The following is a 142,999-nucleotide window of genomic DNA, read 5'->3' as shown; positions in this document are numbered from 1 at the left end:
GAAGAATATGTAAGAAGACTGGAAATGTAGGGAAAGCCCAGGTTGGGAAGAACTTTCTTTTTTTTTTTAATTAATTTTATAATTATAATTTTTTTTGACAGTACATATGCATGAGTAATTTTTTATAACATTATCCCTTGTATTCATTTTTCCAAATTTTCCCCTCTCTCCTTCTACTCCCTCCCCTAGATGATAGGCAATCCCATACATTTTACATGTGTTACAGTATAACCTAGATACAATATATGTGCGTAAATCCAATTTTCTTGTTGCATGTTAAGAATTGGGTTCCGAAGGTATAAATAACCTGGGTAGAAAGACAGTAGTGCTAACAGTTTACATTCACTTCCCAGTGTTCCTTCTCTGGGTGTAGTTGTTTCTCTCCATCATTGATCAACTGGAAGTGAGTTGGATCTTCCTTATGTTGAAGATATCCAGGGAAGAACTTTCTTTCTTTCTTCCTTCCTTCCTTCCTTCCTCCTTTCCTTCCTTCCTTCCTTCCTTCCTTCCTTCCTTCCTTCCTTCCTTCCTTCCTTCCTTCCTTCCTTCCTTCCTTCCTTCCTTCCTTCCTTCCTTCCTTCCTTCCTTCCTTCCTTCCTCCCTCCCTCCCTCCCTCCCTCCCTCCTTTCCTCCTTCCCCCCCTTCCTCTCTTTCCCCTTATTTATTTATTTATTCTTGGTGTAGGGGATTTAATCATTTTATTAACAAGGCCAACAGGTTTTTTAAAAGACTAATCATTTGGCCATCTCTTTTAGACCAAAGATAAACACTTCAACAAGAGTTTCTTGGGACTTTGGGGGACAGTGTGAAAGGAGAAACAATGGGAAAATAGATGACAAAAATCAAATCCTCTTTGATAAGATGGACAAAATCAAAGAGGGCAGTCCCCTTTGATAAGTAGACCTTACAGATAAAAGACATAAAGGAAAAAGTAGATGTCTCCCTTCTTTCAGAAACATCTGATGCAGTCCTGTGACTCTAGTCTCTTCTTCTCCAGCTCAGGTCACTTGTAGAAGTTTTCTATAAAACTAATCTCAAAACAATTTACTTTGTCAATAATCAGATAAGATAATGAAAGTTAGCTCAAATCTTATGAAATCTTTTATTAGACCAGAGAATTCAATTTTACCTACCACCAATATCCATCACCTATACCACCTATGTATATCTATAAACAGAAATCAGAAGCCAATATTATAAGATGTATTCTAATATAAAAATGAATTCATCTAAAGTTGCCAGATTTATCTAAAGTTAATAAAAGGTTCTGGGATGGATACACAAATACATTGAGTAACAAAGTAATTCCAGCTTAAAGTTTGTAGAAATGTTTTTATTATTTACAATGAAATCTTTTAACTTTTACCTCTCTTCATATGAACAGATTACTTAACAAATGTTGTGTCTCCTACAAGATACCTATTCCTTTCCTTAATGCAGAGGTAAATTATCCCCATAGTATTAAAAAACTAAAATATTTTTAACTTAACCAGGAATATGCAGGTAGTATACCTATATCTTCTTCTTATTATTATTATTATTATATTTTAATAGTTTTTATTTTCCAGATATATGCATGGGTAATTTTACAACATTGACAATTGCCAAGCCTTTTTTCCAATTTTTCCCCTCCTTCCCATCCCCCCCAGATGGCAGGTTGACCAATACATGTTAAATATGTTAGAGTACAAATTAAATACAATATATATATATATATATACATGTCCAAACAGTTGTTTTGCTGTACAAAAAGAATCGGACTTTTATATCTTATTATATATACACTAAGTCAAATATGCTACTTAAATTAGCTTATAAAGACTTAATATTGTTTTCCAACTGTCATCCAACATGATTACAGAAATTTGTCATAACAGAACAGGGACATAAGGGAAAGAGAACAGGGATATAAGGGAAAATGTTCCCTTATTTTGATGTCAATTCCAGGCAAAAGTCATGGAGATGGCCATCCATAAGCCACATGTGGATTTGGGAAGAACTTTAAATGCCAAGTGAAGTAGGTTACATATAGCCCCTAGAAAGTCTGACTGGTATCAGCTTGATGCCCTTTCCAATATCCACGGAACAGAACCTGTCTAGATCTCATTCCTATCTATATCAGTGCTTGTCAGTCATTATCTATTTGACCAAGTTTATCTCAATAAAAACTAATAACTAACTTTTATATTGGGATATTTACTGAAAAATATCATAAGAACCAAAGTATTAAAAAGTCCCCCTACAGTAGGATATACTATTTCCTCTATGTCTCTGTCCCTGATGCTCCTGATGAGAAAGGGCTCAGAATTAAAGTGATAGACTGTATTCCCACCATCAAATTCTTTGATACTGAAAGTAATAGGGAGCCATGGAAATTCATTGAGTAGATCCGTGATAGGGTCCAACCTAGCCTCTAGGAAGGTCACCTTAGCAGATGACTAGAGAATATGTTGGTCAAAACAAGCCAGACCAAAGGAAAAAGCATGGCCATAGTCTGGGTCAAAGGTGGTCAGGGCCTGAAGTGTAGTTGTGATTGTATAAGTGAAGGAAAGAGGTTATATGTGAAAGATGTAAAAGAGTAAAAAATGATAAGATATAGCTGTTGACTGGATATGAGGTGAGGAAGAGATTGAGGATATGGGTGAATGGGAGGATGGGTGTGCCTTTAGGCAGTTCAGAGGAAGGGAGGATTTGGGAGAGAGATTAGAAATTTGGTTTTGGGTGTTTTGAGTTTGGGATACCTACTGAACTTCCAGCTGAAGATGTCCACTACCCCATGTAATCAATAATATTTCTTAAAGAATAAATAGAAAAAGAAGAGAATGAAATTGGTAAAACCAGAGAATACATTTAGAGACTACATTAAATACATCTGAAAATATATGCACTGGTAGGGCATGGTGGGCCATGTCAATGATCATAGCTACTGGGGAAGGCTCAGGCTGGTAGGTCACGTGAGCTTAGGAGATTTAATAAGACTAGAGCTGATTGGGTGTCAGGCCCTAAGTCCCTAAGGATTGGGTCAACAATTCCAGGGCATAAAAACACAACAGGTTAAAGCTTCCATGTCACCTGGGATAAGGCCTATGAATGGCTATTACGCTTCCAGTTTACCTGAGATAAGGAGAGTCTGGTCTAAAATACACACATACATGTGTGTATGTACATGTGTATGTGTGTAAAATGAGCCGGAGAAGGAAATGGCAAATCGCTCCAATATGTTTGCCAAACTCCTAATGGAGTCACACAGAGTCAGACACAACTAAATGACTAAACAACAGCGACACACAGAAGCAGACATACACAGTTCTGTTCTTTGTGATGGGTTAGTGCTAAACACTTTATGAATATTATACCATTTGTTCTCATGATCCCCATTTAACACTTGGGGAAACTGAGGCCAACGGGTTAAGGGACCTGCCCAGAGGCACTGGGCTCAGGAGAATCCCGAGGCTGGACTTGAGTCCAGCATTCTGCCCTCGGCCAGGCCCACACAAGGTCTTCACTTGGAAATGGTCGGTGGTGGTCTTCCTTTCCATGTGCTGTCGCATCCTCGGCTCTGCTCATCTTGCGTCCCCCTTTCCAGGCTTGTCTGTCTTGGTCACATTTGTCCCTTCTCACTGCCCAGTCACCTCCCATCACCTTCCCTTTAGCCATTGCCCCGTCTAGGGGCGCCTGCTCGTTTGCAGCTCTTTGCTATGACCCAAAGCAGCCGTTGTCAGTGTTTCAGGCCTTTCTGCTTGTCAGGCTCAGTGTTTGGGGATATAGCCTCCCCCCCCCCCCCTTTCTGCTTGTCAATGGCTCCTTGGGGCAAAGGCAAAAGCTGAGTCCCTTTATTTGCATAATTCTAAATGGAGAAGCAACTCCTGGTGAATGTCATCTCTTTGACTTTTAGCTCCAGAGAGGAAGGGACTTGGCCAAAGTCACCCCGGGAGTGCCAGTGCTGGGATTTGAACTCAGAACTTTTGACTGTAAACGCTGCTTCTTTTCCAGCTTTGGGTATGGGCTGTGGATGGTGTGGCCGCTGCTGTGTGCCGGGTCTGCCGGACGTAGGGGAAGCGAGGACAAGCCGAGGTTGCTTTTGCGTGTGGGCTTTAGGGGATTTCTTGCTTCTTTGCGCGTCCATGTTTATTACGCTCGTGTGCGTGCCGTGCGTATGCGTCAGTGCGCGTGCTCATGCGTATTAGGCTTGTGTGCGTGTGTGTGCGCCTGCGCTTGCGCCTGCGTTCAACTCAGGCTTGGCAGTTTTTGCCGTCTTCTGCCGCCTGCTGGCCACCGTCGTGAACGACACTTCTGCCTCTCTGAGGCCTCCTGCTGCCTCATCCAGGGACATACAAGCAGTCCCTCCCTCCCTCCCTCCCTCCTCAACTGCCCTTTCCTCTTTTCCTGGGATGAAGGAGGAGAGGAAGCTGCAGCTTCTCCCTGCCTGTCTCCTTACCCTGGCAGGTTATTTCAGTGATGGCAGCTGGAGAAGCCCAGGAGACCAGGGCTGGTAGCTGAGCTCTTCTGCTCCCAGCATCCCCTGTGGGAGGGAGCGCAGTGCTTGCCGGCCAGGGGCCAGGCTCAGATTTGCAGAAATGGCTGCTGGCAGAGCCAGGCCCTGATTCCCTGTTCCCTGCTCTCCATGCACCCACATACTCAGAGGTCTTGCTGGCCTTTGGGAATAGAGGCAAGGGAAAGGGCCATTGTCACAAGTCCTGGGCTAGGGGTCCTTCCGCTGACCCTGAGTAGCCCCTCTGAGCACAGCAGGCCACCACCATTGGCTTTGGTCTTCTGTTCTGTAAACCTGGGACCATCATCGTTGCTCACTACCCAGGGGTTGTTGGGAAAGCAGATTGGCTGTTAGGGGTGGAAGCACTGAGTTTGGAAGCAGTGGAACTGGGTTTGAAAGACATTCTTGATCACTCTGACCCATGTGGTCTAAGGCTATTCCTTTCCCCTATCCAGGCCACTATTTCCTTTTCTGTATTTTAATTCAACTCACTGGAATGAATGGAGAAAAATGAGTCCTGGGCCATGGCCCTGAGAAAAGTTCTCATGACATCACAAAGTTTGATCTGGATGGCTGAATCCCATCCATGGGAATCAGAATTCTGAAGATCTGAGCTGGGAGGGACCTTCACTCTCATCTAGTCCTACTCTCTCACTTCCCAGAGATGGCTGCTGAGGCCTAGGGAGAGGGGTAGAGGCTTGCCCATGGGCACACACTTGAGAACCTGAATTAGTGACTGGGGAGCCCTGTCTCCTGCTCACTACACAGTACTCTGGCCCGGGCCTTCTCATCTCTGTACCTCAGTTTCTTCTTGGGAAAAATGATAAGTATTGATCTTGCTGATCTCCAAGAGTTCTTCCCATTGTGAACCCTGGCAGTGCCAGGAGGGAATTCTGCTTTGTGTAGGAAAGGCAGAGCTTGGAAAAATATGGAACACAAATTGTCAGGGATATCTATCATTTGGAAGACAAACATGGGAACCTGAGTAACTTCTTGCATTTATGGATTATACAGTTTTCTATCTTGGGTTCCAGGTCACTGAGGGTTCCAGAGTATTTCTATACTTGCCATGAATGGCTACCCAAAACTCACTTCTTGGCTATTCAAACCACTTCTCTCCCTCCTTGACTGTCTGTCTCTCTCTCCCCCACCCCTTTCTCTCTCTCCCTTCCCCTCTCTCTCTTTCCCTCTTTTTCTATATCCCCCTTTCTTTCTCTCTGTCTCTCTTAATTTGGGGTATCACCCGTGGGGCAGGACTCTATCTTGGCATTGGCAGTATATTAGAATGGGAGGGATCCATAGAGATCCCACAAGCCAATCCCCATCGTTTTGGACTTGAAGAAACGGAGACCCGGGGGAGAGAAGGCCCTAGGCCCTACTATGCAGTCAGCAGCACCGGGAGTAGGGAACCTTGGGTTCCCAAGTCGGTGCTGGTTCTAAGTGTCTCCGGGCCTATCCTAGCTGGGGTGGAAGCTCTCTGTCCCAGCTTTGATGTCCCACGTCCTCCGCCTGCAAGCGGAGCGAGAACAAGAGTGAGCCGAGGAGCTCCTGCCCATCCCGAGCGGGGCGGCGGGGGCGGGGGCGGGGGCTGCTCTTGCACATCCCTGCTGCTTCTCTGGGCCTCCAGGAGGAAGAGAAGGAAGAGGGAGCAGAGGAAAGGGAGGGGTGAGGAGGCGCGGTGCAGCGGCGCGAGCAGCCCAGCAGAGGGCAGCAGAGGGACACGCCAGCATTCCTGCTCTGACCCCGCCCACCCGCGGGCCTCCGCGCTTCATCCCGCCCCGGGGGCTGATGAAGGTTGAGCTAGCTGATTGGTCAAAAAAGGGAAGGGGCGGGATGAAGCCCAAGTCCAAGCCCGGCCCGTTACCTGATGGGGGGGTGGGGGAAGAGGCCGGAGGGGGAGGAATGGTTGGGGTAGTTGGAAAGAAAGGTTCTTTCAATCTAAGGTGATGCGCAGATAGCACGTCCCAGGCTGGGCGTGGCGCCGCAGCGGGCCCTCCCGCCACAGGGGAGCTCGGCACTGACCCCCCTGCGCCTCTCCTTTTCCCAGGCCTCATTTACCCTGCTGAAAAGCCAGCCAGCTCCGCCCGGGCTCCAGGGAGCCTTTCCCGGCTAGACCCTTGAATGGGGCCCCTTTTACCTGAGGACTCAGTGGCCCTCCCCATCCTTTTACACGTGGGATTCTCATGGGTCGCCTCAGTGTCCCATTCAGAGGAAAAAAACTTCTCTGAGGAGAGGAACCCTACCCTAGTGAACTCACACTTCCACATTCCAAGAAATACTGGCTGGGTGGTGCCATGGAAAGAGAATCCCTGCTGAGGGATGGGAGCACCTGCATTCAAGTTTGAGCTTTGCCCTTCTCTGTAGTCTGGGTGATCTCAAGGAAAGTCTTTTCCTCCTGTGAGCCTCTTCTGCAAAATGAGGGGCTCTAAGATCCCTTCCAGCTCCCATCCTGTTACCTATAGAGGAGGATTTCTGGGCAGCCAACAACATAAGCGGGGCTTCTGCTCACCGGGGACAGAGAAGAACATTACTGGTCCCACTGAACAGAGCCAGTGGCAAAGGAGAACAGATGCCCCTAGGCCTAGTGGCCTATGAAGGCCAACATGGGCGGGACTCTCCTTGTGAGAGAGCCGCAGATGTTCGGGGTGGGGCCAGGGAGGTTGGAACCAGCTTCCCAGCACCCCTTCCTTTTCTTTCTCTTTCCCTCCCTTCTGCTGAATCCCCCTGCTCAGCCCTTGGTATTATCAGCAGATGTTGATCTGAGTGAAGCAAATGGCAAAGAAGTTGGACCCTCCAAGGTAGGCACTTAGTCCCCAAAGGGACCTTATGAATCCAAGTGAAATTCCACTTGGTGGTTTTGAGTTGGTGTTTTGAAGCTTCTTTTGATGATAGACTTCTTGAGCAGTCTAAGATTTTATATCAGCATTCAAAAGTTAATGAAAATAAAGATGTAAATTTTTTCCCCTCTGAAGTTTGAAGATCTCCCGAAATCTACCCATGGACCCCATGGTAAGAACTGCTATCCTCTAAAGTCAGCTTACTCTTGATCATTTGATAGCTTGTCATTGTTTTCCAGGTAGTTCATGTCCGCAACATGTTTCCCCAGCTAGATTATGAGCTGGGTGAGTGCAGGGGCTGCATTACTTACTTTCTTTATACAAGAAGTTATTAACTGCAGATCAGGGAGCTTCAGGCTCCAGAGACGCAAAGATTTGGTTAAGGTCTCATAGCTAAGAGCAATAGTCAGGACTTAAAAACCCCTTTCTCAGTGAGGATTGCTTCTTTTCTATTCTACCCTCACTCAGATCACGCTGAAATAAGGTGATAAGAGCACTGAGAGCACAAAGAGATCTCTGAGGTCCTTGGACTGAACCCCTCATTTTAAAGAGGTAGAGACAGGGTCCAAAAATGTAAATGATTCCCAAAGGATCACAGAGCTAGTCAGTGGCTGAACCCAGGTCCTTTTTTTTTCTAAATCCAGGTTTCAATGATTGCTTATTGAATGAATGAACAAGTAGATAAATGAATAAGTGGTCCTTGTATTCAAGGAGTTGATGGCCGTACCTATAAGCTTACTCTTTGCATACCCAAAAGGCAAAGGGGCCAAAGAGTTAGTGTTTCTCAATCGCATCAAAAGGCTGGTGGTTGAAATGAGCAGTATTGATTGGGTGTCTTACTTCCTATTGTCCAAATTAGTGATATCTGCATGTTGGAAGTCTTCCTGGAAATGCCCTGATCTCTTTGGCCTGGAACAGGCCATTACGCAGGAGGTAGAGACATTTTGAACCCCCTAGTGCCACATTTTTTTCTCTTCCGTAGGATAAATTCATACTTTGTTTTTCCCCCAATGACATGTAAAAACCAAAAATAACCTTCACTGTTTAAAATGTTGAATTTCAAATTCCTCTCCCCAATCTCTCTGAGATGGTAAGTAATTTGATATAGGTTATACATGTACGATTACAGAAAACATTAACTCCATATTATTAACATTTTTTTCTTTATTAAAGCTTTTGACTTTTCAAAATATATGCGTGGACAATCCTTCAGCATTAACCCTTGCGAAAACCTTGTGTTCCAGTTTTTCCCCCCTTCCCCCATGCCCTCCCCTAGATGGCAAGTAGTCCTATACCATATTATTAATATGTAAAAGAAAATACAGACCAACCCGTACCTCCCCAAAATAAAGTAAAAATAGTATGTTTCCATCTGCATCTAGACTCTTATCAATTCTTTCTCTGTAGAGGGACAGCATTTTTCATCATGAGTCTTTTGGAAGTCTTGGATCATTGTATTGCTGACAATAGCTAGGTCATTCCCAGTTGCTCGCCCTCCAGTATTGCTGTGTTCACCTGGTTCTCTTACTTCACTTTGCATCAGTTCGTGTGAGTCTTCCCAGGTTTGTCTGGAGCCATCCTGCTCATCATTTCTCGTAGCACAACAATATACCACAACTTGTTCAGCCATTGACTATCACCTCATTGTCCACGTCTTTAAGTGGCAGATTTTCTAAGTGAAATTCCTTTCCAATAAAAGGTAATCTGTGGGTTTCTGAAGCTAAGTTGACGATTGCGCTTCATAAGCTTTGGGGTTGTGCCTCAGCTCTCCAAGCAGTCCCTGGGAGGTATCTACAGCACCCCTAAAACATTTCAAAAGTACTAAAGAGTTGCATCTATTTTTTTTTTCCAAAATGGGAATACCGAGCTGAGGCTTTCTTCCGGTTGCTGGTGTCTAGGTCCAGTGCTAGAACAAGAAAGGATCCATTTTTTCTGGGAGAACAAATTTCTTAGAAGGAAAGGGGAGTTCAATTTAAAACTTTCTGGTCGAATCATTTTAAAAAGTGAAATGTTAAAAGTAAAGTATGTGACCTTAGCTTATAGATTTGCAACTGGAAGAGACCACAGAGGCCATCTCATCTACCTGTCTCTGAGAAGACTAGGAAGGTGGGAAGTCACAGAAGTCATAGAAGTCACATGACCTACTCAAGCAGAGGCTGAACCCTGAAAATGGGGTGAGGGTGAGAGCAAGACCACATTCCAGATGAGGGGGAGGACCAGGCCAGGGCTTGTCTATTGTTAATTTTAAGGTTAATATATGCATTTCCTAGATGGAATTGGGAATATTTCATGTAGATAGCTGTCTTCAAGTACTTGAATGACTATCCTATGGAACAGGGAGCTGTCTTATTCTATTAGGCTTCAGATGGCAAAGCTAGGAATAATGGAAAGAAGAGGGAATAAAGTGTAAGAAAATGGAAAGGTAGGAAGGGCCGAGGTGGGGAAGGACTTTCGAAGTCAAACAGAAGATTTTATATTTGATTCCAGTGGCAATAGGGAGTTACTGGGAGTTATTGAGAAGGGGAGCGACATAGACCTACCTCGTTGATTAGCTTACCAAGCTAAATTATAATTTAATAATATAAATTTAAATACTAATATAAAGAGAAGAGGATCCAAGACAGAGCTTTAGGGGGATACTCATAATTAGTGGACATGGCTTGAATGAAGAATTAGCAAAGGAGACTAAGGAATCATCAGACAGATAGGAGACCCAGGGAAGAGCATAGTCGCAAAGACCTAGAAAGCAGAGCATATCCAGGAGAAGGTGATCAGAAGTGCCAGAGGCTTTAGAGGCCTCTAGAAGAACAGGATTGAGAAATGAATTGGCAATTAAGAGATCAGGGGAGATTTAGAGCATTGGGACAATTTCAGTCAAATTATGACATCAGACTACAGAGGGTTTAGAAAAAAGTGAAAGGAGGGGAAATAGAGGCACTGATTGTTGAAATCATTTGCCAGGAGACTAACCAAGAAAGGGAGGAGAGGTACAGGATGACATCTTGAAGGGCTGGCCACAAACCGGGCTTTTTAAGGCCGTGATTGGTCTATGGCACTATAACTCTGAAAAACTGCTTCAACCTTACGGATCCTGCTGGTCTGGGCCTACAGAATTTCTTTAATAGGCTGCTACCCTGTTGTATTATTTCTGAATTTGGATATTGTCTTGTCCCTTGCAAATCACTTTTAGGAAATTGTACTCATGTGGTTTCGAGTATGTGAGGACACAGGGGAAAGAGGAAAGTAGGAGCCAAACATGGGTCCCAAGAAAAGGGGGAGCCTTGGAGTTAAGGACAGGGTGCAGTAAATGCCTAACCTGAAGTTACCAGGGAGGCTTAGGTCCCAGAAAGGTCAGGAATACTACAGGGATTTGGGGCAACCCCAGAAAGCAATGTAAGGGGAGGGTATTTCCAGGGTCTCATGTAAAGGTCCTCTTGGATCATCCCAAAGGAGCAGCTGGCATTCTGGGAAGTTGCCTCCTAGGGCTTAGAACTGGAGCTATCAGAGTCACTGTGACAGGGACATTTCAGCAGGGGGATTCAGGCAGTCTGTTCTCCATAAGAACCCCAAGGCTTGTGTAATAGTGCCCAAGGTCACATAGGCAGGATTCAATCCCAGGTACGCCAGCTGCTCATCCAGTACCACTCGAGGCAACTTCAAGTGAAGGGAGCAGAAAGGACAAAGATCCCCTCAGACTCTGAGATTCCATGAAAATCTGGTTCTTTGGCATGAGAGATGGGACCATGAATACACTTTATCCTGTGCTCAATACTTCTGAGGAGGAGCCACATTCTAGAGCCATGTCCTGCCCCTTACCTGTCTTCCCTCAATCCCCTTCTACTCTTCCTAGAGGCAATTAATTATTGGAGTACTAGCCATCCAGTCATGAAGATCTGAATTCACATTTAAACTCACACACCAGCTGTGTGATCCTGGCCAAGTTACTTTGTTTCTGCTTGCCTCCATTTCCCCAACTGTAAAATGGGATTAAGAATAGCATTTACTTTACAAAGTTGTGAGGATCAACAAATATTTGTAACATGTTCAGTACCTGCCATGTAGTAGGGACTTAATAAATGCTTCTTTTCTTCCTTCCTCTTCCTCGTCACCTTCTGAAGGACTGAACGGGATAGACTAGAAATGAGGAAGAGGGGAAGTCTTTCCCATTCCTCTGAGACTTTCCACTCCCTCCTGCCCCCGACCCTCAGTGAGAGGTTGTGGAATGGAAAGGGAGCCAAAGGCGTCCTGCAGCAGCGAGCCTTTCCTTACAAAGTCTATTTGGCTGTGGAATAACGAATGAGCGGGAGAAAAGGCTGGAAGCAGACCAGACAGCTCAGTGAGCAGTACTGGGGGAGCCGCCGGGAGGAAGGGGGGGCTACGTGACCTCTTGGGGCTCCCCCACCTCATCTCCATGCTGCTGCAGTGACCCACAGGCCTCCCTGGCCCATCTATCAGATGATGCTTTGGCCCTCTGAACCATCCCACCGGAGGCAGGGACGGCGACTGCCGGGATGGCATTCTGCTCCCTTGGGAGGGGGGGGGCATGGCCGACAGGCTGGCCGAGGAGCGCCTGAGGAGAGGACTCTCTAGCTGCCCCGCCCTCTCATGGCCCCCTTTTTGGCCACCTCCAGGGAGGAGCTCTCGGACCCCCCGCCCCAGAGCGTCCCATTGGTGGCTCCCCTCCAGACCTGGGCGGCTCTTGGCTGGGTAGATGGAGGATCCCCATCAAGCCAGGCCTGGAACCCCTGCTGGCTCCTCCCGGGGTCTACAATCTCCCTTCCCTGCCTGGGCCATCCAAGCATGTTTATTTCCTCAATAAAAAGCTCCTCGCCTCATGCTCGCTTTACTTTAATGAAATAATTAAGCTGCTCAAATGAGAAAAGCTTTGAAGTAATTTCCCAAGCTCCGCTCCCTGGCAGGATGGCACCGAGGAACCCGTCTCCTCCAAAGCGGCGTGAGGAGAGCAGCTGCCCGCTCCCACCCTGCCGAGGGCCTGCGTTTTCAGCCGTGGCTCCCGGGCTGGCCCTCCGGGCTGCTGGCACCGGGGCCCACCTAGGTGGGGGCGCTTTGCTGGCAGCCTTGTTCTGTACCAAAAGCCTGTCCGACCCCTCCCATGACACCGATCCATGCCCCGGGCAGTCTCCCCCTGCCTGCCTTCCCACCCAGCTCCTTTTCCAGGGCCCTCCTTGGCTCCCAGGTCCCTCTGGCTTGTGTGTGTGTATGTGTGTGAGTGTGTGTGTGTGTGTGTGACTGTGTGTGTGCATGTGGCTGTGTGTGTGCGAGTGTGTGTGTGACTGTGTGTGTGTGAGTGTGAGTGTGTGTATGTGACTGTGTTAGTGTATGTGTGTGTGTGTATGTGTGTGTGACTGTGTATGTGAGTGTGTGTATGTGTGTGAGTGTGTGTATGTGAGTGTGTGTGTGTGTGTGAATATTTTGAGGGGGGCCTTGTCCCTTGCTATTTCTCCTAAGTGATGGACAAAACCCCGGCCCCGTCCGCCACCACACAGCCACTCTCCGGACATGCTTCCTATTACACGGGGCAGGAAAGCTTAACTGGCACTGAGACTGGGGACACCCCATGCATGCTTGGAGGGATCAGGAATGGTGTCCCTCTGGGTCCTTCTGCCCACGAAGCCGCCTGTAACTCCTCCAAGCCCTCCGATCCCGGACCTTTGCCCTTCTCATCAGTCTTCCCCACTGAGCTCTACCCAGCAGGCTGAGGGGAGGGGGCTCTTGAATAAATGATGGGGGGCGGTCATTGTACTTCCTGGTCCCACTCATCTTCCAGGGCCTTAGAGAGCTTCCTGCTTTACAGTGGAAGTCATTTCCCTTTTATTTCATGCGGCCCCTGTGGTCATTTGGCCAGTAAATCGGGTTTCAGGCTCATGAGCCAGAACCACAGGCCCCTGTGATAATGCTCTCCCCAGGGGGAACCTGACTCGACGTCCATCATTTGGGCCCCAGCGCGGTCTCTGGGCTCATAACCCAGCGAGAGCTTCAGGAGGGCCCGTCCTGAGGGACTGGGCAGTGAGGGGCTCCTGCCAGTGGGTCAGAGCTCATGCAGAGGGGAGGTTCCGTTGGGTCTCCTCAGCAGGGTGCCTGAGCTCCCCAGGCCGGCTGGAGCTTCTGAAAGAAGGGCGGCTGTGGACGGCTCCCCGCCACTGCCGTGCCGGCCTCGGGCCCGCCGGGGAGTCCACCTGCTCCTTCCCTGTGGCCCCCACCAGGGAGGGTCTGGGATCCAAACCCAAAGCTTAGGTTCCTGGACTTGGGTGAGACACACGCCCGAGGGAGCCGAAATCCAGGGTTGGCCCGCGGGGCTTCTCTCTCCCTCCTGGCAAAGGGAGGCTGCCCATGGAGCAGAGGCAGAGGACCACGGAGACGGTTGGGGCAGAGCCAGAAAGGAAAAGGGAGCCCATCGTGTCTGGAGGAGGGATGTGGGGGTGAAGGCATGCCCCTGGTCAGTAGGCGGCAGGGACTCAGGGGTAAGAGGAGGGGAACGGTTGGGGGCCGCCGGGCCCACAAGAGAGCCTCAGGGCACCGGGGATGAAGGGGCAAAGCCAGGCCCGAAAGCCAGGTCCCCTGACCCTCAACTGATCGTTCCTGCCATGCCCCTTGACTGGTGAGGATGGGGGCCCAGTGGCCACGCTGGCAGCTGCCGGGCAGGCTAAGCCAGAGTCCCATCCCTGAGGCGCATGGCTCTGCCCAGGACAGTGCCTCCTGTGGGGGCTCCGACTTCACTGCAGGAGCTGATGGCGGCCCGCCCGGCCCCAGGAGCGGACCACCCGGTCCCTCTTCTCCTGGCCTGGGGGGAGCATCCACCACAGCTCCATTCTCAAGCTCCCCCCAAGCCTGTCTTCACAACAGGAAAGCCGGCTACTGGCTGGGGTTCATGGGGAGGTCGCCGTTTTATTGGGCATGGGCTTTGGTTTGGGTTTCCCGCTCTCCCCCTAGCCAGACGAGACTGCGCCCCAGCAGCTGCTCCCACCCGCCTCGGAGGGCTGAGCACTAAGCCCCTCATTCACAGCTGCCAGCCCTCGCCCCAGCAGGGGTCAAAGAGCAGGCTCAGGGAGCAGCAGCCGCCCGTCTGCTGGGAGTCCCCCGGCTGCGCCACCCCTGAGCCCTCCATACTTGCCCACGTGGGATGCACTTGCTACCAGCCCCCCCCCCCACACCTGTGCTTGGTTTGAGTGGCGGCGCCCTGCCCTCAGCCTGCTTTCTGTGCCCTCCCTTGCCGCCCACCAGGCCCCTCCTGCTGACAGGGCTGGAAGTGGCCACTCACTCTGGCTCCGTTGCCCGTCTGTTCCTTCCTGTGTGGCCGGGCTCTCCTCGTGCCAGCCTTGGCCCGCTTCCTCTACCCACGCTGCCCAGCTCGCCCCTCTTCTCTTGCCACGGGATTCCTGGGCATGGGGCACTTGCCCACTGGGCTCACACTGGTGCTTGCGTATCCTGCTCACGTCTGCTTCCTGCCTCCCGGGCACCGGGCCCGTCCCACTAAACACACGCCCAGGGCCCTCTGACTGGGGCGCTTTCTAGCCTCGGCCCGGCCTGGCAGCCCGGCAGCCGCCACGACCCAGCCCTGACGCTCCCGCCCGGGCAGGTGTTCTGCCACGGGCTCGCTCTCCAGGGAGCCCCCCTGGGCAGGAGACACAGTCACTGCCTGCAAGGGAGGTGCCCGCCCCTCCTGCGGCAGCCCAGAGGCCAGCCTGGAGCCTCTCTGAAATCTCCCTGACCCTCTGGCGCGAGGCACCGGGCACCCGCGGGGGAGTCTTCCCGCCTGGTCCCTAGATCATTCACTCCTTCCTTCACTCATTCCTTCATTCATCCAACAGCCAGTAGTCACATGGCTCATGAGGGGAAGGGGAAGGAAAGGAAGGGGCCCTTGGTGAGCGTCTGCTCTGTGCCAGGCGCGGGGCCCAGCGCCCTACCCCGCTTGCTGTTCGCGACCATCCCGAGAAGTAGGAGCCGCTGGGTCTTTGTGCCTGAGTCTCCCCTCCCTCCAGTGCACCCCTCCCTCAGCTCTCAGGGACTGTGAACCTCGCCCCCTCAGCCACTGACCTCCGGGGCTCCCGGTTATCTCTGTGGCCCCCACCTGGGGTGGGGGGGTGAGCCCTTGAGAACCCGAGCTCTGCCACCCCCACTCTCCTTCCACCTTCTGCTCTCTGGGCCGGGTCCCAGGTAGGGACAATGGCCTCCTGGCTGCTCCTTCCCAAGGTGCTCCATCTCCTGACTCTGAGTATTTGCCTGGAGGGCCCTCCCACCCCCTCTCTGCCTCCTGGGGGCCCCCCACTTTCTCCCCACCTTCAGCAAGAAGGCTTGCCCCATGTCTCTTGGGGGAGGGCCTTCCTCCTCTCTGTGGGTGAAGGCCAGGCCTTCCCTTACACCGGGAGCCCCATGAGGACAGGACTAGGGGTTCGGTGCCTTTCTTTGTGTGCCCCCCAGACCCAGCACGGGGCCCACGGGGCTCGCCAAGTGGCCCTGATTCCCTCTAGCTCCACAGGGTCCAAAGACCCCCTCCCTCCCCCGGTGACCCCGGCCCCGGGCTCAACACTTGTGCTCTGCCATCAGACACTTGATCTGTGTTTCTGGCCTTTGTTGGCAGTTACTGGATCCGTCATGGAAAGTTGCCCCTCCCGCCGCGTGCAGAGGCCGGGGTGGGCCCCTCGGCCTCTCGGGTTTGCTGGAGCCTGGGTCTCGCTTGCAGGGCATGTCAGGGGCTCCTTTTAGCCTGGGATCATCTGCTCCCAATGCTTGGGATACTTGGGGAAATGGAGAGAAGGCCTCTGTAAGCTGATCAGTGATTGATCTGTCAGCTGGACGGGCCCGGCCCTGGGGAGCGCCTGGGAGCCGAGAGCCTGTAATGGAGAAGGGGCCCAGAACCCCACGGCCCGCCCACTAGGCAGCCCGGGGCACCGCGGCTCCCAGAGCCCTCTGGGAGAAGTCGCCCCCCGCTCCTGACGCTGGCCACCCCCTCCTTGAGCAACCTCAGAAAGGGCACTTCCCTTCTGTGGGGTTCAGCCCCCCACCCTGGTGGCAAGCTAGCTTGGACTGAAGGGCCCCAAAGTGGGGCCGGGAGAGGGTCCTGCCTTGGGCCACGTGGTTAGTCGGCCCCAGGAACAGACCAGGAAAGAGAACCCAGGACCCTGAGCCCAGTCGGGCGCCCCTTCCCTGAAGGCCGGGCTGGAGAAGCTCCCTTCCCAAGTCCAATCTGGCCGAGCCCTAGGGCTAGGGTGCCCTGGTATTGGGGAGTCCCAGTTTGGGGAATCCCCCCAGGATGCTGACTCTGATTGTGCGCATCTGTCAAAATGGCATCCCTTCTCTTAGTCCCATCACCACCCTCTGTGCCCCGAAGCCGTCTGCGCCTTCTCCATATCAGTTCAACCCCCCAGCCCTTGATGCCCCATGCTGGAGCCCCCAGCCCCAGATCTGAGCGGTTCCTGCCCTCACCAAGCTGAGCTGCTCCTGGGGACGGGTTGTGCAGACAAGCAAATGAGGGACCCTGAGGAAGAGGAGGGAGATTGGGAGGCCCCGGGGAGGGGGCATCCCCCAGTGGAAGCCAAAGACCCGGGAGGGGGACGGGGAGGAAGCTGCATTCTTGGCGGGCTCTCGTCCCCTGGAGGAAGGGGTCCCCGAAGGATGGACCGTTGGGTCCTGGGACGGTTTGGAGGCCCGAGTGACCGAAGTTAGAGTCCATGAAGGGGCGTCTCGTCAACCGAGGCTGGCAAGGGAAATGGGCAACTGGCGTTGCAAAGCGCAAAGAGTCGCTGAAAGGAAAAGAGAGGCGAAGGCCTCAGCGTTTCTGGGGAGCACGTGCTCTCCCTCAGAAGCAACGGGAGCCCCGAAGATCTGGCATGGGCCCCGGGCCCTCACAGGCTGCTACAGGCACATGGAGGAAGCTGGATTGAGTGAGGAGGGCCTGGCAGCCTGGAGAACCATCAGGCGATTGGGGAAACTGCAGGTTTTTGAGAAGGAGGAGAAAGGAGTGACAAGAGCCACATTTTCTAAAGCCCAACCTGGCCAGGGCAGGAAGAGTGGCTCGGAACGGGGAGAGAAGGGGTTGCAGGAGTCGGGGTGAACGTGGAGGGTGGGCAGACAGGAGGCGGCGGCTGGCCGGAGGAAGGGAAAGGAGGCAGTGTGACCGTGGAGATCGGGGGGCCCGCGGGGACAGGGCTGAGCTGGTCGGGGTCAGGGGATGAGTCCGGCTGGGGGATGTCGGGAATGGGAGACGTTTGGGGACCTCGTGGTGGAGACGGACGGGAAGCCGACGACCCCGGGAGAGATCGGAGCACCACAGTGGGGCAGACAGACAGACAGACAGATTTGGGGCCCTTCTCATGGAGATGCCCAAGAAGGCCATGGGAACCGAGGACGTTTGTAAGGGAGAGAGAGATGTGGCCCCGGGCCAGCAGGAGGGGGCAGAGGAGGCCTCCCTTGGCAAGGAGGCTGGGGGGGCAGGAAGGGGAGGCAGAGAGAAGGCTCAAGAGAGCACCTGTCCCCCCGGGCCGGGGAGGGGAGAGGGCCGAGGGGGACGGCAGAGCTCCAGAAAAGGGCAGAGAGGAGGAGGGCTGAAAATAGCCCCTCGGTGTTGGCTCCCAGGAGGTCATCGGTGACCTTTGCAAGAGATGTTTTAGCCGAGTGGCCGCGGAAGAATTTCTATTGGAGGGGAAATTGAGGGGCCAGGGGCCTGCCTGCAGTAATCTGATCACTGTGAGCTTCCCGAAATAAGCAACAGATGAGGGTGACAGCCAAGGTGCTATTTCTCTTGAGGAGGGACGACAGTTGGCTCCCCTGTCGGGGGAGCGGGAGGCACAGCTCCCCTCCTGGGTCCCTCTATTGCTCTGGCAGGGTCGGCCCCGTCTCCTCGTGATTGAGCCCGGGACCCCCCAAAGGAGGCGGCCCAGCCTAGCGAGGGTCTTGCTGTTGGACCCCACCCCTCCCAGCCAGTGCCAAGAGTGCCTGATGGGCAGAGGAGGAGATGAGTTTGAATCCAGGACTTGTAGCTCAGGCCCTGGGTCACAGGGGCCCTGCCATCTCTCTCCCCATTTGGGCCTCGGGTGTAAATGAAGGCATTGGCCTCTGTGAGCTCCAAGCTCTCCCTTGGGCTCGGAGCCTTCGAGGCCATTGTGCTCTCTCCACTGGTCACTCTCCAAGTTGGACAGGCCGTTTCCTCCCGTCCATACTGGAACTGGAAGTCGCCCCTGGACCATCAGCATCAAGTGACCGGCCAATCAGGGTTCAAAACCCTCCAGGAGCAGGGTACTCTCTCTAAGATTGGATGGTGATTTCTAAGTTTGCTTCTAGCTCAAATGTTCTGCGAGTTTGATAGATTTTGGACTCTATTTGATTCAACCTCAGCTGGGCCTCATTTCTACATGAGTTGAAGTTGAATACACTTTCTTCCAGTAACTTTTGGGCATTCATTTTCTTCATTGGGATCTTCATTCATGGGGTCATAGGATCATAGTTTTAGCATCCTTGGGGTTCATCAATTTGAACCTCCTCAGTTTACAAATGTAGAAACTAAGGTGCAGGGTTTTTGCTTGGCTTTTTCAGGGTCTTACAGCTAGTGGGACTAGATCAGATGTTTTTAACTTGGGGTTCATGTACATTTAAAGGAAACTTAACATTTAGAGAAACCATAGAACATGAATAGATGTTCTTTTTTATTAAAATTATTACATTTTTTCCAACATTTTCAACATTCATCTTTGTAAAACCTTGTGTTCCCAAATTTTCTGCCTGCTTCCCTCCCTTCCCACCTGAAACATATATTGGATTATGTTAGACTTGCGCAATTCTTCTAAACATATTCTCATAATGAATAGGTGTTCTGACAGTGATTCTAGTTGGCTCACTGTGTGGTGATTGGGGCACTCTTTTGTTGCCTACAGAGAGAGAGACCTTTAAAGCTAACCAGAGATCAAGAAAGAATAGGAATGAGCAAGCAAATTGTCAATTAAAAGAGCTAAGCTTTGGAGAGTCCACATTGTTGATCCTTCACAATTCTACATTTAGTAATTTTACAGGAAAATGGTGCTGGCAAAAAGATGATGGACTATGAGTGCAGATTTACACATATGTTCCTTATCCTTACTATTTTGCCTTAAAGGAGAATTCTGTTGGGAGTATGAGACAGGCATTCATTGGGAAGTGACAGCATTGTGGGTTTTTTTTTTTTAATTTTAGTAGTGTTTTATTTTTTTCCAAATACGTGTAATTCTAGTTTTCAACATTTTATAAGACTTTGCGTTCCAAAATTTTCTCCCTCCCTCCTTTATCTCCCCCCTTCCCAAGACAGCAAATAATCTGATATAGGTTAAATATGTGCAATTCTTTTAAATGTATTTCCATATTTGTTATGTTGTGCAAGAAAAATCAAATGAAAAAGAAACCACCATGAGAAAAAAAAAAGGTGAAAACATGCTTTGATCCACATTCAGTCTCCATATTTCTCTCTATGGATGCGGATGGTCTTTTCCATCTTAAGTGTAATGGAATTGACAACATTGTTGTTAAATTCACCATCTTTTTTTCCCCTTATTATAAGATACTGTTCTGTGTGAGGAGGGAGGAAGAGGTATACAATGGGAAAAGTAGGTGATGTAAAAATAGTGTCAATAAAAATATATAAAGAAGAAAATCAATACAATTTATTTTTAAAAGAATGAAAATGGAGCTAGCTCGGTATCCTTAGGGCTTCTCTCTTCACTTGGCTTGGAAGATGAGTGCCACAGAACTTGGTTGGAGAAATGAGCTTCTTGCTGTCTTCTTACCATGCTGTTTCCACTACAACTTTGTTTCCTTGGTTCCTTCCCCATGGAACCTTAGACCAGGACCCTGAGTGCCCTGCCTCTGACAGGGAAGTTTTTGTCTTATCTTTCCTAAAACGAGGAGGTAGAGCCAAGATGTCAGAGTAAAGGCAGGTACTCTTGAAACCAGGTCTTTGCTTCCATACCATGGGGATAGTCTAGCTTGCTCGTCTTTGGACCACCAGCAATAAGCATAGTGCCTGATCCATAGTGCTTAATAGATGCTGTATTATCTAACTAGGGGGTCTCTTTCCTTCCCTTGGTTATTTTTTATTGAAACATAAAGAGTGTGTCCCTCAGATTTCATTGATGGAACAAATTGAGATGATTGGTTGGGGACTCCTTTATCACTTTTCATCTGACAGCTTCTTGAATCCTTCATCCCATCCCTTCTCTTCTCCAGAAGAATGATATATTGTCATTCTTTCCACCTGTAATCGTCATTCTCATAGCCCAGTGAATACAGACAGGCCCATGAATCCGCCATTTGCAAAAAGCCCTCGTTTAATCCTACCTTCCCTGTGAACTATAATTCTATATATCTCCTTCCCTTCTCTGTCTAAAACCTGCCAGTTTGGGGAATCACACATTTTGACATGTGAGTGTAAAGTGTTATTATTGATAAAAGAGGGGATTTCAGGGAATCCTGGCTAGTATAAATTGACAGCAAATGAAATGTGCAAAACCAGGAAAATTCTTTAAGCAAGGGTAGCAAGATTGTAAAGACAAGCAACTTTAAAGGACTTAAGAACTATAATCCATGCAATGATCAATCACATCTCCAGCGGACCAACGATAAAGCACGTTACCTACTTCATGACAGAGAGACAATGGATACAAGGTATAGAAAAGAGACATACCTTTTCTTTCAGACGTGGAAAAAGCAAAGTCATGTTTTCTCAAATCAAACTCTCAATCCCCTCTATTCTGGCTTCCCATCTCATCACTCAACCGAGCCCTTTCTTGCCAAAATTACTAAAGATTTTTCAATGAAAAAAATATGATAATTTCTCCTCTATCTGCATACTCTTTGTTTCCTCTCCAACTTTCAACACTTTTGACTGCTCTCTCCTCTTGAATATTCTCTCCTTTCTGGATTTTTGTGACATTGTTCTTTCCTGATTCTCTTCCTGTGTAGATGGCCAGCCCTTCTCATCCATCTTAGACTCTCTGAACTGGGGGGTATCCCCAAAAGCTCCATTCCAGGCCTTCTCTTTTCTGTTGGTACTCGCTCACTAATTAGATCCCATATATTCACTTCTCAGCTCTATGTAGATGACACCTAGATTTTTCTCTCCAATCTTAGTCTGTCTCCTGAATTCCATGCCCACATCACCAACCACCCAGTGGATGTTTTCATCTGGAGGTCCAGGAAACATCTCTCACTTAACATGTCCAAAAGTGGACTCATTGTTTTTCCTCTAAACCTACTCCTCTTCCAAACTTTCTGATTACCTTCTACCTAGGGTATCACCATTCTCCCCTCACTACATGTAACATTCTCACCTCCTTATTCTCACTTTCCATATCCAATCCATTGCCAATGCTATGTCCATCTTTACACCATTTCCACACTGAGCACCCACCCCCATATCATTCACACACTACCATCCTAGTTCAGGTCCTTGTCTCCTTCTAGCTGGACTATTGCGATAGTCTTCCTACCTTAAGTCTCTCCCCATTGCAATCCATCCTTCATATAGCTGCCAAGTCATTTTTCAAAAGTGAAGGCCTGATTGTAGTTTCTATTGGCTCAACAAACCCCAGTGACTGCCTATTCCCTCACATATAAACTCCTCTGGCATTTTAGGCCTCTTCTTACCTTTCCAGGCTTCTCACACGATATTCCCATCTCCAAATCCTGTGATCTGGCTCTCCTGGCTACTCTGGTACTGCACTCCGTCTTCTATTCCTGTCTCTTGGGATTGATTGTTCCCAGGCCCTAGAATACTTGCTATCACCCTTCTGCCTTCTGTAATCTCTAATTTCCTTCAAGACTCAGCTGAGCTGACACCTACTATATGAAGCCTTTTATGATTCACTCTCCTTCCTGTGCCACCTTGTATTCATTTTGTTTATATTACATAGACAGTGATAAGTATTCATATTGCCTCACCTATTAGAATGTAAGCTCTTTGAGAGCAGGTACTAATTTTTTTTTCCTTTTATTTATTTTTTATTTTATTTTATTTTTTTCCCCTTCCTTTTTTTTAATAATTCAGGTACTAATTTTTTTATGCTATTCATTTTATTACAAGGGTCTGGAACTAAATCCACAGTATCTCTGAAGTACTTCCATATTTATTTATTTTTATTTTAAAAATTTAAATAGTCCCATTTTATTTTATTTTGTTATTAAAGTTTTTTATTTTTCAAAACAAAGGCATGGACAATTCTTCAACATTAGCCCTTGCAAAACCCTGTGTTCCATTCCCAGCCTGCCCCCATACCCTCCCCTGGATGGCAAGTAGTCCAATGTATGTTAAACATGGTAGAAATATGTTAAATCCAATACACACATATTTATACAATTAATCATGCCACATAAGAAAAAAAAGAAAAGCAAAAAAGTGCAAGTAAACAACAGCAAAACGAGTAAAAATGCTATGGTGTGGTCCATACTCAGTTCCCACAGTCCTCTTTCTGCATAGATGGCTCTCTTCATCAATAAACAATTGGAACTGGCCTGAATCATCTCCTTGTTGAAGAGAGCCACATCCATCAGAATTGATCATCACATAATCTTGTTGTTGCCGTGTATAATGATCTCCTGGTTCAAGCAGGTACTATTTCAATTCTGTCTTCGCATCTCCAGCACCTAGCATGATGCCTGATAGAAAGTAAAGCCTTAATAAATGCTTATTGATTGACTGAGTGAACTGTTTTCATTCCTTTCATGAAGCCTTAAATCAATAATAACTCTCGAAAGCACTTTATCCACATTATTTCTTTACATATGTTATCTCATGGGATCCTCTCAAAAACCCTCATTATTTTCCCATTTTATAGATGTGAAAATTAATGCTCAGAGGGTTTAAGTGACTTGCCTTGGGTTACAAAGACAATAAATACCTAGGTCAAGATATAAATCCAGGTCTTTCCAGGTCTTGCTTTTCATCCCCTATTTTAGGCTGCCTCCCCTAAAAAGTGGTTCTTCAGTTTCTCAGCCCACCGGGTAGAATCTTGGGATTGGGAACCTCATTGAGTGAAGACAGCAGTGGTGGAAGTAGAAACATGAAGAGACTTCCCACATTTCTAGGAAGTTCTCAGCTTTCCTTGGTGACAAGGAAATGCGCACAGCTGCTACCAGATTTGGGCTTCTTGAGAGTGTTAGAGGGTTTGTACTTCCCCTCACTCTTCCCCTCTACCTTTGGTGTTTGGTTGGGGTTAGAGAAAGGGGTCCCTGCTCTGGGTTCTGCATCGTCCCCAGGGCTATTAACTGTCTTCCTTACAGACCCTCCTGTCCTGCCTGTGCCTCTGGACAGGTTATAAAAAGGTTAACTGTTCACTTAGGAGTGGTGGGTCCCAGAAAGGCCCCCCCCTAGCATTGGCTAACTTTGTCAAGAGACCCATGTAGCCAGTGGGTAACTCGGGTCTAGAACTATTCTAATCTCACCGTTTTCGAACTCTGCCTTGCGAGATTCTGAAGGACACTGGTCTCCAACGGGAATGGGGAACATTCATGTACCCAAAGTAGACAAACTATTAAATGGCTTTTTGCTGATGCTGAGGCCGAGATGAAAGATGATTTTCTCTGGCTGCTGTTTTGTCTGGCCAAGCACGGTTCAAGCCTTTCCTGCCTCCCCTTACCAGTGGCTGCAAGTTTGTTTCTCTTTGCATAAAATGCCAGAGCTGGAAGAGACCTTGGAGTTCAAACCTCCCCTTTTACAGATGGAGAAGCTGAGGTACAAGGACTTGAACTGCCTTCTCCAAGGAAACTGAAGGGGGGCGCTCATTAGGTGCTCCAAAGAGGTCTTGGCCGAGGGTCCCAGCCGAGGGTCCCGGCCAGGGAGCCCGCCTTCAGGTAGCAGGGCTCTTTCTCTCCCCCTGCAATTTCTTTCAGCATCTCCTTACTGCTGCTTATGTCCAGTTGGTGGCACAGTCCCGAGATGTCTGATGGAAGCATCGAACAGCCCCAGGTGAGGGGGCCGTGATGGCATCAGTCATACCATGTGCCACCAACTTGGTCTGCTTCCTGTTGCCAGCCCCCGAATCTCTTATTCCCTGGTGCCTTTGCGCGGGTGATCCCCGCAGCCTGAGATGCTCTCCTTTGTCCCCCGGCTCCTTTCCAGGCTCAGCTCGGTACCACCACTGTCTACACAAGCCCTTCCCTCGTGCCCTCCACCCGCCTGGCAGCACTTCCCACACTGGGCATTCTTGGAGGATCTTCATTTATCCATGGGGAAACAGGTCTGAGGAAGCTGACTATTTCAGGGAAACTGAGGCCTGTAGAAAGGAGGTGAATGTGAGGGACAGAACAATCAAAAGAGAATGCTGTGAAATTAGAAAGGATGAGCTTAGCCTCAGAGAAAGATGTGAGGAGACCCCCCACTCTGCTCCTTGGCAAAGTCTGGGGAACCCAGATGGAGAACGTGGCATTGAATGTCAGATTTTTCTCCACAGGTTGATTGGTGCTGCTGATTTTCTTTCCCCCTGGGGCCCCCACCCCCTCACCCCCACTTGCTCATGCTTCCTCTTTGACAGGCCCTTGCATCCATTTCCTTTGCATCTTGCATGCGCATGCTCATTGCCAGATTGTCCCCCTCCTCAGAATGCTGGCTCCTGGAGGGCGGGAGGTTGGGGGCCTTCTTTGTCCCCCCAGTGCTCAGCACTCTGCTTGGCGCTCAGGAAGTGCTTAATCATGCTTGTTCCTGGGATGGCTGAGCTCTTCTTGGACACACTTATGGCTACAAGTAATGGCTCCCTGGGAAGGGGGAAGCAGAGATCAATAAGAATGTGTTTGTGTGTGGTTAGCACTGGCTCCCTCTTCTGATCCCCAGTTTTCCCCTTTAGAAAATGGGGGCATGACCCTCACCACAAGATCGTGCCTTACACGGAGGAAAGGGCTTTGCCGGCCTTGGGGAGCTTCTGGACATTCAAGTTCCCTCCGCTGGCAGGCCTGCCCCTTCCCCGGTGCCTTGGGAGCCTGGGAGCCCCCACACCCCGGGGAGCCCCTGGAGCGGGACTCCGATGGGGGAGGCTTGGGAGGACCCGCTCCTGGAAGCCAGCACCCAGGGAAGGACTTCCCAAGCTCCCCAGCTCCCTCTGTCATGTGGCAAGCCTTGGGAGCCTGGGCATTTCCATTTTGCTGAGCCTCCCATTCACTATCATCACAAGGCCTTCATTACTGCCTAATTATCTGGGCTGATTTTCCCTGGTTTTCATATTAAAGACCAATTTGTGGACAGCATTGCAGTAGCTCAGCCCCTGAAACACCATCACATGGGGCTCTTTCCCCTCTTCTTCCATTGGGCTGCCAGGCAACATCTGCAGGGACGGGCGGCCTGAGCTTCTTCCCCAGACTATTCCCTCCTTCCCAGGATTGAGTCCTGAGCTCGCCCCCAGATGGCCCCCACACGACCCCGTCCCAGCTCCTGAGACAAAATGGGCAAAGAGCAGAGGTGCGGGCTCAGGGCCCGTGCCCGGCCAGGCAGCCGGCAAGCATTTATTAAGCGCCTGCCGTGTGCCAGGCACTGGGCTGAGCCCAAGGAGGGGCCAGAGCACTTCCTGACCTCGGGAAGCTGACATGTCACCCCTCACTGGATGGGGTGCAGTTTTAGGCATCACTGGGCAAGTACTGGCGCCTGATCGCTGGTAGGGAAGCCTCAGAAGCGGGGGGCCAGCCTTGACTTCTCCAGCTGCCATGCCAGGCTGGGGGCAGTCTGTTCCCTCAAGTCCTCAAGGGGCTCCTCTTTCTGTCAAGGTGGCCTCCAGGTCACCCCGCTGTGCAAGGCCCACATCCCCTGCCTGGGCTATGCTTGTGACCTCCCCGGCCTCCATCCTTCAGGGTTCCTCCCTCCCACGCTCCCATTTCCCAGGGCCCTTTGGCCCCTTCCACTCAAACTCCCCCCTGTCCCTGCATCCCATATGCCTCGCCTCTCCTCCAGTAACAAGAGCTGCCATTTGTTTAGAAAACTAGTTGTACATAGCATTCTCATTCTCTCTGTTGTTTGCTTGCATTTTGTTTTCTTTCCCAGTTTTTTTTTTCCTTCTTGATCCAATTTTTCTTGTACAGCAAGATAACTGTATAAATATGTATACATGTATTGGATTTAACATATATTTTAACATGTATTGGACTATCTTCCGGCTAAGGGAACAACAAGGCGGGGGGGAGGAGAGAAATTTTTGGAACAAAAGGCTTTGCAAGGGTCAGTGTTGAAAAATTACCCATGCATATGCTTTGTAAACAAAAAGCTTTAATAAAAATTTTTTAAAAAAAGAAAAGAAAACTAGTTGTCGAATGCTTCCCAGAAATTGTTCCATTTGCTGTGTGAGTCAGCCCCATGAGGGAGCTCTGACAGAAATCTCCATGCCCATTTTAGAGATGGAGACACTGAGAAAGACAGAGAGACAGAGAGAAACAGAGACACAGAGAGAGAGAGTCAGAGTAATTTAGTGCTTAAGATCACAGGTTAGGAGCAGAATTTGATTCCAGGACTTAATTGATCTTCTACTAATCCAGTTCTCCTATTATAATGAAAGGTTAGGAGCTTGGTCCCTGTGTCATTTTTAAATTATTTTTTTATTACAGCTTTTTATTTACAAGATATCTGCATGGGTAATTTTTCAGCTTTGACCCTTGCAAAACCTTCCATTGCAATTTTTCTCCTCTTTCCTCCCACCCCTTCCCCCAGATGGCAGGTTGACCCATACATGTTAAATATGTTAAAAGTGTACGTTAAGTCCTGTGTCATTTTTTATCTTTGACGTCTCAGGGCTCAGTGTGCTGCTTTACAGATTGATGAAAAATGTTTTTTTATTTTCATTGCAAAAAGTTCATGGTTGAAAGGAACCCTTTGCTGTGGCATGATGTCATGGAAAGAGCCCTGAACTGGGAATATAGCCTTAAAGCTTCCATTAATTGTGTGACCTTGCATAAGTCATTTATCTACATTTCAGTTTCCTTATCTGTGGGATAGTCTGAGTCCACTAGATTAATTTCAAGAAAGAACTTTCACATACACAGATGGTGCTGGCCCATGTGGGATTGGGGATAGGCAGAGGGAACACAAAGACAGAGTTGAATCCATCCCTGCCCACAGGGACCTGCCTTTCTGTATTTTTCTGATACTGATACTTGGATGCATCCAGGATTCCAACCCAGGCTCTGCCATTTTTGCTGTGCATGACTCCAGGGCACGTACAGTGTCTTTGAGCCTCAGTTGGCCTAGATGCTTCTTGTTCTCCCTGTAATATTGATGTGGGCACTTGCACTAGGATTACAAATCACAAACTTTTTTGGCCACTCAACACCCCACCGGTCTCGTGCACATACTTCTCCCCTTTCTGTCTGACTAGTGGACATTTATTGTTGTTTAGGTCTTTTCACTTGTGTCTGGCAATGAAACTATATTAGATTGCTATTTCCTCCACATGGGGAAACTGAGGCACGCAGGGCTAAGTGACTTGCCCAGGGTTCCCATAGGGTCCGTGTCTGAGTTCACATTTGAACATTTGTACTTCCTGCAGCAAGCCAGGCACTCTATTCACTGTAGCACCATGTAGCTGCCCAATTATTGGCTGTATCATCCCATAAGCCCCCTTTAGCAAACCCTTTAATATTTTTAGATCCTTTCATGTTGGGGTAAACTAACAAAACTCCAGGAATAGCTACGGGTTTCGGATAAACTCTTAAGAGTCCTCTAGACTTTCATGGCTCTGTGTCCATCTTGACAACTTGAATGATTACATCTATGTTGCAAGCATGAATGGTAAATTTATTCAATGACAGAAAAAAAATCGAGATGGAAGTGGGGGGCAGTGGTAGTAGTGGAAAGGACATTGCCTAAGGGAAGGCACTGCTCGTGTCTGGTGAGGGGCACACGGCTTGAACGGGGATGTGCCAGTATAGCTCGTACATTAGCCTCCCTTCCCTTATCTCCCCACTGCCAGTGACTAGACTTCTGCTCAATCTCCTAGGGCCTTCCCCCACCCTCAATTGCTTCCATGTGGAGGCCTGAAGCAAAGCCCTGACCTTCTGTCCTCAGTTGGGATTCAGGTCTGTCTCCCCCAATAGTTCTGGCCTAATAGAAACGTTTTAATTTCAGGAGAGAGAAAACAAGGGTGTTTAATCTTAGGTCATGTGATGATAGAGTTTGTGGCTTTAATGGCTACCAAATGACATTTGCACAACCTTAATTGGCTCCTAATGGAAGAATTAGCCTGGAGCTCTTGGTGATATGGAAGCCAAGATGAGATGGGTCCTGACAAGGCAAGATTCATCATATCCATGATACACAATGTACTTGGGTTCCCATGTTTGTGTCCCAATGAGTACAGGCCCCTGATGCCTTTCATCTTCCAGGGAAACACCTTGATTAAGAAACTCACGGGAGCGTGTGTCTGGTTTTCAGTGCCTCTCTATAATCTATTTTTCCGCCTTGTTCCCTGTAATACTCTACTCTGGGATCGCCAGGACATCAGAGCCAGAATGACTGTTAGAGATTCTCAAATAGTCCAGTTAGCTAGGTGCTATAGTCAGGAAGACTTCAATTCCAGTCCAGCCTCAGATGCTCACTAGCTGTGTCATCTCGGACAAGTCACTTCCCCCTGTCTGCCTCAGTTTCCTCATCTGTAAAATGAGCCGGAGAAGGAAATGGCAAACCACTCCAGTGTCTCTGCCAAGAAAACCCCAGATGGGGCCACAAAGAGTTGGCTTGAACTGAATTAATTATCTGATGAGTCCAGTTCTCATCATTTTAGCGATTAGGACCTTGGAGCCCAAAGGGGCAAAAGCCGCAGACCATAGTACTGAATGAAGAAGAGAGCACTGGGTTTGGAGTTCTGAGAGCTGGGCCCAAAGTCAGCCGGGCAGGTTCTGGTTGAGCTCTTAGTGTGTAGCTGGGAGGGGCTGATGCAGATCTCCAAAATGGCCAGCAGGGGGCAGCAGAGGCACACCCAATCCCAGCCACGGGCCCCACCTCAGCAGGAGTGAGCCTCAGCTCGAGCTCGGTGACCTCCAGCCCTCCACCAGAACTGCCCTTTCCCTTCTTCAGTGAAAGCTGGGTGCCTTCCCCCATACCCACAAGGTGGGCAGAAGGGACTGGACGCTCTGGCTTTCTCATGGGGCTGATCAGTCCCTGCCCCACACCCTTCTGGGTTTTCAACCTATGTCACCCTAGTCATTGACTTTACACCTGAGGCTTCATCCTGCCTCTGCCTCCCCTGGCTCTGGTAAATCACCTGACCCTTCTGTCCCCTTGGCCATGCCTCAAAGCAGCTGTTTCTGTCTTTCCATTTTCTCTCCTCTCTGGCAGGAGGTGAGTGCTGGGTTTTTATCTACAGTTTTTGCCTTTATCAGAATTCTAGAATCTTTTCCAATTTATTTTGCTCCATAATGTTGTCATTGTATGTCTGGGTTCTAATTTCACTTACTTTTCTCTGCCGTTTTCTCTGAAACCACCTGTCCATTTTATCATTATTTCTGGAACAATAATATCCCATCAGAGTGATTGATTGATTTTTAATAGCTTTTTATTTTTCCAAATCCATGCAAAGATAGTTTTCAACTTCACTCTTGCAAAACTTGGTGGAAATTTTTCTCCCTCCTTCTCTCCCTCCCCTATAGACAGCAAGCAATCTAATATAGATTAAACATGTGCAGTCCTTCAAAATACATTTCTATGTTCACATCCCATTACATTTCCATACCATCATTTTTTTTTTTTTTTTTTTTTTTTGCCTCCTTAGTTTCCAGTTTGGGACAACTATCTGTTGTAAATATATTTCTACATATAGGTTCTTTTTTTTTTCTTTGATCTCTTTGGAGTCTAATAATGGTATGGTCAAATGGTATTTATAGTGTAGTGACTTTTGGGGGTATCGTTCGAAATTGTTTTCCAAAATGGCTGGATTGATTCTCACTGAAACCAATATTGTGGTAATATGTTTGTTTTCAGACAGCCCCTCCATTATTTGTCATTGTGCTCCTTTCACATCTTTACCAATCTGATGGCAGTGAGGTAGATGCTTAAAGTTGTTTTAATTTTCATTTCTATAATTATTTGTGATTCTGATCATTTTAAACATGTTTTTAGCTTAGATTTCTTCCTTTGACAACCTATTTGTATCCTTTTATCATTTATCTATTAGGAATGTGTTATAGTTTTATTAATTTGAATATTTTTTCCCAATTACATGTTAAAACAACATCTGCCTCCCAACCCACCACCCCCTCTACTACCCCCTCTCCCACCCACTTAACACTTACTAGTTGTGTTGCCCTGGGCAAGTCACTTGCCTTGCCAAAAAAAAAAAAAAGATCTTTTTCCATTTAAAAAAATCTTTTTGGCATATAGACCTAGTAGTGCTAATTCTGAATTAAAAGGTATGTACAGTTTTATAGTCCTTTGGGCATAGTTCCAAATTGATCTCTAGAATGGTTGAATCAGTTTACAACTCCAGAGTGTATTAGTGTCCCACTTTTCCCACATTTCCTCCAACATTTGTCATTTCCCTGTTCTGTCATAAAGGCCAATATGACAGGTGTGAGGTGGGACCTCAGAATTGTTTTAATTTAACTCTAATCAATAGTAATTTAGAGTATTTTTTCATATGACTAAAGATAGTTTTGAGTTTTTCATCTGAAAACTATTCATATCCTTTGTCCATTTATTGATTTAGGAATGACTTGTATTCTTGTAAATTTGACTTAGTTTCATATATATATTATATATTTGAAGAATGACACCTTTGTCAGAGAAACTTGCTATAAAAATTTCCTCCAATTTTGGTTGCATTGGTTTTTGTTTACATGAAAACTTTTAAATTTAATATAATCAAAATTATCCATTTTATATCTTATAATGCGCTCTATCTCTTATTCAGATCTTTGGAAAAGGGAAGAATTTATGACTGACTTATAGTCTTATAAATTTTACTAGGCTCCTTATATATCTTGGATAGATAGATGGAACTTTTATCTAAAAATCTTGCTACAAAGATTTTTCCCCAATTTTCCCCATTTCCCTTCTAATTTCAAGTGCATTTCATTTGTTTGTGCAACCTTTTAAATTTTATATAATCAAAATTATCCATTTTATTTTGTTTTATGTAACTCATTTAGGCATGAACTCTTTCCCTAACCATTGATCTAAAAAGGTACTTCCTTACTTTCTTTCTTGTTCCTATAATTTATTTCTGATATGACTTTTTATATCTAAGTAATATATATATATATGTATATATATATATATATATGGAACTTAATGTATGACATGAACTGTTAGCAAAAACCTAATTTCTAATTTATGTTGTCACTTTTTATGTCTAAGTCGTATCCATTTAGTGTTTTTCTTTGTATATAATATGAATATTAGGTCTGTCTGTATCCAATTTATACTAAATTGCTTTTCAGTTTTCACAGCAATTTTGGTCAAATAAGTCCTTACCTTAGTAACTGGGTTCTTTCAAACACTGACTTCTATCAAATGCTGTGTTTATGCTTAATCTGTTCCATAGCTGATCTCTCATGTTTTTATCAATATCAAATCCTTCCAATGTTTACCAATTTGTAGTATAGTTTGAAATCTGGTTCTGGTAAGTAAGTGATCTTTGATTTTCCTTGCCCCATCCCCCATCTCCTTTTTGTTTTTTCATTGTTACCCTTAACATTCTTGCTCTTTTGTTCCTCCACATGAATTTTTCTCCTTTGATTTTCAAGTATTCTCCTTAGGCCTTGTTTTGAGTTTGCTAATAGATTTTCTAGTTTTTTTTTTAATTGAATTCTCAGTTCATTTATGTTCTTTCTATTTTGTTAAGATGTATTTTTTTAAAGAAAGAAGTTTTCCTCTGAGGACTGACTGCTTTAGCTTAACTCCATTTTCAAAAGTGGAAACCAGGGAGGTTTTTTGAACTTCATTGTTCAGTAGTAAGGAGTTACTTACAGCCCAAGTAACTTCTTTTTAAAAATAAGATTTATTAATGCTTTTGAAAAAGTCACTCCTGGATATACTCCCCTCACACATTTTAAACTTTCCATTATTATAACAGCAGCAGCAGCAGCAACAAACAAACAAAATAACAGGGAAAACCCAGAAGCCGAATGCTCAGGTGTGACACTGTAGGTCATATGATTTAGGCACTCTACAAAACCAAGGTTTTTCTAGTTTTGTGTCACTCTTCTTTTTCTGCCTTAATACTTACACAATCTATGCCTTAAAGATATGTTGGAGCAAGCTGCCGTGAAATTGGCTCTGGAAAGATGGGAACTTTTGTTTAGAATTCAGCCACTTTCAAGGATGTGGTCGTGCATTTCGGGAGTGAAAAATAGCATCAATGTAAGCCAGATCAAAGGTCTCTCTTTAGGGATGCAATGCTAGAGAATTATGGGAATGTGTTATCATTAGGTAAACACTTTCAGCCATACCATCAGTGTGATCAGAATCCCTTGGATTCTTCTTTTGTTACAGATAACATAGAGAAGCAAAAAAAAAAATATCAATTTTGACATTTTGAACAGTATGTCCCTAGCCCCCAGCATGCCAAGGCTAATAAACCCAGGGACTGGGAATTACTACCCTTCACCCTCCTGGCTTCTTGCTAGATTGGCGTAATTGGGGTTAAGCTTTCTCTGCTCCTGCCCCTCATTTCTCATTGTCTGTTAGGTAATTTAGAAAATATTCTCCTTTTATTGAACCTATATAGATACTAGGGCAGTCTCATAGCAGTCACATTGACTTTTTCTCTAAAATTCTATATAATACTATACGTAGGGATTCTATTTAGTTTTTCAATCAAGTTGAGAACTGTTGTATGGCTCCACGTCCGGAAACCATCCACCCCCACCATGTGCTGCCCTTGACTGGGGTGAGGCATCATGGGGGCTGTTCATAAAGATTTCCCTGTTTGCGTCGGTTTTTCCCTTGTGAATAGGACAACCATCTTGGTATCAGTTACCAAGTCTCCTGTTCCTTAGCCACATTCCATCAGACCTTTAGTCTGGTATTCTGTCTTTGGATATTGACTGCAAGGGAGAAGTTTTAGAATACATCCAATTACCCTCCATGAAGTAGACCTCTAGAAGTTATCTTCCACCTACCACTAATTAGATGAGACATTTGGTTTCTGTCTAACTCTTAGGGGATCATTCTCTCTCTCTCTCTCTCTCTCTCTCTCTCTCTCTCTCTCTCTCTCTCTTTCTCTCTCTCTCTCTCTTTCTCTCTCTTAAAATAAGTGCTTTTAAATTTTCAAAATATATGCAAACAGTTCCAAGGGTCTTATGAAGAAAAGAGCCATCTGCACCCAGTGAGAGGACTGTGGGAACTGAGTGTGGACCACAACATAGAATTTTCACTTTTTGTTGTTGTTTAGATGCATATAAAGATAGCTTTCAACATTCACCCTTGCAAAACCTTGTATTCCAAATTTTTTTCTCCCTCCCTTCCCCCCACCTCCTTCCCTAGACAGTAAGTAATCCAATATATGTTAAACATGTACAATTCTTCTTCTTCTTCTTCTTCTTCTTCTTCTTCTTCTTCTTCTTCTTCTTCTTCTTCTTCTTCTTCTTCTTCTTCTTCTTCTTCTTCTTCTTCTTCTTCTTCTCCTTCTTCTCCTCCTCCTCCTCCTCCTCCTCCTCCTCCTCCTCCTCCTCCTCCTCCTCCTCCTCATCCTCCTCCTTCTTCTTCTTCTTCTTTTTACAATTTTTACGATTTCATTTTTAATTTATGGAATAAAACAAACTTTCCATAACATTGATGTACAATTCTTCTATGCATATTTCCGCAATTATCATTCTATACAAGAAAAATCAGAGGAGATCATTCTCTGAATTATTCTTTAAAACATCTTTTTCATTTCCTATATAAACTCAACCTCACTTTGGAGGGAAAAATGAATAAAGAGCATCTTGGAATATTCACATGTATTTGTATTTCAATTGAAGTGTTATCTTTCTAGGAAGTTATCATCAGTTTGTGCCCAATCATGGTGAGCCTAAACCTGCATTGCTCCTTATGGCTTAAGCAGCTATAAAATGGGAACAAGGGAGTGCCTCAGTATTATCCTTATCTTTATATTTTTATTTTCTTAGAAAAAACTGTTATCATTGGTCTTTTAGTTCATTCTTGTCCGATACTTGATGACCCCATTTAGGGTTTTCTTGGCAAAGATACTGAAGTAGTTTGCCATTTCCTTCTCCAGTTCTTTTGAAGATGAGGAAATAAAAGCAAAACAGGGATAAGTGACTCACCCATGATCAGAGCTAGTAAGTGTCTGAAATCAAATTGAATTGAATTCAATTCCAGTGTTCTATCCAGTGCACCATCTAGCTGCCCTAAGTCATCAAAAATCTGCCTTCTTGGGGGTTGGGGGAAAGAGGGGAAAAGTTGGAACAGAAGGTTTTGCAAGGGTCAATGCTGAAAAATCATCCATGCATATATTTTGTAAATAAAAGCTATAATAATAAAAAAAATCTGCCTTCTTCCTCTTGCCCACTCCCTCCCATCTCTAACCTCTTATTAAGAAAAGAAAAGTAAAACAAAAAAGAAAAACGAGACCCCTGTTACAATCAGGAATAAACATTTATGTAGCATCTATCACCTTCCAGGCACTGTGCTTTACAATTATTATCATGTTAGATCTTCACAACAACCCTGGGAGGTAGGGCTGTCATTTTTCCCATTTTACAGTTGAGGAAACTGAGGCTAACAGAGGTTAAGTGGATTTCTAAATCACAGTGAATTATGTTTCTCTTTTTCTTTTTGAGTCTGGGCCCAAAAATCTATCCATTGCAAGTCACCTAGCTGCCCAAATAAAATGGGAAAAGGGGGGATTTAAAAAAGTTTTTCCATGTCTTAGATATTCTGTTAAGCATTATATGTGTATATGTTTCTATAGAAAATAAATACAAAATAAAAACAGGGTCTTGAGGGATAGGCACTAGCAGCTATGGTGTGGTGGTGGGGACAGAACAGGTACTAGCTGATATTTGACCTGTATTTTGAAGGAAGCTAGGGGTTCTGAGAGGTGGAGATGAGGGAGGAAGTTTGTTCCAGATAAGCCTATGCCAAGGTTCAGAGGAAGGAGGGGGATTGTATGAGTTTGTGTGTGTATATGTGTGTGTGTGTAGCAGCAGCAAAAGATCTGTTTAGCTGGAACACAAAGTGCCTGAAGGGGAACAGTAATAACATATATCAGACTGTGAAGGACTTGTAAGTGTCAAGCAGAAGTTGGTATTTAATCCTACAGGTAATGGAGAATCATTAGATCTATTTGTTTATTTTACAAGCATTGAATTTCTCTCCCTCCCATGCCCCTACCCCCAATGAAAAAAAATTTTAAAAAAACATAAAAAATCTGTATATTTAACAAAACCAATCCCCACTTAGTTATATCCAAAAAATATATGTCTCGTTTTTCACGTGAAGTCCATCCATCACTTCTCTGGCAGGAGGTGGGGGCCATATATCATCTCCAGTCTTCCGGACTTGTAGGATATCATTGTATTGATTAGAGTTCTCAAGTCTTTGAGCTGTTAGATTTTATTGAGCAAGGGAATAACATAGTCAATCTTGTGCTTTAGAAAAATCACTTTGTTGTACGAGGGATAGATTGAAGAGACTTGTGGGACGGTGACCAATGAAAAAAACTGTTTTAATAGTTCATATGAGACACGATGAGGGCCTGTACTTGGCTGTGTGAGTGAGTAGGTGAGAGATGGGAGTGATGTTAGGGAGGTGGAGTCTATAGGATTTGGCAACCAACATGGTTTTTTGGGGGAGGGAGAAGAAGGACAATTCAGAGATGACTCTAAGGCTATGAGTTGGGTGGCTAGAAGGATGGTGGTGCCCTCAACAGAAAGAGGGAAGTCTGGAAAAAAGGTTGAGGAGGTATAACATGTTCAGTTTTGTAGCTACTTAGTTTATGAGTCATACAAAACATCCAATGGCAAATGTACAATGAGCAATTAATGACATGGTACTGGTGCTCAGAATTGCGTCTCTAGATATGGGAGTCATCTACATAGAGCCCATTCTTGAGCCCATGGGAACCTATGATGTAGGTCATTGTTCAGTCGTTTTCAACTATTCAGGACCCTATTTGGGATTTTCTTGACAAAGATCCTGCAGTGGTTTGCCATTTTTTCTTCAGCTCATTTTACAGATGAGGAAACTGAGGCAAACAGTATTAAATCACTTGTCCTTGGTCACACTGCTGATAAGTACCTGAGCTGGATTTGAACTCAGGTCCTCCTGACTCCAGGACTTGTGCTCTATCTACTGCATCATTTAGCTGCCTCTAGAGAAGAGGGCCCAGGAGAGAGCCCTAGGGTACCCTCACAATTAAGGGGCATGATATGGATGGAAATCTAGCACTGGAGACTGGGAAGTAGGCAGGTAAGTAGGAGAATGCTTAATGAACAGGGTCATGAAAACTCAGGAAGGAAAGCGTATCCAGGAGAGGATGGTCAGCAGTGTCTAGTACTACGCATAGGTCAAGAAGGATGAGACTGGAGAAGAATCCATCAGATTTGTCAACTAAGACCACATCTGTAACTTGCAAGAGTAGTTTCAGTTGAATAATGATATCAGAAGCCATGTGTGTGAGAGGAAAGGAAGTAGAGGCAAAGAAAGTAGGCAGGTTTTTCCTAGGAAATGCAAAGCTAACAGCTAGAGGAGATGGCACAGTCAAGTTTTTTAAGGATGGGAGAGATTTTTTTTTCTGTAGGTAGCAGAAAATGAGCCAGGACATAAGGAAAGGCTGAAGAATGAGGGAGGAGGTGATTGGGGGAGCAGTCTGCCAGAGGAGTTAGAGGGGAATGGGATCAAGGATGGGTCTTGTCAGAAAGAGCCACTTCTTAATCAGAGAATGGGGAAAAGGCTCAGAAAAGGGGAAATGATGTGGAGCTGGGGAAAGAGGAGTTCCTATTTTTTCAATAAAGAATAAGAAAATATTTTCTTCTGAGAGAAGATAGGTGATGGAGATGATTTGGAAGGCTTGAGAAATGAGCTTGGGCTTCGCAAGTTTTTGTGTTGAATGTCAGGCACATTCTCCTGTTATTGTAGCGCGATAAGTTTCAAACCTGTGCATAAATTAGTTATATTCAAAAATAAATAGATAAAACTATTGCTCAGTTCTCATTACCGTTACATAAAGAATAACCTGTTTGGTGATTTTAACATTTTTTCTAAATCCAATTTTTCTTGTGTGGCAAGATAACTGTATAAATATGTATAACATATATTGGATTTAACATATACTTTAACATATTTAACATGTATTGGACTGCCTGCCATCTAGGGGAGGACGTGGGGGGAAGAAGGGGAAAAGTTGGAATGGAAGGTTTCTCAAGGGTCAATGATGAAAAATTATCCATGCATATATTTTGTAAATAAAAAGCTATAATAAAATAATGACCTGTTCGGGCTATCCCACTATAATTTCATGATTTGGAATATTTGGAGAATAATTGAGAGAGAGACAGAGAGACAGACAGACATTAAGGAAGGCTAAAGGAACTGGTTTCATTTAGTCTAAGTGGACACGGGGACTTAATATCACTCCTCACACTTCTAAAGGAATGGGTACCTTCCCTCTTTATTTCAGAGACAAATAGGCTTAATTTATAGAAGGAAAGATTTAAGTTAGATAACAGTAAGAAGGAAAAGAGAATAAGCATTTATTCAGTATGTGGTAGATTCTGTGCTAAAACCCATTTGATCCTTTGACAACAAGCCTGGGAGATAGGTACTGCTATTATTATCCCCACTTTAAGATTGAGGAAATTGAGGCACACAGAAGTTAAGTGACTTGCCTAGGGACAGAGAGCTAGTTAGAGTTTGGATTTAAAGTCATCTTCCTAATTCCAGGCCCATTGCTCTATCCATTGCAGCTCATCTAGCTGAATATCCTGACCATGATTTTTCAGAAGTAGTTGGTAGCTTTACTGGCCAGAGTTTTAAGGTAATTTTCAAGGGTGCTTTGCATGTAATTCTGCTTCTAGTGTAGACTCCAGGACTTCTGGAGGTATCCTCTGGTTTTATATATATGATGTCTGGCTACCACCTACTAAAATAGGATCTACAGAAACTTCTTTGAAAAGAATAATAGAAAAGGGAAAAGAAAGTCACTTTGTTCTGGGGGCTAACTTTAGTTGTTTCATATAAAATATTCTTTTATGAAACACGACAATTCTTAGTGTTGTATACTTTTAATTTTTGGCAGAAATCATGATCACCTAGTGGTATCAATCTAGTGGTAGCTAAAATGTAAATTAAGAAAATGTTTTTAGAGCAATAAAAACTATACATTCTATCCCCAAAGAAAGGACTAACAAAATTAATAGACCATATGCAAATTTGATCAAAAAGAAAATGAGTAATTACTTTAGAGGAGAAATAAAGCAAATAACCACAAATGATTATACCCAACAAAAAAGAAATTTTAATGACAAATTCTACCCCCCAATTGAGGAATAGACATAAAAATGTAAAATATCTAAATTAACAAAAGAGGCAGTGAGAATCTTAAAAATGGCCAATCTTAGAAACAGAATTTCAGAAAACTCCTCATGAATTTGAAAAGAAGAAATCTGGACCAAGATTTAAAAGTAAATTCTAATAAACATTTAAGGAAGAAATTATTCCTGTGCTACATGAATAAACTTTCAAAAAATACAAAAAGAATCTCTATAATATTCCCTCTACTACTAGGTGTCTCAAAAAATATGGTCCCTATATCCAGTCTAGGGAAGAGTAAAACTGGGAAAGAATTCTGTTATCATTAATTAGTATGCATACAAATAAAAAAAAAAAAGATTATCAAAGAGACTTCAGTAATAGATTTAAAGGATTCAATATGTTTAAATTATTTTTATTCTTAGAATGCAGGTATGGGTAGGAAAATCTAATAATTCATATTAATAATAAATAGTGAAAATAAATACAGAAAATGTTTTCAGCAAAATATAGTATTCACTTATGTTTAAAAACTACTACAAATTGAAAGAGTTGGGCTTAGTACAACCAATTATCTAAAAATAAGAATGAGGATTACTTATAATGGTGTAAGCCAATGCTTCTAAACTATGTGTCATAAGCCCATATGGGGTCACATAACTGAATGTGAGAGTCATGAAAAATTTGGGAACAATACAAGTTATCAAATATTCTGTAAAGATTTAATTCTTTACATAAAAATAAACAAGCACACCCATTTCATTAGTATGCACATTTGCTTTCATCTTTTAACAAATGATAAAATAATATACGTGTGAAGAATTTTTTAAAGATAAATTTCCTTACACTTAATTATCAGTAAATGTTTTACTTGCATACCTATTTTATATAGGTATATATACCTGGGGTCATATAAAAATTTCTTGGGTGAAAAGGGATCCCAAGTGGAAAAAAATTTAAGAGGCCCTGGTTGTAAATCACTAAGAATGGCCCCAATAACATATTTAATGTCAAGCAAGGATGCCCATAGTCTACACTAGTATTTTTAGCATTACAAATAATTATACTATCAGACATTCAAGAGATAGTATAAGATAATATTGGGACAGGCCGTAGAGTCAGGAAGAACTGGGTTTAAAATAAGTGCTCTTACAGCTTGTGTCTGTGGGACTTCTCAGTGTTCTATGCAATTGTTTGAGACTAGAATTCTCAGCTGGAGTTGGTAACCTGCATTGATAGTTTTTTTGTTTGTTTGTTTGCTTGTTTTTTTTTTTTTTTTTTAATAAGAGTTCTCTTTTTGTCATTGAAATCATAGATCCAGTCCCTGATCCCTTTCCCCTAAATTATTTATATGCATAAACACATGTATCTATACAATATGTATATGTATAAATAGTGATGCAAAGAAAAATACATGGGATTAACAAGCATCTCTTTGGGGGATATGATGACTTAGAATGTTTTATAGAATCAAGAGAAGGTAAATAGGATAGTAGCTCCAGCACATTGAATACAAAAATATTTACAGAATACAAAAATAGTCACTGAAATCATCCTGACAAAACCCAGGAGAAAGGATAGAAAAAGAAGTTCCATCTGAAAAGTCAAAATAAATTAATTCTCTGGAAGTTAATTTACCAAGGTGCTTCTTATGAAATTTTATAGAAATACCATTATGAATTTCTCCAGAAATAATGGTTTCTTGACTGGGCTACACCAATATGGTAGGAATTGACAACAGCAACCAAGTTAGTCTCCCTTCATTTTGTTTTAAGGGTCTATTAACACAGGTCTTTGAAATTTTATTTTAATTAATATATCTTGGTTTTGTTTTTTTTAAATAACACCTTCATTTATGACTACTTCTTCACTCTTTCCCCTTCCCAGTAAACCATCTCTTTTAACAAAGCTTTTATTTTCCAAAATATGCTGCTTATTGAATATAATTTTAGTGTCTTGTAGTCAATAAAACATGTGTTTATTATTTCAGCTTTTCTACATTTGTTTCTAAGGTATTTTTGTGTCCTGATACTTGGTGAGTTTTTGTAAAGGTGCTATAAACATTTTTTTTAAATAGATATGTTTTTTTCTTTTTTAATTACTTCTTTTGGTATACATTCAGAGTTGTGAGATAACAGGGTCTCTGAAGTTGTTTTCTTCAGATATTGCACCAAGGTGAAGTGCTACCAGAAACATCTGAGTTTATTATGTTTTCATCAATTCTACTCTTTCTTTGTTCCAGTTTTTAATGAGAATTCCTTTAATGTCTCTACATTGCCTAGAATGTTGATGGAATTTCAAGTAGGTACTTTTTATCATATTAAGGAAAAATTCTTCTATTGCTTTTGAAGGTTTTTTTTTTTGTTCTTTTTTTTTTTTTGAAATCATGAATACATGCAGCAGTTTATCAAATACTTCTGCCTATTTTTAGGATTCCACAATTTGAAATAAGTTTTCTTATTGGTATACTGTGTTATATTGATCATTTTTCTAATACTGAACAATCTTTGCATTTCTGAGATAGGACTTACTTGGTTGTGGTAAATACTTTTTGGATGTTTTTCCATTTTATTTGATGTTCTATTCCATATTTTTACATTTATTTATTAGTGAGTGCTATCTCTGGTTTAAAAATGTGGACTGTATTTACCTGATTAAGATGAATTAGATATCATGTCATCACTTTCTGTGTTTAAAATAATTCTACGTAATTCATCATTTGTTTGTTTTGCTTTGTAAAAATTTCAAAAAAATTTATCCATGAACCCACTTGGCCCCAGATACTTTTTTACTGAGCAGTTCATAAATGATGTGTCTTATTTCTCCATCTGAAATTGGTTTATTTAAGCTTCCTATTTCCTGTTCCGTCAACTGTATTAATTTATGTTTTTTGTGACTGTTCATTCATTTCACTTAAGTAATCTCACCTGTAGATGTACTTCTTTGGGGACTTCACATTTTTTAGTCTCTTTTGCATTTATGATCATCTCTCCTCTTTTTTCTCCCTAATTTTTCTAATTTGCATTTTATCTCTTCATTTGTTTTTGACAAGCAATTCTCTCTCTCCCTCACTCTCTCTACCAATTAAAAAACAAAAAACAAAAAACAAACAAACAACCGAACTTCACAATAACTGTGCATGTATTGCCAAATCAAACATCTTTCTACATTGGCCATGTCCAAAAATGAAATCCTCCCTTTCTGTCATCTCTCTGGCAGGAGGGAGGTATCATGACCCATCTTTGGTCCTCAGAAATACCGATTTGTCATTGCAATGATCAGAATTCTATAGTCTTTCAAAGTTGTTTTCTTTGTTATTGTTATATCAAGATATTTTTAAAATGAGGAGAAAAAAAAAACAATTCGGAAAAATCAACCACCACACTGCCCACGTCTGACAGTGTTCTGTCATGTTCTGACGATATTCCACAGCCAGAGTCCTCTGCAGACAGTGGAGAAAAGTTCACTTTTTATCTCTTTTCCAGGCCCAAACTTGGTCATTACCCAGGATTCATTTCTATTTTGTTCTTTCTGTTTACATTTTGTAGTCATTGTGTACATTGTTTTTGTTTTTGTTTTTGTTTTTGTTTTTCCTGGTTCTCCTTAGTTCATTCTCCATCAGTTCGTGTAAATCTTTCTGTGCTTCATAGAATTTTTCATTCTCATTGCTTCTTAGAGCACAGTAGTATTTATGCACCGTCACACCATTTTCATGCACCACAGTTTGTTTTGGCATCCCCCATTGACGGACAGCTACTCGGTCTCCAGTTCTTTGCTGTCATTAAAAATGCTGGTATGAATATTTTGGAATATGTAGGACCTTTTTCTCTGTCCTTGATGTCCTCGTCTCCCATCCTATTTCATCAGATAATTAAAGGAATCCTGAACAACATCCTTCTCTCAAAGGATACAAGCAAAGAACACAGCCATTTTATTCTGAGGATAATGTGGACAGTTGGGTTTCAGGTTAATGGAAATCAGGCTGAGATTTCTCAGACATGATGTCGTTTAGTTCTTGAAGATTGACCCTGCCCAAACAGATCAAAATAACTAATGGACCATGGTATACCATACTCATTTTATTATGGATTCTGTGATATGAACCTTGCCTGTGACTGTCCATCTGTGACTGATGGAACACTGGTTGCATCTCAACAAGGAAAAATTCATATGAATGTCTTCTCTACTCCTGGGCCACGTTGCTTTCAGGAGGCTGGGATCCTCCCTCTCTCCTTGCCCCGCTATGAAGCCAACACCATCCTTTTTGAAGAATGTCTGTGGGACAGTCGTCCCCTGGAGCTGAACCCCAACTCCCAAAGGGCTTGATGTGACATTGAGGCACACTTAACCAGCGTCCTTGCTTTGGTACTTATTTGGGAGGTTATGTTTTCTTTCTTTTTTTCTCTCTTTTCTTCATATCCCCTCTGTGTACATACATATACACATGTATGTATGTATGCATCAGTAGCAGACTGAGAATTCAGGATTATGAGAGGAGTCTAGTGGGAATCTCTTGGGCTCAAACTTTAGTGCTCTGGATGAAATATTATAGTTTGTGCTTTTTCAGAGGCCCTTGGCCATCATTAGGAATAGCAAAATGTTATCTGCAGAAATTGCTACATCCCTGAGTAGGCAGTAGCCTTCATCCATACTCATGTAGCATCTGCCAGCCTCCTGGCAGATTGCAAATAGTGAACTGTTATTTGCAGGCATTGCTACATCTTTGAATATATGTAAGCAGTGGCCTTCATCCATACTTATGTAGCATCTGCCAGCCTCCTGTGTCCTCCATCACTGCTGGGAACATCACTATCTACCATCTGATCAGATACGGTGCTGCTTTGTTGCTGATTCTGGGATCCAGAGGTGACTACAGGCTGCAGTTTGTTTTTTTCTGTTTTTTCCTGGTGAGTGAGTATCCTTGCTTATAAACAGCCTTGATCAAGTGGTAGGGTTGGGTCAAGCTAAAGACCTACTGGGAGTGGCTGACAGTCAGCACTTTCGTGACCTTTTCAGGACTATGTGTTCGGTGCTAGAAGTGAGGTTTGAGCCGAGGAATGGCCAGCGGGACCCTCAAATGGGGAAGCCGGGCTAAAGGTGGGGGCGGTGGATTAGAGGACTTGGTCTCCATTTGCTGGATGGCAAGTCCCAGTCCCTTGGTGTGCTGTAGCTCAGTAGGCGATTTGCTTCTCTTGGGTCATCTGGAGGATGAAGATCTATGCTTTTTAAGCATAGATGGGGAAGGCCTAAGGGTGGCTCTTGATACAACTAAGAGGAGTATGAGAAGCAGAGAAGAAGCAAGGGATGAATTAATGATAATAATAATAATAGCTAATATTTAAAGTTGGCTTTAAGGCTTTATGGTTTACAGAGTGTTTTCCCTATATAATCTCATGTGATCTTCACAGCAGCCTGTGGTGTAGGGGCTATTAATTACCCCCACTTTATAGATGAGGAAACTGAGGCTGAGAAGGGCTGAAATTATACTCATTCAGCATCCCCAGCTGGTTAGTGCCTGAAGCAAGATTTAAATTCAGGTCTTCCCAATCTCTTGGCTGGAGCTCTGTTATTCATTGCATAGGCTGACTCAGCAGATGGAACAGACAGGAAGAAATTCATATGATGGGGTCAGCAGTAAAAATGTACCTAAGACTATTCGGATTGGGCGTCTACAGGTGCCATTGGGCACATCCAGTGCTAGGGCCAGTAGCTAGGGTGACAGAGCTTAACACCATTGGCCAGCTTGGAGACCTGTGGGATTTCAGTGATGAAAGCACAGGCTGTGAATCATGTGGAGTGAGGTATGAACATGGGGGATGGGGATACTTGGAAGGGAATCCCCTAATGTGACCCCCCTGCCCCAGAGTCCCTCCCTCAAAGTCATCATGATGCCCCAGATTATTTCCCTTGTCCTGTGGTTTGGACCAGCAAAAGGTGAATAGTCAGGGAGTAACCTGGGAAACAAGAAATGGTGTCAGATAAGTAGCAGCAGGTGGCCAGTCTAAAGCAAAAGCCTGGGCCCTGTGAGTCTGTGAATCGAGGCACAGAAATTTTGATTTTTGATGGCTCTGAAGCCACGTCCCTCATGGCCCTCACCTTTCATACAATTTTGCCGTGGCCTACGCTAAACTCGGCATCTCCCTTATAGACACTACAAATCTAAATAAGCATTCATATAGGATAAAGGCTTTTTGTGGAGCTAGCCCCCTAATGGCAGAGGACCTGGAGAACTTGATTGATGAAGCTACCCTGAATGAGAGAGGGTATGGTGCCTTGGGGCAGAGGCAGTAGATACCTAGTGGCCCCTTACCTTACCATTGACATAATGGTGAGTGTCCAGATGTTACCTCTTATTCAGACTTCCCATACTGAAATTCCCCTTCACATCTGAAAAGCCTTTAATCAGGACTCCGAATGGGACACGAGTCCCTTGTTCTTACTAGCCGTGAGCTCTACAATGTTAGGTTTATAGCAAAGCCCCAAGAATTCCATCCATATTGCATTAGCAAGACACTGTTTTTGCAACACAGTTTGCTTCTTAGGATAGAATTTGGCATCATATTCCATATCTAAGAGAGCGAGGAAAGTCTCCCACTTTTCAGCGGAGACAGAATTGAGGATATTAATCACGTTCTTCTCTGCCATCAGAAAACATGAGTGTTTCCTGAAATTGAGTCACAAACCACATTCTGTTCCAGAGATGTGCTGTTAGAAACTGAAAAACGTATATACTCTTGAATTCTATGGACCTGTTCTCCTTTGGCACAGAGAAAATCAGTGTATCCTACAAGTCTCCATGCCCAAAGACAAAATGTAAATTGGAGGGATGTGAAGCAGAAAAATCAGAGATTTTTGAATCATCTCTTCTCCCCCATGGCCTCGTCCCCAAATTGACCAGGTGAAAGTAAATGTGGGATCCTTTGGGGTGGGGTAATAGAACTTGGGAGATAGTCAAGATCATACACAGAAATGGAAGTTCTCTACACTGATTCTCTTTCAGGGATTTGGGGGAGATCCTGTTCTAGTCAAGAAACAGTAATATTTTAATCATAGCAAGCCATTTGACTGCAACTCTATAATCTTTTTGTATTTGTACAGAATGTCAGAAAACATGATTTTTTTTTTAAATCTACTCAAAGGGTATCAAATGACCTTCAAAGTTGGAGGCAGGCTTCACTTCCCTCTGTGCCTCCTTGAGCTGGGAAGACCTTGGGGGGAGGGTGACCCAGACCTGAGACATTTGTGGTTGTTAATTGTGTTTTCTTTTAGATAATCAAAAGCTTCAATGTTAGGGGTGATGGGAGATTTTGCAAGTAGCTTCCACATCCTCTCTGATTCAAAGCAGTGTACTCTGGGAGATCTTGTCAGTAGAATGAGCTTTCACCATTCACATAAACACTAATGGTTTCCTGATGCGTTTGAACCTACAAACAGTTGGGCTGGATTCCGCTCAGTTTCCCCTTCCTAAAGCTGCCTTTAACCTTGCCACAGCCCTCCGGTGGGTAAGCCAGTTTCGTTAGCGAGCGAGCCAGGAGACTACAGACACCAGCGCCCGGCCTCATGGTGTTGACAGCCCTAACTTCTCCACAAACTGCCTTGGATGTCTTCAGGCATATCGGAGGCCAGGCTGTAACTCAATCAGGCACATAGTCATGGCTTTGCCCATTTAATTAACATCATTGTGGTAACATCAGCCAGATTTGCACAACAGCTGGGCTCCTTCTTCGTCATGTACTCCCCCTTATGTCTAGTTTCGGTTTTTTAATATGGCAAGAGCTTACAATCCCCGTCTCATAAAACCCAGCACCACAGGTAGAAAAGCCACCCGGATCTCTAAATGGCAGGCCCCGGTCAGGCCTGGAGGGGGAGGAGGCCACGGGGACATGCCCCAGAACACTTTTCTAGGCTCTGCTGGCTAAGGTGTGTGACTGAAATGAAGACAAAGGGAACAGAATTGAGTGAGACCTAGCCAAGGGGGTAAAGGCCTTTGGGGCAGAAGGGAAGTTGAAGATATAGATCGATTTGAACTTTAAAAAGAATACAGCATCCTTTGAAACAGACTCAAACTGTGATGGTTAAAAGAGAAAGCAAAAGTGGAGCAACTGAAAAATTGTAATCCTTCCTTTCCAGGTTTACCTGCATCATTTTGGGTTAGAAAATGGCCAGTGTGGCTTCAGTGCCCCCTCTCCCTAGGATTGCCTTCATCTGGGGCTCCAACTGGTCACTCTTAGCTGTCCCCTGAGCTTTTGGTCAGGCACAGCACCCTTGAACCACATCAGGGATGACATGACCTATTACAGTCCCTCAGGTGGGAGATAGTCAAATAGGTTTCCCAAAGGTCAAAAGGCAGAGCATCAGGATGGAAGTGATTTCACTGATGTCACAAAGGCTAAAAAATGCCGAGGGAAATAAAGATTGAGGTGGTCCTGTACCATAATCCATAGCAAAAAGGCCGAGGGATGGACAGGTCAGTGAAGCCACAGGGAGGAAGAACCAGTCGCAATTATACATTTGTTCCTGTGCTGCCCTCTCCTGGCCTTTCCTCCACATCTCGCCCACCCTTCCCTCCCTGGGCCCCCCTCTCCTCTCTCAGCTCCCCCACACTTTCTCTTCCTCCTCTTCCCCGAGTCCTAGAGAATCAGAAGGGAGATGGATCAGCAGGCCCTGAGCTCATGATGGCCAGGAGCTGCCTGCCTCCTCCCTCGCTCCGGCCCTGTGCACTCAGAAATCACGGGGGTCAGAGCTCCAGGACGGTCTGAACAGCATGCAGCCCCAGTCAGCCTGATTTGGCCAAAGTCACACAGCCAGGGGATGCTGGAGCTGGGACAATGGCCCCACATAGAAGCTCTTTCCATGACATTATCCCACAGCAAAGGCTGCCTTTCAGCCATGAACTTTTTGCAATTAAAATCAAAAAACAGTTTTGATTAATCTCTAAAGCACCATGCTGAGCCCTGAGACATCAAAGATAAAAAATGACACAGGGACAAAGTTCCTAAACTTTGATTATAATAGAAGAACTGGATCAATAGTCAACTGAGTCCTGGATTCAAATTCTGCTCCTAATCCTAGCACTGTGACCTTAAGCACTAAATTACCCTGACTCTCTCTCTCTGTCTCTGTGTCTGTCTGTCTCTTTCTCTCAGTATCTCCATTTCTAAAATAGGCATGGAAATTTCTGTCAGCGCTCCCTCATAGAATTGATTCAGAGAGCAAATGGAACAATTTCTGGGAAGCACTTTACAACTAGTTTTCTAAACAAATGGCAGCTCTTGTTACTGGAGGAGAGGCGAGGCATATGGGATACAGGGACAGGGGGGAGTTTGAGTGGAAGGGGCCAAAGGGCCCTGGGAAATGGGAGCGTGGGAGGGAGGAACCCTGAAGGATGGAGGCCGGGGAGGTCACAAGCATAGCCCAGGCAGGGGATGTGGGCCTTGCACAGCGGGGTGACCTGGAGGCCACCTTGACAGAAAGAGTAGCCCCTTGAGGACTTGAGGGAACAGACTGCCCCCAGCCTGGCATGGCAGCTGGAGAAGTCAAGGCTGGCCCCCCGCTTCTGAGGCTTCCCTACCAGCGATCAGGCGCCAGTACTTGCCCAGTGATGCCTAAAACTGCACCCCATCCAGTGAGGGGTGATATGTCAGCTTCCCGAGGTCAGGAAGTGCTCTGGCCCCTCCTTGGGCTCAGCCCAGTGCCTGGCACACGGCAGGCGCTTAATAAATGCTTGCCAGCTGCCTGGCCGGGCACGGGCCCTGAGCCCGCACCTCTGCCCTTTGCCCACTTCGTCTCAGGAGCTGGGACGGGGTCGTGTGGGGGCCAACTGGGGGCGAGCTCAGGACTCAATCCCGGGAAGGAGGGAATAGTCTGGGGAAGAAGCTCAGGCCGCCCGTCCCTGCAGACGTTGCCTGGCAGCCCAATGGAAGAAGAAGGGAAAGAGCCCCATGTGATGGTGTTTCAGGGGCTGAGCTACTGCAATGCTGTCCACAAATTGGTCTTTAATATGAAAACCAGGGAAAATCAGCCCAGGTAATTAGGCAGTAATGAAGGCCTTGTGATGATAGTGAATGGGAGGCTCAGCAAAATGGAAATGCCCAGGCTCCCAAGGCTTGCCACATGACAGAGGGAGCTGGGGAGCTTGGGAAGTCCTTCCCTGGGTGCTGGCTTCCAGGAGCGGGTCCTCCCAAGCCTCCCCCATCGGAGTCCCGCTCCAGGGGCTCCCCGGGGTGTGGGGGCTCCCAGGCTCCCAAGGCACCGGGGAAGGGGCAGGCCTGCCAGCGGAGGGAACTTGAATGTCCAGAAGCTCCCCAAGGCCGGCAAAGCCCTTTCCTCCGTGTAAGGCACGATCTTGTGGTGAGGGTCATGCCCCCATTTTCTAAAGGGGAAAACTGGGGATCAGAAGAGGGAGCCAGTGCTAACCACACACAAACACATTCTTATTGATCTCTGCTTCCCCCTTCCCAGGGAGCCATTACTTGTAGCCATAAGTGTGTCCAAGAAGAGCTCAGCCATCCCAGGAACAAGCATGATTAAGCACTTCCTGAGCGCCAAGCAGAGTGCTGAGCACTGGGGGGACAAAGAAGGCCCCCAACCTCCCGCCCTCCAGGAGCCGGCATTCTGAGGAGGGGGACAATCTGGCAATGAGCATGCGCATGCAAGATGCAAAGGAAATGGATGCAAGGGCCTGTCAAAGAGGAAGCATGAGCAAGTGGGGGTGAGGGGGTGGGGGCCCCAGGGGGAAAGAAAATCAGCAGCACCAATCAACCTGTGGAGAAAAATCTGACATTCAATGCCATGTTCTCCATCTGGGTTCCCCAGACTTTGCCAAGGAGCAGAGTGGGGGGTCTCCTCACATCTTTCTCGGTGGCTAAGCTCATCCTTTCTAATTTCACAGCATTCTCTTTTGATTGTTCTGTCCCTCACATTCACCTCCTTTCTATGGTTTCCTGGGAGCAGTTAGTTAAATTCCTTGGACCTCAGTTTCCTCATCTGTAAAAGGAGGATCTTAGCCTAAATGATCTCCAAGGTCTTTCAGAAAGGTCTCTCCAAGGTCTCAAATTTCATGAACACATGTAAAGAAAAAAAAAAAATGGGACAGTGACGTGCTTGGGAGAGGTAGGATATGTTGAAATATCTCCTGGGAACAAAAAGAAAAAACAGACTGTTCTTTATAGTTCTCTCTTGCAAGGTTATCTTTATTTTAGCCTCAGTATCAGAAGAAAAAACAGTTAACTATTTTGTATACTTTGTATATACTGTACATGAATCTTCTGGGATGCACATTTGAGGCTACTGACCTTCAGATTAAAACATGTAAGAGATTGTGCTGTACTTTGTTATTAGCAAATGGCTACAGTAACCTCCTGCCTGGAGGTTCCCAGGACTAGAGGGGAACTTGCTGAGCTCCCACTTTTCTCAAGTGGAGGGGGCCTTGCTGAGTTCCCACTTTTCTTAGATGGAGAGATCTCCTTTTATAGCCTGTGTAGAGGAGGTTACATGTTTTAGAAGACAAAACAGCAAGGAGTTCCCAGAGTTAATATGGGACCCATAAAGACCCTTCCCTTGGGGTCCCCCATACGTCTCCTGACGAGTCCAAGTACCATGTGGAGGGAGGGCAAAGCCCAGAGCCTTTGTAACACAAGAGCTAAGAAGAGATATCAGGTGGGGATGCCGGCAGAGAGTTTGGCCCCATTTCCTTTCCCCCTTTGAAACATGACAGTCTTCTAGAATGTAACATCTCTTACTGTTTCCACCATTGCCTGACTTGAAACCCTTAGCCAGGTTACCAGTTCGAAGACCATATACCCATTGGACCCAGAAATTAAAGAACCAGTATTTAAAGGAGGCCTCCTAGAGTAGGGGATGGACAACAGGACTTTTGAGTTAGGAAAACCTCCATTTCCCTCTTGGCTTAGTCACTTACTAGCTGGGTTAAATCATTTCAACTCTCTGAGCCTCAGTTGCTGAATTTGTAAGATGGGATACCAGCAGTTTTATAAGGTTGCTCAGACTTTATGAGGTTGCTCTAGTGAGATAGTATAAGTAAATATATAATGGGTAGAAAGCATTTTGAAGGAATTATTGATTTGAAGCTTCATGGAAGAGCCAAAGAGCCCAGGGCAGCCTGTCAATCACTTAAAGAAGATTTATTAAAAATCACTTAAAGAAGATTTATTAAGTCTTTATTTTGGGCCAGCCAGGCCAGATGCTAGATCTCTGAAGACAGAAGCTTACACCTGATGCAGGAGTCAACAGGCATAGTCTAACGCTACCTACACAAATGGATATGTATAAAATGTGTCTTGTTCAAAATGGCCAAAAGCCCTGTATGATTGAGTCCCAGAATTTAGGGAGAGGAATAACGTGGAAGAAGACTGGAAGGATAGGTAAAGGACCGGGTTGTAATGAGCTTGAAATGCCAGATGAGTTTCTATGTGGTACTTGAGGCACTAGGGAGCCACTGGGATTTGTTAAGCAGATGGATGAGTTGATCAGATCTGCCCTTTCAAAAAATGACTGTGGCGTTTATGGAGCAAATGGAAGGGACTGGAGAGAGGCTTGAGGTGGGAGGTGATGACCTCTAGAACTAGGGTACAGGCTGTGTGAATGGTGTGGAGCTGGTAATCTGTGGAGAAATTATGTGGAGAAAAGAAACAATAGCCATGGGAAAGAAACAATAACCATGGGAAAGAAACAATAACCATGGGAAAGAAACAATAGCTATGGGAAACAAGGGGGGAGTTATTTGCTGAGGATAAAAGATTACATAGTTTGGATGATGACGGAGGCTGAGCTGAAATACTTAAATAGAGCAAGTTTCTAGGGGCTGGTTACCAGTTGGATTTGGAACTTGTTTAGTTTGAGATGTCTTCTGGACCTCTACACACCACTATCTTACAGATAGTTGGTGACAGAGAACTGGAGTTCAGGAGACAGACTAGTGATGGCTACATAAACCCAGAGTCTTCTTCCAAGAGAAGGTAAGTAAGTGAACCTATGGGATTGGAGGAGATCAGCAATGGAGAGAAAAGAGGATATTGTTTTGGGGGACACTCACAATTAGGGAGATGAGTTAGATGCTGACAAATCAGCAAAGGAGACCAAAAAGGGCTGGTCAGATATGGAGGAGGAGAGCCAGGAGAGAGGAGCAACACAAAAGCACAGGGAAGAGAGATTATTCACCGAGACAGCAGTCAAAGGTGATAATGCTGAGGGTGGAGGTGACTGCCTGGACTCACCTAGCTACAAATACCTACCAAGGCGGCAGGCCTCAGCTAGCCTCAGGCACAAGGTAACTGACTCCAGCCCTGAAAGGAAAAGGACCTGAAGAGGGAACAGAACATTCCAGCCTCGGCTAGAGGTGTCTGCCTCCTGGGAAAGGTAATAAGGGGCAGGAAGGGAGGACCTAGAAGCTTTGGGACTGAAGTGGCCCAAGTAGAGCCGCACAAACAGGTTGCTGTGCTGCCCTCTCCTGGCCTTTCCTCCACATCTCGCCCACCCTTCCCTCCCTGGGCCCCCCTCTCCTCTCTCAGCTCCCCCACACTTTCTCTTCCTCCTCTTCCCCGAGTCCTAGAGAATCAGAAGGGAGATGGATCAGCAGGCCCTGAGCTCATGATGGCCAGGAGCTGCCTGCCTCCTCCCTCGCTCCGGCCCTGTGCACTCAGAAATCACGGGGGTCAGAGCTCCAGGACGGTCAGAACAGCATGCAGCCCCAGTCAGCCTGATTTGGCCAAAGTCACACAGCCAGGGGATGCTGGAGCTGGGACAATGGCCCCACATCGAGGCTCTTTCCATGACTTTATCCCACAGCAAAGGCTTCCTGGAAGCTAAAGACTTTTTCTCATTCATTGCAAACATTTTTCAGGGGCCTATTCTTTTGCAAAATACTGGGCTGAGATTTCCTAGATAAGAGATGACTCAGGGCCTGAGCTCTGGGAGCTTTGGAGGAAAGAGGCCTGAATTGGGGTCCTGGGTTCAAATCCTACATTTGACACTATCGGTGTATAAGTCATTTAATCTCACTTTCTCTCAGTGTCTCCATCTCTAAAATGGGCATGGAGATTTCTGTCAGCTCTCTCATAGGTATTGAAAATGGAACAATTTCTGCAAAGCACTCTACATCTAGTTAAGCCAATGCCAAATGGTTTTGATGCCCGCTGCTTTATAATATAGTTTTAGGTCTGGCACAGGTAGGCCACCTTCATTGGCATCTTTTGTCATTAATTCCCTTGAAATTCTTGACCTTTTGTTCTTCCAGATGAATTTTGTTATTATTGTTTTTTAGCTCTGTGAGGTAATTGCTTGGGAGTTTGCTTGATATGACACTAAATAAGTGGATTCATTTAGGCAGCATTGTCGTCTATATTATATTCGCAGGGCCGTGAGCACTTGATATTTTTCCAATTGTTTAGACCTGACTTTATTTGTGTGGAAAGTGTTTTGTAGTTGTGTTGATATAGTTCCTGACTTTCCCTTGGCAGAGAGATTCCCAAATATTTTACTCTATCAACAGTTATTTTATTTTATTTTATTTTATTTTATTCTTTACTAAAGCTTTTGATTTTTCAAAACCTATGCATGGCTAATTCTTCAACATTAACCTTTGCAAAACCTTGTGTTCCAGTTTCTCCCCCTTCCCCCACCCCTCCCCTAGATGGTGAATAGGCTAATATATTCAACAGTTATTTTAAGTGGAATTTCTCTTTGTATCGCTTGCTGCTGGATTTTATACAACTGGTTTTCTAAACAAATGCCAGCTATTGTTGTTACTGGAGGGGAGACAAGGTATAGAGGATAGAATTTGAATGGAAGAGGGCAAAGGGCCCTGGAAAATGGGAGCAGTGGGAGAAAGCTCTCAGGGGGGACCAGGAATCCAGGGCAGCTTCACAGGGAGGATGGGGTGAGGAAGGGGTGCAGAAAGGACACAGAGCAGGGCAGCTTGAGTTTGGGGAACAGTTCCGCCTCCTGTTGTCTGCCTCTTGTGGGGAAAGAGGAGTGATGGGGGAAAAAGTGGAAAAGGTAAATGGGAGTGAGTCTGGTGGACCTGGAATGCCAGCCTAAGGAATCACTTTGCCTGTAGACACTTAGGAGGCACTGAAGGAGCAGCAGGAGAGATCCTGAAGGATGGAGGCCAGGGAGGTCACAAGCATAGCCCAGGCAGGGGATGTGGGCCTTGCACAGCGGGGTGACCTGGAGGCCACCTTGACAGAAAGAGGAGCCCCTTGAGGACTTGAGGGAACAGACTGCTCCCAGCCTGGCATGGCAGCTGGAGAAGTCAAGGCTGGCCCCCCGCTTCTGAGGCTTCCCTACCAGCGATCAGGCACCAGTACTTGCCCAGTGATACCTGAAACTGCACCCCATCCAGTGAGGGGTGATATGTCAGCTTCCCGAGGTCAGGAAGTGCTCTGGCCCCTCCTTGGGCTCAGCCCAGTGCCTGGCACACGGCAGGCGCTTAATAAATGCTTGCCAGCTGCCTGGCCGGGCACGGGCCCTGAGCCCGCACCTCTGCCCTTTGCCCACTTCGTCTCAGGAGCTGGGACGGGGTCGTGTGGGGGCCAACTGGGGGCGAGCTCAGGACTCAATCCTGGGAAGGAGGGAATAGTCTGGGGAAGAAGCTCAGGCCGCCCGTCCCTGCAGACGTTGCCTGGCAGCCCAATGGAAGAAGAGGGGAAAGAGCCCCATGTGATGGTGTTTCAGGGGCTGAGCTACTGCAATGCTGTCCACAAATTGGTCTTTAATATGAAAACCAGGGAAAATCAGCCCAGATAATTAGGCAGTAATGAAGGCCTTGTGATGATAGTGAATGGGAGGCTCAGCAAAATGGAAATGCCCAGGCTCCCAAGGCTTGCCACATGACAGAGGGAGCTGGGGAGCTTGGGAAGTCCTTCCCTGGGTGCTGGCTTCCAGGAGCGGGTCCTCCCAAGCCTCCCCCATCGGAGTCCCGCTCCAGGGGCTCACTTGGGGTGTTTGGGGAAGTACTCAGTGCACTTGCTACAAGCATTATGATTCCCATTTTCTACAAAGGCAAGGGAAAGATCAAAGGAGTAGAGCCCAAGGTGGGAGGGGAAGCTTAGGGAGGAGGCATTAGCTTCCTGGGTCAAGGGGTCACCAGGGAAAAAAAATCCACCAAATTTCTCAGTCCAGTGCAAATATCCACCATTCTGTGCTGAACTCAGTACCTTCTTTGGTTTTGTCCTTTGCCCAACCTTGCCCTTTCTGCCCTTTGGAGGGAAGGAGAGGTGGCCCTGTCACTGCATACTGTCAAAGTCATCCTGCTGATTGTTTTCTGTTTACTTTATTCCATATTAGGTTTCTCTTTGTCCACATTGTTTGTCTTTTCCTGCAACCAGTCAGTCAGCAAGCCTTTATTAAGGCCCCACTATGTGCCAGGAAGCATGCTAAGCCCTGGGGGAGACAAAGGCCAAGAGACAGCACAGTATTTTGGACCCTATTCATATCCCACAATTCCTTTAGCAATCCCCCTATGAATGGATATCAAGTTTCTTTCCAGCTCTTTGCTTCTATACAAAGTGCTCTTCATATAAATATTTTGGTTTATATAAATTCTTTCTTTTGGTGATTCACCTTATTTGGAGTATATGGTTAGAAGGGGACTCTCCCAGCCAAAGGGATGGGCATTGGAGTGACTGTCTTTCAGATGCTTTTCTGAAGATCCTCCAAGAATGCCCGAGTGTGGGAAGTGCTGCCAGGTGGGCATGAGGGAAGGGCTTGTGTAGACAGTGGTGGTACCGAGCTGAGCCTGGAAGGGAGCTGGGGGACAAAGGAGAGCATCTCAGGCTGCGGGGATCACCCGCGCAAAGGCACCAGGGAATAAGAGATTCGGGGGCTGGCAACAGGAAGCAGACCAAGTTGGTGGCACGTGGTGTGACTGATGCCATCACGGCCCCCTCACCTGGGGCTGTTCGATGCTTCCATCAGACATCTCAGGACTGTGCCACCAACTGGACATAAGCAGCAGTAAGGAGATGCTGAAAGAAGTTGCAGGGGGAGAGAAAGAGCCCTGCTACCTGAAGGCGGGCTCCCTGGCCGGGACCCTCGGCTGGGACCCTCGGCCAAGACCTCTCTGGGGCACCTAACGAGCGCCCCCCTTCAGTTTCCTTGGAGAAGGCAGTTAAAGTCCTTGTACCTCAGCTTCTCCATCTGTAAAAGGGGAGGTTTGAACTCCAAGGTCTCTTCCAGCTCTGGCATTTTATGCAAAGAGAAACAAACTTGCAGCCACTGGTAAGGGGAGGCAGGAAAGGCTTGAACCGTGCTTGGCCAGACAAAACAGCAGCCAGAGAAAATCATCTTTTATCTCGGCCTCAGCATCAGCAAAAAGCCATTTAATAGTTTGTCTACTTTGGGTACATGAATGTTCCCCATTCCCGTTGGAGACCAGTGTCCTTCAGAATCTTGCAAGGCAGAGTTCGAAAACGGTGAGATTAGAATAGTTCTTGACCCGAGTTACCCAATAGGAAAACCCCCTACTACTTTCTCTTGACTAGAGGTACAGCAGGTTGAAGGAAAAAAAGTTGAACCAACATAGAAACTCTTTGTAAAAATATTGCTGAGACTTTCCAATGACTGTCCCTTTCCCGCCCCCCAGTAGAATCTCCTTTTTTCCAATCATGTTAAGCAAAACAAATGAACACGGCGACCATTTCTGAGAATATGGCACATTCTGTGCTTATAGTCCACAACCTCTCTGCAAGAAACCTTTTCCCTTCAAGTATGAGAAATGTGTTTTGTAGCTAGTTTTTAAATAGGAAAATAGAGTTTCCCCCTCAAATTCACTGCAAATTTTGTCCTATTTCCCTGTAGCTGGGAGTATTCCATGTTGGCAGATACCCTCTGAATTGATAATTTTTATCAATCTGTTTCCACAGTGGAAAACTCTAATCTGGATATTTCCTAGCCAAGAAACTACTGGGCTGAGATATCCAAATAACTGAGAACCCCCAGATGAGATGATCTGGAACTGACTCTTACTGCAAAACGACTGTTCAATTTTCTCTGAGAGCTTTTATACTTCAGAAACTGGAAATGCTACAAACTAGGGCTTGATTTATTGTTTTGTACATTTTCTAGACCTAAGAAAGTGATGCAGAAAATGTTAATAATGTAGATTAAATTTAAAAGTATATCCCGTATACTTTTTTTTTCCCCTGGAGAGATGGTTGTTAAATATTTACCAGCACACTGTTGATTGAGATTCAGGAGAGTTTGTTCCCCCTCACACATTCCCCCCACGCAATTAGGTACTCTTTGTTTTATTGTTCAGTCATTTTTGGTTTTTTTCCAGTTATGTTCATTATCCCATTTTGGGATTTTCTTGGCAAAGAAACTGGAGGGACTTGCCCTTTCTAGCTCCAGCTCATTTTACAGATGAGGAAACTGAGCCAACAGGATATATGACTTGCCCAGGGTCACATCTCAGTAAGCATCTCAGGCCAGATATGAATTCATGAAGATGAATTTTCCCAACTCTTAGTTTAGTAGTCTATCCACCTAGCTTCCACCCTTTATTTTTCTTCTCTTGTAATCCTGTTGAGGATTCAGCTCTAGATACCAACTTAGAACTTAGGACCTGCAGCCAATCAAAAAGCCTCCCATTCACCACCCAGTTAGCCAACTGGAGCCATTTGTCAGGCATCTCATTTTGAGTCTCTACAGGGTGATTCCCTCAGCCATATTTAGAGTTCTCTTTCTTCTATCCCATGATTCCTCTGCCCTCCGTTATATCGGCTCCTGTGCTACTGTGGAAGGAAAGCTTAGTCTGGAGGTTCCAACTCTGCTTCTTTCACATACTAACTGTGAGACCTTGGGTCAAGTCACTGAACTGCTACTCTGATAAATGAGGAGGGGGCTGGGGTACATGACCTTTGAAAGTCCTTCCAGCTCTCATTCCTCTGCGACCATGAGACTATGAAATTTCACATTCCAGCTTGCTCCCACCTGTCGGGAGAGAAAAGCTAGCTGGCTTCTGACTGCTTTCAAGCACCCATCTCCCATGTCCCTGCTTAAAGAGGATGAGAAGCCGTTGAGGTCATGGTAAAGTGGGACTTTCGAAGCATCTGGCCTTAGGCAGTGAGTGATGTTGGCAGGGTTCAAGGCCTGGGGAGGGCTGCCAGCACCTGTGTTTCATAAATTAGTCAGCTGTCACGCAGCAGGTGGGAATGTGGCACCAGGAGGCAGCCTGCCCCACAGGGCCGCAAAGTGGGGCGAAGCCTCTGGCTCAGGCTAAACACAAATCCCAGGACCTTTCTCTGCGGCCGAGTGTGGGTTACCCCATGCCCTCCTCAGAGTCGGGGTGTGGGAGGGAGGGCTTGGGGGTCCTAGTGTGGTCAGTTTCCCCCCCAGATGGCGGTCGTTCTGTCTCTGCTTGAGGACCTGGAGGGTGGGGCTGAGGCCATCTCCTAAGACGGCCCAGTCTGCTTTGGGACAGCTCCAATTGCTAGCAAGCTTTTCCTTACATGGAGCCCAAATCTGCCCCTCTCTACCTTCCAGCCATTCCTGGGAGTTGGGCCCCCTGGGGCCAGGCAGCAGAATGCTAATCCCTTTTCCATATGACAGCCCTTCAAATACTTGGAGAGGCCTGTAATACCCCCACTCTGGCTCTTCCGTAGGCTAAACATGCATGGGCCCTTCTCCTGATCCTTGTATGGTATGATCTCCACTCCCTTCACAGGTCTGGTCCCCCTTCTCTGGTTGCTCTCAGTTCTCAAGTTCCTTCCTGAAACACAAGGCCCAAACTGGATGGAACAGTCCCTCTTTGCTCTGCCCAGGGCTAGGATCCCTAATGGACCTTTAAGGTGAACTTAAGGGATTTGAGGAATACGCACACACATACACATATGTGTCCTACCCCAATAGGACACAAATATTAAAGTCAGAGAATCAGTGAATTGCTGAGTTTCTAAAACACAGATCTCAGATCTGTCACTCCTCTCCTCAAACCTCTTCAGTGACTCCCTCTTGCCTCTAGGACAAAATACAAACATTTTCCCACCCAGAACTCCCACTTCTATTTCCAGCCTAATTTCATATTCCTTGCCTTCACCTACTCTACATTCCAATTAAGAGGGCCATCTAGCTGTTCCTTAAACCTGCCATTTCATCTTCCACCTCCAGAACGTTGCCCACTTTGTCCTGTGTACCTGTAAGGCACTAACTACCTCTTCATCGCCATTGTGTAGAATCCCTAGACTTCATCAACCCTAGCTAAAAGCCTTCATGAGGTTCCTTGGAACTTCATTCTCCTACTCCAATAGGTTGCAATGTTCTGGAGGGCAGGCATCATTTTGGTTTTCTTTCTAGTGCTTGGTAATGCTCGGCAAAAAGGAGGTGCTCACTAAATGCTTGTGAAGTTGAAAGGACATCGGAACCAATGCAAGGCGATGGTTCTCCCAAAGCCCAACTCGGTGTCCTCAAAAGAGACAGAATCAGGACAGAGGTAGATTTTGCGCTGAGTCAGCCTGGGAATGCTTCCTCACCTCAGAAGATGGCCATTATCCTGGGAAACACCGCAGTGGCTTCCTGTAGAATGGCTTTGCCTTTTGCATAGGGTGCCTTCCCGGGCTTCAGGCTACCAAAAACTGTGTACGAACAAGCCACATGGAGGAGTAAGGCTCTAGATTTTTTTTTTTTACATTTTTAAATTAATTTTATAATTATAACTTTTTATTGACAATACATATGCCTGGGTCATTTTTTACAGCATTATCCCTTGCACTCACTTCTGTTCTGACTTTTCTCTTCCCTCCCTCCATGCCCTCCCCTAGATGGCAGGCATTCCCATCCATGTTAAATGTGTTATAGTATATCCTAGATACAATATATGTGTGCAGAACCGAATTTCTTATTGTACAGGAAGAATTGGATTCAGAAGGTAAAAATAACCTGGGAAGAAAAACAAAACATGCTCACAGTTTACACTCATTTCCCAGTGTTCCTTCTCTGGGTGTAGCTGATTCTGTCCATCTTTGATCAATTGGAACTGAATTCGATCTTCTCTATCAAAGGTATCCACTTCCATCAGAATACCTCTTCATACAGCATTGAAGTGTACAGCGATCTCCTGGTTCTGCTCATTTCACTCAGCATCAGTTGATGTAAGTCTCTCCAGGCCTCTCTGTATTCCTCCTGCTGGTCATTTCTTACAGAGCAATAATATTCCATAACCTTCATATACCATAATTTACCCAACCATTCTCCAATTGATGGACATCCATTCATCTTCCAGCTTCTGGCCACTATGAAAAGGTCTAAAGTGCTAGAATTAAGAAGGATCACAAAGCTTAGGAGTGGGCACGGTTTGAATTTCAAGCTAGTTCTTCTGACCCCCTGGGTTTTATGGAGGATGAAATGAGCCAATACTATGTGTCTGTGGCTTTGCAGAGTGCTAGCCAAATGTAGGCCGGCGTAGCTTCAGTTACATCAGGTTCCTTCCCGTCTTCTGGAAAACGTTGCCCTGCATCAGTCCCATTGCTCCTGGAGACGCCTCGTGCCCCAGAGACTCAGTGGCCTGTTAGCTTTCCTCAGAAGATGGGGAGTCCTCCGTCTCCCTAGTGAGAGGGATGGCTGACTTGGAGACGGCTTCCTTTTGAGCTCATGTTCTGAGGGTCTTTTTTTGTATTAAAGCTTTTTATTTACAAAACATATTTAGGGGTAATTTTTCAGCATTGACAATTGCAAAACCTACTGTTCTAACTTTTTCCCTCCTTCCCCCCAGCCCTCCCCCAGATGACAGGTAGTCCCATGCATGTTAAATATGTTAAATATATGTTAAATCCAATATATGCATGCGTATTTATACAGTTATCTTGCTGCCCAAGAAAAATCGGATCTAGAAAGTAAAAAAAAAAACATGAGAAGGAAAACCAAAATGCAAGCACACAACAACAGAAAGAGTAGAAATGCTGTTATCCTGAGGGTCTTTTCAAAGGCTTCTCTCCCATATCCCCTGCTCTCCACTCATGTGACCAGCATCCTGGCTCCTTCGGGTCCTCAGTAGACCTCTCTGAGATAGCTCGCTCATGGCCCCACTGCACCCCTCCCTCGCCTCTCTCTGCCCCCACTCTGGCAGGTTCCTCTTTTCTTAAAATTGTACAATGCTAGAACTAGAGGGATCTCTTGGTCCAGTGCCCTCACTGTACAAATGAGGAAACTGAGCCCCAGAAGATAGATAAGCTAGAAGGACCAGAAGTTATGCAAGGTGGGACCAGGATAAGGACCCAGGCCCTTTTCAAGCGCTTTTCTCCCCGTGTTGCCTTTGTTTCCCTAGTGCGTCCTGAAAGTGCCGGGCATGTGGTAATATTTCTTGGGGCGCATGAATGATGTTGATTCTTCATGTGGGAAGCAAGTCAGTACCAGAATCTCAAAGCCATATATACAAGTTAGGGGTGGAAAACAGCCTCTCTTTAAATGGCTATGAGTCCCCAAGCTTCCACCTAGAAATCCCCAGCACCCAAATGCCGATCTAGGTACAAGGGACGCCTCCTCACTATGTGCTACTTGTCCTCTGTTGACTTTGGCCAACAGCTGAGTCAGCCTGGAGGCCCCCATTAGCTCGGGGAAGCAGCAGCATCTCTTGCCAATGATTTCTGGTCACTGGCAAAAGAAGCCTTGTTGCAGAATCAGAGCTGGACAATTGGAAGGGGCCTTGGCAGCCTAAGATCCAACCTGTACACGAAGGGAATGCCAGCTCGACCATACTTGACAAGTGCTCAGCCGCCCTAGGTGGTGCTGGGAGTGGGAAACTGGGCAGAAAGCAGACTAATTGTTCTCAATAAGAATCCTATATCAGATGTGCAAAGGGGTAGGGGAAGACTCCACAGGGAGACTGGACTAAGAGGAGAAATGGGAGTCATGGGCTTGGAGCCAGCTTCCCAATTTTCTTAGAAAGAAGAGGGTACAACTTCTGAACAAGTAGGGCTGGGTCCTAAAGAGGACAGGGATGAGTTGGGAAATAGTGAGTACCCTGCTCCTGGAGGGTTTTGAACCCTGATTGGCCGGTCACTTGATGCGGATGGTCCAGGGGCGACTTCCAGTTCCAGTATGGACGGGAGGAAACGGCCTGTCCAACTTGGAGAGTGACCAGTGGAGAGAGCACAATGGCCTCGAAGGCTCCGAGCCCAAGGGAGAGCTTGGAGCTCACAGAGGCCAATGCCTTCATTTACACCCGAGGCCCAAATGGGGAGAGAGATGGCAGGGCCCCTGTGACCCAGGGCCTGAGCTACAAGTCCTGGATTCAAATTCATCTCCTTCTCTGCCCATCAGGCACTCTTGGCACTGGCTGGGAGGGGTGGGGTCCAACAGCAAGACCCTCGCTAGGCTGGGCCGCCTCCTTTGGGGGGTCCCGGGCTCAATCACGAGGAGACGGGGCCGACCCTGCCAGAGCAATAGAGGGACCCAGGAGGGGAGCTGTGCCTCCCGCTCCCCCGACAGGGGAGCCAACTGTCGTCCCTCCTCAAGAGAAATAGCACCTTGGCTGTCACCCTCATCTGTTGCTTATTTCGGGAAGCTCACAGTGATCAGATTACTGCAGGCAGGCCCCTGGCCCCTCAATTTCCCCTCCAATAGAAATTCTTCCGCGGCCACTCGGCTAAAACATCTCTTGCAAAGGTCACCGATGACCTCCTGGGAGCCAACACCGAGGGGCTATTTTCAGCCCTCCTCCTCTCTGCCCTTTTCTGGAGCTCTGCCGTCCCCCTCGGCCCTCTCCCCTCCCCGGCCCGGGGGGACAGGTGCTCTCTTGAGCCTTCTCTCTGCCTCCCCTTCCTGCCCCCCCAGCCTCCTTGCCACGGGAGGCCTCCTCTGCCCCCTCCTGCTGGCCCGGGGCCACATCTCTCTCTCCCTTACAAACGTCCTCGGTTCCCATGGCCTTCTTGGGCATCTCCATGAGAAGGGCCCCAAATCTGTCTGTCTGTCTGTCTGCCCCACTGTGGTGCTCCGATCTCTCCCGGGGTCGTCGGCTTCCCGTCCGTCTCCACCACGAGGTCCCCAAACGTCTCCCATTCCCGACATCCCCCAGCCGGACTCATCCCCTGACCCCGACCAGCTCAGCCCTGTCCCCGCGGGCCCCCCGATCTCCACGGTCACACTGCCTCCTTTCCCTTCCTCCGGCCGGCCGCCGCCTCCTGTCTGCCCACCCTCCACGTTCACCCCGACTCCTGCAACCCCTTCTCTCCCCGTTCCGAGCCACTCTTCCTGCCCTGGCCAGGTTGGGCTTTAGAAAATGTGGCTCTTGTCACTCCTTTCTCCTCCTTCTCAAAAACCTGCAGTTTCCCCAATCGCCTGATGGTTCTCCAGGCTGCCAGGCCCTCCTCACTCAATCCAGCTTCCTCCATGTGCCTGTAGCAGCCTGTGAGGGCCCGGGGCCCATGCCAGATCTTCGGGGCTCCCGTTGCTTCTGAGGGAGAGCACGTGCTCCCCAGAAACGCTGAGGCCTTCGCCTCTCTTTTCCTTTCAGCGACTCTTTGCGCTTTGCGACGCCAGTTGCCCATTTCCCTTGCCAGCCTCGGTTGACGACACGCCCCTTCATGGACTCTAACTTCGGTCACTCGGGCCTCCAAACCGTCCCAGGACCCAACGGTCCATCCCTCGGGGACCCCTTCCTCCAGGGGATGAGAGCCCGCCAAGAACACAGCTTCCTCCCCGTCCCCCTCCCGCGTCTTTGGCTTCCACTGGGGGATGCCCCCTCCCTGGGGCCTCCCAATCTCCCTCCTCTTCCTCAGGGTCCCTCATTTGCTTGTCTGCACAACCCGTCCCCAGGAGCAGCTCAGCTTGGTGAGGGCAGGAACCGCTCAGATCTGGGGCTGGGGGCTCCAGCATGGGGCATCAAGGGCTGGGGGGTTGAACTGATATGGAGAAGGCGCAGACGGCTTCGGGGCACAGAGGGTGGTGATGGGACTAAGAGAAGGGATGCCATTTTGACAGATGCGCACAATCAGAGTCAGCATCCTGGGGGGATTCCCCGAACTGGGACTCCCCAATACCAGGGCACCCTAGCCCTAGGGCTCGGCCAGATTGGACTTGGGAAGGGAGCTTCTCCAGCCCGGCCTTCAGGGAAGGGGCGCCCGACTGGGCTCAGGGTCCTGGGTTCTCTTTCCTGGTCTGTTCCTGGGGCCGACTAACCACGTGGCCCAAGGCAGGACCCTCTCCCGGCCCCACTTTGGGGCCCTTCAGTCCAAGCTAGCTTGCCACCAGGGTGGGGGGCTGAACCCCACAGAAGGGAAGTGCCCTTTCTGAGGTTGCTCAAGGAGGGGGTGGCCAGCGTCAGGAGCGGGGGGCGACTTCTCCCAGAGGGCTCTGGGAGCCGCGGTGCCCCGGGCTGCCTAGTGGGCGGGCCGTGGGGTTCTGGGCCCCTTCTCCATTACAGGCTCTCGGCTCCCAGGCGCTCCCCAGGGCCGGGCCCGTCCAGCTGACAGATCAATCACTGATCAGCTTACAGAGGCCTTCTCTCCATTTCCCCAAGTATCCCAAGCATTGGGAGCAGATGATCCCAGGCTAAAAGGAGCCCCTGACGTGCCCTGCAAGCGAGACCCAGGCTCCAGCAAACCCGAGAGGCCGAGGGGCCCACCCCGGCCTCTGCACGCGGCGGGAGGGGCAACTTTCCATGACGGATCCAGTAACTGCCAACAAAGGCCAGAAACACAGATCAAGTGTCTGATGGCAGAGCACAAGTGTTGAGCCCGGGGCCGGGGTCACCGGGGGAGGGAGGGGGTCTTTGGACCCCGTGGAGCTAGAGGGAATCAGGGCCACTTGGCGAGCCCCGTGGGCCCCGTGCTGGGTCTGGGGGGCACACAAAGAAAGGCACCGAACCCCTAGTCCTGTCCTCATGGGGCTCCCGGTGTAAGGGAAGGCCTGGCCTTCACCCACAGAGAGGAGGAAGGCCCTCCCCCAAGAGACATGGGGCATGCCTTCTTGCTGAAGGTGGGGAGAAAGTGGGGGGCCCCCAGGAGGCAGAGAGGGGGTGGGAGGGCCCTCCAGGCAAATACTCAGAGTCAGGAGATGGAGCATCTTGGGAAGGAGCAGCCAGGAGGCCATTGTCCCTACCTGGGACCCGGCCCAGAGAGCAGAAGGTGGAAGGAGAGTGGGGGTGGCAGAGCTCGGGTTCTCAAGGGCTCACCCCCCCACCCCAGGTGGGGGCCACAGAGATAACCGGGAGCCCCGGACGTCAGTGGCTGAGGGGGCGAGGTTCACAGTCCCTGAGAGCTGAGGGAGGGGTGCACTGGAGGGAGGGGAGACTCAGGCACAAAGACCCAGCGGCTCCTACTTCTCGGGATGGTCGCGAGCAGCAAGCGGGGTAGGGCGCTGGGCCCCGCGCCTGGCACAGAGCAGACGCTCACCAAGGGCCCCTTCCTTTCCCTTTCCTTCCCCTTCCCCTCATGAGCCATGTGACTACTGGCTGTTGGATGAATGAAGGAATGAGTGAAGGAAGGAGTGAATGATCTAGGGACCAGGCGGGAAGACTCCCCCGCGGGTGCCCGGTGCCTCGCGCCAGAGGGTCAGGGAGATTTCAGAGAGGCTCCAGGCTGGCCTCTGGGCTGCCGCGGGAGGGGCGGGCACCTCCCTTGCAGGCAGTGACTGTGTCTCCTGCCCAGGGGGGCTCCCTGGAGAGCGAGCCCGTGGCAGAACACCTGCCCGGGCGGGAGCGTCAGGGCTGGGTCGTGGCGGCTGCCGGGCTGCCAGGCCGGGCCGAGGCTAGAAAGCGCCCCAGTCAGAGGGCCCTGGGCGTGTGTTTAGTGGGACGGGCCCGGTGCCCGGGAGGCAGGAAGCAGACGTGAGCAGGATACGCAAGCACCAGTGTGAGCCCAGTGGGCAAGTGCCCCGTGCCCAGGAATCCCGTGGCAAGAGAAGAGGGGCGAGCTGGGCAGCGTGGGTAGAGGAAGCGGGCCAAGGCTGGCACGAGGAGAGCCCGGCCACACAGGAAGGAACAGACGGGCAACGGAGCCAGAGTGAGTGGCCACTTCCAGCCCTGTCAGCAGGAGGGGCCTGGTGGGCGGCAAGGGAGGGCACAGAAAGCAGGCTGAGGGCAGGGCGCCGCCACTCAAACCAAGCACAGGTGGGGGGGGGGGCTGGTAGCAAGTGCATCCCACGTGGGCAAGTATGGAGGGCTCAGGGGTGGCGCAGCCGGGGGACTCCCAGCAGACGGGCGGCTGCTGCTCCCTGAGCCTGCTCTTTGACCCCTGCTGGGGCGAGGGCTGGCAGCTGTGAATGAGGGGCTTAGTGCTCAGCCCTCCAAGGCGGGTGGGAGCAGCTGCTGGGGCGCAGTCTCGTCTGGCTAGGGGGAGAGCGGGAAACCCAAACCAAAGCCCATGCCCAATAAAACGGCAACCTCCCCATGAACCCCAGCCAGTACCCGGCTTTCCTGTTGTGAAGACAGGCTTGGGGGGAGCTTGAGAATGGAGCTGTGGTGGATGCTCCCCCCGGGCCAGGAGAAGAGGGACCGGGTGGTCCGCTCCTGGGGCCGGGCGGGCCGCCATCAGCTCCTGCAGTGAAGTCGGAGCCCCCACAGGAGGCACTGTCCTGGGCAGAGCCATGCGCCTCAGGGATGGGACTCTGGCTTAGCCTGCCCGGCAGCTGCCAGCGTGGCCACTGGGCCCCCATCCTCACCAGTCAAGGGGCATGGCAGGAACGATCAGTTGAGGGTCAGGGGACCTGGCTTTCGGGCCTGGCTTTGCCCCTTCATCCCCGGTGCCCTGACGCTCTCTTGTGGGCCCGGCTGCCCCCAACCATTCCCCTCCTCTTACCCCTGAGTCCCTGCCGCCTACTGACCAGGGGCATGCCTTCACCCCCACATCCCTCCTCCAGACACGATGGGCTCCCTTTTCCTTTCTGGCTCTGCCCCAACCGTCTCCGTGGTCCTCTGCCTCTGCTCCATGGGCAGCCTCCCTTTGCCAGGAAGGAGAGAGAAGCCCCGCGGGCCAGCCCTGGATTTCGGCTCCCTCGGGCGTGTGTCTCACCCAAGTCCAGGAACCTAAGCTTTGGGTTTGGATCCCAGACCCTCCCTGGTGGGGGCCACGGGGAAGGAGCAGGTGGACTCCCCGGCGGGCCCGAGGCCGGCACGGCAGTGGCGGGGAGCCGTCCACAGCCGCCCTTCTTTCAGAAGCTCCAGCCGGCCTGGGGAGCTCGGGCACCCTGCTGAGGAGACCCAACCGAACCTCCCCTCTGCATGAGCTCTGACCCACTGGCAGGAGCCCCTCACTGCCCAGTCCCTCAGGACGGGCCCTCCTGAAGCTCTCGCTGGGTTATGAGCCCAGAGACCGCGCTGGGGCCCAAATGATGGACGTCGAGTCAGGTTCCCCCTGGGGAGAGCATTATCACAGGGGCCTGTGGTTCTGGCTCATGAGCCTGAAACCCGATTTACTGGCCAAATGACCACAGGGGCCGCATGAAATAAAAGGGAAATGACTTCCACTGTAAAGCAGGAAGCTCTCTAAGGCCCTGGAAGATGAGTGGGACCAGGAAGTACAATGACTGTCCCCCATCATTTATTCAAGAGCCCCCTCCCCTCAGCCTGCTGGGTAGAGCTCAGTGGGGAAGACTGATGAGAAGGGCAAAGGTCCGGGATCGGAGGGCTTGGAGGAGTTACAGGCGGCTTCGTGGGCAGAAGGACCCAGAGAGACACCATTCCTGATCCCTCCAAGCATGCATGGGGTGTCCCCAGTCTCAGTGCCAGTTAAGCTTTCCTGCCCCGTGTAATAGGAAGCATGTCCGGAGAGTGGCTGTGTGGTGGCGGACGGGGCCGGGGTTTTGTCCATCACTTAGGAGAAATAGCAAGAGACAAGGCCCCCCTCAAAACATTCACACACACACACACACACACACACACACACACACACACACACACACTCACACACACACACTCACATACACAGTCACACACACACACACACTCACATACACACACACACTCACATACACAGTCACACACACACACACTCACATACACAGTCTCACACACACACACACACACTCACACACACACTCACACACAGTCACATACACACAGTCACATACACTCACACACATACACACACACAAGCCAGAGGGACCTGGGGACCAAGGAGGGCCCTGGAAGAGGAGCTGGGTGGGAAGGCAGGCAGGGGGAGACTGCCCGGGGCATGGATCGGTGTCATGGGAGGGGTCGGACAGGCTTTTGGTACAGAACAAGGCTGCCAGCAAAGCGCCCCCACCTAGGTGGGCCCCGGTGCCAGCAGCCCGGAGGGCCAGCCCGGGAGCCACGGCTGAAAACGCAGGCCCTCGGCAGGGCGGGAGCGGGCAGCTGCTCTCCTCACGCCGCTTTGGAGGAGACGGGTTCCTCGGTGCCATCCTGCCAGGGAGCGGAGCTTGGGAAATTACTTCAAAGCTTTTCTCATTTGAGCAGCTTAATTACTTCATTAAAGTAAAGCGAGCATGAGGCGAGGAGCTTTTTATTGAGGAAATAAACATGCTTGGATGGCCCAGGCAGGGAAGGGAGATTGTAGACCCCGGGAGGAGCCAGCAGGGCTTCCAGTCCTGGCTTGATGGGGATCCTCCATCTACCCAGCCAAGAGCCGCCCAGGTCTGGAGGGGAGCCACCAACGGGACGCTCTGGGGCGGGGGAGTCCGAGAGCTCCTCCCTGGAGGTGGCCAAAAAGGGGGCCATGAGAGGGCGGGGCAGCTAGAGAGTCCTCTCCTCAGGCGCTCCTCGGCCAGCCTGTCGGCCATGCCCCCCCCCTCCCAAGGGAGCAGAATGCCATCCCGGCAGTCGCCATCCCTGCCTCGGGTGGGATGGTTCAGAGGGCCAAAGCATCATCTGATAGATGGGCCAGGGAGGCCTGTGGGTCACTGCAGCAACATGGAGATGAGGTGGGGGAGCCCCAAGAGGTCACGTAGCCCCCCCTTCCTCCTGGCGGCTCCCCCAGTACTGCTCACTGAGCTGTCTGGTCTGCTTCCAGCCTTTTCTCCCGCTCATTCGTTATTCCACAGCCAAATAGACTTTGTAAGGAAAGGCTCGCTGCTGCAGGACGCCTTTGGCTCCCTTTCCATTCCACAACCTCTCACTGAGGGTCGGGGGCAGGAGGGAGTGGAAAGTCTCAGAGGAATGGGAAAGACTTCCCCTCTTCCTCATTTCTAGTCTATCCCGTTCAGTCCTTCAGAAGGTGAGGAGGAAGAGGAAGGAAGAAAAGAAGCATTTATTAAGTGCCTCCTCTGAACCCTCTGAGGAAATCTGGAGATGCATTCTCAAAATAATGTTTTTAAATGCTTAAAATCAAATACATTTGATTACAAAGGAAGCTAATTACATTGAAAATAATTATCTTCTATATACATGTGTGCCTATCTCAGCATCTATGTATCTCTCTATGTATCATCCATCTACTGGTTTGTGCTACTGGGAATCCCGAGCACGGACAACTTCCTATGAAGGGAACGTAGTGAAGTCATGCTCTCAGGAGGCTTCTGCTTCCAGCCTGGTGCAATAACAGCCACAGGGCCTTGCCTGTCCCTGCCCTGAAAAGCTAAGACTGCTGAATCTCACTTGATGTTTTAGTTGGGGTGTCCAGCTTGGCAAAGGCAGGCAGTGCCTTGCCCTTGATGGCCACCCAGTCTGCCTCTATTACTCTTTTTATTCTCTTTACTTTATTTATATCTATTTACCCTAGAGATTTCCTAGAGTATTGGGCTGCAGGTAGGCATTTGGAAAAATTGGAGCTATGGCCCTCATCCCCTGTTGACCCTGCTCATCTCCATCTTGGGTAATCCCAGCTTCCTCCAAGGCTCATCTCATGTTCCACCTCTTGAAGTCCTTCCTGCTCCCTGCCTCTCTCCACTCTCCCAGCTGCCCCTGCAGCTTCCCTCAGATCACTTTCTACTTGAGGGCAGCTTGGAAGACCTGATTTGAAGCTTCAACTCTGACTCATCTTGACTGTTACTCTGGCCAAAAGGTTCACTTTTCCCTTCCTTAAGACGAGAAGTTGCCAACTTATCAAAGTGAGAGGGAGTTCATTCACTTCCTAGTTTCCTCTGCCAGAGAGATCTGAGGTCCAATTTCTGTTCCTCTATTTTCTACTCATCCGTGTACGAGTTCCTCCGAATCCCCCTTCCCCACCTCCCCAGTGCAAGCTTTTTCAAGGTAAGAACTGTTTTGCTTTTATTTGTATCCCAGGTGCCTAGACCTGGGTAAGCAGAGCCTTTGCCTAGGCTGGAAGGGAAGATCCTTTCTTTTTTTTAAGGTAGGCACAGGATAAAATGTATTTATAAATAACATCAGTGTTAATGATTCCATGCTTAGGAAGCTTAGTGATATAAATAACATTTAAGATAGAAAAATGTGCATATCTACTGGCTAGAAATATATGCATTCAGTAGTAACTTCTGAGAAGTATATATACTTTGAGGAGTCTGATAATTTTATAAAAGTAGTCTATTAAAGTACAAAAAGGTGGATATTTGGAGTAGAAGGAACATCCACACAAATGAAAAAATGAAATCCATTTAACATTTGAGGTAACCCTCAAAAGGGACCCCCTTCTTCACAGGCACAAAGCAATTATTAAAATTGGGGTGGGAGGAACCTGGTTCACTGCCTAGAGAGTAGGTCTCCTGGCACAGTGAGGTAGGTGCCATAATTCCCATTTTACAGGTAAGAAAACTGAGGATGAGAAAAGTGAAATGAAATGAAATGTGCTTCTTGCCCAGGAGCACAGCTAGTAAGTGTGGGGGGCAACATTTGAACTCGGGTCTTTTTGACTATAAGTTGGCCGCTCTATCTACTGTGCCATCTGGTCTGAATGTCTCAAGCCCTACCTTTGAAATTTCAGAAATATTGCATTTGGAAGCACTCTTTTTTTCCCCTGTTGCTTGAATTGGGGGGAACTAGAAATGGATGGAATCCATCTGCAAGGAGGCATACTTCAGTTCAGTGTCTGAAGCTTTGGAGAAGCTGCTTGGGTTTAGAAGAGGCGGCCCCTGCCACTGGCTAGCTGTGTGATCTTGGGCAAGTCACTTAAATTCTTGGTGCCTCAAGCCAGGGTTCTCTACATTTATTTTGATAATACTCTCCTATCAGTAAAAAATATAGTTTATTCATAAATGATGTGAATGTGCTACTATTCTAATATAATATGTTATAAAACCTATACAAAAACATTAAAAGAAGATAAAAATGAAATAAACAATTTTATGCTATTTTGTTGTGATTTATTAATGGCACAAACCTCTTTGCTCTCACTAAAATATTAATTTTTGTGAGAACAGTATGATTAAATATGCTTTATTATTTTTTAAAAACTGCAAAGGTCCTGGCTGCTAGGGCAGACTTCTAAATGATAAATAGATTAGTAATTAATCATTCAGATGATTTCATTTATATAATTCACTAGCATCTGAATTTTTTAACTACTTTACTGAAAGAAATAAAAACAACAATCAATGGTAGATCATAAGTCAGTGAACATTGTTATATTCATCAGAGTAATGACTTTTAGGATAGGGACCAAAGGGGTGAGTTCATTAGTTTAGGAGGAAATTCCCCCCTACTAAGGCTGGCTTTCATCTTTTCTGCAGTTTATAGACCTAGGAAATTACCTAGAGCATTGAGAGATTTTTGAATTGCCCAGGGGTCACACAGCATGTATGGAGCAGAGTCAGGACATCAAACCCATGTTTCCTGGCTTCAGGACCAGCTCTTTCTTTACAATGGGACACACATGCGCACGCGCGCGCACACACACACACACACACACACACACACACACACACTGCCTCTCAGAATTTCTGCTGCTTTTTTACCTCTATTTTCCTGGTAGTTGTTTCATTCCATATTTTATTTGAAATTGTATATTGCTGCGATTTCATTTTGTTTGCATTATTAGTCTTCTACAATTCTATTCCAGCCAGCTAGCATCAGGGGTGTTTCTCCAAACTTTTTCTACTGGCTTTTTTGTTTCTGTGTGTCTCAGGTTATCAAAAGTCTTCTTTCCTCTCAAGGTTCAGTGGAGACCCTGCTAGTTCTAAGTTTTCTCCTACCTAAATTCTTCTCAAGCTCTTTCTACTTGTCATGACTTACTCTTCATTATTATTATTATTTGCACACACCCCTGTGACTTGCCCAGGGTCACACAGCTAGGAAGTGTTAAGTGTCTGAGAGCAGATTTGAACTCGGGTCCTCCTGAATTCCAGGCTGGTGCTCTATCCGCCGATGACAGGCAATCCCATACATTTTACATGTGTTACAATATAGTCTAGGTACAATACATGTGTGTGAATATCATTTTCTTGTTGCACAATAAGCATTAGATTCCGAAGGTACATGCAACCTGGGCAGACAGATATTAGTGCTAACAATTTACATTCACTTCCCAGTGTTCCTTCTCTGGGTGTAGTTAGAAAAGCTCTCTTAAAGGAGATGGTAACTCAGCTGAGATTTAAAGGGTAGTAAGGATTGAAGAGGTAGAGGAAGGAGAGAGAGAATTTTAGGCATGGGATATACAGTGTGGGCTAAGCTACAGAGAAAGGAAATGTGATGCCATATATTATACTGCATTTTAAGAATCTAATCTTTATTTTTTCCTCAATGGTATTTTATTTTTCCAAATACACATAAAGGTAGCTTTCAACATTCCTTTTTGTAAGACTTTTTTCCTTCCAAATTTTTTCCTTCTTTCTCCCCTCCCCAAGACAGCAAGCAATCTGCTATAGCTTATACACGTACCAATACCTTTAAACAGAATATTAATCCTTAAATATTGACATTGGGAGTACACAGTCTTATGTTCTAAGCAGTTAACTGCTTTTGAAATCCTGGGTTTGTTCTAGCATTTTTAATGTGTCCCTCATTGGCTGTTTAAAAATTCTGGGTGCTTTCTTAAAAATTCACAAAATAAACCACAATTTTTTTTTCAAATTCGTCAAAGGCTATTTTGTAGAAATAAATCTTGCTATAGACAATAAACTTAAAGATTTTCCGTCTAACAAAGGGAAAGACTGACACATGGTTACCATCAAAGTGCACATATTATTGGATAGGATGGCGTCTTCTGTTATGGAGAGTTTCTGTGTAGATCTAAATATTTTAATTGTTAAACTCTCATGCAGTGTAAACCTCCCACCCCACCGCCAAAGTCTATCACAGGATTTAGTATGAAAATATTATTATGAATTTGTATCTACAATGAGGTGATAAGTTCCACTTGATTTCATTTTCTTAAATTAAAATTTTGATATGTTTTGTATATGTAACACAAAGTGGTTATTATTTTAATTTCAAAAAAGATAGCTACTGTCTCTTAGGTTTCACAAAACAGCGTAAAGATAATATCGACATTTCATTCCCTGTTTTTTTTTTTTTTGCACTGCCAATACAACAAATGTTTTTAAATGGCAATTTAAGTTTTAGTGTAAAACACAACAATAATTATCTCTAAAATGATCTATTCCATGAAAATACATATCATTATTAGCACCCTACTAGGAAGGGACTTTTTTTTCCAGGGAAATGTGTCTAATTAGAGTTCTGATCTATGATAATGTTTTTATTCACATAGATACAGGCTGTTGCAAAAAGAGTGCTATTTTCTAGTTATCTTGGAATGTGCATTATTGGGAAAACTTCTGGGCGTCACCTGGAGAATGATGGTGAAAATGCTTTCTGAAAATGAAACTTTGGATTTTTGTGGTGTAGTGGGTATAGGAGTGGGGGAACTGTCATGGAGGAATATGAGAAGAATAATGCATTGTTTCTAATGATCAAGAGGATGAATGGGGGGATTCACACTATCAAAAGTGGGCATGGAATTGGGACTCAAGTGGCGTACTCATGTGGACTAGAATTTAGACAGTCTAAATCAAAAAAGATGAATGTCGTGAGCTAGTTATTCTAAATCTTTAGCAGTAAATCACTATAGCTCCCATGGGTTCACGAATCTCGTAATAGATTTTTCAATCAAACTGGTTATTATATGCACAAGGGCTTGGAGGGAAAAAAAAAGTTGTCTGAGGTCCCACCCACCCTAGAGGATGTCCTTTAGGGTCTAGTTCCTAAGAGTAGATACTTGTTTAATTCAGTGAGTATAAGGCAGCTTCCTCTTCACCACTTTCCTCTTTTCCCCCAACCCAAGTTGAACCTAGTGAGACAGGAAACTCCCATCAAATCAGCAAGAATTTATTAAGTACCTGTTATGCGGCAGGCACTTCTGGATAGACAAAGGTAAAAGGAGATCCAGAATCTTGTCCTTAAGGGGCTCCCAGTCCAATGGGGGAGAGTCTGATAGGTAAATGACAACATAAGACAAACTGAAGGGAGATTTTGTTGGAGATAATCAGTGGAGAGAAGGCACTGGCATCAAGGGCCATCATGAAAGGCTGATATATTCTTTATTAGAGCGTTACATTTACTGATATCCCAACTTCCCATCCAGTCCTGTATCCCCTGGTGCTCTGGAGTTGAGACCAGGAACAGCCTCTCCAAAGTGTAAGAGAAAGCTTGGATGGGGCTGCCTCCCAAGAAAAGGAGGCACAGGAAAGGGAAGAGGTACTGGGAACTTATCTCATTTTTCACCTCCAAGCAAAGCCGGGGAGGCGGGGGTTGCTACTCCTCGGAAGGTTTTTTGTTTTTCCTTTTGACAGCTTTCTTCATGGGATCAGGGATCTGGAATCAAAAGGGAAGTCAATGGTCACCAGCCCACTCATGTCAGAGAGGAGGAAACTGAGGCCCTGGGAAGTTGTCTTCCCCTCTCCCCTACTCCTAGCACTTGTGTGAGCTTTTCCTCTCTATTTGCTTTATTCTTTGTGATTTCCCGTCAAGAGTCCATGGTCAGTTTTCCACGGTTGATCATATGCTTGCTTGGGACCAGCAGAAGCTGAGCCTCTGCTTCTCCTTTTGCAATGGGATCTTGGGGAGTGGGGGTGGGGAACAACAGGTGGTGGCAGTCAGTCAGGAGACACAAGTCAGCCAAAGTCGGACTCTTTGGGGGAGAGGAGAAGGGGGAATGCCAGAGGCTTTCCGAGGGCCTGGCTAAACCAGTGGTATTCAGGATTAGCTGTGTACTAGGATTAGATGGCAAGCTCATCTCTCCCCGGAGGCCAGGGGCCTACAACGGGGTCACTGATATTTCCAGGCACATGAGGCTGCCAACTCAGAACTGGAAAGTGTATCGGGGGATTTCCATGGGTAGGGCCAGGCCCCTGCATCCGATGGAAGACTCTAGGAGCCCAAGTAGAGGTTAGAGAGAACCAAAAAAGTGGGAGCTTGCCAAGAGGGACTACTCTGAGATGCCCACCATGGCGTCGCTACCTCAAAAAATAAAATTCTTTTTTTTTTTTTCCCCCTGAGGCTGGGGTTAAGTGACTTGCCCACGGTCACACAGCTAGGAAGTGTTAAGTGTCTGAGATCACATTTGAACTCGGGTCCTCCTGAATTCAGGGCTGGTGCTCTATCCACTGGGCCACCTAGCTGCCCCTAAAAAATAAAATTCTAACAAGTAATCAGCTTGAGTAAGATGAGGGAAGACCAACTGTCCGCCCAAATTCATTAATGTTTCCTTCTCTCCTTGACGTCAGTTATCCCACTAGAGGCGCTGTCCTCATCCATTTTGGTCTATAACCACCTCCCCTAAAGTCTTGTTCAGATTTTGAAAGCTGCAAAATATAGCGAGTGCTAATTATTTTGTCTGGTTCTTGCTTATGCTCGAGGAAATCTGTGTCGGCAGCACTCACACTGCCACCATGGGGAGTGAAGAAATTGCTCTTAAATATGATGAATTAAGCAGAGTGGATGACAAGTGTCAGCACAGGTGTGACATATATTAACGACATCATCCTGTTAGCAGGCAACTGTCAGCTCCACATTTATCTGCTGAGGCCGTGAAGAGCAAACTTCTTGAAAGCCCCCAAAACATAGGAACCTCCTGGAAGCCTCCAATATGTCTCAGCAGCTCAGGGAAGCCCAGGAAAGCCAGAGGCCTGAGTTACACCTTAAGGTCAGGGAATACTCTGTATTTTATGTTCTATGTAACCTCGGTACTTGATCATGGCCTTGGGTAGAGTACTCATGGAATGTCTGGAGGGCTGAATTTGGAGTCAGAAAGATCTGAGATAGAATTCTACTTCAGATTCTTACTAGCTGTGTGACCTTAAGCAAGTTGCTTAAGTTCTCTGTGCCTCGGTTTCCTCATCTGTCAAATAAGGAAGTTGAATCTAGCCTAGAAGTTCGGTTTCATCTTTAAATTAAAGATCCTATGATCTGAGATCCAGTAACTCTATGAATGAATGCTTGTGTTGGTACAGGAGGGGGGGACTATGGGCGGCCTTGAGGACTGTGGACAGTTGAGGAAGGACATCCAGCGGAGAGCCCCAGGAGGGGCAGGGGGAAGGGCTCATGAACTGAAAACTAAAAGCAGCCTTTGGGGGGAGGTCTCATTTGCCAGGTGAGACACCTGAGTCTCAGGGATGTTTCATGGTTTGCTCAAGGTCACCCAGGGAGTCAGTCAAAGAGTCAGGATTCTAATTCAGGCTCTCTGACGCCAAATTCTCCATTCTTTAGCATCTCATTGAAGGATCATGGGAAAAAAGTGGGAAGGTTTAGCCTGGAGAAGAACAGCCTCCAGGGAGAAACACTAGTGTTGTTTAGCCTTAGAAGGGATATCTGGAGGAAAAGGGAGTGGACTTGTGCCCATTGGGTCTTAGAGGGCAGGGTGAGGAGATGAGAAGTGAGGCCAGGAAAATTTAGGCTCAATGGAAGCAAAGTCTTCTTGACAATTAAGGTCGACTCAAGTGGAATGGGCTGCTTTGGTAGGTAGCAAGTTCCCCAACCTCACTGGAAATCTTCAAGGAGAGGTTGGATGACCACTGGTATGGGATGGGTGTAGGTGAGATTCTTATTCAATCAATCAGCAGACTTTTATTAAGTGCCTGTGTATGTTAGGAACTAGGGAATAAAGAGAAAAGTGGAACAGTCCCTGACCTTAAAATACAAAGATACCTAAGAAAAGACTTGCTGTTATCTTTCCTTTTGAAGAGGACCTATGACATCATGGTGATGTCTTGACTTGCTCACGAATTGGATTTAAGTGAACCAGAGTTGCATGGAGCTATCGGCCTCATTCTCTCTTCTAATATCATCAAAGCTTAGTGGCAGGGGAAAAGTTATGCTTCCTGGCGATGGTCCAGGATGCAATGGGTGATCTTGGTGTCTTCCATGCCTGACCGAGCTCTAAGCCTTCCACAGTACCTGTTTCTACCGCCTCCGTGCCCATTGGAACAAATTGTTCTTATCCACCTATTCTGCCAAGGAAGACTTCACCTGAAGGGAAGTCATCCCTCTTAATTCACTGACAGGTTTGAGGGCTGTTTAACCCCGTCTGCTGAGACGGTTTTATGGGGGTGTGGCTACTTGTTATGCTCCTGCTTCTTGGAGGCACAGATGAGAATTGGGGGTCAAGCAGACGCCAAAGGTGGATGAGCTGCCGGGAAAAGGGCTTGGCAAGCTCTCCCTGGACACCCCCTACCTCCCCCTCCCCCCTGGTAGAGTACTAACACCCTGAACTGAACCTTAAAAGGACTTGGAGGTTCCAGGGGGCAGAGACAAAGAACGGCAGCATTCTAGGCGTGGAGTCCAGGGTCATCTGTACAAAGGTATGTAAGTGGGAAATGAAATGTTATATATGGTGAACAGTGAGTAGGTTGGTTTATCTGGAACATAGTTTGTTTTTTTTTAATTCATTTTTCCAAATTATCCCCTCCCTCCCTCTACTCCCTCCCCTAGATGACAGGTAATCCCATACATTTTACATGTGTTACAATATAACCTAGACACAATATATGTGTGTAAATACCATTTTCTTGTTGCACATTAATTATTAGCTTCCGAAGGTATAAGTAACCTGGGCAGATAGACAGTAGTGCTAACAATTTACATTCACTTCCCAGTTGGAACATAGTTTGTGAAAGGAAATAATGTCACAGCCAGTTTGGAAAGGTTGGTTGGAGCCCAGTTGTGTACAGCTCTAAATGTAAAACAGAAATTTATACTCTCTCCCAAAAGCAATGGGGAGCTACCTAAGTTTCTTGAGAATCAGATTGGCACTTTAGGAATATCAGCTTGGTAGTTATATGGAGAAGAGGTGGTTAAAAAGGAGAGATGGGTGACAGAAATTAGGAGGTTATTTTTATAGTTCAAGGAAGTGAGGAGGATGGCCATGTGAGTGGAGAGAAAAGGATTGAAGTGAGACATGGTGAAGATGGAGAAATGACAGGATTTAGTAACTGACTGGCTGTTGGGGGGGAGGTTGGGGTTGGAGATGGGAGGAAGTAAAGAGAAGAGATGAGAAGCTTGTGAAACTATGGGACTGGAAGAACTGCTCCTTCAGGTCTGGGTTAGACTACATGGCCCTTTGAAATCCCCTTCTAACTCTGAAATTCCTTGATTCTAATTTTGTGACTGGAATTGGATTCGGGTTCCTAACTCTGTAACCTCGACCGAATAATTGGCTGCCACCTTGGGGCTGCCTCTTTAACTTTCTGGTTCCTCCTGGCTCGGCCATTTTGTGATTCTTCTGCCATGTGCCAGGGACCAGTCAGCAAATGGAGGTGGGGTTGGAAGTACATGACTGGAATGCCGAGCTGCATGTGTACTGGTACTGACAGAAAGGTCCTTCCCAGAGACCCCAGAAAGCTTTGAGGATTTCTGGCCAAAGCGGTCCCTTCCAGGCAGCCTCAAGAAATCAGCAAGGAAGGGTTCCTAGTCAGAAACCCTCTCTGAACCTCTCCCAGAGCCCTGTTCTATGCCTGGAAATAAACAGTTTCAAGGTTCAGATCTTTCAGGTTCTCAGCCCTCCTTCCAGGGAAGAGATGGAAATAGTATCTGATTTTAAATTGTATCTACTCTGTCTAAATCCACCCCCAGGCTTGATGACCTGGGGTGAAAGGAATAGGAACTGTGGCCTTGTGGAGTTTGATTCATTTCTCCCACCCCATGTGAACAAGAAGAGTAACCTGAGAAATAGTGGGGGCACTTGGTCTGCCATGGATCCATTTCTGTGTGCCAAGAACCACCACCCATAATATTAGAAGTAGGGGGGCTTCCACCACCTGTAATATAAAAGTAGGAGGGCTTCGGAGTGTCAGGGCCACCGGACCCAACTAAGGAGATCTGTGTGAGGTATCTTAGAAGAAAGACAGTTTGGAGCAGTGGGTCGATGGAAATATGGACCATCCCTCAAGGGCAACTGGACCTTTGTCCCAGAATGGTGGGGGTAGACCTCTTTCTCCTTACGGCAAGCTTCTGGTTTTCTGTCCTGTATCTCCTGGGCCTCCAGGTTCATACTGTCCGGCTCTACCTAAGATAGTCCTGACTGTCTCCCAGGATCGCCTGCCTCCACCATCATTCTTCCACCATTTTTCAACCTGCTGAGTCTCCCATTGGCTAGCTGTACCATGAGGTTTCTAGGGCCTGGAATCTGCTCCTTGTTCTAGAATGACTTTATCCTACCAGGGGGAAGAAGGGGAAGGGAGTTGTTCTTGTATAACCCTACACTCGCGCGTACACACACACACACACACACACACACACACACACACACACACACACACACACAGATTTTGCCCCAAGCACTAGAAGGCCTAACTATGGCTCTACATCATCTATTAGCATCACAGGATCATAGATAGGACCAAAAGGGACCTCCAAAGCCAGGGAGAGCAGAGCCTTCTTTTTTTTTTTCCCCCCAGCTGAGGCAGTTGGGGTTAAGTGACTTGCCCAGGGTCACACAGCTAAGAAGTATTATGTGTCTGAGGCCAGACTTGAACTCAGGTCCTCCTGACTTCAGGGCTGGTGCTCTATCCACTGCGCCACCTAGCTGCCCCAACTTCTTTTTTACAGAAGAGGAAATTAGAGGAAATACAGAGGTGAAATGACCTGCCCAGGGTCACACAGGTAGTAGGCATCAGAGGCAGTACTGGATGCCTGGTTTATTTCTCATTCTGTCCCCATGGAAGGAGAAATGCCTACTTGGACACCTGCTTGCTTCAGGCTTCCTGAGCCCTGCTAAAGCCATGGGGGCAGCAAGCCTGTAGTGAGAGGAGCCACTTTTGGCCCCCTGGTGTCTCCCCAGACCATGTCTCAAGTAGCCTCCTTCTGAGGACATACCCAGCTAGGGGCAGCAGAAGCCCACAGCTCAGGCAGCTGCTTCCGGCGCAGGGGGCGGGGCCAGGCCTGCCGGCAGCTCCAAGAATCCAGCTGATCCAGGCTCTTCCTGGTGCTGGGAAAGCTGTCCAGCAGCCAGATAAATGGAGGTCTGGGGGAGGAATGCAGTCCGGAGCATATTCCAGCCTCCCACAGAGACTCAGATGCCCTTGATGTACCGGATGATAATCGGCAAGAAATGCCAAGGTCCCTCTGACCTTCAGCCCATTAATTAGGGCCTGTGGGCCCAGGGCTGCTGAGGGAGGGGGCGTCCCAGGCCTACCAGCCGTCCCTCAGCTTGTGCTGTGTGATGACCCATAACCTACCCCACTCCATTTAGGAAGGAGGAAAATGAGACTTCCCTGAAGGCTAGTGACAGACCCAGAAGCACTTAGCTACTAGGTGGCTGAGACAGAACTTCAATGTGCTTGTCTGCCTCCTGGGCCTGCCCCCCACCATATCCCGTGCCCTTGACGGCTGTAGGCCCGGGCCTTATTTTACTAGACCACTGCATGGACTGGTTTTCTTAGAGCCTGGCGCTGCATTGCCCCACCATGGGAGTGTGCTAGGATATGTTGACATACAACGTCTTAGCTTAATCCGCAGCCCTTAATCCTTTGCTCTCTTCATACTAACCAATCAATGGAACAACAAATCTAGGCCCAGTTTTTAAAGTTTGCCTTCTTCTGAGATATATATATGCTAATAATAATAATTTTACAATGGGCTCTTGTGAGCTGCTTTGAGCTGGCTCCAGGATGCCCCTGCCCTACCTTCAGGCAGGAGGGCATGCCAATGATGCTGAAGGTTTTGGCCAGCTCCTACATGATGCACGGAAAGAGACTTAAATCTGGAGTTCTAGATTTCCCTTTGCTACCTACTGGCCATCTGACCTTGGGAAAGCTCTTTCTGTCTGTACCTCAGTTTCCTTATCTGTAAAATAAAGATGAGTAGATTGCACAAAGTCTGAAGTCCCTTCTAGCACTAGATCTATGATCCTCATTTTCCTCAGTTTCCTCTTCTAAAGGGGTTGGACAAGCTAGTCCCCGCTCTCATTGGCTCTGATCCTGACCCCATGCTCCACTTGGCAGAGGAGATTGTCTCCTGCGGCATGTCCGTCACCTAGTAACTTCATTATCCTATCTAGCTAACGGGAAGCCCTGGGCTGGCATCAGTGGTACATAAGCCTCATTCTCAAAATGGCTTAGTAATTCGGCTCTGGTTTGGTTTTTTTCAGTTGAAGGGTGAAATTAGTGAAGAGGTATCTGATAATAGGTTGCCAACAAGAAAGGAAGAAAGGAAGGCAAAAAGAAAGAAAGAGAAGAAGGAAGGAAGAAAAAAGAAAGGAAAGAAGGAAGCAAGGGAGGAGGAGAGGGAGGAAGGAAGGAAGGAGAACAGGAAGGAAGGAAGGGAGAAAGAGAGAAAGAAAGAGGAAGAAAGGAAGGAAAGGGAGAGAGAAAAGAAAGAAAGAAAAATAGAGAAAGAAAGTAAAGGAAGAAAAAAGAGAAAGAAACAAAGAGAGAGAGTAAGAAAGGAAGAGAGAGAAAGGTATAGAGAAAGAAAGAGAGAAAAATAGAGAAAGAAAGGAAAGGAAGAAAAGAGAGAGAAAAAAAACAAAGAAAAAGAGAGAAAGGAAGAAAGGAAGAGAGAGAGAAAGAAAAAAAGAAAGGGAGGGAGGGAAGGAAGGAGGGAAGAAGGATAAGAAAGAAAATAGGGTCATATTTGTATAACCTATATCAGATTGCTATCTTGGGGAGAAGGGAAAGAAAGAAGGAAGGAGAAAAATGTGGAGCTCAAAATCTTACAAAAATAAATACTGAAAACTATTTTGCATGTAATTGAAAAAATACTTTTAAGTGGGGAAAAAAGGAAAATAGGATCATGGAAGTATTTTTTTAAATGCACAGAGAAGCAAAGGAAGTTTAGAAGGAAACACAGATAAGCAGGATAGCTTTGAAAGTAGTTGTTTTTTTTTTTTTTTTTTTTTTTTGTTTTTTTTTTGGTAGCAAACTATACAAAATAGTTTTTCTGTTCCACTTTATATATGGACATATTCTCTTTTTTGGTATTGAAGTACAGAATAGAAAATTTTAAAAGGAAAAAAAAAGCTTTTCCCTTGAAATGTCCTTCTTACTTGAGCCCCAAATAGCTATGAATGATTCCTTCTTCCCCTATCATGCTCCCTTAAGAGAACTTTAATGGTTGCAAGGCACATGCCATTGGTTCCATTTGATACAGGGAAAAATTAAGGGTCACACAGCTAATACATATCTGAGGCAGGATTGAAACTCCAGGCCTCCCCGATTCTAGGTCCGGCACAATAGCCACTAGGCTGCATTGGGTTTTTTGCTCCTGACATCCACCCTGTGAATAATTTGCTTAAAAATTTAAACACAGTACTCCTGTCACAGGGGAGAAATTGTGGCACTAGATATTCTCAGAGGCGTTCACTAATTATTATCGATTTCTCTTAGTGGCCCAAATGAGTCCATTTGTTAAAGTCAGGTTGAGTGATTGGCTTCTCGGAGGAGTTCAGAGTTGGAGGAGACCTTGGGAATCATAAACCCCAACCATCTGCCTGGTTTGGGAATCCTTTTTATATCATCCTCCCTTGAGAATTTGGCTCTCTGACCTCTACTCTGCTCGGATACCCTTGGTGATGAGGAACTCACTACCTGTGAGACAGCTCCTTCTTGGCAGCTAAGAGTGGGTTTTATATTATAGCTTTGCATTCTTGCAAGGCCAGAGTGAGGCCATTTTCAACGATTGGTTTCTAATGCTTAGGATGCATGTGCTATTGGGATAGACTGGGGCTAAGCCACAGTGAGGTGGGGGGAGAAGGGGGAATGGAGAGGAGCCAGCAACATCTTAGGCTGATTAAACTCTTACCTTCAGACCAGGAAAACGAGACTGCTGGCTGATTGTGAACGAGGGAGATGTAGCAGTGGTTCATGGTGGAGTAAAAATGATGGAAAAGAAAAATAGTCTTCCCAAACATTACTCACTGAGAATCAATGATCATCTGCAGGACAGAATAGAACGAAATGTGAGAGTCAGAAGGAACCTTGGAGACAATCTAATCAAAGTCCTTCATTTTGTAGACTGGGAGACTGAGGGCAAGGCAGAAGAGGGGACATCCGATCCAAATTCAGTTGGAAGGTAGGAGGGAGCACAGGGTCCTGATGCTGAGCAGAAAGAGATACCAGCCCCGGCAGCATCCTGGGACTCTCTGCAAGCCAGAGGAGGGCCAGGACTCTCAGGGCAGAGGTGTCAAACACAGGATGCTGGAACCTGGGGTCCCCTAGGACTCCCCAGCACCAGATTAAAATGTCATTGGGAAATAGCTCACAAAATAAATAAGAATCCAATAAAACATTAAAACGAAGTCAATATGCTGCCCACAGGTATCCTTTTGGATGATTTAGTGGCTCCTTTTCTATTTGAATTTGAAACTACTGGCCGGGAATGGGAGTGGTGGCTCTGGGCTAGGGAAGAGATAGATCAGTACTTACCACCTTAGGACAAAAAGCTGATTGCCAGCCCCTCCCCCCAGCTCCAGTCCTAGAGAAAGGAAATGAGTAGTCCAAGATCACACAGGGAGCCAGTATATCCACACTGAAGACAAATAATGAGGACCCTTAGCAGGAGAATAATTTAGAACAAAAACCAGCTGGTTCTGATGATGCAGAGACTGGTATTACACTTTGCTGTTCAGTCGTTTTTCAGTTGTGTTCAGCTCTTTGTGACCCCATTGGGGGTTTTCTGGGCAGAGACACTGGAGTGGTTGGCCATTTCCTTCTCCAGTTCCTTTTACAGATGAGGAAACTGAGGCAGAGTCACACAGCTAGGAAGTGTCTGAGGTCACATTTCAAGTCAAGAAGATGAGTCTTCCTGGCTCCAGGCCACTTCAGCATCACCTAGCTGCCTCGTGGCTGTACTATAAGTGTGTGATTGGCCATAAGAAAGCAAGAGCTTGGCAGTGGAGTTATGGATCAAAGGCTCTAGAGAAGGGGTTCTCAAACTACAGCACTGGGGCCAGATGCAGCCCACCCCGTCATGGCAAATGGGCTGAGGGGCGGAGACAGAGTGTGAGGTTTTATTTTTACTATAGTCCGGCCCTCCAACAGTCTGAGGGACACTGAACTGGCCCCCCCTATTTAAAAAGTTTGAGGACCACTGCCCCAGAGTGTGTGTTTCTGGTTAGTCCCTCTGCCTAAAGTCTCTTCCCACCCCACTTCCAATCCATCGATACTGGGATGCTAGGATCTAGAAGTACACAGAAGACCACGTCACACACATTTCTTCCCTGCCCCATCAGCCCCAATTCTATAAATTAAAAGTGGATCCCTATTACCACCAGAATCAAATCTAAAATACTCTACCTGGCTTTGAAGACCCTTCACCCTCTAGACTCTTTCTGCCTTTTTAGTCTTCTTTAGACTGTCCTTGTGCTCCTCTCCTTATTGGCCTTCTTGTTCCTCAAGACATCTCTCATCTTCATGCCTCCGTAGTGTTAGGCAATAAACCTTTATTAAGTGCCTACTGTGTGCCAAAGGGCACATATTGAGGCCTTCCATGTCTGCCTTCCTAGGCTCAGCTCAAGTCCCTGCCTCTGTAGGTGGCCTTTGACGGTCTCTCTTTCCCCATCCCCATCATCACTAATGTATCCTAAATTTTGTTTTACATGATTGTGTGTTGGCTCTTCCATTCTGCGTGAAAGTGAGCATTTGCTTGTTGACTGACTACTGAGTATACAATCTGCAGGGTGATTACGTTCATTGGGTTGGGTGGGGTTGGGCTGCTGCAGGAACTCAATTGCCTTGCTTCTGTTCAATCTGAGAAAGTTCAAAGAGGAAGTAGGACTTGGAAGGAGACCAGAAGAAGGTCTTGGCTCAGCTAGTTGGCAGCAAAAGGGTAAAAGGCCATATAGCCTGAAGACAGGAAGGCACATATTTAAAGAGCATGGAAAAAGGGAAAAGTAAAATGGTTAGAAACTCAGGATAGATGAGCCCCATGGTAAGCCGGGGGTGGCCCTGATTCTTGTTGTCTAGCAGGAATCCTAGAATGCCAGAGCTTGGAGGCTCTAAGACACCAACGGAGACGTCTATTTTCCCCTTCCCATTTTCTGGAAGAGGACACTAAAGTCTGGAGAAGAGGGGTAGTAGCATGGGGCAATGGAAAGAGTGTTGATTTTGAGGGTCAAAGGACCTGAAGGAAAATCCTTTGATTATGGGCAACCTCCTTGTCCTTTTTGGGTCTCAGTTTCCTCATCTGCAAAATAAGGATGGGGAGGCTTGGATTAAATGGCTTCAAGGGCCCTGCCAGCTCCCATTCTAATGAGCTGCAGCTCCTATGGCTCATCCAAGGATTCCATAGTGACAGACTAGAAGGCAGTCCTCTGGGGCCTTTGTAGGGTCTTTTCCTTTAGAATTGGAAAGCTGAATCCCCCTTTCAAGAGGTCTGCACTGCACCACTAGGGCTGGCATGGCCCTCTCCAATTGCTGATCCCAGGTCTTTGCCCAGAGGGCACTTTGCAGATTAACAAACTCAGCCATTTGGCTCAATCTCCCTCAGGGAACCTCATTGAGCCAAAGCACAGCAGCTCTTGCCCAAATCTGCCCAAGGAGGCAGGGGACAAGACCTGGGAGGGAAAAGAAGCTGGGCTGCTGCAGAGCCCTTCAAAGCAGCCTACATTCTGCAACATGCCCTTTGCCAGCTCCTAGTGACAGTGGCTAGAGAATAAAGGGGATGGAAACTCCCTTGCCCCCAGCCCCAGTAGTAAGGAAATCACTCATGCTCTGAACTGTGGCCCTGGGTGTCTTGACTGCCCACCCAGAACCTCCCAAAGCCTCTGCTTAGCATGAGCCTTGCCTACCTCACACTAGATCTCAGGTACTCTAAACGACGTCATGTGGGATAGTGGATGCAGTACTGGTATTGATGTGAGGAAGACCTGAATTGAAAACCTACCCTTGTCACCTTTCTAAGCTATGGGACCAGAGGCAGGCCATGTAGCACCTTCACACCTCTATAAACTCTCTCAGACTCCAAGTTAGAGGTCAGTAGTCAATATGGGAATCCTGAGATTGGAGGTCCGGACCCAAATCCATCCCTGCCACTTGCTACCTCTGTGATCCTGGGCAAGGGATTTCTTTCTTTCTTTCTTTCTTTTTAATATTTCATTTGTATTTTTTTTTCAATTACACATAAACAAAAATTTTCAGCATTCTTTTTTTTAATTGGTCAGACCACTTCTAATCCCCCTTTTTGTTGTTGTTTTTGTTTGTCCTTCGTTCTCTTTTTTTAATTTACAAAACCTGTGCAGGGGTAATTTTTCAGCACTGACTCTTGTGAAACTTTCTGTTCCAAATTTTCCCTCCTTCCCCGTCCCCCTCCCCTAGCTGGCAGGTAGTTCAATACATATTAAATATGTTAAAATATATGTTAAATAAAAAAAAAAAGAATTAATATAATAGTAAAAAATATATATATGTTAAATCCAATACAAGTATACATATCTAATCCCTTTTTAAGCTTCGATGTCCTCACCTGGAAAATGGGCACCATTATCATAATAAACTCTTTAGAGCAATGGTATCAAATTCTAGTAGAAATGGGTATTGCTCCTCCATCCATAAGGATTGCTGCAGGCTATTGACTTGGGATGTTATCTCTGTTTTATTGTATTTTTATTTTTTTTAATAACTATTTCCTCATGACATTTGGGGATGGTATGGGCCTCAGGGCTGTGTGTTTGACCCCTCTGCCCTACAAAGGTGCCAGTGAGAGCCAAAGGAGATAATGGATGGATGGGCAACCCTTTGGAAACCTGGGAATGCTCTACAGATAGGAACGCTTGATATAAAATGGGCCCAGCAGGCTGCATCAGCTATGCAGAGTACTATTTTTGAATGATGTCACCCTCCTAGCTGGTTCCTTTAAAAAAAAAAAAAAAAGGCTACCTTTGGTACTCCCCATCCAGCAGGCTTCTGTGTGATCTGGGAGCCGGTGAGATGTGAGAAAGGTGGGAGCATGCCCAGCGGTACCTTGGGTGCACTGTGTTACCCTGTCTAGCATCCCCCAGGGCAGAATCCTTGTCACCAGTAAGGGCCATGTGTCTGATTAAGTGCTCTTGGCTTTCTCCAGCATCAGCTCACCCATGAGCAGGCCAGCTGCCTGGGGAGGGCCCCACATCTCATATGTGCCATCTCCCAGGATCAGTGCCTCAGGACTTACCCTGCCCAGAAGAGGTGGCCTGCTTTAGTTACATCTATGGCTCAAAACACCCCGTTATGAAATAACTCAGTTTGTGGAGCCAAAAGGCAAACAAACCTCCCTGAGGGGGATTTTCCCCTTCAAGTCAAAGCTGTCTGCTTTTCCCTGGGCCATGCCAATTACAGATACCATTTCTCTCAGCACCTCAAGCTGCCCGGGGGCAGTATTGCTATCCAGATTTTGCAAATCAGGAAACTGAGGCTTACAGAGGGAAAGCAGGTTGCTCAGAGTTGCTTATGTCACAGATGGGGTTCAAATCCAGGTGACTTGGAGCTAAGGCTGGGGAGTGTTGTTGTGGAGAATGAAATGTGGTTTGGGGGTGAGATGGGAGATGGCAGGGTGCCAGAGGCCAACCAGGCAAAGCCATTTCTGAGGACCAAGGTCATCTTGAGGGCTCCGGCTTTCTTCCCTCTCCCAGGTACCTGGCAGATTGGCAGGTTCATTTTTACTCTGCTTCCTCATACCAATATGGTGGCACCAGGTAGCTTTTATTAATCGCCTTTGAGATTGTATGAGCTCCCAGATCACAAAGTGTACCTTAGATTAAACTGATTGAGCTGATCTCTTTATACCTCTCTCCTTTTCATGCCCCCTCTTATTAACATTCTCAAACGTGGGAATTCATATGGACTCTGTATCCTTTCTCAATCCATTCCCAAGCTGTTGTCTTGTTCATCTTCAAGTGTCTTGGTGCATTATGGGACAAGAGTACCCAACTGGCTTCCACTTTTTAAAATGTTCACTTTTTCATAGTGGTAATATTAACTCTTTTGTCTGGCTAAATCCTCTGAATCTCTTTTCATTGGATAGTTCTTTTTTGATGGCTACCTACCATTGCTGCTACTTTCTCTAGTTTGAAAACAACTCCCCTCTCTGCTCCTCAGCATCCCCCGTGCCCAGTCCACTTTCACATTGGCTCAGTCTTCCTTTCTTCCAGAGGGGTTGCAGATCCCCAGCCAGTTATTAATACTCTCTCTTGAAATTACTTTGTCTTTACTTGTGTACATTTCCTAGACTGGAAGCCCTTTGAAAGTAAGAATTACTGTGCTTTTCTCTGTACCCCCAGCTACTCATATAATGCCTAGCTCAGGGCAGACACTGAAACAAATGTTTGTTGAATGGAAATAATTTTTAAAATTTGAGAACCCCACCCCCCAACTATAATATTACCAAGGTCATTTTATGAAAAATGCCAAGCTGATTGATCTTATAGGGTCTCTATATCCAAGTAGATACTTGGCCAGGTTTTTAGATGCTCTCCAAAAACCTCTTCTATAGAGGCAAGAAAGCTGGAGATTGAGGTAGATGATCTAACTTCCAAATCACTGTTCTGACATTGACTTGCAGGTTGAGCTTGAGCAAGTCACTTAACCTGTCTGGTTCTTGGTTTCTTTGCATATAAAATGAGGAGGTGGGACTAAATGATGGCTAAGATCTCCACCAGCTCTAAAAATATGATCCTATGCACTTGGGCTAATTTGGCCAATTTAACTAACTTATAGTAATAAGGAAAAAAAGGGAAAATCCACTTAAAACGAGGAAATTGAACTAAATGATTCCCAAGATTCCTTCCTTGTTCAAAATCCTTTAGGGCATGGTAAAGAGAAGGGGAGGGGGGCTAGTAACCAGAAGAGCTAGGCTTAAATCTGCTTTGTCACCCATATGCTGTGTGATTTGGGGCAAATTCTCTACCTCTCTGATCCTCATTGTCCATATCTGTTAAGTGAGGGATTTGGATTAAAAGATGAATATTTAAGGTCCCCTTCAGCTCAAAAAATGATTCCATGAACTCTGACTAATTAAGAGATGTTGATTAATTTCTAGTAAGCACAAAAATATTTTTTGTTTCTTTTTTTTCCCTTTGTTTTTTTCTTTCTTTTTTTATTATAGCTTTTTATTTACAAGATGTATGTATGGGTAATTTTTCAGCATTGACAGTTGCAAAACCTTTTGTTCCGACTTTTCTCCTCCTTCCCCCCACCCGCTTCCCCAGATTTCAGGTTGACCAATACATGTTAAATATGTTAAAGTATATGTTAAGTACTATATATATATATATATATATATATATATATATATACATGTCCAAACAGTTGTTTTGCTAGTACAAAAATATTTTGACAAAATAAAAATTAGTTTCTAACAATAAGAAAATATTTTGACAACATAAAATCAGACTGAAACAAGAAGTTAGATGTGGAAAAAGGATAGAAAAAAGGATCCTCTGCCATTTTGTAGCTTTATCATTTTCGCCATATCATCTCTAGTTTTCAGTTTTCTCATCTATAAAATGAAATCTTAAAGTATAATGATGAATATTTTAAAAAGAACCCAACAAACTATAAAGAGGAAATTTTATTAAAGATTCTGGATTAGGAACCTGGTCTTAACTTTCTGTGTGATACTGGCCAAAACACTCTATCTCTCTGGTCCTCAGTTTCTCTTCTGCAAATTGATTTCATTGGAATAGATCTTGTCTCAGGCCCCTACTGCTTCTGAGCCTATATTCCCATGAAATTTGACTAATTAGCTAATGGTGATTAATTTATAGACATACTAACTTACCCCCCCCCACAAATCTAATGATTATGTTATCCGATCCACTCCCAGGCTCACTGGCACAGGGGTGAGGGAGCTGCACCCTGAACAAGAGAATCTGAGCCCAGAACCATTTCTTTGCCATTTACTTGTTACATGATATTGGGAAAGTTACCAAACCTGTCTGTTTCTTAGTTTCCTTGAATGTAAAATAAGATGCTTGGACTAAATGATGGCTAAAGTCCCTACCAGCTGTAAAAATATGATCCAAAGCCCTCTGACTATTTAAATCCTCCTAGCTAATTTATAGTCATCATTAAAATATTTTAGCAAAACCAAGAAACACCTAAAGACTAGATGATTTCCAAGAACCCGCCCCGTTCTAAATCCCTAAATACAGAGTAAAAACTAGTAAACTACTAAGTAGAAACTTGGGAGGCAAAGCCCCTGGAATCAAAATCTGCTTTGTCACTCATTTGCTGTGTAATTTTTAAAGAAATATTTTTGTGTTCCCTAATACATGTGAAACATTTTAAAAAACATTTGTTTTTAAAACTTTGAGTTTCACAACAATACTATATGATGATCACTTCTGATGGATGTGGCTCTCTTCAACAATGAGATGAACCAAATCAATTCCAATAGAGCAGTAATGAACTGAACCAGTTATGCCCAGCCAAAGAACTCTGGGAGACAATTATGAACCACTACATAGAATTCCCAATACCCCTATTTTTGTCCGCCTGCAATTTTTATTTCTTTCACAGGCTAATGGTCCGATTCTTTTTATACAGTAAAATAACTGCTTGGACATGTATACATATATTGTATTTAATTTATACTTTAACATATTTAACATGTATTGGTCAACCTGCCATCTAGGGGGAGGGAGGTAGGGGGAAGAAGGGGGAAAATTGGGACAAAAGGCTAGGCAATTGTCAGTGTTGTAAAATTACCGATGCATATATCTTGTAAATAAAAAGCTATAATAATTAAAAAAAAAAACTTTGAGTTTCAGATTCTCTCCCTTCCTTCCTCCCTGACCCCCTCCATTGAGAAGGCATATGTGAAGTTATGCAAAGTTTTGCTGTGTGATTTTGGCCAAGTTCCTTCACCTCTCTGATCTATAACATTCACTTCAGGAAACTGAGAAAATCCAACTAAATGATATGCAAAGCTCCTTTCAGGTAAAAAAGAATCATTCTGTGAACTAGGGATAATTGAATCATCTTTATTAACTTAAACAATAAACTATTTTTAAGGAAATGAAACCAAGGTAAAATGAGAGGATGGTATCAGATGATCTCTAAGACCCAGCAGGGCAGTAGCAATAGACCATGACCTAGAACCAAAGAATTTTTAAATGATATATATTTCTCCAACTCTAAAAATAAGAACCTATCAACTTTATCTTGTTAAGAGCAATAACAAAATTATTTTAGATAAACAACTCTTTAATGAGTATTTTGGACTAGAGAATCTGCAGGATATCTTGTTCACCTATCTACAGTGAACCTTGGATCCTAGTCTAAAAAACCCTGTTCTGAAATTTACTTGCTGTGTGACATTGGTCAAAAGACTTGACCTCTTTGATCCTCATTTTTTTCCTTCTGCAAATTGATGTCATCAGAATAGATATTTTCTCAGGCCCCTTTCACCTCAAAAATCACGATTCCATGAAATTTGACTAATTAATGCTACTTAATTTATAGAAATAATTTTTTTTTGGCTGAGGCAATTGGGGTTAAGTGACTTGCCCAGGGTCACACGGCTAGGAAATGTTAAATGTTGGAGATAAAATTTGAACTCAGGTCCTTCTGACTTCGGGACTGATGCTCTATCCACTCCAACACTTAAGTGCCCTGTAAAAAAAAAAATTTAAAGACCCAAACCAAACAAAACCTAACAAGTATGTTATACCAGATGCTCTCCTGGGCCCACTGGGTACAGAGGGACCAGAATTGGATTCTAAGCAAGAGCCCGGCAAGCCATTTACTTGCTGTGTGATCTTGAGCAAATTACCTACTCTCTCTTTAGTTTTGAATGTAGGTTATGCCAAATTATGTCTAAGATCTCAATAGGCTCTAAAAAATATGGCTATGACCAATCTCATCTGGCTACTTAAATCCCCTTAGCTCAATTATAGTCATCATTCAAATATTTTACCCCAAAAAAACCTATCTAAAATAAGGACTGATTTACAAGAATCCTTCCAGCTTCAAATCACTCAGTGCATGAGGCACATGCTTGGACTGGCAGCTAGAGAACCTGAGCTGGCAATCTGCTTTGCCACTCCAGTACCATGTGATGTTGGCTTAGTCACCTAAGCCCTCTGGTCCTCATTTTTCCTTATCTGTAAAATGGGAGGTTGGAGTAACTAATGAGCAACATAAAAGGATCTCTTCCCTTCAGAAATAATGATTTCATGAAGTCTGACTCAATTGATAATCTTAACATCTTAATTTATAATAATAAAATATTTTAATTTTAATTTAATTTTTAAATGTAGGGATTGAACCCTCTTTGATTTGAAAATCGGCTTTTCTAAATTCTAATTAAATCACCTCATAATTTTTGGCAATTGAAAAAATTTTAAGATATCTATCTATCTATATTTGGGGGGAGGCAAGGCATCAGGGTTAAGTGACTTGTCTAGTGTCATACAGCTAGTAAGTGTCAAATGTTTGAGACTAGATTTGAACTCAGGTCTTCTTGACTCCAAGGTTGATGTTCTATCAACTGTGCCATCTAGCTGCTCTAATCTATAGATTATCTATATTTAAATAAAATAGGAAGAGAAGGGGAGAGGGAGGGAGGGAGAGAGAGAGAGAGAGAGAGAGAGAGAGAGAGAGAGAGAGAGAGAGAGAGAGAGAGAGAGAGAGAGAGAGAGAGAGAGAGAGAGAGAGAGAAAGGGGGAGAGAGAAAGGGGGAGAGACAGACAGACACAGAAAGGAGAAAGAGAAAGTTAGAGAGAGTCACAGAGACAGAGAGAGGGGAAAGGAAAAAAGAGAAAGAGAGAGAAGAGACAGAGAGAGACAAAGAGAGAGGAGAAAGAGGAAAAAGAAAGAAGAGAGAAGAGGAGAACAAAGAAAGAGAAAGAGAGAGAAAAGTCAGATGGGCACACAGACAGACAGAGAGGAGAAAGAGAAAAAAAAGAAAGTGAGAGAGACAGAGAGAGAAGAAAGAAAAATGAAGAATCAAACAGACACGCAGAGAGACAGAGAGGAAAAAAGGAAAAAAGAGACAGGAGAGAGGGGAGAGGAGGGGAATGAGAATAAAGAGACAGGAAAACAGAGACAGACAGAAAGAGAAAGAGGGGGGAGAGACAGAGAGGAGAAAGAGTGGAAAGAGAGAGAAAAGACAGAAAGAGAGAGAGACAAAGAGAGAGGAGCAAGAGGAAAAAGAGAGAAAGGAAAGAGAAGAGTCAAACAGACAGAGAGGAGAAAGAAAGAAAAAAGAGTAAGTGAGAGACAGAGAGAAGAGAAAGAGAAAAAAGAGAGACAGAAAGAGGGAGGAGAGAGAAGAAAAAGAGAATAAAGAAAAAGGGAGAAAGAGAGAGACAAAGGGGAGAGAGACAGACAGACACAGAGAGGAGAAAGAGAAAAGAGAGAAACACAGAGAGGCACAGTCACAGAGATAGGAGAAAGGAAAAAAGAGAAGAGACAGAGAGACAAAAAGAGAGGAGAAAGGAAAAAGAGAGAAGGGAGAGACAAGAGAGAGAAAAAAGAAAGAGAGAGAAGAGACAGGCACAGAGACAGAGAGGAGAAAGAGAAAAAGAGAGAGAGAGAGAGAAAGAAAGAAGGGGGAAGAGACAGACAAAGAAACAGAGACACACAGAGAAAAGGAGGGGAGAAAGAAAGAAAAGAGAGAAGAGGGAGGGAGGGAAAGGGAAGAAAGAAAAGAGACAGAGGAGAAAGAAAAAAGAATATAAAGACAGAGAGGAAAGAGAGACAGAGAGGAGAAAGAAAGAAGAGAAAGAGAGAGGGGGAAAAGAGAATAGAGAGACAGAGATGAAGAAAGAGGACAGGGAAAAGAGAAAGAAAAAGAGAGAGAAAGAAAGAAAAGAGAAGAGAAAAAGAGACACAGAGACTGAGAGAAGAGAAAGAACAAAAGAGAGAGAGAGGAGAAAGAGGAAAAAGGGAGAGAAAGACAGAGAGAAGGAGAGGAGAAAGAACTAGAGAGACAGAGATAGAGACACAGGGAGAAAAGGAGGAGGGAGAGAGGAAGGAGGGAAGAATAATTAGAGTAGTTAATTTCCAAGGTATCTTTTACCACCCGGTGACAACAATCATACTCGGAAATTTGCTGTGTGGTCTTGGCCAAGTCATTCAACCAGTCTCTATTCTTCAGCTCCCTCTTGCGTAAAATGAAGTCCTGGGAATAAATCTTGTCTAGGGTCTCGTCTAGCTCCCAAACTGTGATCTTAGGAACTCTTGTAGCAATAACAAAAAGCATTTTGCCAGACCGGAAACAAAAGAATAGCAACATTTCTCATTGTATTAGAAGTTCTCCACAACAGTCCTGCTTTAAAGTCTCCGGTTCCGTGGGCAAAACTGGATTTGGAGCCAGAGGAGCAGAACTTAAAACCCTGGTACTGCTACTTAATTGCTGTGTGGTACTGGCCAAATTGTTCACCCTCTCTGTTCTTCAGGTTTCTTACCTATAAAATAAGAGGAGCCAAGCTAAATATTTTCTAAGACCCCCATTCAGCTCTAGAAGTATGATCCTATGAGCTCTGGCCAACCCAATCATAGTAATATTCTTCAAATTAACCATTGCTCGAATCTCTAAGAGAGCAGGCTGGAAACAGGATTTAGGGACACAGAAAGAGAACTGGAGCCAGAGAGAGAGAGTCTGGTCTGAAAAACCCTCCTCTCCTCTTCATTTCCTATGTGACAAGTAACCAAAGCTCTCTGGTCCTCAGTTCCCCTTATAGGAGATGTGGGGGTGAGAGACTAAATGTTGTCTCAGGCCTCTTCTAGTTCTAACACCGAGAAGATACATTCTGGCTGAGGAAATCTGACTTTTGGTAATAACATTTGCATTAAATAAATAAAGTCAAACAAAAGGAAATGGAGGGCTTGGAATAGGTTTTAGCCTTAAGATACCTTGAAGCTCGGGGCAGCTAGGTGGCGCAGTGGATAGAGCACCAGCCTTGAATTCAGGAGGACCCCGAGTTCAAATGTGGTCTCAGACACTTAGCACTTCCTAGCTGTGTGACCCTGGGCAAGTCACTTAACTTCAGCCTCCAAAAAAAAAAAAAAAAAAAAAAAAATACCTTGAAGCTCAAAGGTCTGTGGTGCGTCCAAGATTCTGATCTTAAGCCAGAAGTCCTCCCTTCAAAAACTCTGTCCTTCCCTAATTTGTCGTGTGATGCTGGCCAAGTCATAACCTCTCAGATGCTGTTTTTCACATTTAAAATACTGAGTTTGGACTAAATTTCTCATCTGGTTCTTTAGAGCTCCAAAACTACTCTATTAACTCTGCTTAATTAAATCATCTTATCTCTAAGATCTCCCCTGCCCGCCCCAAGTCCCCAAACCAAAATGTGTTTCTTAGCGACTGAGTTTGGTTTCTTTGTTAAGAAATCCGTGGACACTTTAAAAAAAAAGAAGTTTTAGGCACCAGCCCTGAATTCAGGAAGACCTGAGTTCAAATTTGGCCTGGGTGACCCTGGGCAAGTCGCTTAGCCCCAATTGCCTCAGCAAAAAAAAAAAAAAAAAAAGAAAAAAAGAAAAAAAAGAAAAAAAAAAAAAGGAAAGAAAAGAAAAGAAAAAAAGTTTTAGGATCCATTAAAAGAACGATTTGGGGGTACTTTGTGGCTACCCAGTATTGGGGAGGGGGCTCCATGCTCCCCCAGGCAGATGGAGCTTCTGTCTAAGAATGAAAAGGGACAGACATCTGTGTGGTTAGGACTTGTTTTCCTTTTTAATTCCTGTAGTGAGTTCCAAGGAAAAGTGGAAATGGTTTTCTGGGCTCTTAGGGACTTGAACCCTGAACCTCACCGTGTGCCTTCTTGGGAGTGGGCAGCGGAGCTTTCGGGCTTCCCATTGGCTGGAGGGTGCTTGGAGCTTCTGGGAGTTCCAACTCTAGCTCTGGCTCCTGCTGGCCGAGAGTGGGCTCGGTTTTCGGTGCCTTAAGCACTTTAGAGACCCGAAGTTCCGAGTGGGGAGGATGGGGTCCCACCTGACATCCCCAGGGGGTCCCCTAAGGGCTGGGGTGGGCTTGATGAGCTCCTCGTAGCCCCGGCTCCCTCTCTGCGGATGGCTAGCTATCGGGTTTCGGGAAGACAAAGAGTGGAAGCGAAAACGTGGAGAGGGGGGGTTAGGCGCGAAGGCGGAGGCTGCTCGGGGGGACGGGCGGACGGCCGGCGCAGGGCTCCGGGCCACGCCGACTCCCCGGGAAGCCCCCGCCACCTTGGGGTCTTCCCTCCGGCCCTGTGCGCGCGGGGCTGCGCGGAGCGGCGCGGAGCTAGCTGAGGTTGGGCCGCCTCTCCGGGCCGGGGTGACCTAGGCGCCCGTTTCTAGAGCAGGCGCTGCCCCGCAGCCGGGAATAGCTCGCGAGCGGGCTGGGATCGCCGCTCGGGCTTCGCAGAGGCAGCCGGGGCGGTCCCGGCCCCTCCCAGGTCACTTCTGCCAAAAGGGGGGTGGCCAAAGGTCTCCCAAGGGGCTTTAAGTGCTTACAGGTGTTTGGGAGGTTGCCCCTGTCATTAATTTTGCTGTCGTAGGTATTACGTCGGAAGTCAGGTGGTAAAGTCCCTATAAAAGGCGGGCCGGGCCGGCCGGCTCAGTCGAGCAGCGATGTTCCTGCCTAACGCGTCTCGGCTGCTGGGGGACCTGCTGCCTGCGGTGACCGGCGCCGCCGGCCAGGAGGGCGCTGCCTCCGGGGATTACAGCCCCTTCTGTAAGCTCCGAGGCCGCGGTGAGGGGCCGCGGGCCGGCGCGGGGGCGGGGGCCGGGGGGTTTTCGGGAAGCTCCGCCGCTCCAGCCCGCCTGCCTCCCGAAGCCCCGGGCGGGCTGGCCCGGCGGCTTAGCAGTCTCGGGGGGCTGCGGCTTCGGAGCGGCCCGGGGGTGAGGGGAGGGCGGGGATCCAGTTCTTTTGTGGTCGTTGGAAAACTGACTAAGCTTCTCTTCCCCGTCCTCCTCACGGGGAGAAAGGGAAAGAGAAGCGGAAGGGGAAGAGGCGTCGGGGGTCCGGCCCGCAATCGGATCCGGGGAATTTGGGGCTGGGGGTGGGAACAAGGAGACAGAGTCTGCTCTCCCGGTGCTTTCTGAGCTCCGCTCCGATTTTGGAGCCTAGCCGGACGGGGACGGCTGCAGTCCCCCTTCTGGGGGGTCCGATCCCCCGGCAATGCCCCGACACTTTCAGCGAGGAGGCGTCTGCCTTCCGAGGAACTCCGAAGTCCCGACCATGCCTCGGCACTTTGTGCTAGGCGGCAGCACCCTTCCTGGGCACCAAATTCCTTTTCCCGGTTCCCGATTCCTTTTCCCGGTTCCCGATTCCTTTTCCCGGTTCCCGATTCCTTTTCCCGGCCCCCGATTCCTTTTCCCGGTTCCCGATTCCTTTTCCCGGCCCTCGATTCCTTTTCCCGGCCCCCGATTCCTTTTCCCGGCCCTCGATTCCTTTTCCCGCCCCCCCCCCCAGTCCCTTTCCCGCGGCCCCCCCCCAGTCTTTTTCCTGACTCTCTATTCCCTTTCCCAGCCCCCGATTCCCTTTCCCCGCTTCGGATCCCCCTCCCCGACCCCGGATCCCCTTCTCGGACTCCGGATCCCCCCGCCCCCCGCTGTGCCCCGGGACTTCACGCGCTCTTTATGCGCAGGGCCAGCGCCCTTCCCGGGACTCCGAGCCCCGGCGACACCTCCGCAATTTAAGCGCGGCGGCGTCGTCGGGGCCAGAGACTCGGGAGCCCCGACGCCGCCCCGGTCTTTTACGCGCGGCTTCACTGTCCGGCCCGGAGGCTCCGGAGTCCCCGGCTCTTTCTGGGTCGCGCTAGCGCCCTTCCCGGGAGCTCCGGAGCCTCGTGGGGACGGGGCAGTCGGTGCGCTGCGGCGGCGCCCGTCGGGGGGCTGCGGAGGCCGGGCGGCGCCCCGGCCACGGCTGCGGCGCTCCGGCTCTCGGCTCGGGGCGGCCGCGCCCTTCCCGGGAGCCGCGGGCCCCCGCTGGCGGCCCCGGCGTTTGCGCGCGCGCGCGGCAGCGGCCATCCCTTGGCCCCGGAGTCCGGCGCTGCCCTGGCACGGCGCGCGAGGCGGCACCGCCCTTGCTGAGGGCTCGGGCCCCGCCACTGGTCTGGCGGCGCTCTGTGCGCGGCGGCCGGGCTCCTCCTCCGGGCGCAGGAGCCCGCACCCTGTGAGCGGCAGCTGCGCTCGCCAGGGGGAGGGCTTAAGAGCCCGCACTCTGTGAGGCGGCAGAGCTAGTCTGAGGGGCTGTGGGATCGGCACTCAGTGCGCCCTCGGCGGCGGCGGCGGCAGGAGCCTCTCCCAGGGCCCGGGAAGCGCCACTTCGGGAGGAGCCCCGAAGCTCCGCTTTCTCGGCCACCTCGGGACATGCTCCGGGGCACCACGCCCTGGACCCAGATCCTCGGTGCGGGGCACATCGGAGCTCTGTAGGGCCGGAAGGTGGGAGCGCCTGCAGGCTGGCGGGGTGGGGAGCAGGTAAAGCCGAAAGCAAAGTTGCCTCCCCGGGAGGGAGCCTCGGCGCCGACTGCTCCGAGGGAAGCGGGGCGCCGCCGGAGCTCGGGGAGCCGCCGGCCGCGCTCGGCCGGGCCCGGGGAGTCCGGCCGAGGGGCCGGGAGCCTGGCGCGGGGAGGGGGGGGGCGCGATGCTGGCGGCAGCGGCGGCGGCGGCGGCTCGGCTCTCACCGGGGCTCTTCTTTCCCCAGCTTCCAGCACCATGGAGGCGGCTCACAACGACACGACCACGATCCCCGACTGGTGGCAGCCCAGGACCCCCCGGCCCCAGAACATATTCCTGACCAGCTTCTTGTCCTTGCTGCTTTGTTTCACCATCGTGATGGACCTCGTGGGCAACTCGTTTGTCATCGCCGCCGTGACCAAGAACGAGAGGCTCCGCAACCTCGGTAAGCCGCCCGCGCCCCTCTCGCCGCGCCCCCATCCCGCCGCTCGCCCGGTCCCCGCGTCCCGGCGACGGCAGGCCGCCCGAAGCCCGCGGGGAGGGGAGCCGGACAGAGTTAGCGGCCGCCTGCCCTCGCTCCACACAGCCGCCAGCCCGGGGCTGGGGGAGAACTGGGGGGGGGGAGTCGGGCTGGGGTCCACGAGGGTCCGGCCGGAGTGCGTCCGCAGCTTCCCCGGCCTCTCGGAGGAGAGGAATTCGAAGCGAGCCCCTTTTCCGGAGAGCCGCTGGGCTGGCGGGGGACGAGAGCGACCCCCAGAGAGGGAGCCGGGGGGGGGGGGGGGGGGGCCCTCCCGGCTTTCCTGCAGCCTGCGGCGCCCGTGGGGCCGCATAGCAGCCCGGGCTCGGGGAGCTCGAATCCCGGGGGGGGGCGGCGAGGAGACTCCCTCCAACGAAATGTCGGGGTGTCTGAGCTTAGGTTTCTGGGGATCCCAAGCTGGGGGGGGCGGGGGCTGCCGTCCCGAGCTCGGACCGACGCGGAGAGCTGAGCAGGTAAGTGCTGAGGCTGCCTAGGGGCTTGGGAGCGGCTGGCTGCGAAGCTGGCCCCCAGGGGGCTTGGCAAAGCCCCTCCGGTCCCCGGGGCCCCCCCTATACACACACCAGTCGCGGCCCCGGCGGCCAGAAGAGCCGCTCTCCTTGGGCGTCCAGAGCAGGAGCGAGCCCAGGTAAGTGGCCGGGCTGCGAACAGACGCCGAGAAAGCACAGGAAATGTGTCTGGCTTTGATTGGAAGCGATCTCGGAGCCCTCGGAGGGTCCCGAGGCTGGGGGCGGGCTGCCTGCCTGCCCGGGGCTGCCACAGGCGAACAGCGCGGAATTAATTAAGTGCAGGGCTTGGGGAGCCGGCCAGAGCCAGGAAGTGGGATGGGTGGGGGTCGCCGAGCCCCTCCGGGGTCTGCGGCTTGGGCTTGGGAAGACATCTGGGAGACAGGCTCCCTCGCCTAGGGCTAGGAAGTGTCTTCCTCCGAAAAGCGGCTTGAAATTGAAAACGAAAAAAGAAAAGAAAAAGAAAAGAAAGAAAAAGTGTGTGTTTGACTGAAGTGCCGTGCTGCAGAGGCAGCTCCTTCCCCCATCCTCCTCTTCCCCCCTTTCCCCTCCCCCCTCTCCTTCCCCGGGACTTCCAATTAGGGGCGGGGGTTGACTCCAGTGCCTGCTTCACCGCTGGAAAAAGCTCCCCGGGTCTGCGGGCTAGCCCGGCCTTGAGTCCTGTGGCTCCCACCCCCGGGGCCGCAAAATGGGCACGCTCACCCTCCTGGAGCTGGGCAGGCAGAAGCCAGGGAATAGAGCCAAAATGCTGCAGAGGCCCGTGGGGGGGGACTCAAAAACACCCTCGGGAAATGGGGGGGGCGCCACATAATTCGGGGAGGGCTCCCCGTCTCCTACTGGTCAATTTGGTATCGGAGACAGACACCCCCAATGGCGTCTGGAGCTGATCTTACCCTGAGTGTGGGCTCCTCTGCAGAGGGGAAGGGGCAAAAGCCCCCAGATCTGGGGGTATCTAAGTGGATAAAGGGACCTTTCAGGCTTCTCCTAGGGTTTGCAGAGAGAGCCTCCCAGAAGCCATGTTAAATATCCCCTCCTCTGCAGAGGAGGAGCAGATCCCTTAGATATTGGGGTGTCTGAGTTGGGAGCCCTTGCAGGTTTCCCTTGGGGTTGGAGAAGCTCAGCTGAATTCAACCTAAGCATAAACTCTTCTGCAGAGAGTGGGATACAGAGAGCCTCTTTACCATCCCCCCTTAAAATCAGGATGTCTGAGTCGTTAGGGGGTCCCTGCAGGCTATCTTTGGGGTTGGACAGAACCTAACTGAACCTAGCCTACATATGTGCTCCTTTGGAGAAGGGAGGGTAGTGTCCTTCCTGTCCCCCTGCTTAGTAAATGTCTGGGTGTCTCAGGTCAAGGGGGTCTCTTACAGGCTACCCCTGGAGTTCAAAGGAACCTAAGTACAGGCTCCTGTGGAAGGGGTCGGGGAGACCTTCTCCTACTACATTTCAGAATGCTAAGGTGGTAGGGGGTCCTTGCCTGGGCTTGGAGAGAAATGCAGAGTTAAATCTAGCTGAAATCTGAACCCCATTGTCCACTTGAGGGAAGAGGCTGATGACCCCTCCCCTAATAAATGTGGGGGTGAAGTTAGGGCTCCCTTGTGGAACCCCACAGCCTTCCTAAGATGGCAGATGAGCGTCAGGGCTCTAGATAAGGGTTGCTGAGCCAGTGTCTCCAAGCAGAGAGATGGGGGGGGGGGTAAAAGAGAGAGAGCAGCCATCTTTTCATACATAGCAATCCCCTGTGGAACTAGGGCTTGGAAAGAGCATGAGTTAGGAACTAGGTGAATATAGGTGCTGCCCAGTATAGGAATTTGGGAAAGCTCAAAATAAGTGTCTGTTTTGGGGTTCCCCGTACTGTGTGTGTGTGGGTGGGTGGGTGGTGAGGTGGGCTGAAAACTAAATGACTTCTAAGGTCCTTTCCAGCTCTAAAGCAATGATGATAGCCCAGAAACCTGGTAGAGCTGTGGGGCAAGGGGGGTGAGCAGTTCCAGCAAGAGGGTTCACAGGGGTACAGTTGGCAAGGAAATTGGGGGCCCCTGATGGCCGTGCAAAGGAAGCAGAGTGGCCGGATTTCCCTAGGGAGCCCAATGACAGCACTCGGCCGGTGCACCGAGGCACGCACCTAGCTTTGATTGGCCAGTCTCGGCACGCCTGGCAGAGACGATGCCCTGGCTGGGCACACCCTGGTGCAGTATCTGGCCATCTTGAGGCAAAAATCACCCCCTCCCTCCAGTGGCCATGACAGTCACGGTGGCCAGAGAAGGGTCTAGACAAGCGTACTCCCGGATTGGGGATGCCGGGAAGCAAGCAGAGGTCTGGGGGAGGAGGGGAGGAGCCCAGCGAGAGTCTGGGAGGAATCGGGCACTTCTGTGTCTGGACGTGAGCTGAATACGGGGCAGTGCTGCAGGTGGCAAGGTGCAGAGCATTCCCCCCCCCATTTTCCAGAGTGAGGAAATCGAGGCCCGTGCCATGTGAGAGGCGGTAGGGATGAGACCCCTCTTGTAGGGTCTGAGCAGGCCCTGCCCTCTGAGCCCCAGAGTTGGGGAGGAAAGCTCTGCTCCTTCCTCACAGCCCCCAGCTCCAGATGCAGTGAGAGAGCCAGTCAGTGCCCGGGACTTGTGCCTAGGCGGGGGTGTGGGGCTCCCCACACCCCAGGGAAGATCAGAGGCGGGAGCTCAGCCCCCCTCCCCAGAGCTGGGCTGAGCAGCAGCCTGGGAGATCAGTGCCCACTGCCCCTCAGGAGCGAAGCCGAGGCACAGCTGCCAACCAGCCTCGCGCTGAAATGAATGAACTTAAAAGCTGCCCAGAGGGGGGCAGAATCTTCCCAGAAAACAGCCGAGCCTCCGCATCTGCTCCAGCTTCTGGGAAGGTGGCAGATCTTAGGCCAACCCCCCCCCCAACGTCCCCTCCCCCGGCCCCGTCTCCGGCTTCGGCCCTTCCCCTAGGACCCGCACCCCAGCACGAGGTGGGGCTTGCTTTCCCCTTTTGCTCCCTTCTGTGCATTTGTGAAAAATCCCCTAGAGGCGGCCGGTGCCCCTGCAGAGTGGCGGGCTGGGCGACCCTCCCTTCGGCAGAAGCCAGGGGGGCTTCAGCCTGCTTCCACAACCGGGCCCTTAATGAACAGGCTGCTCCCCCAGTCACCCCGGCTGTGGTCTTCCTGGGCAGGGGCAGTGGGGAGCAGGAAGGCCGGGCCATTCAATGCGAAGGGCATGGGCCTGGTTAAAAGCCTCAGCCACCCAGAAATAGCCTCTGAGAGCAGACTTTCAGGGCCGGCCAGTCCATTTTGCACATTCCCTCCTTGCCCCTTCCAGCTTCCCGTGGGCTTTTTCATTTGCACAGTAGCCTGCAGCCTGCACCCCCAGCCGATTTTCTAAGCCTCTCAGGGCTTTTTTTTTCCTCCTTCCTTTCTCTCTCTCTTTCTCCCTCCCTCCCTCCCTCCCTTCTTTCTCTCTCTTTCTCCCACTCTTTCTCTCCCTCCCTCCCTCCCTTCTTTCTCTCTCTTTCTCCCACTCCTTTCTCTGTCTCTCTCCCTCCCTCCCTCCTTTCTCTCTTTCTCCCCCTCCTTTCTCTCTCCCTCCCTCCCTCCTTCTCTCTCTCTCTCTCTCTCTCTCTCTCTCTCTCTCTCTCTCTCTCTCTCTCTCTCTCTCTCTCTCTCTCTCTCTCTCTCTCTCTCCCCCTCCCTCCCTCTCCTCCATTCCCTCTCCCCCTCCCCCTCTTTCTGTCACCCCCCAGATGATGGTACTATAGCTTATATGACTGCCTAGCAACAGTCCTGTGTAGAAATCATTGCAAATAATGGGAACAGTACTTAGGGAAAGGAGAAGGTGACGAAGGGGGAGGGAGAGATGCTTGCAGTGACAAACAGGAGATGCATTTACTTGTTGATGGGAAGGCAGCATGCAAAATCCCTGTTGGCCTCTCGAGGCCCGGCTTTTGGCCTTCGCTGCGGCGGCGGCAGGGCGCAGGGGCCTTGGGCGGCCTCGGGGGGCCCCGGCCTGGACTGCCAGCTGCTTTTGAGTGGTCTTTGGCTAGTGGAAGGAGGCGGAAGGCAGCGGGCCGGGCCGCGGCGATGCGGAGGGTGGAAATGGTGCATTTCCCAAGGTTCTCTCCGCAGCCCCTGCCGTGTCCACGCTAAGGCAGACGTGCTCTGGGAGCGCCAGCGTGTGGGGCCTGGCGCCGGAGGGCTGCAGAGATTTCGGCCCTGCTTTTGGGGTCCGCGTGTGTCCGAGCAGGAGAGGAATTTTGCACGTCACCAGCCTAAGCACAGTGCTCTCCAGTGAATTCAGATATTCACTGAGGGGGACCCCCCCAAAGCCTGCCACTGTAACAAGTGGTCACCTAGACATGGCCTTTCATTTTCAGATCACCAGGAATGCAAGGGTTCTCAGCTGACTTCTAGGCGGAAATTTGTGGTCCGAAGACAGAGGTTTTTAACCCGGGGGTTTGTGAAATTGGTTTTGTTTTTTGTATTTGGAAAACCGGATTTCAGTATCATGGATTTTCTTTGCAATCTTATGTATTTGATTTTATGCATTTGAACATTTTATGATTATTTGGGGATTTTGAGAAAGGTTTCATAGGCTGATGCCATCAGACTGCCCACGGGCTCCACGACACCAAAAAGGTGAAGAACTCCCTGTTTTTTACAGAGAAGGAAACTGAGGCTGAGGCAGGTTAAGGGTGTTGCCCGAGGGCATTAAGCTAGAAAATGGCCGGGCTGAGATTCATACCCAGGTTCTCAGAATCCAAAAGCAATTTTCTTTCCTTGACTTGTCTCCCTGAAGTTCAGCCCCCTCCAACCATACTCAAATATTAAGGGAGAAAATAAAGCCAGTGTGTCCAGCTGTTTAATGTAGATTACACGTCAGTGAATTTTAAATTTAAGTTTAAAATAAAAATCAGGTTTTTCATCCTCGGAAAGGACATTGTTTATACCAAATGGAGCTTTGGGGCACCTCCTCCGTGGGGCCCCCTAAAGCCCTCTCCCCCCCACCCCCAAGCCTTCCTTGATTATAATCTGAAAGAGCTTTTCAGCCATTTGTTTTTCCACCGGAGCAAACAAATGAATTTCTTGGAGGGGGATTTATTATTATTTAAAAATATGCTGAGCTAAATGAAGATGGGAAAAAAAGAAGTGGGAGACCACCTTTTGTGAGGTTCCGGAGAATGTCAATGTGTTGTGCTGAATTTATGGAAAAGTTTTTAGTGTCTGATTGGTTTGGCTTATGGGGGGGGGCGGGAAGTGTCCTTTACATCCCTGGCCTCTGGGGCCTGGGGGAAGCATGGGGGAGGGGAGGGGCGACCAAGCATGTGCTCAGTTTTAAGCGTGTTGGAGAAGGGTTCGGCGAGCTGGCCTGCTGTGGGCTAAGACACAAGGAGCAAACTGGGCCGGATCTGGGCTCTTGGCACGGGGGAAGCTTGTGAAAAAGGAGAGCCGAATTCGAACTGATTTTGGTGGTTTCTTTCTTTCTTTCTTTCTTTTCCCCCCATTGAGTGATAAGGACTTCACCTCGATCCCTGTCATTAACTGTGTGGCTTTGCTTCTTGGCTTTCTCTCAAACCTCAGGCTGTGCTGTGAAATTTCACTTGAGCTAAAGCTTCCCTAATCCACTTAATTGTTTTAGATGAAGTTGGCAGGCTGGGTGCAGAATGAATTGAAAAAATGCCTTCTAGGGAGTCAGCAACTCTCTTGCTAATGTATTGTATGGGAAACAAATGCTGGGTTTCTGTGAATCTGTGAAGGCCGGGATTTGGAGCCCTGTCTGGTCATAGATTTAGAGCTAGAAGGGATCTCAGAGGTCACCTAGTCTACCCCCTCTTTCACTCCCCTCTTTTTTTTTTTTTTTTTTTTTTTTTTTTTTTTTTTTAATAGATAAGGAAACTGAGGCTCAGAAAGAGCTCTAGCTCACATAGCTAGTGATAGGCAAATACTCTTAAGTGCTCCCGGGGCCAAATGGTTCAAAAAGGAAAAATCCTCTCCGGGCCAGTGGAAAAATAATATGGTGAAAATCTTGCCAGTCCCCAGGACTAAGGAGTTCTTTTTATTCTCGAACATTTGCCTAGAGAAGTGAGCATTCTAACCAAAGCAGTTTGGGTTTTTGTAACCGAGGGCATAAAGTTAGATCCCAGTGGAAAACCATCCCCAAGATCAGAGAAGGTTGGTGTGGAAATCGTAGAGCAGATAATACAGATTTATCCACATCCCCCCTTCCCCCCTACTGGAACAGGTAGTGACTTTCTGAATTTACTTCTCAACAATAGCTTTGATCCTGTTGCAACATTTGGCACTGGGACCGAGGGAAAAGAGTGTTGTTAGAAAGCCCAGTTTTTGGGTGAGACACGTTTTTTTAATAAAGCAGATTTTTTTTTTTTTTTTTTTTTTTTTTAAATTCTGAGTGGTTAGAGAGCATTTAGGATTGCTGACCCGCTGTTCGCTCCATTTTATTGGCTCCTTTTATGCTTGGCAACAGTTCCTAGAGCTAGTTGTTAACAAGAGCCTCCTAAGGGTAAGAAATTGCCCACGGCTGCACCGGAAATAGGGAGGATTAGAACTCATTACCCTCTCCTTTGAGTAAACCTTGAATTCCACTGAGCCCTGCTGTGCTGGAGCACAGTCCCTCCCAGGCTAGGGAAGACTGGCTCTTGGTGACTTGTGCAGGAGGGCTTGCTTAAACCATGCTTTGCCCCTTTTGTTTTTTTTTCTCATCTTTTTTCCCCCCTCTTTTTCCACCTTCTTCCTCTCTCTCTTTCTCTCTCCCTCCCTCTCTCTCTCTTTCTCTCTCTCTCTCTCCCCCCTTCCTTCCTTTCTCTCTGTCCCTCTTCCTTTCTTTTTTTCTCTCCCTCCTTCTTTCCCCCTTCCTCCTTCTTCTTTTCTTTCTCTCCTGTCTTCCTTCTTTTCCTCCCTCTTCTTTCCTTTCTTCCTCTCCCTTCTTTTTTCTATCTCTCCCTCCTTTCCTCCCCTGTCCCCTGCTACTTTTTGTGGTGGACTAGAAGTCCAAAGACCTGGGTTTTGAGTTCCTCCTCCAGGACTTAGTTTAGTAGTCTTGTGCCTGTGAGCAAGCCTCTTTGCCTTTTTAAAGTTCTCCATCTGTAAAATGGATGTAATACTCACTTCATGTGTAACTCAGAGATTTGTGAGGATAGAGCAACAACCAGGAAGTTGTCTATTTTGTGCCGAGGTTTTTTAATACTTCAGGAGTTTTAGATAACCTTCAGGCACCTATGGTGAATATGTATTTTATAGCTGCTAACATGAAGTACCATATAGAAGATAACAATTCTTGCACACCTAGTCTTTAGATCTGGAAGAGAAAAATTCTTCATTGTATAGACAAGGAAATGAGAATACACAGGAGAAACTTTATAAATTTAATTTTTAAATATACATTTTTGTTGTCCAAATAGTGATAACCAAAATCAATGTCTTTACTTTTATCCATTTCCCATTTTTCATGGTCCACAATAGCTTATTGAAATCGGTCAGGTTGGAATTGTTTGTAAGTGCATGCAGTACCTTCTTATCTTTGTCTTTCTTCTAATTTGGTATTGATTTTGGACTTTCCTCTAATCGGTCATTGATCTGCCTGCACCCAGACAGACGATTTTGAAATGACTCCTTAGTAGGTAACCAATTGTTTCCTGCCCATTAAGAGATATTCAGTTTCATTTGTTGTGACAGCCCTTCCATGTAGCTACAACTTCTTGGGGTTTTTTGATCCTAGCAAGAATGCAGTTAGTATGTCAGATTGTTGGGTACTGGATCAAAACCTCTTATTATGGTACTGAGTTCAAATTCTGATTGCTATTTCCTACCTGTGTGATCTTGGGCAAATATTACTTAACCTCCATGGCCCCAGTTTCCTCCACTGCTAAAAAAGAGGGGACTTAACTAGATGGCTTCTGAGATCCTTCCCAGCTCCAAATCTATAAATCCTATAGTATCACAAAATAATACAGTCTAAATCTTGTCAATTTTAGTAGTTTCATCCTTTCACAGTCTTTGGTCATGGCCAACAAACAAAAGTGAAAAGCTCAGGCTCCATTGATAGAGTCAGAGTATCCAGAATAAAGGAGGACAAGAGTGTGTGTGTGTGTGTGTGTGTGTAGTGTGTGTGTGTGTGTGTGTTGTGTAGTGTGTGTGTGTGTGTGTGTGTGTGTAAGATGATGTTCAAACAACTGTATAAATAAATGTATACATATATTGTATGTAACATATTTTAACATATATAACATGTATGGGACTATCTGCCATCTAGGGCAGGGGATGGAGGGAAGGAGGGGAAACATTTGGAACAGAAGGTTTTGCAAGAATCAGTGTTGAAAAATTACCCATGCATTTGTTTTGTAAATAAGAAGCTATAATAAAAAATAAAATAAAAAAAATAACCAAAAGGAATTAAAAAAAAAAAAAAGATGATGTGCAAGACATGATGGCATAATGGAGTTGAGAGAGTGTTAGGGATAGAATCTGGAGAGGCAGCCTGGCTTTGACTAGCCACTAGTTGTGGGCTGGAGGCAAGGGCATTGCCACTCTGTGCCTCTGTTGTTTCATTTATAACATGGGACTGATAACACCTCCCAGGAGCACTATGAAGATCAAATGAAATGATGTATGTAAAAGCACATAGCAGATGGGAACCCACTCTGTCAGCTATTATATTTTGGTTCACTAATTATTATTTATTCATTCGAGTTGTTAAAGAACTGTTCCGAGCTAGGTGCAATGAGGTTGCTGCGAGCAGGTTGTGAGAGGCACTTGTGGGTCCATTTCCTAACAAGCTGAGCCGTGTCAGAGTCGAAGGGGTTGCCTTGGCGATTGGGGAGGTTCCCTTCACTGAAGGTCTCCCGGCAGAGCCTGTCGGAGCACTCTGGTGGGTCTGATGCCGGAGAGGATTCTCGGGCAGTCATGGCTTGGCCTCGATGGCCTCTGTCGAGCTCTCGGGCCCTGTGGTTCTGTGGAGCTGCCTGTCGACCTGTTGGGCCGGCGCGGCCCAAGTCTGCCTAATCATTTGTGGCTGATGGGAGACTTTGCAGTGACCATTTGTCCCATAACTTCTCAGAGCCCCCATTAAAGACATCGCCCCGTAGCCGTAATTTGCACCATCAATTACTGTCATTTTTCTTTCTCACTGATTAATCTGCAGGAAAGATGCAAACCCGGGTTTTGCTTGGGTAAGCAGTAGCTGTGTAATTACTCCTTACAGCTTTACATCTGTTGTAGCGGTTTGTAAATTCTCAGCATGAAATTAAACCGCCTCTGAGAGCTTGGCTAGGAAATGTTTCTAGTTGGGAAGTGGAAGAGCCAGCAGGCAACCTTGCAGACAAGTAATGGCAATTTTGCTGCTCTCCCAGAGTTCCAGCCAGTTTCCCTACCTACCCTCTCGAGAAACCCAAATGAATCGTTTCCGAATTGTGTGCTCCTCATCTGCCTTAGGGACCACCGCTCTGTCCTCCACGGAGAGCTCTCATTTGCTGCAGGAAGGTGTTGCATGCATTCATGAATGCATTCATTCATTCAACAAACATTTACTGGACACTTACTGTTCTAGGTACTCTTTTGTTCACCCTCATTATCTTTCCCTATTTCTCCTTTTCACTAATCTCATCAGATGGGCATTTAAGGGGAAAAAAAAAAAAAAAAAAAAAAACGAAAAGAAAATGGAAATATTGGGAATGAATGCTGTTAGATTAAGCCATACAGCTCCTTGGCCATGACACTTGAACTGTTTTTTTAAAAATGGATTTTCAAATACACAGCTCAGTGTTAGTTGCCCTCCCCCCCTCTCACTCCAGCAAGCAGAACTCTTGCTTCCCACCCACCCCACCCCCCCCTTTGAACAAAGGTCTTTCAATGAGCAAACTCCATCTTGCAGGAATATTTTTACAAATGTCTCCCGACACTAGAAATTACCCCATTAAATGGTCATTGCTTTTTTCCCCTGGAATTTCTTTTAGCTGTGCACTGACAGCCACACTAGGGGCAAGTCACAAATTATGAAGCCTGAACATCCAGGACAAAGTAGAGTGTTTGTAATTAAATACACCTTCTGGTTATTTGTGTACGTGTCAATTCAAAGAATGTCAGAGCTGGAAGGGACTTGAGAGAGCCTTTAATCCAACCTTCCCGCCTGTGCCTTCGGCTCCCCCAGCCCCCTCCCCCCCCTTTTTGCAGCTGGGGGAAGCAGATGAGGCCCTGAGAGGGGGAAGGAAGGGAGGGATTTGTCGGGGCTAAAACGTGACTCTGTTCATTCTAAGCCCATTTTGCTGTCCAGCCTACTTCTCCCACCTCCACCCCCCCCCCATTAGACGGGGAGCTTCTTCAGGGCAGGGACTGGGACCCATTGAGATTTCTGTTTCCTCCAGGGCTCAGTAAGAGTCTGAATGAATGGGGGGGGGGAAATACAGCAAAATTAATATGCTACCTATTTAATGATCTGCCTATTTATTACTAAGTTGTAATTAGGTATCAGTGTTATCCAATTTATGTAAATTTATGCAAAACAAGTAGGTATTATTTTTCCTGAGCTTTTATGGGTGCTTTTGGGGGGTTAGGGGGGGAGGAAGTATAGGAAGAAGTCCCTCAGATAAATGACTGAGGCTAGTCTGCCCTTCTTATAGCAGGGGGCATCCAAGGATCTGGGGGCCACAACCTCTGCTGCTTCTGCCCAGACTCAGGTTCTAGTTTTAGATACTAACTAAAGGCTGCTTTATCTAGGCTTTGTCCCTTTAGGGAAGGAAATGGGGAGGGAGAAAGGCTTCCACATGCTGGGATGCCAAAACTGCCTTTCCCAGGCTTCCAGCACCTTGAGATCACTCAGTCCATCCCTACCTCATTTTGCACTCACATTCAGAGAAGAAAAGCAATGTGTCCAAGATCCCACGGCCAGAATTCTCTTCTCCATTGCCAGGGTCCTATGTTATCTCTTGACTTGATCAACAAGATCCTTCAGCAAAGGGAAACCAGGCTAGATCACTTTTGCAGTAGTCACTTTCAACTTTATCATCCTCACCCCTAATTGAGATAGGAGTGTGTGTGTGTGTGTGTGTGTGTGTGTGTGTGTGTGTGTGTGTGTGTGTGTAATTAGATAACTTCTAAAATCCTTCTCTTCTCTGGCTTTACTCCCATATGAAGACCACTTGCTGGGTTCTCCTAGACTCTTTCCCCACACCCCCATCCCCAGTCCCTTTTAAAATGTATTTGAAAAATTTTCTATTTTCTGTTTTTTCAAAGATAAAACTTAACATTTCATAGGTTAAGATCTGGTTCGCAGGAATACTTATTTATTTGTTTGTTTATTTATTGTTATTATCTTTTTTATTTACAAAACATATTTATGGGTAATTTTTCAACATTGATCCTTGCAAAATTTTCTGTTCCGAATTTTCCCCTCCTTCCCCCCACCCCCTCCCCAGATGGTAGGTAGTCCCGAACATGTGAAATATGTTAAAGTATATGTTAAAGACAATATATGTATACATATTTATACAGTTATCTTGCTGCCCAAGAAAAATCAGATCTAGAAAGAAAGAAAAGAAACCCGAGAAAGAAAACAAAAATGCAAGCAAACAATAACAGAAAGAGTAGAAATAGCAGGAATATGTAAAAAAAAAAAATTTTTTTCTGTACAAAATTAGTGTCCTTGTTTATTATCTTTTTATATTCTTTGAAACGTTTTTATTTTTTGTGACAGTTCCCCTGAAGAACTTTGGCCTTGCTTAGATGAGTCTCTGGTGACCAGGGCACTTTGCCCTCTCCCCCCCAACCCCACTATTCATGTAGCCAGGATCCTTGTAGTCAACCCAAGGCAAGGACCATAGCCAAAGCTGGGGAAGGTAGCTATGGTAGCTGAATGTAGAAGACTGAGCAGGCTCTAAAATCAAAATAGCTTGTCATAAATCCATCAAGATTTAGTGGACAGATAATCTGGAGTGTGCTTGACTAGATAGGGACTCTTAATGGGCAAATGATAAACTAGATGCTAATGCTAATGGCTTTCCAAGAGCAGAGTCCTGATGGTTTTTTTTTTTTGTTTTGTTTTGTTTTGTTTTTTTTTTCCTGCTAAATATTTTTTGTCTCTAAATTTTTTTTCTGGGACCACATTTCACAAATTTTCTCCTCTTGTACTTTCATGCTATAGGGCTACATCCTCTTCCTCCCCTAAAAAAAAAAAACAAACCTCCCCCCCCCCACCTATTTCTTCATTTTCATAGTATCTTCACACCCTTCTCATTTTTTCCCTTTGGCCTCCATTTCTCTCTTTTACTTTATTCTGTGCCCCAAATTAAAAACAATGGCCAGATGCCACCTCTTTCCTTGATGACCCATTTGGGTCATCCTGAGCCTCACTTTCCCCTTCTGAGAAGTTCAGGGCTTGGACTAGATGATCCTTAAGGTTCCAACATCTAGTAGGAGTCTATGTATCTGTAGCCTAGGCAATGTGAGATTGAGAAAAGATCTGGGTCTCTGTTTAGGATGTTTCCTGGGAAATGGAGAGGAGGCTCTTGGAGATGTAGAAAGACTATAGTGAGAAATTGGGAACATCAAGATTGAGCGTTTCTAAATCAAATGTCACCTTCTCAAGCCCTGAAGCACAGCACGAGTAACCAAATAACTGCTGCTGCTTCCACTCAGGCTGATGATGGTATCAAAACAAGCGGGCAAACGACTGACAAATTACAAAAATTTCCAAATCAGTCTTAAAGCACTTTGCTCTCTTGCTGTAGATTAAAATCCTCTTCAGAAGAGTGACTCTTAGAACAAGAGTTAGTGACCTTGATTTATACCACAGAGCTTTGGTGGTAGTCTGGGTGCTGGGAATTTATTTCCAATCACAGAAAAGGATAATATGCAAAAAGAACGAGCAGTGGCCCTTGATCGATTACCAGCATCAACGATCTTTAATCATGCCATCCTTAGTCTGCATCCAAAGGCTTTACTGCTTCAGTGGATGTGCCAAAAGCAAATTGTCTCATTGGAAGGCGAGCTTCACTTAACTGGTTATGCTAACCTTGCAGGTGGCGTTCAGGCCTAGGGAAGGTCAAAGGGAAAGATAGGTCACTGCTCCAGAGTCAGCTTTGGTCGGCTGTCTAACCAGAACCTGGTTAACGGACTTAATTGCCCAGCCTGGATGAAGAGATTGTGGGCCACAGTCCCGGTTCTGATTACTGAACAAAGGGAAATTGCTTTGTCATTTTCCTCTCAAGTGCCCCTCCCCCCAAGCAAAGGGAAGGTGACCATATTTAAACACATAGAAATGGAAGGAAGGCTGATATCTTGGGAAATGGGAAGAACACCAGGATTCCACTGCTCCGGCAGTCTCTGGCTCTAAGCATCCTTAGTGGGAACAGCAAAGACCCTTAGTATCCTCAAAGAGTTAATGGACTTCTTTAAATGTCTACCTTCATCAGAAGAAGTAGCTTGGGGCACCATAGCCTGTAAACCATTTTGCCATAGTCTTTTCCTCTTTCCTATACTTCCGCCCCATTTATATCTGATCCCATTAAAAAAAAAAAAAAAAAAAAAAAAGCTTTTTAAGAAAATGGCATCCCTAATGCTCTTTTGCAACCATTTATCTCTAGTTATATTTTTTGTCATTGTCTTAATGATAGTCCAGAGAAATGTGCAATCCTTCAGACTGCATGGTTGTGAATTTCATTAAGCTGCCTGGCTCTGGATCTGGAGTCCAGCCCTGTGGCAGGGAGCATTCTTGATTTTCAAAGAAGAACTCACTTATTTAAGGCTAGACAAAGTAAATCTCTAGTTGCAATGAGGAAAATTCTGAACTGGGGGATATCTGGGATGGAAATGGGGCCATGTTATCAGGGCTATAGGAAGGGGCAAGTTTGTCTTTAAGCACCCTTCATTTTTATTTCTTCTTCCTCCTCCTCCTCTTCTTTCTCTTCTTCTTCTTCCTCCACTTATTTCCCTCAAGCTGCCCAGAGTACTTCATTTCAGCTTTCTGAAAATGGGACACAATTTGATCTTGTAGAGTGGGAGACTTTGGTTTCGGTATATGTATTTTTTGGAAGCACAATTGTGGGGATATATTTGAGATCTGGATAGGGGCCCATAGCCCCGTCATCTATGAAAATTGCAATGCCTGCTCATGTCATGTTGGGGGAGGGGAAGTAGCAGTGGGAGACAGTGAGACACCCAGAATGTGGGACAATGTGTACCAGGTCTGGAAAGCCCCAAAGTTTGCCAAGTCCACTAAGGTGGAAAAGCTTGCAGGATAAGACCTGCTCCTGCTTAGCATCGGGTTTCTGTTTCCTGAGGACCAAGCTAAGTAAATATGGAGCTCATCATTGGCGGGTTGGGCATCGGATGATGGGTTTTTGAGGGGTCTGGTACTATAGGCTGCCATATCTGTTCTCAATAAGTTTGCGATTCCATTAGCCGTGAACAAATGTCTTTTTCTCCACAGTACTGTCTGCTCTGAATTTCATTGCTTTCAATTTTTTCTCTCCATATCCTTTGGGTCTTGTCTAATTCCAACTGACCTTTTCTGTTAATTAGTCTAACTCAATGAGATTTGAATGTTCTTCAGTTGATCCTTTTTCTTCCTTCTTCTCTTTTTTCCTTCTTTGTTTCTTTTTTCCCCCTACCCTTCTTTTCCAGGGAACGTCTTTGTAATCAGTTTATCTGTGGCCGACATGCTTGTTGCCGTGTATCCTTACCCTATGACCTTGATTGCCATCTTGAACAACGGCTGGACCATGGGAAAACTCCACTGTCAACTGAGCGGCCTCCTTACGAGCATTAGCGCTGTTAGCTCCGTCTTTAACATCATGGTGATAGCCCTCAACCGCTACTGCTACATCTGCCATAGCCTCCTGTATGAGAAGATCTTCACCGAGAGGAATACCATCCTCATCCTTATTGTGACCTGGCTGATGACCTTGTTGGCTCTCATCCCCAACTACTTCGTGGCCACTGTGCAGTACAATCCCCTGGTCTACACCTGCACCTTTGTCCCCACTTCTACTACCTTCTACACCTTCGTAGTGACGGCCCTCCACTTCCTCATCCCCCTGACGGTAGTGGCATTCTGTTACCTGAAGATCTGGATCCTGGTCCTCCAAGTCAATCATCGGGTCAAGGTCACCAAGCCGAAGTTCATGCTGGTCGACATCCGCAACTTCATGACGATGTTCCTGGTCTTCGTCCTGTTCGCTCTGTGCTGGGGCCCGCTGAATTTCTTGAAGCTCGCCGGGGTCTTCGATCCTTTGGGCATGGGGCCGAGTGTCCCGGAGTGGGTATATGTCGGGAGCTACTACTTGGCCTACTTCAACAGCTGCGTGAACGCCATGATCTACGGCACGCTCAACCAGAACTTCCGCAAGGAGTACCAGTGCATCGTCCGTGACACCAAGGACACGGCCTACTACTTTGTCGTTGACCTGCAGGAGCAAATCCGCGAGATGAGGATGAGACGCAAGCCGACTTACGCCCGGGCCAGGCGCATTCAAGGCGACACCTACCTGTGAAGACCGAGTCTCACGCAGTGTCCTTAGTGATGGCTAAGTGACAGGTCCCAGTTCTAAGTTTGCTCCGCATACTATACGCTTAAATTGCTTGATGCACCGTACTTCTCCCTGCTCCGACACACACACACACACACACACACACACACACACACACACCCCTACCCCCTATCTGCGCACACACACACACACACACACACACACACACATTCTATCTGCACACACCCCCCCTTATATGAACATGCACACACATCTCTTGTATGAACATATACACACAAACGCACCCCTTATGAACATGTACATACAACGTACCCCTTATATGAACATGTATATACACACCCCCTCTATGTGCAATGCATGCACACATATACTCGACACAAACCTACACACTACACATGTTACACCAGCAGGCTTAGAAGTACCAATTAGTGAGTGTGTTTTAGCTCATTGTGCAAGTGTACCTTATACTTTGCGTAATAGTAGCCTATCTTTAACAAGACATAATACAATTTAGGGAACTCGAGTTCCCCAGTGTTTGCCATTCTAATTTCCCAGCTACTTCAGCTTTCTTTCCAATTGATCTTCATTTGGCAACGGCTCCCCACTCTAGTTTTCCCCTTTTGTTTTCCCTGCTCCCCCCAGCCTCTTTGTTAAGTGGCTAGTTATCTCTGTAGATAACCTATTGATATACTCGGGGGAGCTCCTAAGGGAAGCTTGTGGTGAAGCCTTCTTGTAAATGAAGTATCTTTTGGCCGCATGAATATGACAGCCTAGTAATCTGTTTTGTGAGCGTGAATTTACACATATTTAAGCGGGCCCACCTGTGCTTCAAATGGCAGTCACGGAAGCCGGTGAGATAATCCAGTACTTTAAAGGAATGGCATCTTTCCTAAATTTCAGCTGCAAAAAGTTACTCTGATGTCTACTGAATTCAATTGGGAAGCTCACCTCTGACTTAATTCTTAGAACCAGTCAGTCAGTGGAAGAGTTGAATGGTGCCCTGAGGGGCTTGGAACACTTTCGCCAGTCCTGGCCATCAGGCAGAATCCCCCAGGGCAGACGGTACTGCTGCTCCTTCCTCCTGCTGCTGTTCTCCAAAGGTCCCAAGTGTTCATTTCCCCCCTACCCCTTACCCCCCCCCCCAACCCCCTGGCGGTGGGGTGCCTAGATCTGAGCAAGCACTGGCTTTCCCGCGTTTGGGAGGTGCTTGGTTTGTTTGTTTGTTTGTTTGTTTTTTTCGGGAAAGTTAAGGTTGAGGACAGTCCCAAGCAGAGTCTGCTATATTTTCTTAATTGAATCTTGTAACCATAAAACAGCCCCGTCCATTTTCTCTTTCCCAGACCGGGCGTAAAAATAGAACAGATGAGATCATCAAATTTTCGAAAGAGCTTTGGAGTAGAAGCCTAATTTCAGGGATGCTCCACTGGCTGGTGGCCGGTCCTCCTTGGAAGCATCCCTCTCAGTTTCTGCCACAGGGAGATATTTAGAGGGACAAACAGCCCATCGTCATCCGTCTTGTCCATGTCCAGACTTTTTACCACATACTAGACAAAACCGGCAATAATAATCATCTTGATGCATGTGGAATTAAATGGACAAAGGAAGGAAAAGATTGCTGTGGATGACCTTATTTGGAGGGGAATAGGGCGGAAGTAGAAGGAGCTAAAAGATGGAGGGAAGGGATGCGAGTAGAAGGCCACTTGGGAGGAAGGGATGCGAGTAGAAGGCCACTTGGGAGGAAGGGATGCGAGTAGAAGGCCACTTGGGAGGAAGGGATGCGAGTAGAAGGCCACTTGGGAGGAAGGGATGCGAGTAGAAGGCCACTTGGGAGTGAGGGCCGAGTTCCCAGGCAGAAAACCAGTCTGTCTGATGACCTGGATGGGCACTAGGAGTGGTCGGAGGAGGAGGAGGAAAAGCAGGGAAGTTTAGTTCACAGAACCGAAGTGACTTTTCAAATGAAGGCCTCTCTGCACATTAGGTGCTAAGGGGAAGTAGTGTGGACAGCAGCATTGTAGGCAGAGCTCAGATACAGATCTGTACTTGGATTCCACCTGAGAGCTGCCCCACTGGCACTTTTCAGAGTCCCAGCTCGAGGCAATCCGCCACCAAATTCTTCGTGAAATAGACATACCTATTATTGTTATTTATTGCTTAAGAAGTATTTAAAGAACAGATTTTCACACACATCTATTTATTATTTATTGCTTAGAAAGTGTTAATATGGAAAGGACATATCTTTCCTTTATTTATGTGATGAATTCTAATGTCTCTTTTTCAACAAATCTTCAACCCAGAAACACTGGAAAAACCAATCTAATTGTGGCCCACTGATTTTCCTAGTCAGATTTTAAAAAATTGTTTTCTTAGTGGTTAAATTCATTTCTTTCATTCACCAAGCATTCTAAGAAACAACCACCAGGAACACTCATCAGACCTGTTCCTTTCTCTTTGTGGTTATGTAGCTCTGTAAGGTCGCTTTCTATGTTCAGAGAAATTCAAGGCCATCTCAATCGCTAAGAGACTCTTCCCCTCTAGCTACTGCACTGTTCGGGATCATGTCTCTTTTCTTAGAGTTGGCCAGGATTCAATCTCACTTTAGGCCACAACCCCAACTATTTCACTCCCTTAAGGCCACTACCCCCGTTCCACTCCCTTCTCCTTAACCCACTGGCTCTCACCTGGACACATGTGCAAATTCCCTCCTATCTTCTCTCTGCTCCTGTGGATTTTCCCCAAAGAAGATGGCACTTTAATGAACTCTAATGAAAACGCCCATTTTGGAGTCCATTCAAATGAACCCAGTCTCCAAATGCCTCCTCCACCTGAGCCCGAGGTGGGAGACAAAGAAGAAGAAAAAGAAGAAGAAGAAAAAGAAGAAAAAGAAAACCAAAAGAGATGATGGCTCCACCATCCCTATGAAGCCGACCAGCTGAGCCGAGGATCCATCTGTCACTGTTGGAAGAGTGTGAGAGGATTCTGACCTGAGAGCACCAAGAACTCGGTGGCTGAAGGTGGCAGTCGGGAGAATGAGCCTAGAGAAGCCCGGAAGAATGGTGGTCCTTCAGAAACCTGGCCCCTAGTCTGTACTGCTTTGGCCTCCAGCCCCTCTCTGGGCTGGGAGAATGTGGGGTGCTAACCTTAGTGTTTCCTAATGGCTTTCTTAGCTGCTGGGGTCCCCACTCTGACTTCTTTTCTCAGCTCTGCCACTCACTTTGCTGTCCCTGGGACACTGAATGGCAAGAATTTTGGATAGTTGAGATGATCAATGGACAGGATTGAGAGATCAGCACCATATTAAAACCTAGATAGTGATTCTTTCATAAAAGTCAGGAGAGAAGAATAAAAAATTTAAATTTATTTAAAAGAATTCTATTAGAGTTGGATTTATTATATGAAATCATGCCTTAAAGCACTGGATTTTAATTATCTAACTGCCTTAAAAAGTGTGTGTTTAATGTAACAATAAAAACGTATTTTCGTGGCATTAGAAAAAACAAAAACAAAAGGTGTGATTGACTTCCTTGAAACACTTGGGTACTTGGGGGTGGGAAGGGTGGGGGTGGAATCTCACTGACCTGTTAGGGAAGCAGAGGCAGAGACTAGTAAGGAGGAAAAAGAACTCTCTCAGATAGAAAGAACCATGGACTCCTTCTCCAGTTCCCATTTCTCTGCAGCCTTAGGGTTTACAAAGTGCTTTCCTCCTAAGGGATCCTATGGAATAGACCGCGAATAGATTCTCATAGCATTAGTCATTTTACAGCTGAAGAAACTGAGGCTAGGAGAGGTAAAATGACAATCGGTACCCAAGTCGGAACTTGAGTCTGAGGGTTGCAAGGAATGTCGGAGGCCATCTAATTCAACCCGAACTTTAGAACCAATCCCACCACTGTATCAACCAACAAGAGGTCCTCTGACTTTTGCTCGAACACCCACAAAGAGGGTCAACTCACTACTTCTCATAGCAGCCCATTCTACTTTGGGACAAAATTGGCCATCAAAATGTTTGTATGAATTTATTTCTCCCATCAGTTAGACTTCGAAGGGCCCTGTGGCGATGGGAGACTGGGAGGCTAGGACTCTTGTGGGGTAGGGAAGGGAAGGGAAGGGAAGGATCTCTGGAGCGTTAGTGGCTTAGGGTGGCTGGGAGGGACATACTAGTCTTGGCGTTCTTAACCTTTTTTGTGTCATGGAACTCTCTGGCAGTCTGTTGAATCCTATGGACCTTTCCTCAAAATGTTGTTGACAAATGCATAGAATTAGAAAAGGAACCAATTCCACTGAAAATAATTGCTTTTAAATATTCACAGACTCCAGGTTAAGAACCCTTGATTTCATCCAGTCCCCCTGTCTTACAGAAAAGGCCTCCGAATCTGGGAAAGGATGGGACCAAAATGGTTGACGAGAAACCAAAATCCATGTGCCACCATATTGTTGAGGCTGCCCTCAACAAGTCCAGGTTACCACTAACTGACTAACCCCACTAACTTGTCCAAGATTACACGGCCAGTTCTCTTCAGAACTGGGACATGAAATCCCATGCCATCCGTCGTCCTCCTCTCAGCTGCCACAACAATCTTCCTAGGGGCACACATCTAATTGTGTCACTTCCCCTTCTCAAAAGTTTTTAGTGGGTCCTAATTGCCTCTGTGATAGTATCTTAACTCACTTTTCTCCCTGTTCTCTCCATCTTATTCTCCAGTTAGACTGTCCCCTCAAGTCAATAGAACTCAGGGTCCAGTACCCCAAACACCCCAAACGTTGGGTTTAGACAGATTGGATTCAGTCTCGGGTGTAGCCTCCAGAGAATAGCTCTCACTTGCTTTGCCCCATCCCAGAAGGTAGCTTGACTAAAGCTCGTCATCAGGTTTCCACAGATATGGGTCAAAGGGTGCCCACACTCCCTTTCCCCTCACGCTAACAAGATCTAGGACAGCCTTTATTTCACCCCATAGAAGATGCTGAATGACCCAGGATATGAGGGACCCCAAGTGGCCCATAATCAGTACAACCCTTCTCCTCTTCCATCCTTTTCTTTCCATTGGGAGAGTGTCCGAGGCACACCCAGTCTAAATGAATCTTCGGGTTCCCCTTGTGGGGAGGGGGGTGGAAATTTGCAGCTGCTAGTGGGGCAACCTCCTGGCATTCTGGTAAATCCTGCTTTTGCTCCAGAGATGAATCCAGGTCTCCAACTATATGGGACTACCCCGGGCTTGGACTCCCCTGGAATTCAGTAGAAAAGCATCCTAACAACATTCGGGTGAGTCCCATTATCACCTTCCCTCCCACACCCCTTCATCCAGGTACCCACACAGGCACAGGGCTGTGCTCTAGCCAGCTCAAACCAGAGCCGATAGTGACATTTTCAGCACGAACATTATTTACACCTCAGAAATTGGCAAACGTTACAAATCAGAACTTGATTTATTGTTTTGTTGATCACCGGGACTTCATTAAGAGAGTGATGGACAAAATCTTAATATCACAGATTAAATTGAAAAGTGTCAGGAGTACTTTTTTTTTTTTTTTTTTTTTTTTTTTTCCCCTTGGAGAGCTGGTTGTTAATGAAACATTTACCAGCAGGCCTCTGCACAGGGATTCAGCCTTCTGGTACTATCCTAAGACTTTAGACAGCCAGAAAGAAAGCAAAATGGAGTTGCTGCAGATAGGACTCCTTGCCCATTGTACCTTTATTGTCTAAATAATTCATGGTACCGAAGGAGAGCAAAGACCATTCTTTCTTTGGCTCATCTGTGCCCTCCTTGATATTTCTGCCGGCTAGCCCTAGGGGCCACAGAAGTGGACCCCATCTCTCTCCAAGAAGTGAGCACTGCCCAGAATTCCTCTTCTCTTTTTTGAAGGCTTCCTCAAACTTTTGAATTTAGGTAAGGGAGGCCATGCTTTGCAACCCTGGGGTTTGGGGGTCCTCACCACCCTGCCTCAGAAACTCAGAGCTGGAAAGGGCACCATCTTGTCAAACCCACACCTAAAATAGAATCTCCTATCAAACTCAGCTCCTGATTGAAGATGGCCAACTAGGCCCTCTGGCCTGGCGCAGCCCATCGCCCTGGCTGGAGGCAGTGCCATTATTGGATCCCCCAAGGCTTCTCCGGGTTCTCTGTCCCCATCTCCTTCCCCTGGTCCCCGGATGGCGTAAACTTAAAGACTTCTCAGCAGCCTGACTGCTTACATCTAGATCCTCCGGTTCGCCATCGGATCTTTCCTAGGCCTCAGAGCCCAGAACTAAGGCCAACATTTCAGGGGTAGGGTAAGCTGGCCCTGGTTAGAGGCCACTTCCCATATCCTGGGCACCGAGGCTCTGTGCAGTCCAAGATCGCATGTGGCTCCCAGCTGCACGGGGTGTCATCTCTTGAGGTTGGAAGTTACGCCATTCTATGTGGGCTGGGACTGGGGGGTCCAGAAGTCTTCTCCCTAGGAGGCGTGGGTCAGAACACATAGAATTATTATGTGGTTCTGCTTTAAGACAGCCATTAGTGGTTCCTTCCTGGGAGGTGAGGGTGAATGTGTGTGTGTGGGGGGGCAGGTTCATAACTGGATCCATCTGAAAGGGGGCAAAGACAAAATAGACAAAAAAGACAAAGCCTGTGATGGAGGCTGGCACAAAGGAGTGGCTCAGATGGCACAAATTCGTCCCACAACAGTCCCAAACAACCAATTAATCCCCAATTGTTCCACACCAAATTTAGAATGAGTCACTTGCGCATGTGCAAGCTCTTCAATCCTAGGTCCCCTTGGAGATTCCCAAACTTGTAAAGCTTCTCAAATGAATTGGACAATTTTCCCAGTCTGCCCTCGCCCTGCCCCGCCCCAGTTCTTAACTTGGAGGCCATCAACTTTTAAAACGTTAAAGCCTTTAAATGTATTGGCCACTATCTTTCAATACAAATGGTTTCCTTTGTATTACGATGTATTTTATTTGCTGCATTTAAAACATTCTGGAAATGGACCCTAGGCTTAACTAGACTATCCAAGAGGTCCATTCCCCACAAAAGGTGAAGGAGCCCTGCCCTACAGCAACCTTGCCTTGCCCATCTCCCGCACCAGCTGTCCCTCACGCATGCCCGGCAGGAATGGACTCCTGTACCTCCACCTGAACGCTCCATGGCTCCCGCCTCCCACCGAAGCCTTCCCCGCTGTCCAAGTCTGTAAGTGCTCTCTTCTTTTATTTTGCTTTTGTCTGTCTTGTCCACTCCCTCCTCCCTTGCCCATTTGGCACTTTTGGTTTCTGGGTTTCAGCTCCAGTGGGGGGGGGGGTTGTGCGAAGTAGGTACTTAAAAACATCAGGTTGGATTGGGTAGGACCTGAGTGTTGGGGTTGGGGGAGTAGGGAGAGGGGCCTCAGCCGTGGACTTCCGGCCCAGATAATGGTATTGGAGGACCTAGCACCTGCTTCCTGCAGGGAGTGGGGGCTTCCGGGAAACTGCTCCGAGGTGAGCTGAACACCTTTGCTGAAGGCCGACCTGCCTCCCCAGGTTACCCAATGCTGCCCCTGGCCCCGCCCCCACCCAGCCGCCCCCTGACCATCCCAGGTAACTGGATAAATGCAGGCTTCAGGCAGAGAATCTGGTCTTCATTCTCATTCATAGCTCAGGTCTTATTCATAGCTCGGAGGAGCTCTCTCCCTTAAGTTACAAGAGGCCTCTGGCTCCCATCCTAGGGTCCCAGAGCCACGAGGCGCCAGAGCCAAGGCCCTGCCCCTCCACTCCCTTCCCTCAGCACCAGAGCCCTTGCCCCCGGGGCCCTGGCCAGTCTTCGGAGGAACTAGAATCGTGCTCCTGCCCTCCAAGCCCTGCTGTGGGGCCCTGTTCCCTGCCGCCCAGCCTCTTAATCTGCCCAGACTCCTGGGCAGTGCGGTTTGGTGAAAGGGACGAGAGGTGGGACCAGGCCCCGCCAGGCTGGAAGCGACCCGAAGCCAAGGCTCAACTTAGAAGTTCTCAGGTAAGTCTCGTTCTCGGTCTCGGGGTCTTCATCTGTAACATGGGGGGGGGGGCACAGGGGAGGGTTCAGCTCTCTAGCTGTATTCTCTAAGGTCCCCTTCCAGTTCTAGACGTGGTAATACTAATCCTCTGGCTTCCGGCCTCCACCCCTTCTCCACAACTAGAGCTCCCGAATGCCCAGCGGCCTTCATTCATTCAGCAGACACTTGTGTACTATGTATAGGCCAGTCATTGAGCTATGTGTTGGGGAGAGAGAGACCCGCCCAAAATAGCTTATGGAACTTCTGGGTGGGGGGGACCCCTCACGAGAGCCTGGAAACTCCCTACCTGCGGCAGCTCAGAGCTGACCCTCCCACCCTGTGACCACAAGTCTCAGGCCTCCTGGGAATTCTTCAGGTAGTCAAAGATCACATGCCTAGCTGGAGCTCTTGGAACGCTCCTTGAACCCCCATGACCCCTTCCTCCCCCCAGCCCCCATTTTCTCTGTGGAGGGAGCCTGTGATCATACCATCCCCTCTCCCGGTGCCCCATGGGATCTCTGTAGGAGAGGAAGCAATCAATCAGCCAGCTCTCTATTGGGCACTAATAAGAAAAAAAAGGGGGGGGAGTCCCTGCCCTGAAGAAGCTCCCAAACTCATGGGGTGGGGACACAGCATGCAAAAAGCTCTGCGCATTTAGCCTAGCGAGAAGATAAAGGGGAGACTTGCACGTAGGGAAGCCATTAGGATGGAAGAGGGACTTGTGGGAGACTGGAGCTGAGATTACAAGGACTCTCAGGAAGTCCGGGGGGGGAAAAGATGAGGACGCAGAGTGTTCCAGGCGGCAAAGCTGGGAGTGTGCAGACCGGGAGGGCTTGGGACCCCATAGGGAGGCCCGGATGAGTAAGGAGGGCTTGCCTTATGGCAGGCTTTCCGAGGCAAGGAGAGGAGTTCCTATTTAATCCGGAGGGAAGGGGAGGGGGCCCTCGGAGTTGATTAAAGGGGTGGGGTGGGGAGTCACATGAGTCAGCCCTGCATTTTCGGGAGAACACTTGAGAGGCCAGGGGAGGGATGGCCCGGAATGGGGAGGGGGAGACATGGCTGGGAGGGAGATGATGGCCTGCAACAGGTGGTGGCAGAGTCAGCGAGGAGGACACATATAAGAGACGTTTCCAAGTTGGGATTGCCAGAACGTGCGAGCAGATTGGCTGTGGGGGTGAGAGACAGGGGAGGCTGGGAGGCTGGCTGCCTGGAAGGGAAAGTTAGAGGAAGGGGAGCACGGGGCGGAGGGGGCCACCATGAGGAGCCAGTTGGGAAGCGTTTATTATTAAGCAATTAGGTAAGTGTTAGGCCCTGTGCTAAGTGCTGGAGGGATATAGGGAGAAGGGAGAACACCATCCCTAATCCCCTCGCTATCTCAGGGGGCAGACCATTTGCAAACAAGATGCAGACGGGCTAAATTGGAGCTCATGGGGGGGGGAGGCACTCATCTATTAAGTCGGATCAGCGAAGGCTTCGGGCGGAAGGGGAGAGCTTAGTCCAGGCTAGAAGGAAGCCAGAGCAGAAAGGAGAGGGGAGAGCGCTCCAGAAACGGGACGGCCGAGAAAATGCGCGGAATCTGGAGGAGTGCCTGGGCCCGGGGAGAGAGCGCTGGGAAGGTAGGAGGGGCTGCAATCGGAGAGGCAGATTTGATCCTGGAGGGAACTGGGGCTCCCGGACTTTGCTGAATGGGGTGGGGCTGGGGGGGAAGAGTCCCGCGAGTCAGCCCGACACTTTAGGGAGATCACTGAACTGGAGTGGGGTGAGGGGGGAGTAAGGAAGGGGCTGGGGAGACTCGCCAGGCAGCCCTTCCGGACTTCTTGCGCTCTAGTCCAAGTGGGAGGTGGGGGGGACCTGTAGCGGGGTGCTGGAGAAAAGGGGGCTCCCCTGAGAGATGTTACAAGGGCAGAAGAAACAGGACTTGGCAACAGATTGGATATGGGGGGATATGGGGGGGAAAGGGCGGGGAGAGTGGCCACCGCCCTCCACCACCATTGGGAAAGGAGGCCGGTAGAGGGATTAAGGGGCAAAGAGAATGAATTTAAATGGGACTTCTGAGAGCTAGCTCTTTGTGGGCAAGGGCAAACAACTGACCCTCACATTAGCCTGTCTTTGAAGTCTTATTTTGGGGGGGGGGGACGGAGCCCCGCAGGGTTTGAAGTGACTGGCACAAGGTCACACAGAGAAAAATTAAAGCAGCTCAAGTTGGGTTCCGAGTCTAATCCAGTTCAGATGAGGGCCAAGTTCTACTGATTTCATCAAAAGCAGAAAATGGTTCCCACTTCCTTCCTTTCCCCCCATAATTGGAGAGTTCCTTGCTGAACTCCCATAAGCCTTGGAGAGACCTCCCCCCAAGGGAAAGGGGGCATTCCTGTAAGACCCTTGGCACCCTGTTTCCAGATCCCTTCTAACCTCCCTCTTAGCTCTTTTGGGCGTGGCCCCCCCCCCCAAAGTCAACTGAAATTCATGGAGTCTGTTTCATGCACCTGCTTGTGCTAAGCACTCTGGGAAGTGGGAGGAGGGAGAAAGTGGGGTGATTGGGCCACGTGAAGCCTTTCTGCTCTCCAGGCCCTTGTTGTCCATTCTACTATCCAAGGCGTCCCCTTCCCCAACCCCAAAGTCTCTTGCCTAAGAACTTTATTTGTCGCCATTGCCATAGACTCTAGTTAAGCCCTAGTTCCAGAGCCTTTCCTTCTTGCCTGGGTCCCTGCTACTTTCACAGCATTTGTTTCCCTTCCTTTCCCTTCCCTTCTAGATCTCAATGCTTTTCCTCAACTAAGCAGAGCAGAGGGATCCCCTAGCCCCCACCTTTGCTTGGCTTGGGAACTCAGGTTTGTGACTCCCGAAGCCAGTAGAATCGGATGGTCCCCCTAACTCGGATGAGGAAGGTTTTTAACTTTTCAGGGTATGCTTTCCTGGCAGGTAAAGTATGTATACACACACACATATCTGTGGCTGGCCCTGCAAATCCTGCCGATTCCCTAGGACTGTAGACCCCAGCCGCCATGCTTGTTCTCCCACCCCCCACTGCCATCAGCTTTAGCCCAGCCTACCCTAAGCCTACCTCCCTCTTTCCACCAAAGACCTAGCTCACTTAGCAGGATTCTAGATAAAAACACCGATAAAAACCATCTTTAGTGGAGCCAGAGAAGGCTTGGATCTCCAATTCGCAGATGACACAAAGTTGTGGGAAGGATGGTTAATAAGAGGGCCGAATCAAGATTCAGAATGATCTCAACAGGCTAGAAATGGGGGCTGCAAGTCAGCAAGATGATATTTTCTAGGATTAAATGTAATGTTTTATGTCGGGGTTTATAAAAATCTGCTGTCCTGGGACAAGACTTGGGCAACCAAGCTTGGCAGCTAAGAGGCCCGGAGTGGGCATGAGCAGCTGGCCATAAATCAGGAAAAATATGCAGGAGAGGTGATATTGGAGAGGAAAAGAGAAGCTGGGCGGGACACATGGAGAGAGGAGCCTGGGACCTGTGGGCAATCCTAGCTTCCATTTGTATCCAAGGTTAGTCAGTGCATCTTGGGTGGCCGGCCCCCTAGTGAAGAGTTTAAGGGAACCTCTGGGGACAGGCTGCAGTAGAGGGAACACCCCCACTGGCGAGGTCTCAGCTGCTGGGGTTGGGCCATACCCACCTTATAAGTCATAGAACACATTTTAGAAATGGACAGTAATATAAATATAATAAAGTCATATAAGCGTATCGGCTTCATTAGCCGTCTTGTCAAATTTAGTCAGGGCTCAATTCACTTGGACAAGTAGGCCCTGTTATGGTCAGAATAACCGAGGTGTTCATTTCCCTGTTTGGATCATGTCTGGAATGCTGAATTCAGTTCTGAGCACCAGATTTGAAGAGGGATGTCGACAAACTGGACTGTGTCCAGAAGAAGACCACCAGGAACGAGTTGAAGTAATTCACTTAGGGGAGATCTAGGCTAGATCTCAGGAGCTTGGGTGGTGGAAATGGGACCTTGGAACCCCTAAGGGCAGTGGAGGATGGGCAGGAAGTTCTCCCAGAATCTGAGGGTCATGCAGAGAGCAGAAAGATCAAGAGCAGAAATTGAAGGAAGAGAGATTTTGATGACCAGGCACAAAAGGACTAAGACTCCGACTTCCCTTGTGGCTCCAGTTGTGTCACCAAACTGTTGTGTTCACATCGATGGTAGAAGGAAAGCTGGCCTGAACCGATTTCTCTTCCATTTTTAGATCCTACTTTTCTTATCCTTCTTCCTTTTGTTTTTTTTTTGTTTTTGTTTTTGTTTTTTTTCTTTTTCTAGGCTGGGGTTAAGTGACTTGCCCAGGGTCACACAGCTAGGAAGTGTTAAGTGTCTGAGACCAGATTTGAACTCGGGTCCTCCTGAATTCAAGGCTGGTGCTTTATCCACTGCGCCACCTAGTTGCCCCCTTCCCTTTTCTTTAAAAAAAAAAAAATTTACACATATATATATCTGTAAGTACCAGAGGTCTTACTTGACTTTCTTTTTAACCTCTGATACCATTAGGATTCTTACATTAGAATAAGGGTCTGTAGTCTATGGCCTGAGGGTCCGATTCTCTTGGCCTACTTCTCCCTCCACCCCCCCTCTGCTAAGAATTGATTTTGCATTTTAAAATAACAATCAAACGTTATTTTAAAATGCAAAAACCTTTCTTGGCTGGGAGTTATTCAAAAACAGCTGCCTCTGGAGCCACCTAAGTGATAGCTATTATTATTGCTATTCTACCGCATCCGGGCAGTTTTCTTTCATTATTTCTTTAAATAATAACGATGGCCAGACCTCTTTTTGGGTTTTTGGGCTTTTTTTTTTTTTGCTCTTGGCTTTGTAGGGAATCCAGTGATTCTTAATTCATCCCTTCTTGATCTGTTTTTCTGGGGTCAGTTGTTTTCTAGAAGGGCTACTCCTTCACACTTTTTTCGACTTTTTTGATCTTTTGGTTATTTTAATATCGTGTTATGGACTCACCGAATTAAGCCTTTGATCCTCTTTCCAAGCTTTCCCTCTGCAACTCTCATTTCTTTCCCAATCTTTGCTCTATCCCACTCGCTTCGTTTCTAGTATTATTTACAACTCATTTGCAAACTCTTGCTTTAATTTTTCGATGGATTCCAGTTGCTGTGGTGGACAAACTGTTGTGATGTTGTTTTTTGAGGCTACACACTTACTTATAGGTGATTTGGAGTTATTCTCCATGTCCAGCTTTACTTCCCAAATTGAGACTCGGTGTTAGGCTGCCACAATAGTTCTGACAGAAGTGCAGAAGCCGGCTCTAATAGTCTTGGCCTATTTTATTTGGGGTTCTGCTGCCTTATTCTTTAGGTATTGAGTGCTCTGTTCTTCAGGGATCACAGGAAGCTGCAAATTTCCTGTGAACTCAGTCAGATCAAGGGCTCAGTGTGATCACTGTCTTCCTGGGTGGTCCCAGTTGTTAGTTGTTAGGAGTTAGTTGTGAGGAACTGCCTAACTACAGTGTAGGCAACATTAACTTTCCCAGGGTGGTGCCGAGTCCAGGATCAGATGCGGTGGTCCTGGGCTGTTGGCCCAGCCTTCTTCAGAACCCTGGGGCACAATCCTGGTTCATAGCTATTGCCAGTTTCTGCTCTAGTCAGCTCTCAGTTGGTAGAATTGGTTACCTTAGGCTAGAAAGACAAGGTAGCAGTTTCTCTTTGGATTTCTCGGGCTATCCCAGTCGGGTGTACCCGTGAGATCCTGGCTATAATTATGGAGGGAGCTGGGATAGCCAGTTTCTTCCTATTCCCCTACCATCTGGTCTTGTCTCCCTACGTTAGTCCTAGTAATTTCTTTGTACTCTCTGCTCCCACTTTTCTTGATGAATGTTTCAAGCACACATGATTTATTTTCCACCCACCCCCTCCCCCAGATCAATGATTTCACTGGCAAAAGGAAGTCGTGATGAGAGCCTTCCTTTACAGGTTTAGAAGGGCACTTGCTCTACAACTTAGTGTCTTGGAGGGTGGGCTTCTAGTCTGTTGGCTTTGCACCAAGTTAGCCAGGCTCATTAATTAAAATCCAAAGCTCTCTCCCATTCTGCTTCTTCCTCAGGCAGTGACCTTCTAGTGTCACAAGGCTTCTGTTTTCCTTGAGTCCCGAGGTCCATGTTCTCTTTCTGACCCGTTCATTGATTTGTCCATTTGAGGATGACTCTGCTCTTCTTGTCCCATCCCAGGACGTGAGACATGGACCTCTTTTGTTGGGCTGGATGTGACCTCATGAGGCGATTGGTCCCTGGGTCCCCAGAACTCTATGCCCACCTCATGTACAGAGCACACAAAGAGGTGGGAGTGGACAGTAAACCTGCTAGGGTTGGCTCAAATAGAACCTGGGCCACTAAATAGTACATCAAAATCCCAGCAGGCCACAGGGCAGCTAGGGGGCGTTGGGGTGGGTGGCGTGTCAGGCCTGGAGTGGGCAAGACTCATCTTTCTGAGTTCAAATGTGGCTTCAGACAAATATGTGATTTGCAGGTGTCAAGGGAGACCTGCTTGCCTAAATTCACATAGCAAGTTAGGATTGGAATCCAAGTCCCCTGACTCCACACCCAATGTTCTTCCTAAAGCACTGTCCCATATCCCCTGCTGTAAACCATTGATTTCTTTTTTTCCCCCTCCTTCCCCCCACTCCCTCCCCCAGATGGCAGGTAGACCAATACATGTTAAATATTAAACCACTGATTTCTAGAAAGTTAGAGCTGGAAAAGCCATAGAGATCATCTAGCTGATCCACACCCCCCCTTTAAAAATGGGGAAACTGAGGCACACAGGGAAGGAAGCATCTTGCCCAATAACATGCGGTACCACAGCTGGGACTGGAATCCAGGCCTCCTTATTCTTAGTCCGGTACTTTTCCAAGTAACATCTTTTAAAATTCAATCGAACAAACATAAGTTTTGCTCTATGTGATGCTATTGTTTAATAATCCAGCCCTACCTATCCTCCTCCCCAAGTAAAAGTCTTCCCTGGGCTGCCGAGCTTCTGAAAGAATCTCCCACCGCCCACAGCTCAGCCGTTTGTCCCTCAGAGTGTGGAGCCCATCTTGGTCCTGGATTCTGGGCTGCCAAGCTACTCCCTTAGCAAGGTCAGTTTTTGTCTGCTGACCTTGGTTTTCCTTCCCCCCCCTGCGGCTAGGCTTTTAGTGTGGAATCAGAAACACTGGCTATTCTCTCTCTAAAGAGAACTCTTTTATCTTCCTCCGCCCACTAGCCTTTTCTAAACTGCCCAACTGCAGGGGGCAAGCTGGTAATTGTTTAGCTACTGGTTGTTGGGGAAAATTCACACTTTCAAGAGAAATCTGCATTTTTAATAATTTCTCCTTCAGTTTCTTAAATCCAGACAATCTACAAAACAAATGGAGCCTTGGTGTAAGTCCTCACACGGAGATTTAACAATGGGCTCCAGCTGGTTTGAGCTGGCTCCAGCACACCTCTGACCTCCCTGACTCTAGGGCAGGCACCAGGATAGTCCAGGTCCCCTAGGCTCTTAACCTCCATGCTGTCCTTCTCTTTTTCTCCTGCTCTCCCTTCCTCTCCCCTGTCCCCTTACCCTACCCCCCCCATACAAAACTTGTCCTTTCTACCTTCTCAATATTTAGGTCCCCTCCCTTCCACACAGTTAGCACCCTAGCTCAGGGGGAGGCATTAACTGCCTGGAGAGTTGCAGCAGCCTTTTGCGTCAAGGCCCTCCCTCTTCCAGCCTCAGTCTCCAAGGTGATTTAAAGGGATCTCAGGTTTGACCATGTCACCCCTCTCCGCTGTGCTAAGCACCCAAGACAAAAAGACACCCCTGCCCCTCAAGGAGCTTGGAGTCTGACAACATATGCAGGATAAACTGGAAATAATCAACAGAGGGAAGGCTCCATGGATGAAGAGGAATGGGAAAAGGCTTCCCGCCCCAGGTAGGATTTTTAGCTGGGACTCGAAGGAGTCAGGAGGGGGAGAGGAGGAGGGAAAGCATCCCAGGTATGGGAAATTGCCAGTGAGAATGCCTGGAGCCTGGAGATGAAGTGCCAGCTTTGAGGAATAGCAAGGAGGACAGTATCTCTGGATCTCAGAGTGTGCTTGTGGTGGTGGCTGCTGGGCCGTGGTGGGGGAGAAATTGAAGGCGTAAGAAGCCTGGAAAGGGAGGGAGGGGCAGGTTATGATGGGCTTTCAGAGCCAAAGAGGATCTTATATTTGATCCTGGAGGTGATAGGGAGCCATTTATTATAGAGAGGGGGTGACATGGTCAGACCTGAGCATAGGAAGTTGTGAGCATGGCTCTCTTATTACCTCCAGGAGCTGTATAAAGACCTCCTGTTTCACAGCCTGGCCCCTTTCTATTGCTCCAGTTTTCTTACACATTACTCCCCTACACGCGCTCTGATCTAGCCATACCATCCTTCTTGCTATTCTTTCATCTCCCATCTCTGGCTTTGCACTGTTTCCATGTCTGTTATGTTCTCCCTTTCTATTTCTGCCTCCCACCTTTTGCTGGAGGCCTTTTCCCCTCCCCTCTGCAGCTTATCTCCCCCCCCCCCCCAGATCAGCTTCCCCCTCTGTCTGTATCTTGCATGTACCTAGTTATTTCCTCATTAGAATGGGGCTCCTTGAGGGCAGGAATTGGGTTTTTGTCTTCCTCTCATATCCCTAGTGCTCAGCACGCTCTCAGGCGGAGTTCAGTACTTTGGAAGTAGTTGTTCATTGATCTTAGCACAAAATAGGTTCTGTGTTTCTTTTCAAAATGTGTGTGAGAACTGGTAGAAAGAACACCCACTTTGGAGTTACGAGGACTTGGTTTGAACCCCTGCTCTGCCATGTAATCTTGAGCAAGTCATTTCTCCCTGGTGGGCCTGGTTTTCCCTTCTATGTGAGAGAATTGGACTAGATGGTCTTTTCTCCGATCAGCCTAGTCTGTTTGAGGCCTACCCCTTCCTCTTCCATTTTCTGTTGTGCTTTCCTTCTTGGCCTTCCCACATCCTCTAACCCTTGGGTTTTCAGAGATCAGACACCCTAGGAAGAAATCCTCCCATGGAATAATTCACCTCCAAATTGAAAAAGCCAGCTAGAGTTACTGGGCCTGGAGCATTTGCATTGTAAAAGGGTAGAGGGGCTCCCTGGGAGGAGGCGAGAGAGAGCATTTGGTGGAGAGGAGATAAACATCTTTACTAAAAGCAGATTGGCCTTTCAGTTGGAAATGGCCTGGGACTTTGAGAGGTTCTGTGACTTACCAGGGTTCCCATGGGGGGAGGGAAGTCCTTGGGAAAGATTTCAACCCAAGGCTTCCTTCTTCTCTTTCTGCCAGGTTTCCTCTTAGTCATAAGCTTCCCAACCATATCATGATATAGGCAGTCTATCCAGTTTGTAGATGAGGATCAGTTAAGTAACTTGGCTTCAGTCACCCTGCTAGTTGGGTAGGAGGACCTAGCTAGAAGGCCACACTGGCAATGGTACTGAATTGGATATGAGGCTAGTCTTTGTGCGAGAGGTCATGAGGTCAGTGAGAATGAGGGTGTAGATTAGAGGGAGGTTTTGGAAGCAGAGTCCACTATGAGGACAGGGACAATGGGGTGGTTTTTTTCCCCTGTCTTTCTATCCCCTTTGCTGGCATACAGTAAGCCTTTAATAAATGCTTACTGATTACCTTCTCCCCTAGTATTTATTTGCTTATCATTTAAATATTGTATCCCACAGTGGCTGGCTGCAGGAGCCCAGAGCTGAGTCGCCACTTAAAGGAGAGTCAGGGCAGCCAGACTGTGCCTGTTATCTTAGGCTGCATTAAGGAAGGCACAAGAATAGTCAAGGAGCCTTTCGGGCCTTCTTCATTAATGGCTCTAGAAGCTTAGCTCACCTCCTTACTTCACTTCACCATTCTGGGAGTAGTGCTCCAGGGATTTGGCAGACGAGGAAGCTAGGTTCCAGAAACAGGAAGTGATTTCCTCTTGGTAGTTGTCCTCTGACCTGGTCGGAGCCCATCATTGACCCATTCTGAGGGTCTTCCACAGACTAACAGATTAGAGAGTGACCAGCATGCTGAGGGGACATGAGAGTGTTTAGTCTGAAGAAGAGAAGGCTGAGGGGAGACATGATACCTGACTTCTGTTCAGTTAAAAAATATTGACTTGGTAGCTATTACGAATAAGACAATGGAGATTGATAATATAGCGTGTATACATACAAACATATTTAGAGGGGGATGTTGACTCTACTAAAAAATGTTTCCATGTCATACAGATTTAATCTGCATTATAAACATTTTTTAGTATTAAAGTCTAGACAATTAACAAAATAAACAAAACCCCAATTTGTAGTTTGCTAAGACATAGATTTTCATACTGAAAACTGAACAGTTGAGTTGGCGGCTTGAGGTGTGTAACTTTGTGGTGTGTGTATACATACACATGCATATCCCTTATTTTTACATATCTCACATTTTACTAAGGAAAGCAAAGAGTGGGAATACAACATTCAGAGAGAAAGTGACCAAGTAATCCGAGGAGGGAGCAAGTGCTAGGGTGGAGGTCAGGGAAGGCTTCAGATCAGAGGCTAGAGATGTGAAATTGCTTCTGCTTGGGATGGCCTTACAAATTCAACATTGCCATCCAACTGGATGATTGTGTGGCCTCCATCTTTCTGTCTCATTCACAAAAATAATAGGGAACAGTGAATAGTTTGAAATCCAGGCATTGTGGGGCATTCCCCTGATCTAGCAACCCTGTCCAAAAAAAGAATGAAATTAAGGCTGGCAGGACATGTTCCAGAGCAAGATCCCTGGTGCTGGGTACTTTCCCTTCTAAGTGCTCATGATCCATCCCTTTAATTAGCTCACCTAGAATTTTGCCAAGAATCCAAGGTAGCCTCACAGGTCCATAATTTGCAAGCTCTCGCCCTTTTCCTTTTTCTGACAATCATAGCCCTCTGCAGTCCAGGGGGACCTGGGCCTCATTCACCTCATGCCAAACCTAAATCGATCTCTGTACTCCATATGTTCTACCCCATCTCTGGCCCTTTACCCCTTTGACCCTTCCACTTGCATTTCCTTGCTCTGCCCTCTAAGGTCCAAGCAGAGAAAATCTTACCTTGATTCCCTCATGTATTTGGTCTTCTCCAGGCTCAATCTCAGTTCTTGATGTTCTCAAGGCTTGCCTGTTCCTGGAAGATCTAGTGACATCCTTTTTAAAATGGAGTGCCTAAAACTAAACACAATACTTGAGATGTGGGCTAACAAGGACAGAGGTTATTCATTCTCATTTCTTTCCTTTTTGAACACCTTGCTTCTAATAGTATAACCCAAGATCACATGACTCATTTTGACCTTGCAGTTCACTGATTTTACCACTTTGCTTTTCCACATTCTTTTTTGGTGAACTGTGGCCTAGCCAAGCATCTTCCTTCCTCTACTCAGGCAGATAGATGGTTTTTTGAATCCAACTGTATGACCTTCACATTTATCGCTGTATTTAATAGTTCCTTCTAAGGTTCACATTATTTTGGCCTGTTGAGGAGCTCTTATAAAAAAAAAAATTCTATCATCCAATATATTAGCTTTAAATGACATGCACATTTTATGAGCTCTTACTAATCCTGCTATTCAGTACTTGTGTGACTGTGGACAGATTCTTTCCTCTCTGGGCCTCACTTTCTTCATCTGTAATCCTAGGGAGTTTAGGAGAGATGCCCTCTAAGATCTAAGATTGTTATTGACTCCTCATGACCTTATTTGGGTGTTTTTCTTGTTTTTTTTTTTTTTTTTTGGTAAAGATTCTAGCGTGGTTTGCAGTTTTCTTCAGCTTATTTTACAGATGAGGGAACTGAGGCATCTAAGATACTCCAGCTCTAAATCCTATCATTTTTTTCCCCCTGAGGCTGGGGTTAAGTGACTTGCCCAGGGTCACACAGCTAGGAAGTGTTAAGTGTTTTGAGACCAGATTTGAACTCAGGTCCTCCTGGAATTCTCCTGAATTCAAGGCTGGTGCTCTATCCACTGCGCCACCTAGCTGCCCCCTAAATCCTATCATTTGACCTTTACCTGGAATGGCTTTCTTGGACTCACCTGTAATGGTAGTAGAGGGTGATCATCCTTAATGCTGGTCGGTTTGCCCTCCTACTTACTATCTGTATCCCTGTGACTAAATCATTTCTCTTCAGTGGGCATCAGTTTCCTGCTGTATAATGAGGGGCTTGGGCAAAAGAGCTCAGAAGGCACCTTCCTGCTTTCAACCTTCTGATTCAGGGATTCTGATTGAGGAGGGAAGCCCTTTCAGGGATGGAGGGCTGAGTCACCAGCTCCACCTCCTTCTTGCTGGAAACCTCCACCCTCTTGAGTAGTGGGATTGCCTTTTTCCTAGAGGAGCCCAGAAGGGTCCTCATTAATCATGTGGGACCACAGGCCAGAAAAACGGGCAATGATATAGCGGCTGGTGGCCTGCTTCTGGGCAGAGCATTTAACCAAATGAAGTCTTGACAGCTCCCATTTAGATGAGCATTTTATCACTTGCATAATTGCAGCTGTAATTCATTTCTGGGGCTCCTCAAACAGAGCAGTTGTGCCCGTCCCAGCCAATGGCTTTGGAGGTTTTGCTGCTGCTAAGGGCTGGCATCGATCGGCTTCATTTAATTACAATGTCTTGCGGATCCTCTGGCCTTCTCTCAGACTCAATTAGTTTAATAGGACTGAAGACCTCTCCTTCCTCTGGATTCCTGCTGCATTTTCTCTCTGCACCCACCACACATTTGGCAGGGCGCCTCTGCCGCAGCTCTCTTTCCCAGGGGCCGCCCGCTGTGGGGGATGTTTTGGGAAACCGTAAGCCCTGGACTCGAGTCCTGGATTAAACTCCACACTCGGTATCTATGTGCCAGTCACATCTTTTCTTTCTGGGCCTCCATTTTTCTTATCTGTAAAATGGGGATAATATTGCTTCTGAGAATGATTGTGAGGAAAGGACTTTGAAATCCTCAAGGTGGGACCAAGCTTTTAACACTATGTCAGTGTCCTGTCTTTCCTATAAGCAGGGCCCGTGTCTTACTTGGTACTGCCAAAGGTGCCCAGCACAGTGCTTGCAAATGAAGGCAGTTGTTATCGGGGAACGTATTTTGCAGATGCCTAGAAATGGGTTTTCTTGAAGCACAATGGACACATCACTTTTGGTGTTCTGAGGAAATTCTCCTTTCTCCTGAGCACAAAAGAGTCAGGCTTCCTAACTATTGTCGAGGCCTCTTGTTAAAACAAGCCAGTAGAGAGAGCTTTTGCAGGATGAAGTTCTCACTTGTCCAGATTTTCTTATTAAATACCAATAGGCCATATTACTATAATGGTTTGAAGATTTCTGAAGTGCTTTCTCCTGCAAGATATTAAGTATATAGTATTAGGCCCAGTTTATAGGGGAGGAAAACTGAGGCCCAGAAAAGTGACATAAAATCCAATAGTGGCAGAGCCAAGATTTGAAACCGGGTCTTTTGACTCCCAGAATGGCATACTTTCCATCGTACCATGTTCCCTCAAGAATATCTGCCATTTATGTAGCGTCTTATAGTTTGCAAAGCATTTCCCATGCATTCCCTCACTTGGTCCTCATACCAACTTGGAGGAGTAGGTAGCATAAGCAGGTGAGATGACTGAGGAATAGAGAACGAAAGGGCCAGGCGAGGCTGGAGATACTGGGAGTGAGAGTTGCTCTGATTTCTGACTTTTGAGGCCCATATTCTTTCTCATCTAACACTGATTGCTTAACAACCGTGCTGATGGGCTGAGAAAGCATCAGTGGCTATTCCCCCTCCAGCCAGGAGCACTAATAGTCCCATAAAGGCAGCAGGAGGCTAGAAAGAACAGCCATGTGGGGATAAACCACAAATGAGACTAGCAGTGCATCTTCAGACCACGGTGGGGAAGTGTGGGGGGATGGAGGCTTCAGCTTTCAATAACTCTTGCCGCTGACCTACTGTGTGCCATTGGGGAACAGCTTCCTTCCCTGGGTCTCAGTCTTTTCAAAGGTTTAGAACCCGAGGGGACTCTGGATGTCCAACTCCCTCATTTGCCACAGGATGAGGTTGTGATCTAGAGGAAAAGCTATTGGTTCAAGCTTACCCAGCCAGTGCAAGGGAAAAGCAGAACTTCATCCCGGATTCTCTGATGACAAATTCTTTCCTTTGTAGCCCACTTTGCTTGCCAGCTCTAACCAGTGAGCTTCTTGTGTAGTTAATTTCCTCCAGTTCCCTGGAGTCCAGTTCTGATATTCTCCTTGGAGGCCACACATGCTACAGGATGATGTTTTATGGTATAGCGTGGTTCTTCTGAGTCTTCTAATAATAAATCCCTTTGGACAGGAGTCTAGACAGACTTACCCTCTAGCATCCCTGCCTGATTGATCACTTCTTGCAAAAAAAAAAAAAAAAAGTCACACTGGTCACATCCTTTCCTTGCTCTGATAATCTAAGTCTACATTCAATCTTAGCCAGTATTCAAAGTCCCTTCTTTGTTCATCCATTCCCTCAACGTGGATTTATTGAGCACCTACTATGTACATAGCAGTGACTTAGGCAGCATGAGGAATCAAGAAACTGATAAACCACAGTCGTGATCTTCAGGGAACTTAAGAGTCTGGTCAGGGAAGTAAGATATACAACTTAATTCCCAGTATTGGGTAGGAGATGATTAATGGGTAGAACAGAGACGGTAAATGTTAGGGGAGTTCAGGGGATGGAAAGATCCGTCAGCATTTAATCAATATTTGCTGAATGACCAAATTATTGTGGGCAGGGATGATTAAGAAAGACTTCTGGAGAAAAGGAAGGAGAGCATTCTGGGTAGAGGCACAGCATGAGCAAAAGCACTGAGGTGGGAATGATTGGAATTCTGGGAAAAGGGGAGGAATAGAAAGGAGACTGATTTGATTTAGTATGGGTGAGGTAAGGCTAGAAGGATAGGTTGGGTGCCAGATTAGTAAGGTCCCCAGAGTTTACCTTTATAGTAAGAGGTGAGATTCAATGCCTTTAGGGCTTTGGGTGTTAGGTAAAGCCAGCCTAGGCTTAACATCAATGAGGAGCCAGAGAAGGTTTTAGAACAAGAGAGAGATGTGATCAGATCTAGTAGTAGTATCAGGATGGCTAGGGAGACTGGAAACAGGGAGGTCAGCTATAGCTCTGACAGTAATTTAGCATTGAGGTGGGTTAGGGTACAGTCAGAATAGAGAGGAGGGGACAAATATGGTAAGATAGAGTAGATGAGGAGGCATGTGGGAAAGCCATTTTAAAGGAGAAATTGATAGGATTAGGCGACTAATTAATATGTAGGGAATGACTGGGAAAGGCGTATAAGAATAATTTCACATTGTTCCCACTTGCCCACTTTGTTCCAGCTAAACGATCTTGTTTGCTGTTCCTCGTAGGTGCCATTCCATCTACCACCTCCACGCCTTTGCATCTTTGCATCGGCCTCTTTGAATCTCAGATTCCCTTCAAGGCCCAGGTTGAAATTCTGCTTTCTATAAGAAGCCTTTCCTTATTCCCCTAGTTAGTGTGTTCCTTCCCCATGTCTTCTCCCCTCCCATTATTTTATATATTGACATTTATTTTTTGTATTTGTTTATCTGCAGACAAAAGGTTTTCCTTTCAGTAAAATGTAAACTAAAGGAAAGTTTTTAATTTTTGCCTTTTGTTTCTGGGGCCTTGTATATAGTATGGGAGAATGGCCAATGGATAGAGGAGTTTGGAAGAGGTACCGGCCTGAGGAGAATCGAGTTGGGTTTGGGTTTAGCCTGGACAGTGCCTGCCCTGCCGGCCAATGTGGGTGTACCACAAGCCTCTTCTCACCAGCCAGGCCAGCTATCCTTACTTTGGGCTCCCATTCTTCTCTCTCCCAACTCAGTCCTACTGCAGTTAAAATGCCTTCTCTTCTGAAATCCTGGCAATGCCTTAAGGATCCACTCAAACCACTCCTTCCTCCCACACCTTCAGGGAGCCTTTTTGACCAACTTTGATTCCTACTGCTTCACCCTATGCCCTTCCCTGAATTCCTCTATCACTCTATAATCGAGCCTTTTAAACTCAGGCTCACTTACTCTTCCTTCTCAGGAGAGCCCTAATCTGCCATTCTCTCTCCCTAATACATAGGATTATAGTGGGGCCTTGAATTATCATGCCATTTTTCTCCCCGGAGCCCAGTAGGGAAGCTTTTTAATGTTTGGAAGGGAGCCTGGGCCAGGGGGACTCCCTGCTTCTTCCCCAGAGCTTTTAAGCTCTTTCCAGGGAAAAGTACTCATGGGATTCTGGTGAACCACTCCCCCTAGGAAATCTGGAATTGAGAGGCTGTCTCCAAACATCTCTTACTTAGGGGTTGGGATGGATTTGAAACTTATTTTAAAAGGAAAAATTCATTCTAGACCATAGCCTGCCTTTTTTTTTTTTTTTTTTTTTTTTTTTAGTACTTTCTGACCAATTAAAGCTCTGAATATCCCCTTTCCAGCACCTTCACCCAGCTCCCCCAACTGGTTTTAATCCCAGCCTCCTCTTTCCCAAATCGTCCAGTGCATCAGCTAGAATCATTATATATTAGGGTTGGACCTCAGACATGATCTAGGCTAACCTCCTGTGGTGGCCCTGGACCCGACTAGGGCTTTTCCCCAGTGCAGTATTGGGACAAAATGAGACACTTGACAGTCGTTCATCAGTTTTAAAAATAGGGTCTCTTTAGCCTCAGCAGGGAAAGGATACCCAAGAAGGATTTCACGCCTCGCTCAGGTAGACCTTGGGTGGCCTTCGTTGTCAAGATGGGTACAGAGTTTGGTGACTGCCTGCCATAGGATATCTGCCAAGCCTGATTGAAGCTCTTCACTCCATGTGGGTGGGACACTAGTCCTTTAGGCCGTGTAGACTGGGGAATTGAGGTGGGGAGATGGGAAATGCCTTATCCCCTCACAGAAGTAGGAGAGTATAGGAGCAGCGCTTAAACCTTTGTTTTCTGTATTCAGCTCTTACTGTCTATGGAAAGACTTCAATGATTCTCCATAGTTATTCATACTCTCTCCATTTTCCTCCTAAGATTATCACCTATGTCCTCACCTGTTTATTTGTTGTTCGCCCCGTCCCACCTTGAGAACATAGGGACTATTTTCAATTGTTGTCTTTATTTCCCTTCAGCACCTAGAACAGCGCTCTGTCCATAACAGGCACTTGATAAATTCTTGTTGGCTTGTTCATTTGTGGCTTTTGTGTTCTAGCAGACTGTGCCACCTGCCTTTGATCCTTTTGTCTTATACAGGTCCCTCAGTTGACAGAGGAGGAAACTGAGGCGCAGAGAGAAGTGACTTAAATCATAGAATTAGAGTTAGAAGCAATGGAGTTCAACTCCTTCATTTTACAGATAAGGGAACTTGAGGCACAAAGAAGTTAAAAGTGAATTAATTGCCCAAGGTCACATAGCTAGTTAAGTGTCTTGAGAGGCAGTGGTTGGATCGACTCTGCCTTTACTACTTACTTGCCCAAGGTCACAGAAAGGAACTGTAGGAATAACACCCATAACAATCATGTAGGTAGCAGAGGAGCATCATGGCCCTGGCTAATGCAAACAAGGTGGGGGAGGAATGGGCCCCCGGACCATCAGACAACGAAAGCACAGCTCAATTGACTGAGCCGTGAGCAGTTAGTTTAGCTGATGAATTGACAAAGAGCTCCAAGGACAATGGCATTTCTGCCATAATCGACGCTTCCCTGGATTTTGACATTCATCTACAAGATGGTTCGGCATTCAAGTTAGAGATGCAGAAAGCCAACAAGGGAGAGATTAGAGGAAGGACCGAGACAGACCTTGAAATACTCCCCTCCTCTCCCTCTCTGGGTCCCATCTGTGTCATCCTCCTCCCTCCTCCCCCCATTCCCAGCTGCTTTTATAGCAGTCAAGATTCACTCCAGGATAGATAGCAAGGGCTGTTTGCTTTCTTGTTGGTAGAGATTGTTCTTTTAAGATTTCTTAAAAATTCTTTTAAATCAAAAGGGGGAAAAGGATGCTCATTAGTGTTGAAGCAACATGGGATCAAGTCCTACCCCTGATTCTTCTGGGTTCTGTGACTGGGGCAAGTTCCTTAACCCATCACTGTACTTACTAACTAGTCTCTTTTTTACAGTTGCCTGTCTGTATAGGTGAGGGAGAGTTTTATCCCAGGTTAGGCCCCAAAAGTAGGATCCCTGTGAAAATGCTATTCAGGATGAAGGCAAAGGCCTGACCTGACCAAACATCCACGAACAAAGGGGGAACACCCACTCTGTGAAAGATCCTGTGGTAGGCTAGACCATGGGCGGCAGGACAGAAATGTTTGGAAGCTGATCTTGATAAAAAGGGGCTGATGGTCTAGAGGATTTCTGATGGAAATCCAATGACTTTCTCAGACTGTTGTAGCGGCCTGCTTGAAAGAATGCTGAGCTTCGAGAGAGGTCGGGGCATCTGGTCCAACAAGTGGAAAAGATCAGCCAAGATTTGAACTCAGGACTTTGGTCTCTAATCTAGTGATTTCTAAGTATGGGAGGTCCACTTTCAAATTCTCTCTCTGTCTTAGAAGCTCTATGTTCCTGGACAAGTCACTTAGCCAGGGACCAAAAAGTACTCACCAAAATTGGTTCAGTTAGAGGATAGTATAGTGTTCTAGAAGTCCAAGAAGCAAGGAATAAATATGGAAGTTACATACATTATCCTTTAGCCAAAGGAGCCACCTAGATGGTCCCTGAACTTGATACGGCGTCTCTGCAGGCTTTGCCCACCGCCTACCATGGAATCCTTTCTCATTTCCCACCCCTCAGAAGCTTTGTCCTCCTTTTTTTCTTCTTTTAGTTTTTCTTCTTCATTATTACTATTATGATTATTATTGTGAATGTTTTTGCTTTGTCTCTTTCAGGGCTCAGTTCAGGGGCCACCTCCTGGTAAACCTTCATTTCCCAATCTCCCCTTCCCAGTTGTTAATGTTCTCCCTGGGAGAATGTCAGCTCCTCAAATGATGGGACTTCTGGCCCAGTGCCTGGCACAATGTAGGCACTCTATAAATTGTAGGTGGATTGAACTGAATGAAAATAAGGTGTCTGATTTGGCTCAATTTGTATTCAGCACAAAAATGAGCTTTCTTTTGACCTAGGGTCATAGAATTGGGACCCTGAAGATCATCTGGTCCAAGCCCCTTGTTTGATAGATCGGAAAACTGAGGCTCTGAAATGAAAGACCTGTCCAAGGTCACACAGCTAGTAAGAGGCAAGGGTAGTTGAAGCAGAATTGAAAATGACAAGACATTTCCAAACAGCCTGATAAGTAAAATGTCCACAGGGAGCTGAATTGGCCACATGACATTAAACCTGACTGAGGTGTTTGATTGCAAACATTCACTCAAAGGCAATGTTCATTGAAGGTCGGTCGATATTGGGAGAGGCCGTGTTTGACTCGCCCAACCAGCAGCCTATGGTAGATGGTGAGAGCTAGTCCTTGGGGTGGGCTGGGGGGCTGGGGAAGGGCTTAGGTGGCTACAGCTGCAACCCTAAAGACGATTCAGAGTCCCACCGGGTCCAAGCAGTGGGGGGTCCCTGTTGTAAGTCTCAGTTTCCTCCTTTAAGAAATGAAAAAGTCTTAGCCTCCTTCCTAAAAGTCTGGGAATCGTCTGCCAAAACCTCTGTCAAATATGAGCATCAAAACCCACCCAAAGAATGAGAAATGAAGGGATAATTATTTATATAATAAGAATTTCTTTCCAGAAGATTCCCCTCAGCTTGGCTGGAAATGTGGGTGTCCTGTTTTAATGTTGAGAAGGGGCATGTATGTTTGGGGGACAAGAAGGTGCCTTACTTTTAAGTAAATTATCCTAAGAGCTTGACTGTATTTTGTTTGAGACAGAAGGCTTTGTTCAGATTGACCCTGGCAATCTCTGCTCTTTCACCTCAGTCTTTACATCTGTAAAATGGGGTAGAAATACTAAGTGATACATGTCTATGTCTTGTCCATGTCTATGTCTGTGCAGAGCCATAAGGCTTCTTAGGCCGACTTACCCATTTTATAGTTGAGAAAACTGAGGCAGAGAGGGGAAGAAGCCCCTCTTTAAATGTAAGCTTCTTGTCTCTAAGACATCTATATGTAGTCCTAAGAGTGTGCACACAGAAGGCACAAGAAATTGAAAAGGGGA

The 142,999-nt window shown here is 47.1% G+C and overlaps 1 protein-coding gene across 5 annotated transcripts; it reads left to right on the top strand.

Moving 5' to 3' along the window:
• The first annotated feature begins 51,474 nt into the window (after positions 1-51,474).
• GPR50 (G protein-coupled receptor 50) lies at positions 51,475-118,385 on the top strand. 5 transcript variants are annotated; one of them, XM_074278111.1, is made up of 3 exons: positions 51,475-51,729; positions 98,607-98,804; positions 114,015-118,385. In XM_074278111.1, the coding sequence occupies exons 2-3, from the start codon at positions 98,618-98,620 to the stop codon at positions 114,881-114,883; spliced, it is 1,056 nt and encodes a 351-aa protein (XP_074134212.1). In that variant the 5' UTR covers positions 51,475-51,729; positions 98,607-98,617; the 3' UTR covers positions 114,884-118,385. The 5 variants fall into 5 exon arrangements, with proteins under 5 accessions (XP_074134212.1, XP_074134210.1, XP_074134208.1 ...); XM_074278109.1 differs by lacking the exon at positions 51,475-51,729 and adding an exon at positions 69,425-69,869; XM_074278107.1 differs by lacking the exon at positions 51,475-51,729 and adding an exon at positions 96,496-96,632.
• The last annotated feature ends 24,614 nt before the right edge of the window (positions 118,386-142,999 follow it).

The sequence above is a fragment of the Sminthopsis crassicaudata genome, chromosome X, assembly GCF_048593235.1.
Source record: "Sminthopsis crassicaudata isolate SCR6 chromosome X, ASM4859323v1, whole genome shotgun sequence".
Taxonomy (NCBI): Eukaryota; Metazoa; Chordata; class Mammalia; order Dasyuromorphia; family Dasyuridae; genus Sminthopsis; species Sminthopsis crassicaudata.
Note: the sequence above shows the minus strand (reverse complement) of the source record. Positions and strands in the feature narration are given on the sequence as shown.

Bases quoted from the DNA above. Each gene is read 5' to 3' on its own strand.
- GPR50 (XM_074278107.1), top strand. From the start codon at position 96,530: ATGTTCCTGCCTAACGCGTCTCGGCTGCTGGGGGACCTGCTGCCTGCG. The intron at 96,633-98,606 runs GTAAGCTCCGAG...TTCTTTCCCCAG, and splicing joins CGGGGATTACAGCCCCTTCT to CTTCCAGCACCATGGAGGCG. The intron at 98,805-114,014 runs GTAAGCCGCCCG...CTTCTTTTCCAG, and splicing joins CGAGAGGCTCCGCAACCTCG to GGAACGTCTTTGTAATCAGT.